Below are 121,896 nucleotides of genomic sequence, written 5' to 3'. Positions count from 1 at the left end.
CAGTAATAAAATTATAACGATAAGTGAAGTTTGAAGAGTGGCTGTAATAAATATTTAGGAAACCTAAATTTTTGGAGTATGGAGTTAAATTTGTCTCATTAATACTTGCAAATGCACAGAGAGTGATTTACAAATATCCTTTGATTTGTTCATGTGCTTTGTGATCCACAAACACAAATTTCTGATTTGTAACGTGTGTGGGTTTTTATAAATAAATGTTTATTTGCAAAACTGAAAAATCTGTTTGTGAAGCGTGATTCAGCATTCAGCAGAACACACACATTCATCACTTTGCTCAGTTATGCAATATTGAGACATTCTCAGCGCAAAACTGCAGTTGAGATCCACAAATATCAGTCACTATTCACATTATTGGCAGAATTATTGGGGGGGGGGCTTGGGGGAGCTTAAGCCCCCCTAAGCCCCCCCACTGAGCCACGGGTCTGTCCATCTGTCTTAAGATATTTCTTCAGCCAGTCTTGATGTTTCAGTTTGTGCGTCTTGTTCACTGCTGGCTGTGTTTCAGTCTTCCTGACCTCGGCAGTGTCTCTCTTTGGACTTATGGACTCTCCAGATGGGCTGCAGTTCTAGAACATGGTGCCACTGGTGGATGACTGCTACCTGGTCATGTCAAGTTTAATTCATTCAGATCTTTAGCAGTTTGTGTCATTTCTTCTCTACACATTTCTTGCAATGCTGTTGAGTACTTGCAGTTCATCATCTATTTCCTGAGTGTTTCGTCCCCCGAAAGGCGTTTTACTGTTTTATTTTATTTTTGTTTAGTTTTCAGTGTCTGTTAAAACCTTTTTTGTGCATGTTTTGAGTCCCTCAAATACTGTACATTATCACCTGAGGATGCTTAAACCCAGCATGTCCATTATGTGCTGGGGTGTTTGGCTGGCTTGGTTTTTGTTTTCTGTTTCTCCCACCAGGTGGTATGCATTCAGGACTGAGTGGCTGAGCATTAGGACCTCACCCTGAACACCTGAGGCTTGTTTTCACGTGCAGGTCATCAGGACTCACAGCTGTGGTGTATCTGTCTTGATCAGAGATTGCTGCACTTAAACCTTGAATGCACAGTGTGTAATTGCCAGAGACTGGACCTTGTGAGATCGATGTCAGGAGAACAATCTCACCATCACGGACGCAGAGACCGCTCCAGGTTTGACTCCACAGTCTGTGAAGGAGGATTGGGTGAGGTCTCATGCTCTTCAGCACACTTCCTGAGGTCATTTGGTTTTGGTGACTTTTATGAAGTAATGACAGTGGATTTGGTGTCCCTCACACCTTGTGTTAGTGAACTGTCACGTTATGCTAACTGTCTAATCAGCTTCTGCTGCAGTGGAGACTTGAACTGAGTTGTTCCGTGCCTGCAGGGTCAGAAGCTGATGTATATTTAAGCCGGGAAGTGTTTGCTGATTGGGTGCACCTTTTGAGTTGTGTCTCGCTGGGTGGAGAGTGTTGGACTCGCCTCATATTTTCTTGCTTCACAGACTCGGTTTGTCGCGGCCACCTGGGGGGTGTCGGCGGGGTCCGTGGGTCCGAACTGCTGTGGTTCCGGACCGTTTGTGCTGCTGAGAGCGCGCCGTGTTTTTAGTTGCTTATCACTTCACTCACTTTCATTAAAATGTGTTGTCCTTTGAACCGTGCTCTGCTTATTTTATGCTGGGTCGGTGCTCCGACCGCGTCCGACACATAATGTCCAAATCTCCAAACCTTTTTAGGTTTTATTTTTTTTCTCTTTAATTAAATGAGCAAATTAATTATGGGGAAAAAACACTTCATTGTCTGTGTGTTTTATACACGGTGATTGTGGTTCTGTTACGTCACACTCTGCGGATTACTTAAGTAAACAAGATTACAGCCAAATGTGTTTTGCGCGCAAAGAATTTGTTGCGCAAACTGCCGATTACGCGCGTTGTAGCAGATGAGAAATTCTTGTCGTTTTTGGATCTTAAGTGATTCCAGAATGCTTGTTTTTCACAGAGGAGACAAAAAAGAGCCGAGTGGAGACCGTGCGCGTGTGTTTTAAACTGTTGACAAAAACGGCATCAGAGTGAGCGCTCTGAGCAATACACCATCTGATCGGCTCCTGCTCACACCGGCTCCGGTAAGTGAAATACTTTCGAACCCTGAACCCACCGGGACTCTTTTAACAACATGACAGTGAGTTTTGTGCCTTAGAGTTCTGGTCTGGACACCCAGCTGCTGCTGTCACTCACAATCTCAAATGGAAATATCTCCCCCCCCCATATCTGTTAACATGCAGATTACAGTTCCAGTGATGCTCAAAACTTTGTGAACTCTTGAGCAATTGCAGGCTGTTTTATATTAAAATTTCTGCAATCCCAAATCAAAGTTGGGATGATATATAAAAAGATTATTGTGACTTCTGTTTCACTGCAGCAACATAGTTCATGTTTTGAAATTAATTTAATTTCTTAATTTACATCCATTCCTGCATTTAAGGCCTGAAACATTCCAACTATCATGATTAAATTGCCACTTTTCTGAAGACAATTGAAGGGATGAACACATGAACGGTTCTAAGTTGCTGTATATGTTCAATAACACATTGTGCAAAATATCAGACAGTCTTGTCATTTCACAGTTCATACGTTGTTCTTCTAAAGCCCAAGTCTGCATTCAAGGCACAGAATCTCTTTTTCAGACGTGATTGGGCCACTAACCTACTGATCAGTGCAGCGTTCAAGTGTTCCATTCACTGCCACTCATTTTTTGCAAATGAAGCAATTGTCAAAAGTAATCAGAGCGCTCAGACGCGTTCCAGGGTTTCACCCCAGATCACTGGTGTTTGGATCGTGTGGTGGTGGCCCAGCGGCAGGCGTGTGGATGGAGCCTGGATGATGGTCGCAGGTTGACTGTGCCGCTGGTCAATGTCTCTGGAGAGCTGCTCCACAGCAGCTGTGAACAGTATGAGGTGGACTGGAACACCACCGGACTCACCTGTGACGCTCAGGAACTGGACCTCAGTGCCGTGCCGCTCATCCAGTGCAAGGTGAGATCTCAGAGTGAAGATGTGTGGAGTCCGTTCCATTGGAAAAACAAATCACTAGAACTTGTAGAAAAACTAAGTCATAGTAATATAATAATCGATAATGAAAATTATTTGAATCCATTGTTCCAAAAAAGATTTTTGCACCGGAGGGCAACAACCGTTCTGTGTTCAGGGTTGGATTTGTTTCCCATCTACACACCTGTTTTGGAGCACTGTACTTGTTGCCATGGCTAAACAAAAGCTGATAGGTCCATAGACTTTAAAATTTAAAGCCCTGCCAGAAGGGAATTATGGGAGCTTTATTTTAGTTATACGCAACTATATTGGGATATTTCCAGAGAAAAACAAAAAACTTGTGTAATAAAACTACACAACACCAAGGCACAAGTCCCAAATTAAAAAAAAAAATATCCAGACTGACTTTTTCTGAAGTGTTTCCAACATTGTGGATCAGCAATTCATGTTCATCTGAGTGGATGAGTCAAATAACATCCATTATTATGACTGCGACACTACGGGCGCTCTGATTGGCTGATTACTAGTGGAGAAAAACACACAGATCAAAAGCTTACCAGCTACCATTAGGCCCATCTGTTAGGAGTCTGGTTATATATTAGATTTATTGAGGAATAACACAACAAACCAAGCTGATCCCCGCGCAGCAAAACCAAAACACTTTTGTGAGAAACCTTCTTTTACAGAGTTTATTTTCAAAGGTCTTATGTTCGTCAGCTAAAATATTCTGTGCTTCAGTGGTGATGTTTGTGACATTTTTTAATATGGGTGATTATAGATTAAACCCAGACCAATATATTGGTTAACTAATAATATCGACTGATATGAGCCTTTCACAAACATATCAGTATTGGCATTATTGTTGCAAATATATAATAATTTGTCTGGTTATCTGTAATAAACAAACATTGACTGTTGCAAATGGTGTCATTGGATAGTTTGTACAGTAGAAGGCACTGTTTACAATGCTGTCAACCATTGCTGGGACCCTGTCACCCCTTGGTCACATTGGCTACAAGAGCAGCTGTCAATTATTTTTCAATTAGAGTGGGTATTTTGCAGCAACAAGAGACAAGTGGTGACTATGCCGCCACCTAGGCGCGGCCAAAATAGATAAGTCTATTTTGTGCACATGCTGAGTGATGCAACACGCTGCAGGCCAATCTGAGGGTAGGCATTATGCTGTATGTTGGTTGGGTGCTTGAGCAAAACTGTCCAAGATGACGGAACACACTCCCAGACAACTGCATTTCTGTATATATGTTTGTCACATTTCCTCTTATACGAGGGCTGTCAATAAAGTAACGGTCCTTTTTATTTTTTTCAAAAACTATATGGATTTCATTCATATGTTTTTACGTCAGACATGCTTGAACCCTCGTGCGCATGCGTGAGTTTTTCCATGCCTGTCGGTGACGTCATTCGCCTGTGAGCACTCCTTGTGGGAGGAGTCGTCCAGCCCCTCGTCGGAATTCCTTTGTCTGAGAAGTTGCTGAGAGACTGGCGCGTTGTTTGATCAAAATTTTTTCTAAACCTGTGAGACACATCGAAGTGGACACGGTTCGAAAAATTAAGCTGATTTTCAGTGAAAATTTTAACAGCTGATGAGAGATTTTGAGGTGATTCTGTCGCTTTAAGGACTTTTCACAGTGCGAGACGTCGCGCAGCGCTCTCAGGCGCCGTCGTCAGCCTGTTCAAGCTGAAAACCTCCACATTTCAGGCTCTATTGATCCAGGACGTCGTGAGAGAACAGAGAAGTTTCAGAAGAAGTCGGTTTCAGCATTTTATCCGGATATTCCACTGTTAAAGGAGATTTTTTTAATGAAAGACGTGTGGACGGATCTGCGCGTCGGGACGCAGCCGACGCGGTGCGGCGGCACAGGAAAAACACCTCCGTGTTGATAACCATTTGTAAAATCCAGGCGGCTTTTGATGGCTTTCAGTGGAGTGAGTATATGAGAAATTGTTTAACAGGCAGGACATGTTCCAACTTGTCCTTAAGGCTTTCAACAGAGGTGTTTTTCCTGTGGCGGAGCGTCGCGGCGGCTGCGTCCCGACGCGCGGACCCGTCCGCACGTCTTTCATTAAAAAAATCTCCTTTAACAGTGGAATATCCGGATAAAATGCTGAAACCGACTTCTTCTGAAACTTCTCTGTTCTCTCACGACGTCCTGGATCAATAGAGCCTGAAATGTGGAGGTTTTCAGCTTGAACAGGCTGATGACGCCGCCTGAGAGCGCAGCGCGACGTCTCGCACCGTGAAAAGTCCTTAAAGCGACAGAATCACCTCAAAATCTCTCATCAGCCGTTAAAATTTTCACTGAAAACCAGCTTAATTTTTCGAACCGTGTCCACTTCGATGTGTCTCACAGGTTTAGAAAAAATTTTGATCAAACAACGCGCCAGTCTCTCAGCAACTTCTCAGACAAAGGAATTCCGACGAGGGGCTGGACGACTCCTCCCACAAGGAGTGCTCACAGGCGAATGACGTCACCGACAGGCGTGGAAAAACTCACGCATGCGCACGAGGGTTCAAGCATGTCTGACGTAAAAACATATGAATGAAATCCATATAGTTTTTGAAAAAAATAAAAAGGACCGTAACTTTATTGACAGCCCTCGTATGCTGTAAAAGTTACCGAGAAATCAACACTTTATATTTCAGCAGATATATGTTAAAAAAATAAAATAAAAAATATTATTTGCTCCCTAATATGAGGATCTAACTCCCCCCCACCACCTCTTAAGAAAATCCATCAGTCAGGCTGTATAATAGATATTTTATCACACAATGTTTGATATATAATATAGCGGTTAATTTTCCTCCACACAGATTTGGAGGAAAATGTTTGGTTTTTAATTCATGGACCAAATAACTGGTGTGGCGCAAAAGAATCTCCTCTGTATAGCTAATGATTGTTTTTGCATCTTTGCAGAATTTTTTGTTTTTGTTCAGGATGGTTGGGAATATCTTTATGAAAGCAGAAAGTCTTTTGTCACAGAGGTGAGAAAACAGACACTTTTCTTCTTTTATGCTTCCATGGCTATAAAATATAACATTACCTCTGAACATATTCAGTTATCCGTCAGTGAATCTATTAAACATTCCTGCACATTGTTTTGTCATTTCTGTGGGAGTTCTTGTAACAGGAAGTCACTCTGAGTTGTCCCGTGTAGGCTCACAGTAACGATGTTGAAAGCTGACGCTGTGCGTTCTTCCTCTGGTCATAGTTTGACCTGGTGTGCTCAGACGGCTGGTTAGTGGACATGTTTCAGTCCACTATCAATTTGGGCTTCCTGTTTGGCAGCTTTGTTTTCGGATACCTGGCGAACAGGTGAGTGCTTCTTCACACCACAGTTGCACATTTATTAGCTGTTGCTGTGACTGTGTAGACGAGTCCCACCCTATGTGTCGGGACCCTGCGATGTGATTTGTGGGGCCCCAGAATCAGAGTACAGACAGTATATTATAGATCGTATCATTCACTAGCGTTCCTGTTTCGTCAGGCTGTATTACCACATGTGACCAGTGGAGGCCCTCACTGACTCTGTATACTACACTGGCGTCCCAGGCTCTGGGGTGCCCGACAACAGCTCTGAATTGGGCCAGATACTGGCGTTTCTCTCCTAGCCTGTGATTGGTTGATGGCCAAGACGCTGACGTCAGCGTTGATGAGCCTCACTTTGGTTAAGTTTGGGGGTGTGGCGTGAGCACTGCTCTGCTATTGGTCATTTGGGATAAGGAAATCTCACTCCAAAATTCAGGCCAGTATCCGGCCCAACTCATAGCCGGGCCGGGTGTCGGGCTCGCTCTGGGGTGACAGGCGCCATATTGTTTTCACGAAACCTCCTCTTTAACCAACTCATGGACATTTAAATGTCTGGCTGCGTTCCATGTTGTCAAACCAGCGTCCAGCACACCAAAGGACCGTTTATGAAGGCAAAAACACAACAAATTTTAGTGTTTGCTTTTATAGGCCCCTGATACCCCACATACCCAAATGATCACTCCTAATCGTGTCCAACTGAGTCATTGCTCAAAACATGTCACACCTCTATAATTCTGTCCAGGTGCTCGCCAGCGTATGTGCTCATGTTTGTGTGCAAACACATGTCCTGTGATTTAAAACTCACTCTTATAATCTGCATCACTGTGGTAGACTCACAATGACAATTTCTCTCCTCCCTTCTGTTTGTAGAAAAACTTATGTTTCTTGTGTGTATGAGATGTCATGTCTCATGGATGGTGTCTTCAGCAGGCTTGCTTTACCTGTAGTTCATGTCAAAGGTCATTGTAAGGGAAATATTCAGTGGGACCCCATGTCTTGGGAAATATCCTTTTTATCTTGGATGACTGCTTAATTGGTGTCAAAGGCCAAAGTTTATTTTCTGATGTGGTCGTATGATTCCATACGTTCATGTCCATGGATGTCATGGTAATATTTTGTGCTTTTAATGATGTGTTTGAACTGTTTGTACAGCAAACATCATTAATGACATCATAAGAATTGGGTGCACAAGTTTGAATGTGTTTAGAATCTTGAATCCACACATGACCACAATTATACATACACACCACTCATATTTGGTTCGATGCCCCTTAGCAAGCTGCACCTCAACCAGATGTTTTTGGTTGCGGCCAACAAGCTTTTGGCATAATTCTGGCTGATATTTGGCTGCAGAATTGGTAGAGTTTATTTAAATTTCCTGGCATGGACTCGGCTTTTAAGCGTAATCCACAAATTTTCCATAGAGCTTTGGGAAGGCCACTCCAGAAGTTTAATGTTAGTCTCTTTTATCAAAACCACGACCAGTTTTGATGTGTGTTTGGATCATTGTCCATTTGGACCACCCAACTCTGGCCAAGTTTTAACTGTCTAGCTCAGGGGTGGCTAAGTTCGGTCCTCGAGAGCCACCTTCCTGACACTCTTGGTTGTCTCCCTGCTCCAACACACCTGAATCCAATGAAAGACTCATTAGCTGACTTTTAATGAGTCTTTCATTGGATTCAGGTGTGTTGGAGCAGGGAGACAACCAAGAGTGTCAGGAAGGTGGCTCTCGAGGACCGAACTTGGCCACCCCTGGTCTAGCTGTTGATTTGAGGTGAAGTTGAAGTATTTGGAGGTAGTCCTTCTCCATTATTCCAACAGCCCCAGAACATGATGCTTCTGTGACAGAGGCCAGAATGAGTAGTCAGTAAACCTCACCCCCCAACTGCTAAGGGGACTCTCTGGCCACAGGGCCAGATCCCAGGTTTTTAGCCTTCTGGTTAGAGGATCCGCCTCCCATGCTAGAGATTGTGAGTTCGCATCCCAAAGCAAGCGAGTGGGAGGAGTCAACGTGAAGCAGTGAGTATAAGCCGCTACACTACCAACACCATGCTTGATAGTCGTATCAAGCATGGTGTTGGTAGCGTGCTTAGGTTTGAAAGCCTCACCTTTACTCCCAAACATACCTCTTGTGATTGGGGCCAAATAACTGTCTTTGTTCTCCACAAGACATCTGGCTTGTCCATGTGAGCAGCTGCAAATTTCAGTCTACCTTGAAGGTGTCAATTTTGGAGTTGGGACCGTTTTCTTGGTCGGCACCCTCTCAGTCCACGGTGATGTAAATCTCATTTCACTGTGGACAGTGATGCTGGTTTTCCAGTTCATGGGAGGCCTGAGCCTTGGTGGTTCCTGGGTTGTTTCTGAACCAATTTCCTTTCATTTGAAGGTGACACTTTGGATCTTCTTCCAGACACCACCACAGAGTGGTGACACATCTGACTAACTTGTCCTTGTGTGTAGTTGTTTGAAATGATGATTTGGGATCTGCAGTTATTTTGAAATGGTTCAGGGAGACCTTCACAACTTGTGTAAAGTTACAGTTCTCCTCCATAGATCTTCACTGAGTTCCTTGAACTGTCCCATAGTTCTGAGTATTGGTCAGTCCAGTGAGTGCTGGCAAACATCCTTTTTTTTTTTTTTTATGCTGCACAGAGAAACTACCAGTTTCAGTCAATCATGATCACAAATGAGGAGTTAATAGGCCTTGACCTCATCACGTTGAAAGACACTGTAGAACCTTCAGCTCCACTTATTAAAAGATTGACGTGAATATTTGTATATATTTGAGCTTGTATGTATAATTCTGACCCTGTGCACCCAGCGCTTGTTTTTTTTAAGTCATTCATTATGTTTGCTGTTCATTCCACTCTGACAAAAGAACAGTTCAAAGACATCAATAAAAGCCCAAAATTATCATGATATTCACACCCATGAGTGTATGTAAACGTGTATGGGACTTTCTGTGACTTGTGTGTGGTGTTTTGTTTGTTTTTTTGCTGCAGTTGAGAGCAGTCATTGATCAGTGGTCAAGCATTAGCCAGGGTCAAAGGTCAGATTGGTTTTCTGGAATTTGGATTATGTATGGATGTAACTTTATTCTAATAATAATACATTGCCCTTTATTCTAATTTCAATATATCATATTCTAATCGACTGAAATTTCCACTGACCTTTGGACAGGCAGTTGCCATGATCCTGTCTAGACTTTTTTTTTTATTGCATTTTGGGGTTTGACTGGTTTCTATTTACACTCTGGCACTGAGTAATGTGTCCGTTCAGGTGCACAAACAGTATTTTATATTGTCAATAAGTTGTAGTCATTGTGGAAACGTCGACTTTGCCTGGTAACTGGTTGACTGCTGTTACCTGAGGTGACGCATGTTTTCACTACACTACGGATGTAACTCAACAATTGATCTCTTCTATGCTAATGTCAAAGTTTCTCGTCTGACGACGACAGTGGTGTTACTGATTGAGTGTATTAATTTCTGTTGTGGTGATCCTGTGTGAAAACCATCAAAATGTTCCCATGCGTTGGGTAACGAGAGCAATTAAAGCAGCTCAAGGAAACGTCTGACAGATTTGATCAAATCAGCACATACTGAGTTAAGACGAAGACAGACGAAGATAAAGCTGAGGGCGATAAGGCAAAAATCAAATCATGACTGAATACAAGTGTGAAACAAGAACAGGGAAGACTGTCAAAGTAAAACAGGAAGCGGCGCCAAACAGGCACATTTTTAGAATAAAATCAAATGTCAGTCAAAGTTGGGCTGAAATCACACATTTAAAGAAACCAGAATTAAAAACAGTAAATGGTCATAAGAACCCAGAACAGAGAACACAGACTTAACCAAAACTGGAATTATTTTAAAATAAAGGCAAAACTGAGAACATACCACTGAATACAAAAAAGACACGAACAAACAGCAGGGGACCACAACAGCTGTGTCATGCAGCGTTTTGTCTGTGGGTTTCCCCCCCCCACCGGCAGAAAAGCAGGGCGAGCGCATCAGGAAATGTTTAATCCCAGCGCCTCATCTCAGAACTTTTTTTAATGAAGAGCTGTCTGCGTTTGTCCAGCAGAACACCCTTTATTTTCTTTAAACGATGCTTTGAAGCAAGCTGTGACCACCCCTGCCCCCATCACCCCTTGGTCACATTAGCTGCACGGCACAGATATGAAGGGTCACCTGCCATTCATTTTCAATCAGAGTGGGAGTTTTACAGCACAGACAGGTAGACCCTGTACCACCAGGTGGGTGGAGCCAAAATAGACATGAAATCTGTTTTATGCAAATGCTGAGCAATCCAACACACTGACGGCCAATTCAAGTGAATGCAGCATGACAGTATTAGTGAGCTGTTGGTTATATTTATAGTTATTTATTTAATGAAGTTCCTGTTTAAACTGTAAGAGGCCTCATTTACAGTATGTTTGTCATAAGGTGTTTTCCTAAGGTGTGTATGTATGTGTATATCTGCAGATATGTCAATATCGTAAATACATTTTTTGTTGCACTCAAATATCTGTATCTGCCCGCTCCCCCAAAGAAAAATCCATATCTGTTAGGTTCTAGACTGCAGTGGAACAATATTTAGGTTTTGGACAAATGCACTGCATCTTCAGTTCCTCTATAAGCAGGATGAGGGTCACTAGACCACAGCTGGCGAATCAACTGTTCAGATTTCTCTAACAAATGCTTCTAGCCTCAGTGCCATCACAGCTTACTGTCTCAGCTCCCTACAACAAACAAGAGAAAACCTATATGGTTAGCAAGTAATGACATAGTCAGGATAGATGCTGCTCTCCTTTGTGTGGTGCTATTTTTCCCTTAACGCTGTTTTGTTTTGAATAATCTGATTGTGTCATCATCCAGTTTGTGATCCTCAACAAGTTCTGATTCCTGCACAGAGTTGTTGCACAAAGAATTTTAATTTATATAGCGCCAAATCACAACAGTCGCCCCAAGGCGCTTTATATTGTAAGGCAAAAGCCATACAATAATTACAGAAAAACCCCAATGGTCAAAACGACCCCCTGAGAGCAAGCACTTGGCGACAGTAGGAAGGAAAAACTCCCTTTTAACAGGAAGAAATCTCCAGCAGAACCAAGCTCAGGGAGGGGCAGTCTTCTGCTGGGACTGGTTGGGGCTGAGGGAGAGAACCAGGAAAAAGACATGCTGTGGAGGGGAGCAGAGATCAATCACTAATGATTAAATGCAGAGTGGTGCATACAGAGCAAAAAGAGAAAGAAACACTCAGTGCATCATGGGAACCCCCCAGCAGTCTACGTCTATAGCAGCATAACTAAGGGATGGTTCAGGGTCACCTGATCCAGCCCTAACTATAAGCTTTAGCAAAAAGGAAAGTTTTAAGCCTAATCTTAAAAGTAGAGAGGGTGTGTGTCTCCCTGATCTGAATTGGGAGCTGGTTCCACAGGAGAGGAGCCTGAAAGCTGAAGGCTCTGCCTCCCATTCTACTCTTACAAACCCTAGGAACTACAAGTAAGCCTGCAGTCTGAGAGCGAAGCGCTCTATTGGGGTGATATGGTACTATTATGCTTCACACAAGTAAGGTCTAACCTTACTAACCCCCACAGCAAGAACACAGGTGACAGTGATAAAGAAAAACTCCCTCTGAGGAAGAAACCTCAAGCAGACCAAACTCAAAGGGGCGACTATCTGCTTGGGCCATGATAGACACAAATTACAAAAATACAGGAAATGTTGCCGGTGCACAGGACAGGAGGGTTACAGAAACAGACACCTCACCCATCTCTGGATGGAGCTGCACCTTAAACAGAGAGAAAAAACAGAATCAGGCATCAGAAAGACAAGAAATACAGTATAATTTGTCAGCATTAAACAAGAAAAACAGAAGAAATACTAAGGTGATCACCGGCCACTAGCCCTAAGCTTCAATAAAAGATCCCAAATTTAGATAAAGTTGAGGCCGCGGCCCGTTTACTAATAAAAAGCATAGTAACATACTGTACCAGTATGCTAGTCATATGAAAGGGAAAATAAGTGCGTCTTAAGTCTGGACTTGAAAGTCTCTACAGAATCTGTTTATTGATGCAGGGAGATCATTCCACAGAACAGGGGCATAAGAGAAAGCTCTGTGACCCGCAGACTTCTTATTCACCCTAGGGACACAAAGTAGTCCTGCACCCTGAGAACAGAGCTCAGGCCGGTACATAAGGTTTAATTAGGTCAGCTAGGTAAGGAGGTGCCAGTCCATGAACAACTTTATAGACTAGTAGCAGAACCTTAAAATCTGATCTTACTGGGACAGGAAGCCAGTGAAGACACCAAAATGGGTGTAATGTGGTCAAACTTTGTTTCATGTCAAAAGTCTGGCTGCAGCATTTTGAACCAATTGGAGAGCCCTAATGCTGGACTGCAGTAAATCAGAAAATGGAACATTGCAGTAGTCCAATCTAGAAGAGACAAACGCATGACTCAAGGTCTCAGCATCAGCCATAGACAGGATGGGATGAATCTTCACTATTTCGCAGGTGGAAGAAAGCAGTCCTCATATCTCTAATGTGGAGGTCAAAGGACAACGAAGGATCCAAGGTTCATCACTTTGTCAGTGTGATGTATGACACACGGGCCTAGGATAAGAAAAGATCCATTGCTAATCATGCTAGCATATCAATACAAATGGAACACACAAAACAACAAAAAAGCCATATTGTTATGAGAGGGGCTTGAACTCATTTGGTCCCCATGTGGTGCACAAACACTATCAGAGGTGGGACGAAGTCACCAGCAAATTACTCAAGTCATAATGACCACCAAATGTTTGCAAGCTGACTTGAGACTTGACTTGGGACTTGCAGATTGATGTGGTTGTAACCCACCGGTGATGAAATTATTGAGGAACGGACAACTTACCCATCAAGGTGCCCCAAGAGCCGCCTGCGCCCCCGTGGTGCAATCACTGTATTACTAATAAAAATACGTAGAGGGACCATCGATGTGTTGGGGATTTTCTAGATCCAACATGACTGACTCCCACAGAGCTACAAAATGATCTCCCCAGCTTGAATAAATTAGCTCTATCATTTGATTCACTTGGACCATTTAGTCACATTCAAGAATGTTCACAAGGTATTTTGGCTCCACAAAGGAAGTGGCCCGACAACTGTTATGTCCATAATCCTTACAACTTCCTGCCACGCCCCCAACTCATTAGCATCGTTGGCATTGCTGTAACGTCACGTCTATTTTGAAATCTGCTTTGTGTTTTGCAGGTATGGCAGGAAGCTGAGTTTCCTCTTAGCCAACATCGTGAACGCGATCTCTGGGATCCTGATGGCCGTGGCTCCAAACTACATTTCCCTCCTGGTTTTCAGGACCGTCTTTGGCTTTGGAGTCAAAGGCGGCTGGATGATCGGCTACGTGCTGCGTAATGGAAACTGCTCATGACGTCTGTTTGTGGAACAATCAGAATAATGCAGATTACATCCAAAATATTAAAGAACAAGTTTAACTTTTTACCACCCATGTCATTTTAAAGTTGAACAGGACAAACATTCCAGGAGAGAGAAATCCCGTTTACACTCAAATTAGCAATAATGCTAACAACCTACTTTTAAAGTTGTTGCATCAGTCAGACGATAATTTACAGAGGGTGTAGCTCACAGTTCCTGCATTAACACAAAGACATCACCAGTAATATAGGATGTAAGTGACCATAAAATACAAAACACAAAAGCACTCATAACTACACCATTTAATGTCATTGTCTGGAAAAAACATTTGGAGTTAACAAGATCTCCACTGCAGGTCCTTATTGAGATTCATGTATTTCCTTTTCAGTAACTGTAGGGGAAAAAGTACTACAAACAATTAAGCAAACACAAGTTCCAAAACCTGCAATTCCTTTAACAGCCACTTGAGGCTGGCTCCAAAAAGGAGTCAATCTCCATAGAATCCCATGTTAAAACCTACAATAAACCTGTTTACATCCTGGTACAAAAAATGGATTTGTTCTCTGTAGCAAGTTTCCCCGTTAATGACAACTGTACGGAAGGTGAATATTTATATAACTCATCTCTTAAAGTGGTTTTAAGCCATAAAGTTATGAATAATTAGCAGTGTGACCACTTAGAGTGACAGCCCGTGTGTCGGTAGTCGCTAGCTGCTGTGGACTTGACTGTTTTGTCCTTTCTGAGCATTTTATTGCAAATTCCTGACATAATCTGGCTTGCTGGGTGGTTAATTGTACAAACAGAAAATGTAAGAAGGCTGTGCTCCAACAGTTCCACTGAGTCAACTTTTAGTATTTAATTTGTATTATAGTACTGATAACACTGATTAGCAATTATCTGTAACTTGGTGGCGTTACTTAAATCGATAGTACTTCAGTTATAGAGGTAATCGGCAATCTAATTTTAAATACCCCAAAGAAAGTTATAAGACCCAATGCCTTGTCCACAAAAATATGAATTAATCAGTCAGCAGAATTCAGGTGATTTAGGCTGTTAGCCTTCGCTAGCTTGAGAACTTTGTGATAGCGGTGGGGGGGGAGATCAGTTCTTAGATGCATCGCAATGTGGACATTAAACTCTTCTGAATCATTCACACATGTCAAAAATTGATTTTTTTTATAAATATCAAGTGAGGGGTTGCAACCCGGCGGCTTTCAATGCTCCTTACGGAAACCTGCAATTCTATTTTTATTGGAGTCATTTTTCATTCAGATATGTTTTTATTTCAATACATCTACTGTATGGCTGCCTGTCTTGGGGACACAGCGTGCCCTCTGCATGGGGGACATAGTACGCCGCCTGTCTGTGGGATGCAGCACACTGTCTGCCTGGGGGACGCGGCGCGCCGTCTGCCTGGGGGACGCGGCGCGCCGTCTGCCTGGGGGACGCGGCGCGCCGTCTGCCTGGGGGACGCGGCGCGCCGTCTGCCTGGGGGACGCGGCGCGCCGTCTGCCTGGGGGACGCGGCGCGCCGTCTGCCTGGGGGACGCGGCGCGCCGTCTGCCTGGGGGACGCGGCGCGCCGCCTGCCTGGGGGACGCGGCGCGCCGTCTGCCTGGGGGACGCGGCGCGCCGTCTGCCTGGGGGACGCGGCGCGCCGTCTGCCTGGGGGACGCGGCGCGCCGTCTGCCTGGGGGACGCGGCGCAGCTGCAATATCTGCAGTCTGTAATGAAACAGAAAATCTACCTGTTTTGAATTATATGTGACACACCACAGGACAAAAGGCACCGAGTGACAAATTCTGGGTCCATCTGAACACAGTTTTGACTTTGAAGTCAAAAACAAGAACTAAACTGCCACTTGTTAGCGCCGCTAAAGAAAATCTCAGTGTTTGTCCTCACCCTCTAGCAGCACGTTAAAGGCTCAGCTGATGAAAGCAGACTGATAATTTGTTTCCTAAACAGTGAGAAACAATCTAGTTTTTGTGTGATCACCTAAAACCGTCTCCAAACTCTTCGCCGTGGAGCACTGTGTTGGAGCCCAGAACCCAAGGTGCCATTATTAAAAGGAAAATACACGTGCACAAGATGGAAACAGATGATGCGTGCCATGATTTCTGCAGTTTAAAGTATCAGCATTGCAGCAAAGTTTTGCTACTGTCACAATGTGCATTCTTGTTTTAATCATTCTGATACAAGAACAAAGTGTGTTGGTGCAGCACAGCCAGTGTGCACGCAGCTGTGCATCACGATGAGGTGTTTTACCTTTGTTGGAGTGGTAACAGTCCAAACATCGAGTCAGTCACGTCCGTGAGCCCACTTACAAAGGTGGTTTTAGCGGGGCGCTCGGGGTGATAGCCCCCCTGGGTTTTAGAGTCTGGGAATGCGAGCCACACTGGTGTAAATGTAGTTGAACTGTTAAAGTACCTGAAGTAAATTCATTATGGATGATTACAAATGCTTTTCAAAGTCTCAAGTAGCCAGACATTGTGGGCGGGGCAAACGCTGCATAGAAAACACGATGGATCAAAATGCACCGATTATTTTATAACTGAACAAGAGCACTGCGCTCATAGAGCGCAAACACTAGTTTCCAATTCCACAAATTTTGACCTTGGAAAACATTTTAAAGGTCAAAGTCCTGTTAGAAGTGTCTTTTCATAAGCTAAAATATAATACAAAATATAGATCAAAGGGGCTTTTCAATGTTAAAATCAAATATCTGCAATATGTATCGGATGTGGATCAAACTTTGTCAGGTGATAAAGGGTACCATCCTACATAACTCTCAAATATGAAAGAAATCTGATCTTTTTTTTTTGTCAGTTATGAAATTTTGAAAATTCATTCAATGTTAAAGGATAGGGAATTTTCCATTTTTCCTGGCTTTGACCTATGGTCCATTGTCTTGTAGGTCATGGACCATTGCATGTCCTCCTAAAGAGCCTGTTTAAATCTGCATTTCATTTTAGTGTATGTAAACTTGTGACCCACTGAAAATACAGCAGTGAATAACTGAAATGAATCAATCTTGTAACTATTTTCATATAACTTAATGTGTAAATGAAGTTGACATTCTAAGTGACATAACATCCAAATTGTTTGAAAGTTTTTAGCCAGCGTGTATGTAAACTTATATCCGTAGCCTGTCAGTCTCCCTTTACTCCTTCCTACTCGCCTTGTGTGATTGACACCAGTAATCGTCTTTTCTCTCTTTTGTGTCGCTCTAAGCATCTTTGTTCATGTGAGCCTAGAAGGCTTCCTTTTCACAACCAACCAGGGCAGCATAGACCACGAATAATGAGCTCATCAAAGCCCAACTTGACACTCATCACAACGTCCTCTACAGCCGGCTCTCTATTCCCTGAACTTATTCACCTACCGCCTGGTTTTCTCCACCACTTCATTAAATCTGCAGATTCTCTGCTTTTTCCATTCATTGGAACAACATTCAGAGTTCCTTCACTCACCTTCTCCTTCCTCTGGACTAACCTTCTGAGTCAACCCTGCACATTAAGTAGTCGCCCATCAAGCAAGACCCATGAACCTAAGAGGTTATACCAAAATTAAGTGGATCAAACTCAACATTTATGGTCTTTGGTAAAGATGACACATTCTGGTTACCTTTCAGGTACTAAACCTCTCTGTCTGTAAAGACTTGGGACCAGAACCAAGTTGGTGTAGTTGAAACTTCTCTCCTCTCTCAGTCACAGAAATGGTTGGAACAGAGTACAGACGAACCATGGGCATCTTGTACCAGATGTTCTTCTCTATTGGCATCCTCATCCTCCCACTGTTTGCTTACTTCCTCACTGACTGGCGCTGGCTGCAGCTGGTCATCGGTGCCCCCTACCCCCTGTTTATCATCCATTACTGGTGCGTAACTTTTCATGCGAGTTAATTACAATGACAAGTCATTAATTTGAGAGCAGGAGTTGGGTAACTTGTGTGGTAGAATGGCCAAAGCAGATGGTCATTCATCTGAATGTGGTCTGCTTGACATTTCTTCCTGTTAAAACAAATAAAAAAAAAATTGGCTAACATGGTTCCTTTCCACTGTCGCCAATGTGCTTGCTCATGGGCATTGCTAAGTTTCAACCTCATGCCCTTGGGGGCAACATATGTTATTTGGCATTGTTTAAAAAAAAAAAAAAAAAAAAAAAATTGAATTGCTCAAGTTAGAAACTAGTGACTTGACCCCTACTCACTAGATCAACAAAATGGACTGAGTAATTCATAAGGCTCAGGGTGGTGGGACCAACAGACTGAAACTCCTTTGTCCCTCAATCATCAGACTGTGCAACTCCTCACTCAGGGGGAGGAGGAGTAACAGGAGGACAGGAAGGAGAGGAGCAGTAGAAACCAGTATGTCTGGTATTTATATTGTGTATGTACATTTTGCAAATTGTTTATAGTTCTACTTTTGATACTGTGTGCTTCTTACCCTGTATGCTGCTATACAATGCTGCTGGAACCTCAATTTCCAAGGGATTAACAAAGTTCTAATCTAATTCGTGATGCTCATGTTTCCTTTAGCGAGTTAGTTTTTCAGCTAACTTTGAAAACCCATTAATGAACCAGTTAGTTTCCAATAAATATAGTTATAGTCAACTATGAGAGCCAACCCTCAACTTTGTTATGAGGGTTGGCTCTCACTGCGGTATTGTATCACTTCCTGTTCCGGAGCACAGCGGTGTTTTTCTGTATCTGTTAGCTGTTTAATCTGTACAGTTAGATTGCTCTAGATAACGATTTGTTTCCCAGTGTAATCTTTACGTGCCTTAACTAAAGCACTCCTTCTGCTGAATCACCTCTAAATTATTTACACGTTATTCACTTTGCGTGTTTTTAGGAATCCGCTAGCTTAGCGCAGCTACTAGCTCTTAGCCGATTTAGCATGGCGGCTTCTCCTGTCTCTCCCGCACTTTTCTGCTCTGGGTGTGAAATGTTTAGTTATTCCTCGGCCTCCTTTAGCAGTAACGGTACTTGTAATAAGTGTAGCTTTGGAGGCCAGGCTGGGCGAATTGGAGACTCGGCTCCGCACCGTGGAAAATTCTACAGCTAGCCAGGCCCCTGTAGTCGGTGCGGACCAAGGTAGCTTAGCCGCCGTTAGTTTCCCTCTGGCAGATCCCGAGCAGCCGGGAAAGCAGGCCGACTGGGTGACTGTGAGGAGGAAGCGTAGTTCTAAACAGAAGCCCCGTGTACACCGCCAACCCGTTCACATTTCTAACCGTTTTTCCCCACTCGGCGACACACCCGCCGAGGATCAAACTCTGGTTATTGGCGACTCTGTTTTGAGAAATGTGAAGTTGCGACACCAGCAACCATAGTCAATTGTCTTCCGGGGGCCAGAGCAGGCGACATTGAAGGAAATTTGAAACTGCTGGCTAAGGCTAAGCGTAAATTTGGTAAGATTGTAATTCACGTCGGCAGTAATGACACCCGGTTACGCCAATCGGAGGTCACTAAAATTAACATTAAATCGGTGTGTAACTTTGCAAAAACAATGTCGGACTCTGTAGTTTTCTCTGGGCCCCTCCCCAATCGGACCGGGAGTGACATGTTTAGCCGCATGTTCTCCTTGAATTGCTGGCTGTCTGAGTGGTGTCCAAAAAATGAGGTGGGCTTCATAGATAATTGGCAAAGCTTCTGGGGAAAACCTGGTCTTGTTAGGAGAGACGGCATCCATCCCACTTTGGATGGAGCAGCTCTCATTTCTAGAAATCTGGCCAATTTTCTTAAATCCTCCAAACCGTGACTATCCAGGGTTGGGATCAGGAAGCAGAGTTGTAGTCTTACACACCTCTCTGCAGCTTCTCTCCCCCTGCCATCCCCTCATTACCCCATCCCCGTAGAGACGGTGTCTGCTCCCAGACTACCAACAACCAGCAAAAATCTATTTAAGCATAAAAATTCAAAAAGAAAAAATAATATAGCACCTTCAACTGCACCACAGACTAAAACAGTTAAATGTGGTCTATTAAACATTAGGTCTCTCTCTTCTAAGTCCCTGTTGGTAAATGATATAATAATTGATCAACATATTGATTTATTCTGCCTTACAGAAACCTGGTTACAGCAGGATGAATATGTTAGTTTAAATGAGTCAACACCCCCGAGTCACACCAACTGTCAGAATGCTCGTAGCACGGGCCGAGGCGGAGGATTAGCAGCAATCTTCCATTCCAGCTTATTAATTAATCAAAAACCCAGACAGAGCTTTAATTCATTTGAAAGCTTGACTCTTAGTCTTGTCCATCCAAATTGGAAGTCCCAAAAACCAGTTTTATTTGTTATTATCTATCGTCCACCTGGTCGTTACTGTGAGTTTCTCTGTGAATTTTCAGACCTTTTGTCTGACTTGGTGCTTAGCTCAGATAAGATAATTATAGTGGGCGATTTTAACATCCACACAGATGCTGAGAATGACAGCCTCAACACTGCATTTAATCTATTATTAGACTCAATTGGCTTTGCTCAAAAAGTAAATGAGTCCACCCACCACTTTAATCATATCTTGTTCTGACTTATGGTATGGAAATTGAAGACTTAACAGTATTCCCTGAAAACTCCCTTCTGTCTGATCATTTCTTAATAACATTTACATTTACTCTGATGGACTACCCAGCAGTGGTGAATAAGTTTCATTACACTAGAAGTCTTTCAGAAAGCGCTGTAACTAGGTTTAAGGATATGATTCCTTCTTTATGTTCTCTAATGTCATATACCAACACAGTGTAGAGTAGCTACCTAAACTCTGTGAGATAGAGTATCTCGTCAATAGCTTTACATCCTCATTGAAGACAACTTTGGATGCTGTAGCTCCTCTGAAAAAGAGAGCTTTAAATCAGAAGTGCCTGACTCCGTGGTATAACTCTCAAACTCATAGCTTAAAGCAGATAACCCGTAAGTTGGAGAGGAAATGGCGTCTCACTAATTTAGAAGATCTTCACTTAGCCTGGAAAAAGAGTCTGTTGCTCTATAAAAAAGCCCTCCGTAAAGCTAGGACATCTTACTACTCATCACTAATTGAAGAAAATAAGAACAACCCCAGGTTTCTTTTCAGCACTGTAGCCAGGCTGACAGAGTCAGAGCTCTATTGAGCTGAGTATTCCATTAACTTTAACTAGTAATGACTTCATGACTTTCTTTGCTAATAAAATTTTAACTATTAGAGAAAAATTACTCATAACCATCCCAAAGACGTATCGTTATCTTTGGCTGCTTTCAGTGATGCCGGTATTTGGTTAGACTTTCTCTCAGATTGTTCTGAGTTATTTTCATTAGTTACTTCATCCAAACCATCAACATGTCTATTAGACCCCATTCCTACCAGGCTGCTCAAGGAAGTCCTACCATTATTTAATGCTTCGATCTTAAATGTGATCAATCTATCTTTATTAGTTGGCTATGTACCACAGGCTTTTAAGGTGGCAGTAATTAAACCATTACTTAAAAAGCCATCACTTGACCCAGCTATCTTAGCTAATTATAGGCCAATCTCCAACCTTCCTTTTCTCTCAAATTCTTGAAAGGGTAGTTGTTAAACAGCTAACTGATCTGCAGAGGAATGGTCTATTTGAAGAGTTTCAGTCAGGTTTTAGAATTCATCATAGTACAGAAACAGCATTAGTGAAGGTTACAAATGATCTTCTTATGGCCTCAGACAGTGGACTCATCTCTGTGCTTGTTCTGTTAGACCTCAGTGCTGCTTTTGATACTGTTGACCATAAAATTTTATTACAGAGATTAGAGCATGCCATAGGTATTAAAGGCACTGCGCTGCGGTGGTTTGAATCATATTTATCTAGTAGATTACAATTTGTTCATGTAAATGGGGAATCTTCTTCACAGACTAAGGTTAATTATGGAGTTCCACAAGGTTCTGTGCTAGGACCAATTTTATTCACTTTATACATGCTTCCCTTAGGCAGTATTATTAGACGGCATTGCTTAAATTTTCATTGTTACGCAGATGATACCCAGCTTTATCTATCCATGAAGCCAGAGGACACACACCAATTAGCTAAACTGCAGGATTGTCTTACAGACATAAAGACATGGATGACCTCTAATTTCCTGCTTTTAAACTCAGATAAAACTGAAGTTATTGTACTTGGCCCCACAAATCTTAGAAACATGGTGTCTAACCAGATCCTTACTCTGGATGGCATTACCCTGACCTCTAGTAATACTGTGAGAAATCTTGGAGTCATTTTTGATCAGGATATGTCATTCAAAGCGCATATTAAACAAATATGTAGGACTGCTTTTTTGCATTTGCGCAATATCTCTAAAATTAGAAAGGTCTTGTCTCGGAGTGATGCTGAAAAACTAATTCATGCATTTATTTCCTCTAGGCTGGACTATTGTAATTCATTATCAGGTTGTCCTAAAAGTTCCCTGAAAAGCCTTCAGTTAATTCAAAATGCTGCAGCTAGAGTACTAACGGGGACTAGAAGGAGAGAGCATATCTCACCCATATTGGCCTCTCTTCATTGGCTTCCTGTTAATTCTAGAATAGAATTTAAAATTCTTCTTCTTACTTATAAGGTTTTGAATAATCAGGTCCCATCTTATCTTAGGGACCTCGTAGTACCATATCACCCCAATAGAGCGCTTCGCTCTCAGACTGCAGGCTTACTTGTAGTTCCTAGGGTTTGTAAGAGTAGAATGGGAGGCAGAGCCTTCAGCTTTCAGGCTCCTCTCCTGTGGAACCAGCTCCCAATTCAGATCAGGGAGACAGACACCCTCTCTACTTTTAAGATTAGGCTTAAAACTTTCCTTTTTGCTAAAGCTTATAGTTAGGGCTGGATCAGGTGACCCTGAACCATCCCTTAGTTATGCTGCTATAGACTTAGACTGCTGGGGGGTTCCCATGATGCACTAAGTGTTTCTTTCTCTTTTTGCTCTGTATGCACCACTCTGCATTTAATCATTAGTGATCGATCTCTGCTCCCCTCCACAGCATGTCTTTTTCCTGGTTCTCTCCCTCAGCCCCAACCAGTCCCAGCAGAAGACTGCCCCTCCCTGAGCCTGGTTCTGCTGGAGGTTTCTTCCTGTTAAAAGGGAGTTTTTCCTTCCCACTGTAGCCAAGTGCTTGCTCACAGGGGGTCGTTTTGACCGTTGGGGTTTTTCTGTAATTATTGTATGGCTTTGCCTTACAATATAAAGCGCCTTGGGGCAACTGTTTGTTGTGATTTGGCGCTATATAAATAAAATTGATTGATTGACTTTTTGGGAATGTGACATTTTGCCTCACTGGGCCCAAATGTTGAGAAATGTTGGTTTGCCAGAATGCAAAAGATGGAGAACTACACCCTACTCTATCTGTCTGTCCATAATAAATATTCAGTGGTGTGGTGAATGGGGCGACACATGGCACCAGTTCCCCAGTGTGACATGATTCAGTGTGCCAGTGTCCTGGATATGATGTTAAACTGGGTCCAGAAACAGTAGGCAGTCCTCTAGTCTGCAGATAGCTGGTTCTGCAGTGACTGTTTATGTTGAAGAGTGACAGTTCACTCTTTTGTGCTCAGCATCAAAGCACCCAGTCTCGCAATGCCCCCCCCCCCCCCCCCCCACCATCGCATACAAAGGTCTTACTAAAGTGCATTTGAATGTGTTAATGTGCTGCAACCTCAACATTCATAAACATCAAACACCCTTATGCTAACCATAGGCCCGATTAAAATAAAAAGCATACACCTACGGCAGTCAGTTCAATCAAATACAATGGTTTTCAAAGACCTAAGGTAAGAAATAAAAGGTTGTGACACCTTTAAAAAAAAAAAAAAAAAAAAATCAGCCCCCCAGGTTTTAAGTAAACATAATATCTTTCAACCAGAGACAACTGGATGGAGGACGTGGAACTTTCCAGGATAATAATATTCTGCATCTTGCTAACAATGAAGTAAAGGCAATTCCATCCACTTGCAAGTTAGTAAAGGACACTTCAGATACTCCAGAATCTCCAAAAGTAGAGATCAGCAGACAAGGCTCCAGTCTGACTCCAAGAGCATGAGAGATAACATCAAAATAACAAATCCAACATGGTTGACGTTTGGGGCGAAGAAAATTCACTGATAGAATACAGCTGGGAAGATAGACTGTGCTATAAACTAACGATTGATGCGTATCAATGAAAATAAGGAGCTCTTATAACTGAAATATCTGCCTCCAAAAGTCAACATTTAAGCAAAATTCATCCATCAACGATTTCATAAATGCCGCCACTGACACAACTCTAACCAATCAGAACAAATCCCCCAGATCGCTTGCGGAAATGCTGTGACATAGCATGAGCACAGAAAGCTACACATAGCGAACACACACTGATATATAATTTCTGGACTATAAGCCGCTACTTTTTTCACACGCTTTGAACACTACGTCTTACAAAATGATGCGGCTAACTTATGGATTTTTACAGGCTTTCTCATAAACTGAAATTGTCAGTTGATGCTGTCCATTAATTGGCTGAAAGCTGCAGTCCTCATATGGCATAAATTCACATACACAATAAATATAGTCTTACCTGTTAGTTTTAGTGGATTTATCAACTCGTCCAGCAGAAAACGACATCTGAAAACAATTAAATCCTTGTTGTGGCTGAAGAAAAGTCCCTCTGGCACTTTGTGCTACAGTTCCATCAAATTAGTCAGCAGAGCCACCTAACATTTGTCTGTGTAAATATCTCATGTTCCAATGTGGAGACCCACAGCTTATAGACAAGTGCAGCCTATTTATGTACAAGTGTTTGTACAATGTACAAAGGGCAACACATATATAATGCAATATAAGACCTCCTGTGTGCGTGTGAACCAAATACACAGTGAAGGAAATAAGTATTTGATCCACTATTGATTATCTAAGATTTCCGCTGACAAAGAATGGAGACAGAATCTAAAAAAAGAAGTCAGAAAATCACATTGTATGATTTTTAAATAATTACTTTGCACTTTATTGCATGAATAAAGTTTATTTTATTAACTTTATTGCCCAGGGACGTACTAGATGTTTGTATCTATTTGAAACAATAAATTTTTATTCTTTCTTTCTTTTACCCAATTTCCAGGAACTTGGCAAGTGTCCACCTGTTCCACTCTGTGTGATATCGGAGGGATAGTGTCTTCCTTCCTACTCTTCAGGCTGGCTGCCATCTGGTTAGAGCTTCCACTCATAGTCTTCGGTGGGTTTCTGATTGTTACGTCTGCCAAGGACATAATAAAATTTAATTTAATCTTTATTTAACCAGGTTAGTCCCATTGAGATCTTTTGCAAGGAAGACCTGGACAATTAGAAAGTTTCCAATTCACCAAACCTGCATGTCTTTAAATGTGGGAGGAAACCGGAGAACCTGGGGGAAACCCACACAAACACGGGGACAACATGCAAACTCCACACAGGAAGGCCACAGGTGGGAATCAATCCCATGACCTTCTTGCTGTGAGGCAACAGTGCTAACCACTAAGCCACCGTGCTGCCCGTCTGTTAGTTAGTTACTTAGTTAGCAGGATTATGTCAAAACTACGGCACGGTTTTTAATGAAATTTGCACCACAGATAGATATCAGGCCATGGAAGACTCCTCCTTCGAGGTGATCAGGATCTGGATTGGCGGATGTCAGAAATCTCTGATTGCTCTTGTTTTTTTTTCTTATGTGTGTGTGTGTGTATGTACTATACTGTATATAGTACGATCCCACCAAGCCACGTGGTCGATTTGCATCTTTGACAATTCTTTTTGTACTTTATTTGATTGCTGTCATTGTTATTTTGGCCTCAGCAGTTTGACACTTCTCTGAGCCTGGTCCACTTGAAGTCCCCCCCCCCCCCCCCCCAAAAAAAAGGCTCAAGGGACCTTTTCTTAGAACTGTTGCCTATGTGCTTGCTCAGGGTGGCTAGTTAGGTCCGACCTAACCCCTGTGAAGTGCCTTGGGGTGACTTATGTTGGGGTTAGGGTTTGATGCTATAGAAATAAACTGAATTCAGCAATCCGCATTTAATTCCAGCATTAAGGACTGAAGTGAGACCTGCCTGCTGATCCAGATTAGAGGAAGGCTTTAAAAGGTTCCTTTTGGCCTGGCCACTTGTGTCACTGAAATCTGTTCATTGGTAAGCACATAATCTCTTTGGCAGCAGTAAAAGTTGAGCTGTCAATTCTTAAATATGTCCTTGTTAAAGAGAACAAACACTAATCCCACAAATACAGCAGATCAGTGACACTGCACTTATTCTGTCATTATTTATTTTGTTATTTGGTGTTATATAATTGAATTGATGGATAGTCCTGCTTTGTTTAGGTCTATACCGTACGGGTGCAGATTTGCCAGTAGTAATCTGTAAGAGTTTGACTTCCTCATTGGTTCTGGTGACTCTGCCGTTGGGTTTTTATTGTGCAGTGAATCTGAGTTCCATGAGCTGGTGTTTGTGTTCTTGTCTTTTTGTTTCTCATGCAGGAACGCTCGCATTCATAGCCGGAGCCTTGGTGTTGTTGTTGCCTGAGACCCAAGGAGTTCCTCTGCCCGAGACCATTGATGACATTGAATTTCCAAAAAGGTGAGATGTTTCCAGAATTATTTTGACAACGTTTTTCTTTTACCCTTAAAACTATTTTAATTATATTTTTTATAGTGTACTTATAAGCAGGAAAATTCTGAATATAATGTTGAGCAAAAATGTAGCAACGTATTCATTTCACTGCAACTTTAAAATGTCCTCCCCCTCTAGCTGCCACCTTATCGTGGTAGGGGAGTTTGCGTACCCGGATGATCCTAGGAGCTATGTTGCCGGGGGCTTTGTGCCCCTTGTAGGGTCTCCCAAGGCAGACAGGTCCTAGGTGGTGGGTCAGACTAAGGGCAGTTCAGAAGCTCCCATGACCAGTAAAAAATCAAGGACTGAGACGTCACCCGGTATGGCGGAGCCGGGGCCCCACCCTGGATCCAGGCCTGGGGTTGGGGCTCGTGCGCGAGCGCCTGGTGGTCAGGCCTTAGCCCATGGGGCCCGGCCGGGCTCAGCCCGAACGAGCAACGTGGGCCCACCCTCCTGTGGGTTCACCACCTGCAGAGGGGGCCATGGAGGTTGGATGCAGAGAGGATTGGGTGGCGGTCGAGAGCGGGTGGCCCGGCGGCCTGGTCCGCGCTCACAGCCCCTGGCTGTTGGGACGTGGAATGTCACCTCGCTGGGGGGGAAGGAGCCTGAGCTTGTGCGGGAGGTTGAGAGATAAATGGTAAATGGACTGCATTTATATAGCGCTTTTCCATCTGAATCAGACGCTCAAAGCGCTTTACAATTATGCCTCACATTCACCCCGATGTCAGGGTGCTGCCATACAAGGCGCTCACTACACACCGGGAGCAATAGGGGATTAAAGGCCTTGCCCAAGGGCCCTTAGTGATTTTCCAGTCAGGCGGGGATTTGAACCCATGATCTTCTGGACTCAAGCCCAACACCTTAACCACTAGACCATCACCTCCCCCATACCGACTAGAGATAGTCGGGCTCACCTCCACGCACAGCTTGGGCTCTGGTACCCAACTCCTGGAGAGGGGCTGGACGCTCCACTTTTCTGGCGTTGCCCACGGGGAGAGGCAGAGAGCTGGGGTCACATTGCTTATTGTTCCCCAGCTCAGTTGCCATGTGTTGGAGTTCACTCCGGTGAATGAGAGGGTCACGTCCCTACGCCTTCAGGTTGGGGACAGGTCTCTCACTGTTGTCTCGGCCTACAGGCCGAGCGGCAGTGTAGAGTACCCGACCTTCTTGGAGTCCCTGGGAGGGGTACTAGATAGCACTCCGACTGGGGACTCCATTGTTCTCCTGTGGGATTTCAATGCCCACGTGGGCGACGACAGTGAGACCTGGAGGGGGGTGATGGGGAAGCATGGCCTCCCCGATCTGAACCCGAGTGGTGTTCAGTTGTTGGACTTCTGTGCTAGTCACAGTTTGTCCATCATGAACACCATGTTCGACCACAAGGGTATCCATAAGTGCACGTGGCACCAGGACACCCTGAGCTGGAGGTCGATCGACTTTGTAGTTGTATCATCTGACCTTCGGCCACGTGTCTTGAACACTTGAGTGAAGAGAGGGGCTGAGCTGTTGACCGATCACCACCTGGTGGTGAGTTGGATCTGCTGGGAAGAGAGGAAGCCGGTCAGACCTGGAAGGCCCAAACGTATCATGAGGGTCTGCTGGGAATGACTGGCGGAACCCTCTGTCAGCAAGGTCTTCAACTCCCACCTCCGGGAGAGCTTCTCCCAGATCCCGGGGGAGGTTGGAGACATGGAGTCCGAGTGGACCATGTTCTCCACCTCCATTGTCGATGCAGCCGCTCGTAGCTGTGGTCACAAGGTCTCTGGTGCCTGTCGCGGCGTCAATCCCCGAACCCAGTGGTGGACGCCGGAAGTAAGGGATGCCGTTAAGCTGAAGGAGTCCTACTTGTCCTTGTTGGTAGGTGGGACCCCGGAGGCAGCTGACAGGTACCGGCAGGCCAAGTGTGCTGCAGCCTGTGCGGTCACAGAGGCAAAAACTCGGGTATGGGAGGAGTTCGGGGAGACCATGGAGGACTATCGGTCGGCCTCGAAGAAATTCTGGCAAACCGTCCGACGCCTCGAGAGGCGGAAGCAGCTCTCCACAGCACTGTCTACGGTGCGGGTGGGGAGCTGTTAACCCTGACTGGGCATGTTGTCAGGCGGTGGAAGGAATGCTTCGAGGATCTCCTCAATCCCATCATCACATCTTCCGAAGAGGAAGCAGAGACTGGGGACTCAGAGGCAGACTCAACCATTACCCGGGCTGAAATCACTGAGGTGGTTAGAAAGCTCCTCGGTGGCAAGGCTCCTGGGGTGGATGAAATCTGTCCTGAGTACCTTAAGTCTCTGGATGTTGTGGGACTGTCTTGGCTGACACGCCTCTGCAACATCACGTGATGGTCGGGGACACTGCCTCTGGATTGGCAGACCGGGGTAGTGGTCCCTCTGTTTAAGAAGGGGGACTGGAGGGTGTGTTCCAACTACAGGGGGATCACACTCCTCAGCCTCCCCGGTAAGGTCTATTCCAGAGTATTGGAGAGGAGAATTCGACCGATAGTCGAATCTCGGATTCAGGAGGTGGTTTTTGTCCTGGTTGCGGCACACTGGACCAGCTCTACACGCTCCATCGGGTGCTCGAGGGTTCATGGGAGTTCACCCAACCAGTCCACGTGTGCTTTGTGGATCTGGAGAAGGCGTTCGACAGTGTCCCTTGGGGCACCCTGTGGGGGGTGCTCTGGGAGTACGGGGTCCAGGGTCCTTTGCTAAGGGCTATCCGGTCCCTGTAAGACCACAACAGGAGCTTGGTTTGCATTGCCGGTAGTAAGTCAAACCTGTTTCCAGTGCACGTTGGCCTCCGCCAGGGCTGCCCTTTGTCACCGGTTCTGTTCATTATCTTTATGGACAGAATTTCTAGGTGCAGCCAGGGTGTAGAGGGGGTCTGGTTTGGGAACCACAGAATCTCGTCTCTGCTGTTTGTGGACGATGTGCTTCTGTTGGCTTCGTCAAATCAGGACCTTCAGCGTGCACTGGGGCGGTTTGCAGCCGAGTGTGAAGCGTCCGGGATGAAAGTCAGCACCATGGTTCTCGACCGGAAAAAGGTGCTTTGCCCTCTTCAGGTCGTGGAGTGTCCTTGCCTCAAGTTGAGGAGTTTAAGTATCTCGGGGTCTTGTTCACAAGTGAGGGACGGATGGAGCGTGAGATCGATAGATCGGTGCAGCATCTGCAGTGATGCGGTCGCTATATCGGACCATCGTGGTGAAGAGAGAGCTGAGTAGGGGGGCAAGGCTCTCGATTTACCGATTGATCTATGTTCCGATCCTCACCTATGGTCATGAGATTTGGCTCATGACCGAAAGGAGATCACGAGTACAAGTGGCCGAGATGAGTTTCCTCCGCAGGGTGGCTGGGCGCTCCCTTAGAGATAGGGTGAGGAGCTCGGAGTCGAGCCGCTGCTGCTCCTCCATATCAAAAGGAGCCAGTTGAGGTAGCTCGGGCATCTTTTTCGGATGCCCCCTGGACGCCTCGCTGGAGAGGTGTTCCGGGCACATCCCATTGGGAGGAGGCCCTGGGGAAGACCCAGGACACACTGGAGGGACTACGTCTCTTGGCTGGCTTGGGAACGCCTTGGGGTTCCCCTGGAGGAGCTGGGGGAGGTGTGTGTGGATCAGGAGGTCTGGGCGGCTTTGCTTGAGCTGCTGCCCCCGCGACCCAACTCCGGATAAAGTGGAAGAAAATGTAATTTTATTGGGTGTAATTTCCTAAATGTCTTTAAACCGGAATTACATCTGAATTCCTTGCTGATATTTGTAAAGGTGTCTGACAGATTGGAGCCTGTTTCAGAAAGCTGGTTCAGTAAAGTTAATTCAAGCCAGAAGCCTGAGTCAGTTGCTATGGTTACATACTCCATGAAGCAGGTTTGTTTTAATGAACTCTGATTCTCCTCCTCTGCTGACAGGAGTCCGGCATTTCTGACGGAGCCAGTTGATATCAAAGCACAAATACCTGCAGGATTCTCTGTCAGCAGAGGGTTAGGCTGCCCAGCGTTTACATTTTTATAAATCAGTCTTCTAGGCGAACAATATTCTCAACCCTCATATCGCTCACATGGCACATCATGGATTGATTTTAAGATTTTGTTGCTTGTTTTTAAATCAATTCACGGTTAAGCCCCATTCTATTTATCTGATATGCTGTCACTGCACACTCCAGGAAGAGCTCTGCGCTCCGCGGACCAGAGTTTACTGGTCTGTTTCAGGTCTAAGCTGAAGACCAGGGGAGACAGAGCCTTTGCAGTTGCGGGGCCCAAGCTCTGGAACTCTCTGCCATTAAATGTCCGACTGGCTCCTTCAATTGACTCTTTTAAAGACGCATCTTTTTGCACTGGCTTTAAACACAAGATGAGCTGAACACTGCCACATCTTTTATTGTCTTGTTGATTTATTTTGTTCTTGTATTTAACTAAATATAATTTTAATTCCTTTTATTGTACAGCACTTTGGGGCAGTGTTAACTGTTTTTGTAAATGTGCTTTATAAATAAACCTGACCTTGACCTAATGACCACCTGTGTTTGCACGTTTAACAGCAGCACGCTAACTGTGTCTGTCCAGTGCCACACATGGGGCTGAAACAGCAGGTCAGCACCATGACTGTTTCCACACTTTATTTATGTTACAGCCTTATTCCAAACTGGATTAAATTAACTTTTTTCCTCAAGAATTTACACGAGATTTTAGCATATATATGAAGTCACGTGTCCATAAGTATTCACAACCTTTGTCATGAAGCTCAAACTTGAGCTTCATAACTATAGTCCACCTGGCGTAAATTCAGTTGATTGGATGTGGTTTGGAAAGACACACACCCGTCTACTTGCAGTGCATCCAGAAAGTATTCACAGCACTTCACTTTTCTACATTATATTTTACAGCCTTAATCTAAAACAAATTTCATTTTTCCTTCAGAATTCTACACACAACACACCATAATGACAACATGAAAAAAATTTGTTTTACAAATTTATTAAATATAAACTAAGAAATTTGTGGGAAATGAATATTACTTCGATAGATACAGTGCTTCACTTTTTCCACATTTTATGTTACAGCCTTATTCCAAAATGGAGCAAATTCTCTTTTTTTTTCTTCAAATTTCTACTCACAACACCCCATAATGACAACATGAAAAAAAGTAGAAAAAACAAATCACCTGTACATAAGTATTCACAGCCTTTGATCAATACTTTCTTGATGCACCTTTGGCAGCAATTCCAGCCTCAACTCTTCTTGAATATGATGCCACAAGCTTGGTGCACCTATCTTTGGGCAGCTTGGTCCATTCCTCTTTGCAGCACCTCTCAAGCTCCATCAGGTTGGATGGGGAGCGTCGGTGCACAGACATTTTCAGATCTCTCCAGAGATGTTCAGTCAGATTCAGGTCTGGGCTCTGGCTGGACCACTCAAGGACATTCACAGAGTTGTCCTGAAGCCACTCCTTTGATATCTTGGCTGTCTGTTTAGGGTCATTGTCTTCCTGAAAGATGAACCGTCGCCCCAGTCTGAGGTCAAGAGCGCTCTGGAGCAGGTTTTCATCCAGGATGTCTCTGTACATTGCTGCATTCATCCATCCATTTTCTTCCGCTTTATCCGGAGTCGGGTCGCGGGGGCAGCAGCTCAAGCAAAGCCACCCAGACCTCCCGATCCACACACACCTCCTCCAGCTCCTCTGGGGGAACCCCAAGGCATTCCCAAGCCAGCCGAGAGATGTGGGGCCTCCTCCCAATGGGATGTGCCCGGAACACCTCTCCAGCGAGGCGTCCAGGGAGCATCCGAAAAAGATGCCCGAGCATCACTGCAGATGCTGCACCGATCCGTCTATCGATCTCACGCTCCATCCATCCCTCACTCGTGAACAAGCCCCCGAGATACTTAAACTCCTCCACTTGAGGCAAGGACACTCCACTGACCTGAAGAGGGCAAAGCACCTTTTTCCGGTCGAGAACCATGGCCTCGGATTTGGAGGTGCTGATTTTCATCTCGGACGCTTCACACTCGGCTGCAAACCGCCCCAGTGCACGCTGAAGGTCCTGATTTGACAAAGCCACCAGAACCACATCGTCCGCAAACAGCAGAGATGAGATTCTGTGGTTCCCAAACCAGACCCCCTCTACACCCTGGCTGCACCTAGAAATTCTGTCCATAAAGATAATGAACAGAACCGGTGACAAAGGGCAGCCCTGGCAGAGGCCAGCGTGCACTGGAAACGGGTTTGACTTACTACCGGCAATGCAAACCAAGCTCCTGCTGTGGTCGTACAGGGACCGGATAGCCCTTAGCAAAGGACCCCGGACCCCGTACTCCCAGAGCACTCCCCACAGGGTGCCCCGAGGGACACGGTCAAACACCTTCTCCAGATCCACAAAACACAGGTGGACTGGTTGGGCAAACTCCCATGAACCCTCGAGCACCTGATGGAGCGTGTAGAGCTGGTCCAGTGTGCCGCGACCAGGACGAAAACCACACTGCTCCTCCTGAATCCAAGGTTCAACCATCGGTCGACTTCTCCTCTCCAGTACTCTGGAATAGACCTTACCGGGGAGGCTGAGGAGTGTGATCCCCCTATAGTTGGAACACACCCTCCTGTCCCCTTTCTTAAACAGAGGGACCACCACCCCGGTCTGCCAATCCAGAGGCACTGTCCCCGATCGCCACGCGATGTTGCAGAGGCGTGTCAGCCAAGACAGCCCCACAACATCCAGAGACTTAAGGTACTCAGGACGGATTTCATCCACCCCAGGAGCCTTGCCACCGAGGAGCTTTCTAACCACCTCAGTGACTTCAACCTGGGTAATGGATGAGTCCGCCTCCGAGTCCCCAGTCTCTGCTTCCTCTTCGGAAGACGTGACGATGGGATTGAGGAGATCCTCGAAGTACTCCTTCCACCGCCCGACAACATCCCCAGTCAGGGTCAGAACTGCTTCCGCCTCCTGAGGCGTTGGACGGTTTGCCAGAATCTCTTCGAGGCCGACCGATAGTCCTCCTCCATAGCCTCCCTGAACTCCTCCCAGACCCGAGTTTTTGCCTCTGCGACCACATGGGCTGTGGCACGCTTGGCCTGCCGGTACCTGTCAGCTGCCTCTGGGGTCCCACCTACCAACAAAGATAAGTAGGACTCCTTCTTCAGCTTGATGGCATCCCTTACTTCCGGTGTCCACCACCGGGTTCGGGGATTGCCGCCGCGACAGGCACCAGAGACCTTGCGACCACAGCTACGAGCAGCCACATCGACAATGGAGGTGGAGAACATGGTCCACTCGGACTCCATGTCTCCAACCTCCCCCGGGATCTGGGAGAAGCTCTCCTGGAGGTGGAAGTTGAAGACCTCACTGACAGAGGGTTCCGCCAGTCGTTTCCAGCAGACCCTCATGATACGCTTGAGCCTGCCAGGTCTTACCGGCTTCCTACCCTCCCAGCGGATCCAACTCACCATCAGGTGGTGATCAGTCAACAGCTCTGCCCCTCTCTTCACTCGAGTGTCCGAGACACGTGGCCGAAGTTCAGATGATACGACTACAAAGTCTATCATCGACCTCCGGCTCAGGGTGTCTTGGTGCCACGTGCACTTATGGACACCCTTGTGCTTGAACATGGTGTTCATGATGGATAAACTGTGACTAGCACAGAAGGCCAACAACTGAACACCACTCGGGTTCAGATCAGGGAGGCCGTGCTTCCCGATCACCCCCCTCCAGGTCTCACTGTCGCCGCCCACGTGGGCGTTGAAATCCCCCAGGAGAACAATGGAGTCCCTAGTCGGAGCGCTATCTAGTACCCCCTCCCAGGGACTCCAGGAAGGTCGGGTACTCTGCACTGCTGCTCGGCCCATAGGCCGAGACAACGGTGAGAGACCTGTCCCCGACCGGAAGGCGTAGGGACGCGATCCTCTCGATCACCGGAGTGAACTCCAACACTTGGCGACTGAGCTGGGGAGCAATAAGCAATGTGACCCCAGCTCTCGCCTCTCCCCGTGGGCGACGCCAGAAAAATGAAGCGTCCAGCCCCTCTCCAGGATGTCTCTGTACATTGCTGCATTCATCTTTCCCTCAATCCTGACTAGTCTCCCAGTTCCTGCTGCTGAAAAACATCCCCACAGCATGATGCTGCCACCACCATGCTTCACTGTAGAGATGGTGCCTGGTTTCCTACAAACATGATGCCAAAGAGTTCAATCTTTGTCTCGTCAGACCAGAGAATTTTGTTTCTCATGGTCAGAGTCCTTCGGGTGCCTTTTGCCAAACTCCAGCTGGGCTGCCATGTGCCTTTTATTAAGGAGTGGCTTCTGTCTGCCCACTCGACCATACAGGCATGATTGTTGGATTGCTGCAGAGATGGTTGTCCTTCTGGAAGGTTCTCCTCTCTCCACAGAGGAATGCTGCAGTTCTGACAGAGTGACCATCAGGTTCTTGGTCACCTCCCTGACTAAAGCCCTCCTCCCCTGATCACTCAGGTTAGACGGGTGGCCAGCTCTAGGAAGAGTCCTGGTGGATGTGAACGTCTTCCATTTACAGATGATGGAGGCTATTGGGGCCACTGAAGGCCATTGGGACCTTCAAAGCAACAGAAATGTTTCTGTACCCTTCCCTGGATTTGTGCCTCCAGACAATCCTGTCTCAGAGGTCTACAATTCTTTTGACTTCATGCTTGGTTTGTGCTCTGTCAACTGTGGGACTTTATATGTAGACAGGTGTGTCTTTCCAAATCATGTCCAATCAACTGAATTTACCCCAGGTGGATTCCAGTTAAGCTGTAGAAACATCTCAAGGATGCTCAGTGGAGACAGGAGGCACCTGAGCTCAAGTTTGAGCTTCATGACAAAGGCTGTGAATACTTATATAAATGTGATAACACTTTTTTTAAATTTAATAAATTTGCAACCCCCCCTTCCCCCCCAAAAAAACTTTTTTCACATTGTCATTATGGGGTATTGTGTGAAAAAATGAATTTAATCCATTTTGGAATAAGGCTGTAACATAACAAAATGTGGAAAAAGTGAAGCGCTGTGAATATTTTCAGTGGCACCGTACATACATAAGATTTTAACATCTGTTTCAGAATACTAAAAACTAGGGGTGTAACAACACACTGGCTTCACGATGTGATACATATCACGATATGTACTTACATCACGCTTCACAGTAAGTGTCAAATTATTCTGAAGTACAGACTGCAATCCATGATGTCATACGTTTCCTATTTGTATATTTCATAAATCATTTCTGATTGTTCTGCAAGACCTCCTGATTTCTTCATGCCCTTGTTGAATTTTCTGTTGTTTTCTGATCCAGAAAACATCAGTACAGGTGTACCTCAGGGCTGTGTCAGTTCGCCTGTTCTTTTTACTCTTTATACTAATGATTGCATTAGCCACGTTCATGGAAACCATGTTTTTAAGTTTTCTGATGACACTTCCGTCCTCATTCTGCTTTACAAAGACTCAGATCATCACTGGACTTTAAAGAGGTGCACTGTTTTGTCAAATGGTGTGATGCTAACTGTCTTACCATAAATGTAAAGAAAACTGAGATGATAATTGACCCTCGCTCCACTGTGATCATTCATACTCCTCTGGTAATCCATGATGGAGTTAATCAGGTCAGCTTTTACAGGTATCTAGGCATTTACTTAACCAGTTTAGCTGGGAAACATGTCAATCATTTATGCTCCCGTTTACAGCAGAGGTTATATTTTCTGCGCAGACTCAGGGTGTTTGGGGTTGAACAGAACGTCTTGTTTCTGTTTTATCAGGCTGTTTTGGAAAGCATTATCCAGTATGAGATGTCAGTTTGGTACGGTAATCTCCAGTTAAAATCTAAGGTTGCTCATCTGGTGTAGGAAGGACTGAAAACTCTTCCCTGCAGTTCCTGTATGAACGGTCTGTTCTCAGACAGTTGAACTTTGTTGGATCCTCGTCCTCTACCCCGAGTATGAACTCCTACCGTCTGGTAGGTGATGGGTGATTCTTAGAATACGGGCACTTATTATGTCCTTTGATCATATTGTATGAAAAACAGAAAAAAGGGGAAATTTCACACTTTTATAGTTATCTTTACAATGAAAGTGTGTTAAGACATTTGTTCTAGTAGTCTGATGACTTTTTCAGCATCATTATATGCAAATATTGCAGTTTTGTGCTTGTCCCACACCCAGACTTTTGATCTTCAATGATAAAAATGAATGGTAAAGAAACATTTTTTCTAATGTTTTAAAATATCTCTGAATAAAATACCAGTAAAATAATCAAAACATAATTGGGGTATTCAGTGTCATACAACTGTTGTGATTATTTTAAACAAAATGTAGTTGTCCCACACTATTGCCGTAATTTCCACCACAACACTGTAATGTCCCTTTAAACAGTTTGTATGAAAGATTGTTTGGGTAGTTTCTATGGAGATAAACAGTGACATCAGAGCACATGTATATAGCACCAAATCACAACAAACAGTTGGCCCAAGGCGCTTTATATTGTAAGGGAATGGTGTGGTGGAAATTACATTTACAAGGCCAATAGTGCCCGTAGTTAAAGACTCACCCTGATACAGAGTCCCTCGGTGTCGACTGAATCGCCTTAAAAACTCATTTGTGCCCATGTCAATTAGAGTTTTAAATAATGGTTCCTTGGGTAGGTAGGATTGTGTAGTAATGTCATGGTGCCATTGCTATTCATTGTCATTTATTATATTGTCAGCATTTTCCTTTTAACCGTATGTGTGAGACTGCTGTGCAATTTGGGTATGTGTATTAGAGACAAGGTTGGGTAGGATTACTTTGAAAGAATACATGTGGATTACATCTATGTATGTACATACATTTGGATTACTTGTAATCTGATTACTTTTGGATTACACTTCAAAGTAATCCTACCCAACCTTGATTAGGGATATGTGCAATATGCATGAACCATATGTGTGAGACTGCTGTTCAATAGGGGTGTGCGCAATATTGGTGTGTGTATTAAGTTATGTGCAACATGCATGAGTTATGTTATTATGCCATGGCAGCTTTATCTGTGCAGCTCTTGGAGTCCAAGACAAATTTCCTGGAAGGGACAATAAAGTGTATAGTATCGTATAGTATTATATCGTAATTTTCATGGTATCGTGATACTCTCTTAAAACGAACAATTAACAATAAACCAATTGGATAAGGCTCCAATTAAGACATGATTATCACAATCCATGGTGCATCATTACACCCCTACTAAGAACATACAAATAGAAACTGTAATGATTCAAATATGTTTAATTCATGAGATGTAAAATTTAGATTTTTGACATTGTTGTAGGCTGCCATGTGAAAAAAATGGCAGCCATCTTGGATTTTGCTCAGCTTGACAGTTAATTTCCCAAATCTGAATGTTCTTGACAAGTTTCATTTGAACGATTCTCCTCAAAGTCGGCAGTTCGCTGCTCGACTATTTAATCAAACCAGAGTTTGTTGAACTCTGTTTTCTCAAACAGGCCCTGCATCAATGGACTTTTTTTCTTTCTTGCATGTGGTTTTAATTCTTGTTGAGGAAAACAGCAGAATGCATTGTACCCATTATATTATTTAATTAATTAATCCTTAATGGGTTTTCTATTTATTTTATAGAAAAAAAGAGGATCCAAAGGCAAACCAACAACTGAAGGAGCTTTTAAAGTGTGACGATGCAAACAAGGAGACGACTGTGTGATTGTGTTTTTTTTTTTTTTTTTTTTTTATCATTTATGAATGCATACGTGTGTATACTTTTAAAATAAGTTGAATTGTGTTGCAAAATGTCAGGACTACGATGTGAAACATTTTCTTGTTTGCTTTGAATTTTTATGTCCAAACAAAAAACCATTCCATTCTTTGCTAATTGCAATGATTTATTCACGACAGTTCAATCAAACCACAACAGTTACAAAATCAGATGACCAAAATCATATTGGCAGCTCCCCACCACCCCCAGCACACACACAGCAATAACAAAAAAACGCTTTATCTTATTTGACTTTGGTAGTCATCAGACCTGGAGACTCGAGGGTAGAGACGTCAGCCTTCATGGTACATCCCGCCCTGCGGAACCAATTTGTTCCGGTCATAATGAACCACTGTGTAATGTATATCAATGATGCCATTATGCTGTCAGTGGAAGACTTTAAAGGGCAGGACGATGTTCGTTGGATATCGCTCTGGATCATCTGATCACCTCTTGATCAGATGTCACTTCGTGACATAAGCATGAAGTGCTTCAAAAAAGTTGCCAATTCTAAAATTAACATACTGTAATTGTGCAGCATGTATGTACCATATTTACTCCATTAATCACCCCGGGGGCCTGCAATTTTTGTGAAGGGGGCATTTATTAAGGATCGTTTGCGTATGCATGCATGCTGTACACAGTACAGCCTTATGGTATGTACAGACGTGTACTACATGCAAGAAAAGCAGCACTGACTCGAAACAAATGTTTTTCTGTGTGTAGTAACTACTACACAATTACATTAAATGTCTCTGTGCAAACATTGCTACTCTGCAGCATTCAAGCTAAAACTCCTGAAAGAAGCAGAAGAGAAAGGGAAGCACCATGCTACTCGGATTTTCCTCGTTGATAGGAAACGCGTCCGGGAGTGGTGTAGGAACAAGGATAAGGATAAGCTTGTAACCTTGGTCACAACAGCAAAATGGCTGCCTGGTGGGGAGGAAAGTGAGTTATCAGGACATTGAAGAGGAGCTGATAAAATGGTCCCGGGGAAGGAGAACAGCATGTGTCCTTGTGACAGGGAAGGGTGTGAAATATGAGGCACTGCGGCTGCATAAGCAACATGGAAACCAGAAAGTCAGAGCCTCGAATGGCTGATATTTGAAGTTTTTGGAACAACATAACATATCAAGCCGACAATCCACTCATGTTGCTCAGCACCTAAAAGAACTGACGGATAACAAGGTGCGCACATTTCTGAAGTATGTCTTGAGACTGTGCAAAATACGCAAATACATCTTCAATGTGATTGGGAATATGGACGGAACACCACTTTCACCACAAACTGTGAACTTCATGGATCACTTATGTTTTTAACTTGAACTTTCATTTTTCCCTCAGGAATTCACAATTTCACTACATGCAATGTGCTGAAAAAATCAGGGGTGGGGGGCTTTTAATAGGGGAGCCTTTAATGGAGTAAATATGGCATGTATGCATGCAGCACAATCTCAGACACACACACACACACACGTAGGGCAAGTTTTTGCTTGTTTTAATTGTTGAACTGTTCAGAAATGGTGATGTAATTGAAGACTAACTGTATTACACAAATGTTTCATGCTTCCATGACTTTTATTTTTTATAAAAACAAACATTTTTAAAGTAGTTATTCAAAATAAAATTGAAATTCATAACTTGGTCCACTCTGTAGTACGTTTTGTTTGGATCATCCAAAGTCACTGCTAACTTGACACATGTATGTCATTATGGGTATCCAATGATCCTCTGAAGAGAAACACAACCAAAGCAGTCCAGTCCTATGTAGTAAGGTGTGTGTGTGTGTGTGTGAGAGAGAGAGATTCTGCCTGGTTTTGTTTTCATGCTTTTGCTATGTTTGCTTCTGTGTAGTCTTATTCTCTTGTCTGGGTTTTTCCCTGCTTGGGTTTTACTGTCTCTGTCTCTCTTGTTTGTATCTCCTGTCTCTTGGTGGTGGGTGTTTCCCTCTCCCTGGCCACACCCTCATTCTGGTGAGTTCTGTGCACACTTGCTCCCTATCTACACCTCATCACTTGGGTGTATTTAAGATCCTCTTTTTGCCCTGTTACCTCGCCAGATTGATGCGCTCTATGCCTTCTCTCCAGCCTTCTTTATCTCGTTCTCGACCTGCTTGCTACCCATGTTCTTTGACCTCTTGCTTGTATTTACGACCACACACCTGCTTGATGTTCTTGCTCTTGTTTGCCTTGTTGGATTGCCTACCCGTGTACCAGACCCTGTTTTTCGCACAAGTAAACTGCTTTTGCCTACTAAGCCTTGAGTCCGAGTCCAGCATTTGCATCCTGTCACACCCGTTTACCAGTCTTGATAGAGAGTGATGTTTGTTTGTTTTTTTTTAACGAGTTTTGTTAAGTGCTTGTTTTCAGGTGGCACGGTGTCTTAGTGGTTAGCACTGTTGCTCCCAGGTTCTCTTTCCACCTGGTCCTTTCTGTGTGAAGTTTTCGTGTTGTCCCCGTGTTTGTGTGGGTTCCCTCCAGGTGCTCCAGTTTCCTCACTTCCAAAAATATGCAAGTTTGATGAACTGGTGACCCTAAATTGGCTCTGTATATGTGTGTGTGTGTGTGTCTGACATGCAACCTGTCCAGGGGGAACCACGCCTCTCACTCAGTGACCACTGGGATAGCCTGCCTGGTATACTTACATTGAACTTGCTAAAAAAAAATCACGTGCGCATGCATACACAGAGGCCACTTCACTTTTAATATATAGATGATTTACCGCTACCTGCTGGAATGGTGTGTGAGTCCAGAATGATTATTATTAATTATCAACCTCCATTGTTCAGTGTTGTTAGCTAATATCAGTAGTTTCTCCAAAAATATTAGTCCTGGTAATGTTCTGTCTTGGCGCCGTTCATCCTTGATCCAAAATACATAAACATACCAAATGGCAAATGTCGGCTCTCCCCAGTTTGTCCAAGCTTGTACCTCAGCTGTACAGTGATCACAGGGATCCTCTCCGTGGTCTCAGACATCATTCTGTTCATTAATTTCTGTGATTCAGTTGTGGATAGAAGAAGTTTACTTTGAGGTTTTTGAGGTTGCCTTAAAAGGTTTTCTTCATCCGAGATACGTGAGGGGCAATTTCTGGTTTCCTAGAAGAATGTTGTGATCTTTGTGTGGGAATCTGTAGTATGATCTCTTGATTCCAAGCGCCTTGTAGATCCCAGATGAGTTTCGACACAATGGAGCGCCACAAAAAGTAACTGGATGAAGTACTTTCCTTCTTTTCAGACCTGTTAATGTGGGTGAATCACTCAACAAAAACAAAAAGAGGCACCTTCTGCACCCACCATTGTTCGAGTCTTTACCATCACTGATTTTCACACCAAAAATCGTAGTGCATTATTTGCCAGGGTGGTTGAAATCCAGGACCAAAGTGGTGCCGTAGTGCGGTGGGTGCAGCGATGATGGCAGGAGGCCGCACCAATCAGCAGGAGTGGAGGTTGTTATTGTCCTGAGCTCAGCTTCACAGAGTGCCACTGGCAGCCTGCCTGAAGACGCCGTTCTGAGTCGAACAAAACTGGTGTGAAGCCGAACACTCCTTTCGCAGCATTTTGCCTCATTAAACCTTAAACTGGGAGAAAAGCGGGTATAACTACAGGCTGCTGAGAAGTTTACTGAATGCCTTTGGACACTTTGCAAGCCAGTGCAGGTTTTATGTCCGTGTAGTGGAGCAGCATCCGGAAAAAGCAGCTACTTATGTGCTATACAATTCTGTAAGATGGGATCATCCTGATGCAGATTTCACAGCCACTCAGTCACAGTTTTCCAGCAAAGTTCTCCACAGCTAACAAGCCCGAGAGCCACTCGACTGTCGGGAGACTCTTTCAGACTGCCTGATGTCAGAGGCTGGAATCTTTCCCATTCACGAAGCTCTTCACTGAGCCAAAGGCCGCTGTACCTCAACAAAACAACTTCCTCTTCAACTAAATGGTGCATTCAAACTTATGCATGCTGGAAGGTTGCTGTTGGGGGGAAAAAAAAAAAAACGAATGTGTTGTCAGTATTTTTTGGTTATAAGCTTTGAAAAATTATGAAATAATGAATTCCAGATTTGTCTAAAATTGCAAAAATTCCTGCACAAGATGTGAGGAAGGATGAAAGGAGACCATAAAGACATGAGATGTTCTTTCATTACAGGGACAGCTGTTTCTGATGACCGAACTGTATCTGGAACCTTTGACAATGTGAAAGAACCGATTGTTGCTGAACTATAATAATGTTAGGAATGATTTTTATTATCCTATTGTCAGATTTTTGTCCTCTCTAAGTGTCCGTTGTTTTGATGTTTGATCTTTGAGTTAAGCTCTAACATGTTTCATTATGTCTGTTAGACACTTGCACGAATTTGAGCCCTGTGCGTCAGCTGTGTGTGGCTGCGTGCAAGTGAGCAAAGAAAATTTTGAAATGTTCAAAATCTCTGGCATGCATTCATTTTTTGAAGTAGACATGCACATGGCGCGATGTATTCGAAAACACTGCGTGTCATTGCAAGTTAATGTGTCTCATTGTCTTGCGGTGGCACATCTGAACAATTATGACATCTATAATAAAGAGAATTTTACAGATACGCGTACATTATCTAACTCATAAGGAGTGAAAATGCAACTGTTTTTACCGAGCCATTACAATATAAATATTCTAAATAATTATCTTGTGAAACGATTCCATATGCGTTCTCCACCTCGTGAAGCACACAAGAGGAGGGCGTTCCTGACAGTACCCACCATAATTCAGGCTATAGTCCGAGACATCAGCTTCCTCCATGTTTGTTTGAAAGACTACATGTAAAGCAAAATAATGTTGGACATGGTTAGCTAGCTCCAGTCTGACTAAACAATGCGCCCAGCAGAGCCTAGCTTGTTAACTGCAACATAAGTGACAGACTATCTACGAATATAAGCAACAGGTTGGTCATCGGTGGTGATGTCTGACAGCAGTCTATAATCAAGGTTCTTCAAATGGAGCAATATCACCACCTGGTGGACATTTACATTAATGCAGGTAAAACAGAGTTTTGCCATGAGCTCTCATACTCAAAACATCAACAGACATTTTTATTATAGCCGTAAGAGGAAATTATGTCACACAGGTTTAAATGTAATGTTAATATGTTATTTCTTTTGGTTTGAACTAGTTTGGGAATGATCGTTTTAATCTGAAATTAGCTGAATTATAATATCACTAATTCTTGTTTGAAGCAACTGCTTGTTCAGAAGGGAAAATATAAAGTAGGTCTTTCTTTTCCTTAATTCTTCCTTTGTGGCTTTTGTCTCTTCCTGGAAAGAATCTGTGGCAGCTTTCAGCTCGTGTTTGAGCTTCTCCTTGGCAGTGACCTTCTGGATGTGAGCCACCTTGTCTTGATGGTGGTCAGCTCCTTGTCAAACTCTCTCTCTCTCTCTGTGTGTGTGTGTGTGTGTGTGTGTGTGTGTGTGTGTGTGTGGCCATCTCCGTTTTGCAGGAGCTCCTTCACTTAAAGTGTCTCCTGAAGGACTTCCTTTCTTGAGAACACAATAGAGGAAGATCCGCTCACTTGTTAGGCTCTGAAATAAAAAGTTTAATTCTCTTTTTAGACAAACAATGTTTTAATCTGCAAGATCTTCAACAGGCCAGTTCCAAAGAGAAAATGGGTACGTGTATATAGCAGTGACTGTAGCCATTGATGCCTGAGTGTGAGATTTCGTAGACATCTGGGATTGTTTTGCCTCTGAAAGTCCAGGTTTGTAGATGATAGGTTGCTGGAATCGATGGTGTAGCTACCTGAGAATAATTTAATAAAAACACTGAATTCATGTACTTCTGTAGATGATTTTTGCATGATGAACACTCGTGCCTCCTCAATTTGTGTTGCAAAGAAAAGTCCAAAGAGAGTCAGAGGACACAGCCTTGTTTGGTGCTGTTAGTTATGGGAAGTATTTCTCTGTTTGTGGTCACATGATCAATCATGCCTTGATAAACTTTCACTATATTAGTCAAGTATTGAGAGCATCCTAACCATGGTAGCATGTTGGTAGCTTTGGTTAGGTTGATAAATGTTATACAGAGATCTCGATGCTGTTTTCTGTATCTGTCTCAAGGATGAAGATCACATAAAATGTGTTTCACGCTGTCCCAAGGCCACGCTGAGATGGTTTCCTGCAACCTTGCTTGATGCGTTTTTCTAAAGGATTGTTATGATTATGTCATCTTTGAGCTCTTGGGGAAGTTTTGCATCTTCCCAGAAGCAACAAAATAATAGTGCTGCAGTCATGGTAGCCCCCCTCCTCCATATTATGATATTTCGTTTAGAGTGCCATCTTGGCCAGGCGCTTTTACCTGGTTTTTGCTTCATTGCCTACTATACTTCTTGATAAGTTGTTGCATCTTTGTGATGGAGTGTCTTTGAATGGCACATCCAGCTCACAAGATCTCACCAGGTCTATGTAGTAAAAAGTGTTCTTGCTGAGGAAGTAGAACTTGTCACCTTTCTGTTCACACTGGAATCCCATCAGCACTGGTGACTTACAGCATTCCTCTATCAATCAATCAATCAATTTTTTTATATAGCGCCAAATCACAACAAACAGTTGCCCCAAGGCGCTCTATATTGTAAGGCAAGGCCATACAATAATTATGAAAAACCCCAACGGTCAAAACGACCCCCTATGAGCAAGCACTTGGCTACAGTGGGAAGGAAAAACTCCCTTTTAACAGGAAGAAACCTCCAGCAGAACCAGGCTCAGGGAGGGGCAGTCTTCTGCTGGGACTGGTTGGGGCTGAGGGAAAGAACCAGGAAAAAGACATGCTGTGGAGGGGAGCAGAGATCAATCACTAATGATTAAATGCAGAGTGATGCATACGGAGCAAAAAGAGAAAGAAACAGTGCATCATGGGAACCCCCCCACAGTCTACGTCTAAAGCAGCATAACCAAGGGATGGTCCAGGGTCACCTGATCCAGCCCTAACTATAAGCCTTAGCGAAAAGGAAAGTTTTAAGCCTAATCTTAAAAGTAGAGAGGGTATCTGTCTCCCTGATCTGAATTGGGAGCTGGTTCCACAGGAGAGGAGCCTGAAAGCTGAAGGCTCTGCCTCCCATTCTACTCTTACAAACCCTAGGAACTACAAGTAAGCCTGCAGTCTGAGAGCGAAGCGCTCTAATGGGGTAATATGGTACTACGAGGTCCCTAAGATAAGATGGGACCTGATTATTCAAAACCTTATAAGTAAGAAGAAGAATTTTAAATTCTATTCTAGAATTAACAGGAAGCCAATGAAGAGAGGCCAACACGGGTGAGATATGCTCTCTCCTGCTAGTCCCCGTCAGTACTCTAGCTGCAGCATTTTGAATTAACTGAAGGCTTTTCAGGGAACTTTTAGGACAACCTGATAATAATGAATTACAATAGTCCAGCCTAGAGGAAATAAATGCATGAATTAGTTTTTCAGCATCACTCTGAGACAAGACCTTTCTGATTTTAGAGATATTGCGTAAATGCAAAAAGGCAGTCCTACATATTTGTTTAATATGCGCTTTGAATGACATATCCTGATCAAAAATGACTCCAAAATTTCTCACAGTATTACTAGAGGTCAGGGAAATGCCATCCAGAGTAAAGATCTGGTTAGACACCATGCTTCTAAGATTTGTGGGGCCAAGTACAATAACTTCAGTTTTATCTGAGTTTAAAAGCAGGAAATTAGAGGTCATCCATGTCTTTATGTCTGTAAGACAATCCTGCAGTTTAACTAATTGGTGTGTGTCCTCTGGCTTCATGGATAGATAAAGCTGGGTATCATCTGCGTAACAATGAAAATTTAAGCAATACCGTCTAATAATACTGCCTAAGGGAAGCATGTATAAAGTGAATAAAATTGGTCCTAGCACAGAACCTTGTGGAACTCCATAATTAACTTTAGTCTGTGAAGAAGATTCCCCATTTACATGAACAAACTGTAATCTATTAGATAAATATGATTCAAACCACCGCAGCGCAGTGCCTTTAATACCTATGGCATGCTCTAATCTCTGTAATAAAATTTTATGGTCAACAGTATCAAAAGCAGCACTGAGGTCTAACAGAACAAGCACAGAGATAAGTCCACTGTCCGAAGCCATAAGAAGATCATTTGTAACCTTCACTAATGCTGTTTCTGTACTATGATGAATTCTAAAACCTGACTGAAACTCTTCAAATAGACCATTCCTCTGCAGGTGATCAGTTAGCTGTAAGCTATCAGAAGACCTGTATAGCTTCACCTTAAATTTTGCAAATTTCATTGCTTTACTTGGGTGTTTCTTCTTAATGACCTTCAGTCAGTCCTCAGGATAAGTTCAGGGGCCTTTGTGTTGACTTGTTCTGGGTGCTTGCCTAGAATTGGGAGCACTGCCTCCCTCAGCATGGCTGGCTAAACATGGAAGGAAGGTGCTTCTTCACAGATCTTCCAATCTTCAGATTGTATGAGACCACTCTCCCTCCACTGCCTGCATGCGGACTCGGGTCTATGGTTCCTTGCTCGTCAGGTGGATCACTTCATCACCTTCCATCCTCTCAAACCTGATCTGACCAAGCAATCAGTAATTATTTTGTACACAATTATTAATTTATTTTATTCCAAAATGGTCCATAAACAAGTTTGTAAAGTTACTACTTGGCTACTTGTGTAAATTAAAATGCGATATGTCTACTGAAATATATGTAGTTAATTATAAATTATTCATTTTTTAAGAAAAAATAGAATCTCCAAAATAGATTTAACACATGAAGGTTTTTACGTTTTATGCTGCAAACAAGTAAATGTGATTTTTATACATTTTCCAGAAAGAAGATCTCCCAGGATTGTGATAATACCCTGTAAGTGCAGTCTGACCTTTTTACTGTCAGAATGAACCACAGCACAGTTATGATGTTAGATAATTCAAATCTTAACATGTTTTGGAATATGACATTATGAACTTTACAATATCAATAAAGAAAAAGAAAACATCCTGGGACTACTCTTATTTTAAGACATCTCATGGTTTAATTGGCTTTGATGGTTCTGCCAAGCCAGTCGATGAATTTGGAGACTCGAGCGTAGACTCCGGGCCTCATGGCGTTGGCGCACCCCAAACCCCAGGATGTCACCCCCTGCAGGATGAATCTGCTCTGCCAGTAACACACCAGAGGACCGCCGCTGTCACCCTACACACACACACACACACACACACACAGGTATTTAAATGAAATTCAAATAATTTTTAATTTATTTTAATTTTAAATTCATTTAAATAATTAACTTATATCCGCTACAATATTTTCATGTTGCTTAATTTTCTGTTGAACTCAAATAGTAGTTTTCTACAAATATGCACCATCGCTGTACTTCTGAGGTTGTTGATGTTTTTTCAAATACCTGACAGCTGTCTGTTCCTCCCTCGATGTTTCCAGCACACATCTCGTGGTCTTTAACTCGGCCGTTCAGGTAGTCTGGACGATTACAGATCTTGTTCTCAATCACTGGGAATCCAGTTTCCTTCAGGAGGCCTTCACCGCCCGTACCTGCAACCCACATCACTCCCTCCTCCTCATCAGATAACCATCATCACCCCCTCCCGCACAAAGTGAGATTTGGGGCCCTATCTTGAAAATCTATAGCGCACATTCATTTGGGGCGTGTCCAACTCCACCCTGCTATTTACATGATGTTGTAATCTGAGCTGAGACATTCACAGATCTCAGATGTGACATTCATGTCTCTAGGTCCTCGGCCTCTGAGATCTAGAGACACTTGGGAAGAGCTAATGGAGACACGAGGCCAACATTATCCTCAAATACTATTATTTGTAAGAACTATGAGAGACAATGCTTACCTTGTGTCTCACCCCATCCGGTTACGTAACACTCAGTTCCACTGGGTACGATATAATCTTTTTCAGGCAAACAAGCAGTCAGGACTTTGTCATTTATCAAGGCTGTCCTGAAAACAAACATCAGAAAGTGAATAATTATTTGTCTGTCTGTAAACATTTTAAACACATTGTATCAGACATATCCAAGGCCTGGAGTCACATTTTCAAAGTGTAACATTTGATTAATATGAGCAAAGCGACGCACAGCAACATGAAACTCGCTCATGGTACAGGGAGTCCCAAACAGGAAGTGCCAAATTTTGAGTCCACAGTGAAACAGGAAATGTCAAATGTCAAACACTTCCTGGATCGACACTTCCTGGAATGACAGACAAGATCTCGTGGAATATTGCGGAAACTCAGTGGCAAGTTCACACTGCTGTGTACAACAAAAAGTTCTAATCCATCTTAGATTCATAAATCTAAAGTTATCTTCCTTAAACTCAAACTGAAAGCAAATCTCTATAACTTGATATAAATTAATTAAAAATATAAAATCCAGCTTCCTGATGAAGTGGTGTAGAGGAGGATTTTCTTAAAAAGAAGACCTGAAAGTTCAGCTACAATTTGACAAAAAGTACATTTGAGATGAAAGACTAGATCTGATGTTTTGGTGAAAGTAACTTTTGTATTTCTTCATAACTGATGTAAATAAAGTCCAAGACATATTCTTCAGACAAGTTGTTTCCATCCCCTGACTTGTGTGAAGAATATGTCTTGGACTTAAACTGGCAATAAAACTGATTATTATTTACAGGTTTTATCACGTTTTAGAGCGTTGCTTTCAGTTTGAGGAAGATAATTTTAGAAATTTTTATTCTTTATATTTTTTCGTATTTCTTGTATTTAAAATGGCATAAACAAATTAAAATGTGTGAAATTCCAAGTGTTTCAATATGTTTGGAGGGCACAGTATCCTAACCTTATGATGAGTGCAAAATGACTGTGGTATTATTACTGTTTTGTTTAAGAATGTTTCATTTTCACTGTTGCTGCACTTTGTGTCAAATCATAGTCATATCGTATATCATATTGATATGATAAAACTGAGATAATTTGGCCATGTTGTACAGCCCTACTGTCAACTAGCTGAAAACTTTGAATATTAAATCTACATTTAAAAAATGCTTAAAGTGGGAGAGGGTTAAGAGGGTTGTAATTAGGGGGGTCTGGGGGGGTGGAGCTCCTCCAGAAGCTGATTGGCAAAAAAACAAAAATGCATAAAAACACAGGGGGTCTGGGGGGGCAGAACTCCCCCAGAAGCTGAAATGTTTTAGTCATGCTAATGCTCCCCTGAAGCATTTGCCCAAAAAACAGTCTGAAGGACCTCAATGACCTGGTTAGGTGCTGAAGAGCTTTGCTCGTTCATGTCTGCGACATACACATTTGAATCCAAATATAACATATGAATGAATCTGGACTTGGAAATACTTAGAGTTTTTATCGAAACATTGTATTTCTTTTTAACTTGTACACTTAAATATGCCTAAAGTTTCATAATAAACTTACTCAAATTCCCAGAACTCTGTAAATTTGTTCATGTAAATCTCTGCTGTAACGGCGTGTTTGAGGCGTGTGTGATGTATGTCGTGGAAACCAAATATGTCTGATTTGAGACACCGGGGCCCTCACTTAGCAAACTGTGTGCAGAAACGTTTCTAAACACTGTGAATACAAACAAAATTTTTTTATGCGTGTAACTACAAAAAAAATCTGTATTTTTATATTATTGTCCAACAGGCGAAAGCCGGTAAGTATCAGTAAACTACATGCTCCTGCACGTTCATGGTGATCTGCATTCAGAAACACCCCCAGTTCACCATATATGGTAAAGAAACATCTGTTTGTTGCTAATAACGGCTAACACAGAGTAGAAAAATCACGATTTGTAAAACAGAGGTGGAGGTGTTTGTGTGTGGGCACAGCAGTGAGGTGACAAAAATAAATGCAGCAACACTAGGAGCCGACTACGAGTCCACAAATAAATTTTTACGCCACTCTTTCGGGCCGACCATTCCAGTCATGGTGTCATATGTTTCTTAATTTAGACCTCAAAACCACTAATTTTCTCATTCTTTAATTAGTTTTTACAAGCTCACCACAAGAACCAGCATAAAACTTTCATGTCTATGCTGCTTACTTCTTTTATCTATGACAGATATTCTAAAATGTTATAATTCATTATTATTTTACATAATAACATTAAAGTTGACAAATTCATGGGAGGACACTTTTTTTTTTTTAAAAATAAAGCAGCACATATAAATATTTGGCTGGAGTCATGAATGGCACCACTTGGTCACTTGGAGGTGAATGTGCCATCAAGTTTTGTGTTATTAATTTTGGACTCACTTTGCCAGGGAATGCAGACAGCAGTCACATAGTTACTTTTTTGTATCAGTGTTCATGATTAATAAGCTGTTGCGTCCATAACTCACTTGCTCAGTTTGAGCAGAGCAATGTCTGCTCCACCTGGTCCCAGCACCAGTTTCTCCAGAGTCCTCTCCTGCTTGGACAACTCATCGCCTGTCTCCTTGTGGATACCCAGCACAACTTTGTAGGCCTCCGGCCGCTTGGACCTGCAGTACTCACAGACACACACGGGTCAGTGTTTTGTGTGATGGCAGTAATCGCTTTGTGGGTGTGTTTGTCATCTTTCTGACCTTTCAAGGCAATGAGCAGCCGTGACAACCCACTGTGGGTGAATCAGAGTTCCTCCACAGAAATGGGATCCAGTACTGGTGGACAGACAGACAGAAAAAGAAATGTTCATGTATCCATCCCCCGACTTATCTCAAGAAAACTGGCAATAAAACTGATTTTCATGTGGGACAATTCAATATGTGGCTGTTTTTCTACAAAGGGGACAGGACGACTGATCCGTGTTAAGGGAAGAATGAACGGGGCCATGTATCATGAGATTTAAAGCCAAAACCTCCTTCCATCAGTGAGCGCATTGAAGATACAACGTGGCTGGGTCTTCCAGCATGACAATGATCCAAAACACACCTCTCAGGCAACGAAGGAGTGGCTCCGTAAACAGCATTTCAAGGTCCTGGAGTGGCCAAGCCAGTCTCCAGACCTCAACCCCATAGAAAATTTGTTGAGGGAGTTGAAAGTCTGTGTTGCCCAGCGACAGCCCCAAAACATCACTGCTCTAGAGGAGATCTGCATGGAGGAATGGACCAAAATACCAGCTACAGTGTGTGCAAACCTGGTGAAGACTTACAGGAAACATTTGACCTCTGTCATTGCCAACAAAGATTATGTTACAAAGTACTGAGTTGAACTTTTGTTATTGACCAAATACTTATTTTCCACCATAATTTACAAATAAATTCTTTAAAAATCCTACAATGTAATTTTCTGGATTTTTTTTTCTCATTTTGTCTCTCATAGTTGAAGTGTACCTATGATGAAAATTACAGACCTCTCTCATCTTTCTAAGTCAGAGAACTTGCACAATCAGGGACTGACTGAATGCTTTTTAACCCCACTGTATTTAATTTACAGCAAGATGCAGATATTTGCTTTCAGTTTGAGTTTAAAGTGCACATCTCTAGTAAATGAAATGTACAAATGAGCTGACTATCCTAAACAAATTAAAAATTATGAAAATATAAGTGTATTTTTTTGTTTTATTTTTGCTGCCATATGTCTTGAGAGAATAAGCCATGAACATGGGGAATTTAGCCTGATATCACCTGTTGCTTGGAAATGCTCAGATTTGATAGCCTGCATGAAATGTTGATTTCAGTATGAATTCCCCTCCACAGCCATTCTGTCTTTTCCATTAAAACAAATGAGAAAACCAAATTATTTTGCAGTTTAAAATCTTTTTTTTTTTTTTTTTTTTTTTTGTGGAGTTTGATGGTGAAGACATCAAAATGGTGAACAGGTGTGTTTTGGGAGGGTCTATCAAAACCAGTCATGATGTTTATTAGTTGCAGTTTTCCCAAGGATGAGATTTTTGAGGGGGAAAATGGAAGCTTTTTTTTTTTTTTTGCGCCTACTGGACATACGGCAGAAATGCAGCAGAGCACAGTGTTGGGAAATAGGCTTCAAGAATCTGATCTAAGCAAGGATGCTATCCTTTCCATTCATGCATCCAAGAGAACTGTAACAAAGCACGTTTCCTCTCCCGAAAGCGTGGAACCGGCCGTGTTTTGTGCCGCTGTGGCGACGGTAAGCTATACTGTGCTACGTGCTGAGGAAGCTGCATCGGTGCTTATAGGTGTGACCACAGCAAGTCGGAGAGAAAGTGACGGGCATTTGTGATTAACGAGAGAGCCATGATGTGGACACGGGACCAGAGCTCTCAGCCATCTGTGTGTGGGTGTTTACCGTGGACGGAGACGGAAATACTTTGATCTGCAAAATACTGTATAAGAATCTGACTTGAAAGCCAAATTAAAGCCATATTACATTTATAGACAAAAGCAGCCCAGACTGGCTGTGTGCACTGGAGTAAGACATGAAGTGGACTGTAACTGACCTTCAGGTATCTAACAGTTGGTTCCGAAGGTTACGTAATGGCTGTGAATGTGTCGGGCATTTTTCTGGCTAATTTTACTTTTATCAGTTATATCAGGACCTGCACAAGTTAAAGACTTGGAAAAAATTACTTATAAACTGTATAGAATTAAAAAAACAATTATATTGACTGTACTGAGATATATGTCCTTTAAAGACGATCATTTTTGAAATGTTAATACAGAGAAGCATGAATTACCTTTTGTGTTAAAAAAATGGCACAAACAAATTCAAATGTGTGAAAGTCCAAAGGGAGGTGAATAGTTTTGAAACGTGCTGTAACTGGCATATTGGAATTGAGAAAGAAGTCCTGAGTGTTTCAGCACATCATCTCATTATCATTCAGTGTTTGGCAGAGGCATCATAAAATAAATAAATAAATAGAAATTAGAGATGAAATCAACACTTCAACTGACAGGTGCCATTTACAGTAGTGTTCAGAATAATAGTAGTGCTATGTGACTAAAAAGATTAATCCAGGTTTTGAGTATATTTCTTATTGTTACATGGGAAACAAGGTGACAGTAGATTCAGTAGATTCTCACAAATCCAACAAGACCAAGCATTCATGATATGCACACTCTTAAGGCTATGAAATTGGGCTATTAGTAAAAAAAAGTAGAAAAGGGGGTGTTCACAATAATAGTAGCATCTGCTGTTGACGCTACAAACTCAAAACTATTATGTTCAAACTGCTTTTTTAGCAATCCTGTGAATCACTAAACTAGTATTTAATTGTATAACCACAGTTTTTAATGATTTCTTCACATCTGCGAGGCATTAATTTTGTTGGTTTGGAACCAAGATTTTGCTGGTTTACTAGTGTGCTTGGGGTCATTGTCTTGTTGAAACACCCATTTCAAGGGCATGTCCTCTTCATCATAAGGCAACATGACCTCTTCAAGTATTTTGACATATCCAAACTGATCCATGATACCTGGTATGTGATATATAGGCCCAACACCATAGTAGGAGAAACATGCCCATATCATGATGCTTGCACCACCATGCTTCACTGTCTTCACTGTGAACTGTGGCTTGAATTCAGAGTTTGGGGGTCGTCTCACAAACTGTCTGCGGCCCTTGGACCCAAAAAGAACAATTTTACTCTCATCAGTCCACAAAATATTCCTCCATTTCTCTTTAGGCCAGTTGATGTGTTCTTTGGCAAATTGTAACCTCTTCTGCACGTCTTTTATTTAACAGAGGGACTTTGCGGGGGATTCTTGCAAATAAATTAGCTTCACACAGGCGTCTTCTAACTGTCACAGCACTTACAGATAATTCCAGACCGTCTTTGATCATCCTGGAGCTGATCAATGGGTGAGCCTTTGCCATTCTGGTTATTCTTCTATCCATTTTGATGGTTGTTTTCCGTTTTCTTCAACGTGTCTGGTTTTTTGTCCATTTTAAAGCATTGGAGATCATTGTAGATGAACAGCCTATAATTTTTTGCACCTGCGTATAAGTTTTCCCCTCTCTAATCAACTTTTTAATCAAACTACACTGTTCTTCTGAACAATGCCTTGAACGTCCCATTTTCCTCAGGCTTTCAAAGAGAAAAGCATGTTCAACAGGTGCTGGCTTCATCCTTAAATAGGGGACACCTGATTCACACCTGTTTGTTCCACAAAATTGATGAACTCACTGACTGAATGCCACACTACTATTATTGTGAACACCCCCTTTTCTACTTTTTTTTTACTAAATAGCCCAATTTCATAGCCTTAAGAGTGTGCATATCATGAATGCTTGGTCTTGTTGGATTTGTGAGAATCTACTGAATCTACTGGTATCTTGTTTCCCAGGTAACAATAAGAAATATACTCAAAACCTGGATTAATCTTTTTAGTCACATAGCACTACTGTTATTCTGAACACTACTGTATATCCACGGGCCATTTAAGTTCCATGGATATACAAGGGTGGCTCTAGCTTCAGGTGAAAGGGGGGTGGGGGTTGTGACTTGGCTGGATATGCCACAAGCCCCCCCCCCCCCCCAAATATAATCCCTCCCCCCAATTCCAAGGCAATCCGGAAAGTTTAATGCTGACTCGCTTGTCATAGTTTTCAATGCACCATTTTTTATTTTAAACACTGGAATTCATCTGAGGACAGTGACTTCAGTCAAATATGATGGAGTCGTGAAAGAGTCTCCTTTAATGTGGCTTCATCCAGTTGCAAAGTAGCCTGAGAGAGACATCTCCCATATTTTCTCATACCTTTACTCACCAACTCGGGGGTCTAAAAAGGTCTACTTTATTTAAAGTAAACCTATGTAAATTTGTCACATTTTTCTTCTATAATCATGACTTTAATTATGTAATTTTGGTTTTTCCCCATTATAAAGTCTAATACACAAAATACTAAACCACTGTGCTCAGTAATTGCTGCATACAAATATGACAGCTATTTGTATATTTGTATTTATTTTTTATGGTCATTAACTTGTTTTGTCAATGAGCATCAACATTTATCACTCAATATCTGAATGTCACATCCTGATTAAATAAAAATTTATGGTGGTCTGTTTCAGCATCAAAATTGTGTTGATTTGAAATCACAAATCCTTCTATTGTCCAGAACAGATTCTCACTGTAAGTATCAAAGAACATTTCAAATAGAAACATTTGTATGACATTGTCTTTTTTGGTGTGGTTCTACTCACTTTGTGCGGAGACTGATTTGCCAGGGCCATGAGTGTGGTTTCGATACGCAGCCACCCACGATGCGACCAAAACAGCGCTTTGGCTTGGTATCTGGTATCCCACATTTCAGGCCTTCTGCAAAAGAAACAGCACAGGGCTCCATGTGACTACAACAAGAAGCTAAACTAAAGAAACAGTCAAAGTTGTGTATGTTAGTAATGTCCAAGTGACAACCAGATGCCACTGTTGTAGATCAATGAACCAATGTGTTGTTCATTCCAAAAGTACAGCTCTATGTCGTCCATATAGATGAGGATTGGTCCACTTCTGAACCTGTACCAATACCCTCTCTTTGCAGGGACCATACTTTTGGGATTCAGACCTCTGAAGAACATCATAGCTGGGACAGAACATTGAAGTGGATGACTGTTTTTGAGTCAGCTGTACCTACTTGATGCTCTGTTTCATGTCCTTTTGTCTTCTTGGAGCAAATTTTGGCATTGTTCAGGTTGGTCTTGTGTTAGAGTATTCACTGATTGCTCTATTAACCAGTAGTTGGTGTTTTTCCCAGTTCTCATTGATCTTCACTGGTGCATTGACTCATGTGACCATTCAGCTGAGCTGCTATGATGGCTGACATTGGCTCCCATGTTTTGGAGAGGTAGGTTAGTAGTCAATAGTTTGAAGGCATTGTTCCCTTGTTGGGATTTTTCATGATTATATCATTTGGTTCCCTATTAACTATTCAGAGTAAGACCCTAACGATAGCATCTGATTCATCTGTAGTGCACTTGTTCAGTGCATAGTGCCACCCAGTTGTTCAAGATTATGATACATTGATGAATGTCTAACATTGTAATGGTGACTGGTTGTTGTTCCAGGAGGTTGCTGTGGTCCATGCTCTTGTCCAACAGCCAATGTCAGTTGTCTCCATGTGATACCTCTGCTTCTTTGAGGTCCTTCTGCTACTGCCCAGTCTCAGTTTTGGGTGGGTGTGATTTTGTACCTTTGTAACCCTGAAGTTGGGAGTCCACTTTAACTTCCTGCTATTTGTCAACAATATGCCAACCAAAGTCATCTCAAACATCTGACTTATTGCTGCCGACTGCCTGTTGTACAGAGCTACTGACTCCAACACAGACCAAGAAGCACTTCTAAACAACCTGTCATCTCTCATTCACTGGTCACACCAATGGCAGAAGAAATTTAACACATGTCTCTGGTCACCTTCACCAGGAAGAAGATCCACTGATATGAATACTGCATCAACAATGTGAAGCTCTGGTTGATAGATTCAGAACCATACCTGGGTGTAATCCTAAACCACACTCTTTCATGTAATGACCATGTCAGCCACATATGGGGGAAAGCCAACAAGGTGCTTGGGTTCATCATAAGGAACCTACAATTTTGCGCAAGAGCCTTCAAGGAACAGGTATACAAGTTCTCAGTCTGGCCAAAACTTGAATACCATAGCCCTGTATGATTCCGTCACACCAAGGCACCGAAACATCAAGTTGAGGCCGTGCAATAAAACAGCTGTACACTTTGTAATTAACTAATACTAACAACAGGCTAGCGTCACACCGGAACCAAAATGCTTGGATGCATCATATGTCATGATGTACCAAGACCACACATGATCTTTTGGCAATAGACCCAACAGCATGTCTCACCCCAACAGGAAGAACCACCAGAAGACACCATGAACTCAAATTCCAGTAGCATCAATTTGTCGGTTTTCCACCACTTCTTCCCCTGGACCATCCCAACATGGAATGTACTAACAGCTACCCTATTAGAAGCCCTGAACATCTTCAAAGCATGCCTCCAGGCCTATGGAGGGGCACAGTAGAACACTTATGCCCACTCAGACAAGCAACCCTATCCATAGTTTGGATGAATGTTATGTCTACATCTGCACCCAGTCACCCGAGTTGTGCAGTATATCCCATTTATCCAACTCAGTGAGAAGAAGAACAAGCAGATTACTGTTCCAGTGACCAAAGATCAGTGGTTTCTGTTGCATCATGTGTCAAGACATACAACTTGTAAATTTTTCTGTTTACATTTTGTTTCGAAGCAAATAACTACGGATGAAGATCTTGTCTTGTTGTTGCATACAGTATGTACAAATACTAAGAGTAAGACCCTCATGGTGCCCTACATAGTGTGCGTTAATACAGACCACACTCAGGGATTTGACAGTAGTCCCATTTCTTGTTCCTGTCAGTTGTATAACACCATGGACCATTGACATCATTGTCTGGGTTTCTGCAGCTCTGTCAGCACAACAAACAGAAGGAATTTGTTGAACATTTTAAGGGGCATATTAGGACTTAATAAAAGCATTGTGATTAACATAAATTGACTTAATTGATCCTTAAGCACGAACCAAAGAGAAACTTTGGGACTAAAGTTGACTCCAAAACAAAAACTGTTCTTGCAGTTCAGTTACAGACTTACGTTGCCTTCCAGACCTTTGTCGGGGTGAGTTTGTGGGGTGAAACTATTGTGTTGGTGAGGCTGCTGAGCACTCCAGGCCTGGCAGGTCACCCCCGACATAGTCAGAGAAGTGGGACCACGATATGTTACTCCATTTCCAACCTTACAGTCTAATACAGAAACGGACAGACAGACACAAGACAGACAAAGGGATGGCTCAGGCAAATTGGGGGGGTGTCAATATTAAAAAGTAATAATGGCCCAAAACACTGAATGAGTTACCTGTTATAGTAGGAGCTTGTGTGGTGGATAAAGGTTGTTGTACTTTGGGAGGAATAGTGGGTGAGACAGCTGTGGGTTTGGTGGGGCATTTCTCGATATCACAGTACTCCCACCGAACAGCGGGGTTAGTCGTGTAACACCAGGGAGCTTTGTCTCCATCAGGGTTCCTACAGAGGTTCTTTTTCAGGTCCCTGTTCAAAAAGGTAACATTGAAGCTTTTGATGTTAAATACCTCATGCGTTAGGTCAGGCCAAGCACCGCCTCACCAAATCCACCACACTGTAGAACTGCCACATGTCTTGGGTGTCAAACAACCAGGTAGACCACCAGTCCAACCCCACCTCCAAAAAGCAGCCATCTATCTGCTGCAGCTAGGTCAGGCCAGGGAACCACATTAAAAGTAAGTCCTTTCTTCTTCCAGCCTTCGACTTTGTTTCACTCACGGTCACCACAGCAGATCCAAGGATCTGCTTGTTTATTTGTCACAAGTTTTACACTGGATGCCCTTCCTGATGCAACTCCATGTTACATGGCGAATGGGCAGGGCTGGTCTTGAACCAGGGACCTTCCACATCAGAAACATAAGCACTTAACTACTTGGCCACCAAATTACATGGTCAAAATATTGCAACTGACATTCCCTCACAATTCACTCCTCATCTTAGTCTCCCTAAGTAACCATTCACTTGACAAAAAGTAATTACAGCAAAACCCAAGGACCCTAAAGATATCCAGTCCTCCCCTTAGCTCAGTTGTTAGTCCTTAATGTTACAACCATACAATATGACAGGAAGCACCAGGACCCTAAAGATATCCAGTCCCCGCTCCACACAGCAGTCACCTGTGTTTAGATCAGCTATCTGTGCAGCATTTTATTGGGGATTCAATGTATCGTCAGGTTGAGGAGCCCAGTCAACCTCAGCAAGCACTTTGCCAAAATCAACATCGGTTGCAAAATAACACGGATAATATTCACGCTGGCATTCAGTGAGTACTTGCAGAGCTAGGTTAGGTCTATAGCTGACTTCTTGGGCATGAAAGCAGACTGCTTCAGTCCCTGAGTGGATTATAACAGCCCCCCATACTGTCGCAGTCCCACCAGCTCTGCAGTATCGCATTAAAAATGTATTTGATTTGAATCCTGCATCACTGCACAAATTGATGAATCACGATGCATCATCTGGTGTATTGCAGCAACCTTTGTCAATAAAATGATCCAGTGGAGCTACTGAACTTTAGGAGCCGCAGCAAACTTCAAACATATTTGTCAATTATCATTATTTATTGAAATAGTTTTTAGAAAATGAAAATCGCATTTGGCTCACGCGTTTGCGTAGTTCTGAGGAGTTTTGTTGTGGGTGTGTGGCGTCATGGAGGTCCACACTTGACATTTTTTTCCACTGATGGTCTGTGATGTTATGCCGCGGTAGTTTGAACCGTTACCCTCGTAGCAGTCTTCTTCTTCAGTCGGGATCACCGGATCACCTGCACAAAGACAGTTAGTTATCTGCTACTTCAAACTCACTGTTGTCTTTTATTGTCACTTTAACCAACAGCTTTAGCATCACGTGAACTTGGTGCTACGTTTCTTCTGAAAGGCAACATCCCCTTTGTTCATTATTGTACCTGGTGAAGCTGCGTTGTCGCACTTCGGCACGGTACAGTACTCCCAGCGAGTTTCTTGATCAGTTGTGTAGCACCAGGGCTTCCTCTCGTTGTCAGGATTACGGCAGTAATTTTCATTGAGGCCTCTGTCCAATAAATGTACAGTAAAGGTGAAGAGGACAAACACCAGGGAAGTGCAGGGTACAGTACGAGGCATATCTGGCTCATAAAAAGAAATGACTGAAGAGAGGCTAAAATGTTTTTAGAATAGTGTTTGATTAACCTCATTTACATAAAGAGCATGCTCGGAGTTTAAAAATATTAATTTGAATGATATTTTAAAGAAACGATAGTTTAAAAATAGCTGTTTTCTCTTTGTCCTGGGTTCCTGTTCTTAGTGGAGCACCGCAAGGAACAGTCCCCAGACCACATGGTTTCCTTCTCCACATAAATAGTATCTATAGTTTAGAGACGAGCAACACCAGACTACTACATTTTTGCATACTGGAGACGCTGGAAACTCTTCTCAGAACTGATCAAACTTCACTCTGTGATCCTCAAATATGTTTTTTGAAGAGCTCCAGAAGGACAAAGGTCGACGATAAACTGGAAGAAGAAGAAAAGGCGAAGTTGTGAGAAAAGGTGGAACAGCTGAAAAGGTTGTTGAAACAGCGACTATAACTGCTGCTAATGCCGAGATATTTGAGTTGGTAGAAACAAACAGATCGCAGAAGAGCAAGAGGAAACGAGTGGATTTAAAGAAGAGAAGAAACTAGTCAACATGCTGGATGCTGTTTTCAAGCCTGAAGGTCGCTGATCCTGTTGTCCTGATCCTGGATATAGATGCAGGGGCACTACTACATACTTGCAGGTGTACTACTATATGCTTGCAAGTATACTCCTACATACCTGCAGCTTGCAGCTGTACAAATGTACTACTATATACTTGCAAGTGTACTGCTACATATCTGCAGCGCTACCACTACATACTTGCAAGTGTAACGGCTTTCTCTGTGATTGCTGAGTCCTCCTACTTGCTCCCCTCGGGATGTGAACTTGTGATCACTGGTGTGGGAGGTGGACTCTCTGACCAGAAGGCTAAAACTCTGGCTCTGGCCATGTGGCCAGAGAATCCTTTTAACTGTTGGGGAGTGAGGTTTACTGTCTACTATTGCACAGTGACTCCCGCTGGCCTCCATCACACTCACGCCCCTAAACTTCATTCCCATCCGGGTCACGGCACCAATGTAGCAGCTTGTATTCTCTCTCTCATCTGCGTTGTGTTTAAGTGTTGTGTTTAAGTGAATAACGCCTCCCAGTTGCTCATGATCACTGGCGTGGGAGGTGGACTCTCTAAGCAGAAGGACAAAACCTAGGGCTCTGGCCTTCTGGTTAGAGAGTCCTTTTAGCTGTTGGGGAGTGAGGATTACTGACTACTATTGCACAGTGACTCCTGCTGGCCTCCATCACACAAGTGTACTGCTACCTTCTTGCAAGAACAGTGCTACATACTTGCAGGAGTACTATTACATATTGGCAGAGATACCATATTGTACCTGCAGGTGTACAGTTACATACTAGTACATCTACTGCTACATACTTGCAGGTCCACTGCTAGATACTTGTGGCTCACTTGCTATATACTTGCAAATGAACAAATACATACAACCCCTGGCAAAAATTATGGAATCACCGGCCTCGGAGGATGTTCATTCAGTTGTTTAATTTTGTAGAAAAAAAGCAGATCACAGACATGACACAAAACTAAAGTCATTTCAAATGGCAACTTTCTGGCTTTAAGAAACACTATAAGAAATCAAGAAAAAAAAGATTGTGGCAGTCAGTAACGGTTACTTTTTTAGACCAAGCAGAGGAAAAAAATATGGAATCACTCAATTCTGAGGAAATAATTATGGAATCACCCTGTAAATTTTCATCCCCAAAACTAACACCTGCATCATATCAGATCTGCTCGTTAGTCTGCATCTAAAAAGGAGTGATAACACCTTGGAGAGCTGTTGCACCAAGTGGACTGACATGAATCATGGCTCCAACACGAGAGATGTCAATTGAAACAAAGGAGAGGATTATCAAACTCTTAAAAGAGAGTAAATCATCACGCAATGTTGCAAAAGATGTTGGTTGTTCACAGTCAGCTGTGTCTAAACTCTGGACCAAATACAAACAACATGGGAAGGTTGTTAAAGGCAAACATACTGGTAGACCAAGGAAGACATCAAAGCGTCAAGACAGAAAACTTAAAGCAATATGTCTCAAAAATCGAAAAATGTACAACAAAACAAATGAGGAACAAATGGGAGGAAACTGGAGTCAACGTCTGTGACCGAACTGTAAGAAACCGCCTAAAGGAAATGGAATTTACATACAGAAAAGCTAAACGAAAGCCATCATTAACACCTAAACAGAAAAAAACAAGGTTACAATGGGCTAAGGAAAAGCAATTGTGGACTGTGGATGACTGGATGAAAGTCATATTCAGTGATGAATCTCGAATCTGCATTGGGCAAGGTGATGATGCTGGAACTTTTGTTTGGTGCCTTTCCAATGAGATTTATAAAGATGACTGCCTGAAGAGAACATGTAAATTTCCACAGTCATTGATGATATGGGGCTGCATGTCAGGTAAAGGCACTGGGGAGATGGCTGTCATTACATCATCAATAAATGCACAAGTTTTTGTTGATATTTTGGACAATTGAAAGGATGTTTGGGGATGATGAAATCATTTTTCAAGATGATAATGCATCTTGCCATAGAGCAAAAACTGCAAAAACATTCCTTGCAAAAAGACACATAGGGTCAATGTCAATGAGCAGATCTGATTTGATGCAGGTGTTAATTTGGGGGATGAAAATTTACAGGGTGATTCCATAATTTTTTCCTCAGAATTGAGTGATTCCATATTTTTTTCCTCTGCTTGGTCTAAAAAAGTAACCGTTACTGACTGCCACAATCTTTTTTTTCTTGATTTCTTATAGTGTTTCTTAAAGCCAGAAAGTTGCCATTTGAAATGACTTTAGTTTTATGTCATGTCTGTGATCTACTTTTTTTCTACAAAATTAAACAACTGAATGAACATCCTCTGAGGCCGGTGATTCCATAATTTTTGCCAGGGGTTGTACTTGCAGGTCTCTTACTACATACTTCCAGGGGTACTGCTACATACAGGTGAACCTTGTTAAGTCGCGCAAGTTGGGGTCCACAAAATTGAGTTATCTGAAACCATGAGTTAATGAGGTTGACCAAAAACATACAGTAGTCTAAATTTTCAGGTTCCACAAAATGAGTAAAGCCAAAATGCGAGTTATGCATAAGTGAGTTAACAGCGTTCACCTGTATGTGCTTGTTTACCGTTACATACGTCCTGGTGTATGGCTACGCTACCTTCGTGCAAGAATCTCTGCTACATACTTACCAATATACTAATATTACGTACTTGTAAGCAAGGTTGGGTAGGATTACTTTGAAAGAATACATGTGGATTACATGTATGTATGTACATACATTTGGATTACTTGTAATCTGATTACTTTTGGATTACATTTCAAAGTAATTCTACCCAACCCTGCTTGTAAGGGTACCACAACATACTTGGTGCACTACTGCTACACCCTTGCAGGTCTACTGCTGCATACAACTGTTACATACTTGCAGGTGTACTGGTGTACACTTGCAGGTGTACTACTTCATACTTGCAGGGGTAGTTGTCTGGGGTGCGGTTGTGTTTATGGGGTGTTTGAGCCGACCAACTCTGGCACGTTTTACCAGACTCCGTTACTGCCACTGTGCCTCGGTAGTTTCCACCTTCACCACTGGCACAGCTGAGCTCCGGCGTGATGGTAGGACGCTGAGTTGCTGTGGAGAAAAAAAGAAGAGCCCCCTTTTTTTTTTTTTTTAGAAATGACCTGATTTAGTGTTTTATTTACCAAATAACAGACACAGTGATGTTTAAAATAATGCAGACAATAAATACATCATCCATCCATTTTCTATACCCGCTTACTCCAATCAAGGGTCACAGTGGGGGGCGGAGCCTATCACAGCAGTCATAAGTTGTGAGGCGGGGTACACCCTGGACAGGACACCAGTCTGTCGCAGGGCTACATATAGACATAAATATATAATACAGCAGCTATATTACGAAAATTAAAAGATGAATGAGTGATTTTGGTTAATGCGACACGATTCAAAAAGAGAGCAGTTTCAACGCTCTTTTTTCCCCACATTGTTGCTTTAGGTGCTACTGTGATGTAAAAAATTTACTGTATTGAGTATTTTGTTGTACACAGCGTTTTTGTTACAACCCTGTGCATCAGTGAAGCAGCAGAAGTACGTATTCCTTCGTGCGTTTGTATGTGTGTGCATGCGCGATAACTCAAAAATGACGTGACAGATTTCCTTCAAACTTAGTGGGAAATGAATATTACTTCGATAGATACAGTGTTTCACTTTTTCCACATTTTGTTATGTTACAGCCTTATTCCAAAATGAGCAAATTCTCTTTTTTTTCTTCAAATTTCTAGTCACAACACCCCATAATGACAACATGAAAAAAGTAAAAAAAAAAAAAAAATCACCAGTACATAAGTATTCACAGCCTTTGCGCAATACTTCGTTGATGCACCTTTGGCAGCAATTCCAGCCTCAAGTCTTCTTGAATCTGATGCCACAAGCTTGGTGCACCTATCTTTGGGCAGTTTGGTCCATTCCTCTTTGCAGCACCTCTCAAGCTCCATCAGGTTGGATGGGGAGCGTCGGTGCACAGACATTTTCAGATCTCTCCAGAGATGTTCAGTCAGATTCAGGTCTGGGCTCTGGCTGGACCACTCAAGGACGTTTATAGAGTTGTCTTGAAGCCACTCCTTTGATATCTTGGGTCATTGTCCTGCTGAAAGAGGAACCGTCGCCCCAGTCTGAGGTCAAGAGCCCTCTGGAGCAGGTTTTCATCCAGGATGTCTCTGTACATTGCTGCATTCATCTTTCCCTCAATCCTGACTAGTCTCCCAGTTCCTGCTGCTGAAAAACATCCCCACAGCATGATGCTGCCACCACCATGCTTCACTGTAGGGATGGTGCCTGGTTTCCTCCAAACATGACATCAAAGAGTTCAATCTTTGCCTCATTAGACCAGAGAATTTTGTTTCTTCTGGTCTGAGAGTCCTTCAGGTGGCTTTTGTCAAACTCCAGGTGGGCTGCCATGTGCCTTTTATTAAGGAGTGGCTTCCGTCTGGACACTCTACCATACAGGCCTGATTGGTGGATTGCTGCAGAGATGGTTGTCCTTCTGGAAGGTTCTTATCTCTCCACAGAGGAATGCTGGAGCTCTGACAGAGTGATCATCAGGTTCTTGGTCACCTTCCTGGCTAAGGTCCTTTTCCCCCGATCGCTCAGTTGAGACGGGTGGCCAGCTCTAGAAAGAGTCCTGGTGAATCTGAACTTCTTCCATTTACAGATGATGGATGCCACTGTGCTCATTAGGACCTTCAAAGCAGCAGAAATGTTTCTGTGTCCTTCCCCAGATTTGTGCCTCCAGACAATCCTGTCTCTGAGGTCTACAGACATTTCCTTTGACTTCATGCTTTGTTTGTGCTCTGACTGTCAACTGTGGGACCTTATATGTAGACAGGTGTGTGTCTTTCCAAATCATGTCCAATCAAATGAATTTACCCCAGGTGAACTCAAATTAAACTGTAGAAACATCTCAAGGATGATCAGTGGAAACAAGATGAACCTGAGCTTCATGGCAAAGGCTGTGAATATTTATGTACATGTGATTTCTTATAGTTATTTTTTTTTCATAAATTTGCAAAAATATCACAAACCTTTTTACACATTATCGTTATGGGGTATTGTGTGTAGAATTTTGAGGGAAAAATTAATTTCATCCATTTTGGAATAAGGCTGTAAAATGACAAAATGTTGGAAAAATGAAATGCTGTGAATATTTTCTGGAGGCTCTGTATCTAGATGTGATTGGAGTTTGGGGTAGTTTGGTCAAAGAAAACGGCTAGAAAAAAACCCCCAACTTTTTGTTGTGTATCTCAGCAATTCAGAAGGCTGGATAGATAATCTAAAGCATATATTGATCAGCAAATTCTTTGTGATTGACTGGTATGTATAATGTCATAATGAAGTCATACAGAGTCAAAAACACCATCACAGAAGATGTATATTTAGTTGTAGATTTATACTGTGGTGTGCACAACGCTGTCTGACGTCTTTCATGTTAGCTGGAATAGTGAGCTTGAACACTAAAAGAAGCATAAACGTGAGTGAGGACTTACTGCAGCGGGGTATGGAGCAGAAGTCCCACCGTTTGGTGGGGTTGGTGGTGAAGCACCACGGTTTGGGGTCTCCATCAGGGTTCCTGCAGTAGTTCTCCTCAAGATATTTATCAGGAAGACTGAAGAATGAAAGGGTCAAAGAGTGAGGAAAAGAAGTCAGAGAGCATGAGAGATCCATCTGGAGGTCAGAGGATAGAATCTGATGAAATCTGTGTGTTTGTTTGTCCTACGCGCTGGGGTTGTAGCCGTGGTTATGAGGTTTCTGGGAGTCCCAGCGCTGGCAGGTAAAACCGTTTGCTGTGGTGGATGTTTTCCCTCTGTAGTTTTCACCGCTGCATTGTATACAGTCCTCTGTAACAGAAGTATTTGGACATCTTATTCATTTATTTACTTTTTTGTCACTTTGCTGTTGCGCTCTGTACAATCAAGATGTTCTTGTAGTTTGGACTCAGGTTTAAAATATTTCTTCCACGATTCACGATTTTTTTTTTTCACACAGTCCCTCCTTTCTCAGAAGTCATAAATAACTGGAGAAACTAATATTACGATTACTGCAAAGAGAAACCATAGATTTCACAGTTTCTCTTCTTAGCTTTAGCCTGCGCTAGCCTTATCTAATATCAGGTTTTGAGTTCATTCTTGCACAAAGGTTTGTTTTAGCTGTGTGATGTTAGCAGAGAGACAGCAGTGTTTGTGAATTAGAGTGGCGTTTCTCCAGGTGAGTCCAGTGTTGGGGTGGCTAGCGCACCTGTTAGCACTAGCTTAGCTTCGCTAGCAGATAATGGCTGTTGCGCTGTGGTCAAGCTGAAGAAGGCAGACAAAGCCCAACATCTGGTTGTATTGCCTCCCGGTGTCACGTACTTTTCTTTCTGGCGTATTATTTTCTTTCCTCCATGCGCATAAGTTGGAAAACTGAGCATGATATGGCACATATCAATATCTCCTCCCATGAAAATATTTCCCCCTCTCGAAACATATCTGTGCATATAATTGCTTATGAAATTCAGTATATTGTATATTAAAATGAAAATGAAAATCTTTTCCCCCATTATCAACATACCAGCACAGGAGATACTGATTTCGACTTGCGTGCATGTGCAAAATGTGCATGGAGGTAAGAAAAGTACGCGTCACCGGCCTACAATCCACCAAAAAAAAAAAAAAAAAAAATCCATTGTGAACCGTGGAGACAGTCCTGCTGACTTACAGGTATCTTCCACCCCATCAACACGCTGATGTATTTTAGCCATGGAAGTGTTTTAAAACTCATCTTTTGATGAAGCTGTTAAAGTTTGATGAAGTTGTTTCTGCATGCCGTGAAACACAAGCTTTTTGTTTTTCAGCTTGTGAGACCAGCTTCAATTCAAAGCTTGAATTCAAAGCTTCAAATACTCCAGAGTGCTTTGGTTGCAATCTTTGCTTTGAATTATGTGACATCCTACCTTAATACCTAACATTATCGATCAATAACTAGGTATCGTAGCTTAGTTACTCCACAGTTGTTTTATTGTTTTATTTTGTAACAATCGGAAAGGCACACAGAGGAAATAAGACCTTTTCCATATTTTAAGACACCTTTGATCAGTGGCTCAGGGAAGGATTGTGTTTACAACCCCCTCAGCACCCCCCCTAGATTTGCCACTGTATTAAACCTTTTTAAGAATAAGAATAAGATAAGAATACGATCAACTTTATTCCTCCCAAAGGAAATTACTTTGCCAGAGTACCAAAACAGTGACAGTAAACAGTGAACAATGTTTTTAAGACAGTTGCACAAGATGTTTCACAATATTGCACATAACTCTGAGTAACTGAATAACTCAGAATATCTCTGTTCATTATGTATTCATCTTTCAAAAGGGGGAGGAGTTATACAGCCTGATTGTCACAGGTAGGAAAGACCTCCTGTGGTGTTGTGTGATGCACCTCAGTCTGTGGCTGAAGGTGCTCTGATAGGACGTCAGTGTGGCATACAGGGGGTAGGAGGTTTTGTTCTAGATGCTGAGCAGTTTCCTCAACATCCTCCTCTCTTTTACACCAAGGATGAACAAATAAATTAGATTATCTTGTTAAATAATACCTTCCCCATTTTATTTATTTTTTTTTTTTTTTTACCACAGCTTTGATCAGTAGCTCAAGGGGGGTTGCAACCCCCTGAACCCCCTTCTAGATTCATTACACATCCTTTTGTAATGGTGACCCCCTAGTGTGTAACCCAGCATGGTACATGGGAGCATTATGGGCTTGGTGGAGTTACAGTGCAGAGTGTCACTGTGGCAGGGCACCAAACAGGAAGTGCACATGTCCCCGAGCATCATGCACAGATACAAATGCAGCTCACCCTCACATTCTGGCACATTGCAGTGCTCCCATCGGGTATTGGGGTCAGTGGTGTAACACCAGGGTCCGCCGCTATCTTCATCAGGGTTTCTACAGAAGTTCGAGTCCAGGTCGCCTCGGGGAAATTTCTGTGGCGTGATGCTGCACCAGACATCATCACAGGTAAAATAATTTCAGGGGAAGTGATGTAACACGACATGTGACAACAAACAGATGCCTACTTGGGAATGTGTGGAGTAATGGCAGCCCATCTCTGACATGTCTTTTCTGACTTGGTTTTGGACTTTGTTCCTCTATAATCCATGCCTATTCCATTTACACACTCCAACAGGTATCCTAGACAATACAGAAATATGCAGAGTCAAGCCAAACTTTATCCATTCCGCAAACGTAGGATAGTAGGATAGTCATTAAAAAAACAGCTTTTGCACATTTGAGTATCACAATAAATCAGATTCAGCAGAAAAGACTAAAGGACTTGCCTTTGTTTTCATATAACGCTGCACTGGCTCTGCGCATTATCAGATCTGTTTTGTGATTGGCTGCTGCTGTCCAACACTCTTGGTCCTTCTCAACATACATAAAAGACCTGTGAAGGAACATCTGGTGTCAGGCTGGAATGCAGCTCTGCTGCAAAGGCTGGAAAGTCAGTCTGAGTGCTTACTTGCAGGTAAAAGCCGCTTCGATGTTGCATTTAGCGGCACATTCATTCGCAGAGTTGACAGAGTACTGTCTCTTCTGCAGCGAGATGATCCATGCTCCCTCCGTTTTAGTGTAGTTCTGTACGTCATTACCGCTAACTGCAACCAGAGAAGTACAACTAACACATACTTCATTTTCTTATGCACACAACATTCAGTATCATGAAATGAAATAACAATGAGAATCACAGAAGGTTCCACATACATTATGGTATATTTAGATATATATGTACTGTACATGCAACACGCCATGTATTATAGAATGTCATGTGACTTGTATTCGTGGAAAAAGTGTTTCCATTGCAGGTTTGCAAATCGCCTGAAAAATAAGTACTGCAAATGTAAAGACTATTAATATTTGAGACTTTTTCAATATACACGTGTTTCCATAAATCATATTTTCAACTCGCAACTTCAAACTGCACAAATTGGAGAGGAATGGAAACCTGCCTCGTGTTAGCTGTCAGTACCATTGAGTGCTATTTTCAATGGAGGACTCAAGGAATTGAACTCCTTGCACAGTTCAAGTGGATCATTTAAGGACGCATCCACCAAAGCTCCCTGAGGTGAAGTTTGATATTTTTTAACTTTTTTATTTTTTTTTTATAACACTTCACCTCACTGCTTCACCTCAGGGAGCTTTGGTGGCTGCTCCCAAAAATGAGCTGAGCTTTGATGGTTTGCACTCAGATCTGTTCTCTCGCTAGTAAACCTCTCACTTCAGTCCCCCTTTTACATAGTTCTGTAAATACCACTTGGTTTAATTCATGTTACGCTCTTAACACAGTCTTGATTAATTAAGACACTAGATCCAACCCATTCATTTGCTATCAGGTTATACATACCACAAATGTCAGAGTGGTCTTGGACACACCCCTGATGCATGTGTGTTGTTTTAGCTTAATGCACTAATGCCCTTCCTGCATGTACAAACAGAGTGTACATTTGTTGTCAACCCATGCATGTAAGCAGTATCTGAATATTGCACCATATCCATGATGCAATTGGTTTCTGCTGCATCGTGCTAACAATGCACCAACACTTTGCTCAGATGTGCACAAGTACACTGCTACTTACATAACTTGGGCACTGAGGATGAAAACGACAACTGTGTCAGTTAGAACCTAACAATAACAACTGCTCTAAAAGTCTGGAAAAAAACTTTGAAAAACAGCAGCAAATATTGAGTTGATATCGGCTGTGCTAAAACAATAAGAGAAATGATGTAAATAACTGAGAATTATACAGAGACTCTTTATATAAAACAGTTTGCATGCACACGTGCACATACAGTTCAGTGCAAAAGTTTTAGTCCCATCTTCTGCTTTTTTCTGCTGTTGAACCTTTCAACATTTTCTACTTGTGATTTGAAAAACAAACAACAAAACCAGCAAAACTGATGCATCTTATCTTGTTCCCTAATAAATTCGAACACGATTCCATGACAAAATTATCACAAAAACAGCATGTTTTTTACGAACACTGAAGTAAATTAAGGCATCTAGAATCATGTCACAACAAATCAAAGATGGCGTTGTTCCTGAATTGTTCGTACCCGTGCATATGAGGGTTCCCAGGAGGAACGCCGCCGTGTACCGCTCCATGCTGATGCCCTGAACGTCGACTGACTCGCACAGGGGCCTCTGCCGATATTACGGGGCTCCTGCCGTCAAATAAGACCGAGCTCCATCATTAGTCAATCATTGGCCTGACAAGGACGGTGACGGGTCAAAATCCATGTCCATGAGACATTTGGGAACATTACATTTTACATGGACGCCCTCAAATGAGACATAAAACATCTTTATTGTGTCATTTGCAGTTTGAGTGTTGTACCAGTAATTAAAATAGTTTTGGTAGAAAGGACGAGAACGGCCCCGTGAAGAAGCGGTTGATACATCTGGACCCTCTGACAGCACATCTTCCCCAGCAGACAGACTTCTAAACTCATCATGTGACCTTTAGTTGATTGTTTTGTTTTAAGTGCTGCTACTCATCAATAATCCAGATGAAATCAGTAAAGAGTTGGTTCCAACACAAGTTAATGTTTGGGGGAAAAAAAGACGTCTTTAATGATGAATCGTGTCTAATAGAGGGAACAATGTGTCTGTTTTTTATTCTGGTGATAAATTCGATGTGATCAATGAAGTTAATCTTCAGCCAAAAGAGACCAGTGACCTCAACTGCAAACATGTTCTTACAAAACAGCCAAATCCCAGCGATGCAGACGATCCAAGTAACAAACGCTAAATATCTGAGCTGCATTAGAGCTGGAAAGAGAATTTGTAAAAACTGGGAACATTTTAAGAGAAATCTTCGGCAGGGTCAGAGGTCGTTCAGGAGACGACTTTTTCTGCAGGTCCATGAAATCAAGCTCAGAAAATATTTACCAGCACTAGAACTAAACATTATTTCATTATTTCAACCAGATCGCTTTAACAAATATTATAACACAATGCTAAAATACCCTTGGCCGTATGAGCATGTCATCAATGAAAGAGTGTGAAGAAAGAATGTGACCTTTTGACCCCAGAATGCTCCCTGTGAATTTGAAGACTCTGGCAGTAATAGGACTGGACTTATGCTGAGCACAGACAGACGGATGGACGGACACAAAGTCTTCAAAATACTCAGTGATCGAGCAGCTCATCATCTGACAGGTTTTGAAGCCTGGGGTTCCTTCCAGTGCTCTGCATTCTCAAAATGTTGGCACACTTTGCTTCCCAAAAAGTGCAAAAAGAAATCAGCAGGCCATGGTGGTTTCTTCTATCATGGCTTTTTCTTCTGAAATAATCTGATGGAACAGCAATTCTGTGGACTTCTTTTAATCCAGATCTAGAACATTTTATTCTTTAACTTGTTAATTGTCTGTTTTGATGCCTTACACCAAAAATTGTAACTCCAGAGGTGTCATAGTTGTCTTGGTGGCTTCCCTCACTTGTCTGTTTCTTGCACAGTTACTCATTGTCCCTGCTCCAGAGAGATTTACCAGACAGTGCCATAGTGTTTGTATTTCTTAATGATTGATGGAAATGTTAATGTATCCATCTCCTGAGGTGGTTAAACCAGCATTACTGGAGATCAGCTGCTCTGGATGTTTTCCATGAATACCTGCTGAAATCACAGCCAGGAAACAGCAGATGTGACCTCTGCTTTACATATCTCAGAGGATGGAGCTGACAGAATGGGTGACGATGCAAGCAGGAGCCGAGTGAGGGAAGCCACCAAGACAAATATGACAATCCTGAAGGAGTTGTAATTTTTCTGGCTGTGATTGGAGAAAATATCCACTAATGTCTGTTTTCATCACCAGTCACAGAAGGATTTTCATATAAGAAAACAATTTGCATCTATACTCGAGTGTCTCAAATGCCTTCAGACAAACTGTAGCTCAAATTTCACATCTGTTGTTCAACACTCACATGTAAGGGGTTAAATGTGGGGACTTTTGAAAGTATAGTGCCTGGGTTTTTAAAGATTTAAGTTGTAAAAAGAATTTTCTTTGGCACCACTATAATTTTATTCCTTAGCATTTAGATAAGAGATTCATAATATGATATTGCCAATATGATCAAAATTCATGTTGTCTGGAAACAATTTATAATTTCAACCCCTGAGGGGGAGAAATTTGTGGGATCAGATGCTATGACCAACATTTGGTAGATTTAGAAGTGATTTACAAATAAATATGGACTGGATTTATATAGCACTTTTCCATCTGCATTAGACGCTCAAAGTGCTTTACAATAATACCTCACATTCACCCTGATGTGAGGGTGCTGCCATGCAAGGTGCTCACTACACACACCGGGAGCAACTAGGGGATTAAGGACCTTGCCCAAGGGCTCTTACTGATTTTCCAGTCAGGCTGGGATTTGAACTGAGGACTCTCTGGTCTCAAGCCCAATGCTTTAACTACTAAACCATCACCTCCCCTTACAAAATATGTAAGATAGGTAACAGGTAATTTCAAATCCTCATTCATGCGCACATGTGCATCCTCCTGTAGTTAGTCTGCATGATGGCAATGAAGTTAAAAAACAATATCCACTATGGAATTTCCCCCCAGATAAATATGTCCTCTTCATTAAAATTAACTGTAATTTTGCAACATGTTACAAAAATAAACTTACATTATAATGCTTGGATTTTGGTATAAACTAAATTTTCTCAGTTTTGTGAAATTTGAAAGGCCCTATCGCTTTACGTTTGTTCATACAGAGAGAGAAAAATTTGAAATCAAAGACCAAGTTTTGATTTTGCACTTTTAAAATTACCACAATGTATTTAAAACAATGCAAAAAAATGTAATGCCACAAATCCCCCAAAATATGATTCGAAAGCAGTAAATAAATAAAATAAAAATCTTATTCTGGAAAACAATGTAGTTTGTATGAAAAACAAATCAAAAATCATTCAAAATTAATTTCGGGTCTGAGTCAAAATTATAATCAAACTGAAAGAAAAAAATTGGCTGCACTAAAGTCACAAATGTAATCCCATACGTGTCCACGTGGTGGCGAGAGTGCACCAAGATGAAAAATGCAAAACTTTTCTACGAAAGCATTTTGGTCCTTCTGTCTTTCCGTTGTCTGCTGTCTGATGTTGACGTGTGTTTATTAATGTTTGTGGAACTAAATCTGTGACCGTTTTTATTTTCAGAGTTATTTAAAAAGACATGGCTGCTGACTGGGATGAGATTCGGCGGCTTGCTGCTGACTTCCAGAGAGCGCAGTTTACGGACACTTTACAGAGGTAATACGCGGCTGTAACGCTACGAGCTGCTGGTAGCGGCTAAGCTAACGTTAGCATGCTAATATGAAGTTAAATTACGCGTTTTATTTCTGATTTATCTCAAATTAAATGCGTTAGTATGAACTTTTATTTTTATTTATTCATTTTTAAATCCGTCAACTAAGGTGTTTAATGAAGAAGTATGACATTGGTGAACTTCGCTGCAGGTTATCGGAGAGGAACTGCATTGAAATAATTAATAAGCTGGTTGAAGACAAGAAGCTGGACGTGGTTCACACATTGGACGGAAAAGAGTTCATCACCCCGGCACAGATCAGCAGAGAGATCAGAGACGAGCTCTACGTGCACGGAGGTTAGTATCCAAAACAACAACAACAAACAAACAAACAACAACAAGCAGCATGACAGAAGAAAATCAGCTGTTTGTTTGTTTGTTTACACAGGGAGAATCAACATCGTGGACCTCCAGCAGGTGATGTCTGACTTCTGTGGAAACATTTAGATTGTGTCTCTCACCACATTCAAACACATACAGGTTCATAAGTATTTGGACGACAGTTTCTGTCATTACACTTTTGCGCACCTCCACAATTAATACAGCAGATAACAGAATATTTACATACGGATCCTTCCAATGGTGATATCAGCACCACATTCAGCACAAATACTTTTTAGACATTACTCTTTTGAATAAATAAATAAATGACTGGCCACTTGAATTTTCAATAGGCAGTCAGCTAGGAGTCAAAATTTAAAAATGTTCCTGTCATGTTCAAAACTAGCACATTATTTGTCTCTGTATATGTTTATTTGAAATGGGAAAATGCATATTAATGAACATTGTTACATGTAAATATGCCGGATTATAGCAGGATGCTAATTTCCATCCTTAGTCCCAGTAACATAGAAAGAGACCAAAAACACACAACATACCAAAATAAATTAATCATGACAGAAAAATAATTAAAACAGAATATATATACAGTATATATACAAATATTTACAATTTAAAGTAGCAATAAAGATCGGCTGATCTTTATTGCTGATTGGTCTGATCATAAAGATTATCTGTGAATACATTTACATGCAGCCAATAACCCTTTCATAACTGGAATATTAGCAATAACCCGGTTGGCACGGCCATGTAAACACCTGCAAAAACCCGATTATGCTCATATTCCGGTTTTTAAAAACCCAAATATGACCACTGGGTTACTCCTTTTCTAACCCGAATATCAGGTCATATAAACGCACATCGGGATATCCCCATAGAAAGGAACATTATTTTGTGTTCTGCGCATGTCCTATCCGCAAGGAATCTTGGTCTTTTGAGTACAGCACTGAGTACTTGTATGCGGCGCACGCAACCCACTGGACACCACAGAAGCAGAGGTAAACAAGTATGTCGAAATCCAGAAGTGGCAGCACAGCACCACACCTTTGGAGCGAGGAGGAAACCGAGTACTTCATTAGTATCGTGAAAGACATGAATATAATGTCTTTTATTGACGGTAGAAAGAGGAAGAAGAAACAGAAATGACGCATATTTGCGTCTGGACGTTCTCTATGCGTCTGGACGTGTCCGTGCGTCACTGTTTAGATGGGGATATTCCAAATGATACCAGTGACCATGTATACAGGAGTAACTCTGTCTGCTTAAGCATGTAAACGGGTTATTGCTAATGATTCAGAAACCGGAATATTGACCTTAACCCAAATATTAACGGCATATAAAATCATAGTCTTTGACTGAATGGAGTGGAGTAAAAAGAGCAAGAATGTTGAGTCATAGAATCCAGTGGATGGACATTGACCTTCTTTGACCTTTACGTTGGAGACCAAGCATTCAACACAATCAAAACTATTCCATTTATTAATCCTATTAGCTCAACCAATAATTTGTACCACTTTTTACCAAAATTGGAGCAACTTTAACTTTGCCTAAGATTGGCAAACAAAAAACAAACTGCCTGTAGTTGTAGCTGTGTATTTTGTCATTAGACCATTAAATCAGAATAAAATCATAATAATAAAACAAGCACAAAAATGAAAGTAGGTAAATACACTAATTAGAATGAACAGAAAAGCAAGTTTAAAAGTGTTGAAAGTGTCCACTAAACCCTCCTCTTAGTGTTCTCGTTGCCATTTTATAGCATTACAATAGTTATCATCTATGTATTGGATCAAGTTCACATGATCTAGTCCATAGTTATTAGAGAAATGACCGACTAGGTCATTACATTACATTAATCATTTTGGAATTACAGCCATTTTTACACACGGATCTATTTTTAGAGACCATAAGTCATTGGAAAAACTAAATATTAAAAAAAAAAAACTATTGTTAATGCAAATCATGACTTTTACTGCCTGTTTTGTTTAATAATAATAATAAAAAATGCTCCAACAATGATCTCTTTCACAGATTATCAATGTGGATTTGATCCACGTAGAAAGCAGAGCAAGTGAAATTACAAAATCTGATAAAGGGATCCAGTTTGTACTTGGACAGCTTATTGACAAGTGAGTATGAAGAGACACTTCATGTCTAAACTGTGATGGAAACTCATGAAAGCCGTGTTGCCACTGCATTTTCTGCAGTTATGCTCTATCCTCAGAGGATGTATTTCAAGAATGGAGATCGTCTGTTTTTTTTTTTTTTTTTTTTTCATAAAAAGTGCATGCAACATTGAAGCATAAAAAAAATCAACAGATATTGTTTACTAAATCAGGACATCTACTGACTCAGCCGACCACTAATGTTTCATTTTTAGCTGCCCCCTTCAGATTTCATTTGCCAACCTTTGAGTAGTCAAGTCTGGGAGCCTGTGCTGGTGCAGCGTGTGTCCTCATTAAGAACCCAGAACCCAACTAATATGGATTTTTTTGGGAGAGTTGATACTGATACCAATATTGAGAAGAAAACATTTCTACACTGATATCTGCCAATACATACATAAAAAGTGGCAGTGACTCTTAACCTTTCATTATCAAACTCTTATGACAAAGAAATGTAATTAAAAATTGATGTTTTACAAAAAAATCACTTTATTAATAATGAGGTATTTCCTAGAAATCAAAACACTCAACAAAAGAAAGCTAATAATAAATGTACTCTGCAACAAAGCACAAAAATTCCAAATTAAAGAGTTGATTTAAAAAAATTTAAATAGACTCACATATTATTGTTTCCAGTGTTGTAGGTGATTAGTCCACATTCATCTACATCAAATAACATCTAGCATGTTGTCCATCACACATGTATTTGTCCATCTTGATTATTTTTTGAATGTAAAGGTTTTTGGTTAAATAGCAGCACATGCTGTGGTGTACACATGTGCTACACTGAGTTCCTCACCCCCAGATACAGAAAAATATGTGTGAGAATGAGAAATACTCTGGTGCCCGAATGAATTCTGCAACAGGGTTCATAATGCAGTAGTTGTATGTATGTGGATTTCTTTTAATAGATATCAAAATTAAAACAAAAATCAGGAAATTGAAAAATGCATGAAAATAGATGGTTTAAACTTTATTTCTGGTAAACTGATTCATTCATCAGTAAAAGCTCAGCGTCTGAGGTAGATGTCTTTGTAAATGTGTCCTGACTGTAGCACGTACTTGGATCGTCTGGCAGAGGAAGTCAACGACAAACTGCAGGAAGCTGGATTGATTAGTATTTCTGAGCTCTGCAAAAGTTATGATCTTCCAGGAGATTTCTTGATTGAGGTGAGTTAGTTTCTTCCTGTTGAGTTTATTAGAAACCGTGAGTAATTAGTCCCAGTGTCTCCATCTGCCAAAAAGCACTTTAACTTAGATTTGATGTTTTTGCTGTCAGAGTGGTTGGTTATTTTTGAATTGGATACAGAGTTTTGAAACTTTAAAAAGCTTAAACTCAGTGGATGACTCTTTTTTTCCATTTTAGAATTAAAATAAATGATCCTTTAATTGTCATTGTATAACACAACAAAATTGGTGAAAATCTCCCATACTGCATATCAGAAAACAATATTCCACAAAACGATGTTGCACATGATTTAAAAACACAGAAAATGTAACAAAAATTAGACATAAAAAAAACACGTAGACATCATAAGGCACAGTCTGGTTGCTTTGGGCGCTCTTTAAAAGTCAGTGTCTCTGTTCAAGAGTCTCATGGATAAAAGCTGTTCTTTTTTTAAACAGTTTGTCTGACTCTTTATTCTCCTGAACCTCCTGCCAGAATGCAGAAGTTTGGAGAGACACTGACCAGGGTGTGAGAGGTCAGACAGGATTTTCCTCGCCCCGGTGTGACAGCATGAGGTGGTGATGTCATCTGGGGGTAGCCAATGATTTTCTGAGCTGTCTTTATCGCCCCCTCCAGAGCTTTCCTGTCCGCTGCTGTGCAGCCCGTGTACCACACTGTACGACAGCATGCATATCAATCAATCAATTTTTTTATATAGCGCCAAATCACAACAAACAGTTGCCCCGAGGCGCTTTATATTGTAAGGCAAGGCCATACAATAATTACGGAAAAATCCCAACGGTCAAAACGACCCCCTGTGAGCAAGCACTTGGCGACAGTGGGAAGGAAAAACTCCCTTTTAACAGGAAGAAACCTCCAGCAGAACCAGGCTCAGGGAGGGGCAGTCTTCTGCTGGGACTGGTTGGGGCTGAGGGAGAGAACCAGGAAAAAGACATGCTGTGGAGGGGAGCAGAGATCGATCACTAATGATTAAATGCAGAGTGGTGCATACAGAGCAAAAAGAGAAAGAAACAGTGCATCATGGGAACCCCCCAGCAGTCTACATCTATAGCAGCATAACTAAGGGATGGTTCAGGGTCACCTGATCCAGCCCTAACTATAAGCTTTAGCAAAAAGGAAAGTTTTAAGCCTAATCTTAAAAGTAGAGAGGGTGTCTGTCTCCCTGATCTGAATTGGGAGCTGGTTCCAGAGGAGAAGAGCCTGAAAGCTGAAGGCTCTGCCTCCCATTCTACTCTTACAAACCCTAGGAACTACAAGTAAGCCTGCAGTCTGAGAGCGAAGCGCTCTATTGGGGTGATATGGTACTACGAGGTCCCTAAGATAAGATGGGACCTGATTATTCAAAACCTTATAAGTAAGAAGAAGAATTTTAAATTCTATTCTAGAATTAACAGGAAGCCAATGAAGAGAGGCCAATATGGGTGAGATATGCTCTCTCCTTCTACTCCCCGTCAGTACTCTAGCTGCAGCATTTTGAATTAACTGAAGGCTTTTTAGGGAACTTTTAGGACAACCTGATAATAATGAATTACAATAGTCCAGCCTAGAGGAAATAAATGCATGAATTAGTTTTTCAGCATCACTCTGAGACAAGACCTTTCTGATTTTAGAGAGATTGCGTAAATGCAAAAAAGCAGTCCTACATATTTGTTTAATATGCGCTTTGAATGACATATCCTGATCAAAAATGACTCCAAGATTTCTCACAGTATTACTAGAGGTCAGGGTAATGCCATCCAGAGTAAGGATCTGGTTAGACACCATGTTTCTAAGATTTGTGGGGCCAAGTACAATAACTTCAGTTTTATCTGAGTTTAAAAGCAGGAAATTAGAGGTCATCCATGTCTTTATGTCTGTAAGACAATCCTGCAGTTTAGCTAATTGGTGTGTGTCCTCTGGCTTCGTGGATAGATAAAGCTGGGTATCATCTGCGTAACATTGAAAATTTAAGCAATACCGTCTAATAATACTACCTAAGGGAAGCATGTATAAAGTGAATAAAATTGGTCCTAGCACAGAACCTTGTGGAACTCCATAATTAACTTTAGTCTGTGAAGAAGATTCCCCATTTACATGAACAAATTGTAATCTATTAGACAAATATGATTCAAACCACCGCAGTGCAGTGCCTTTAATACCTATGGCATGCTCTAATCTCTGTAATAAAATTTTATGGTCAACAGTATCAAAAGCAGCACTGAGGTCTAACAGAACAAGCACAGAGATGAGTCCACTGTCCGAGGCCATAAGAAGATCATTTGTAACCTTCACTAATGCTGTTTCTGTACTATGATGAATTCTAAAACCTGACTAAAACTCTTCAAATAGACCATTCCTCTGCAGATGATCAGTTAGCTGTTTTACAACTACCCTTTCAAGAATTTTTGAGAGAAAAGGAAGGTTGGAGATTGGCCTATAATTAGCTAAGATAGCTGGGTCAAGTGATGGCTTTTTAAGTAATGGTTTAATTACTGCCACCTTAAAAGCCTGTGGTACATAGCCAACTAACAAAGATAGATTGATCATATTTAAGATCGAAGCATTAAATAATGGTAGGGCTTCCTTGAGCAGCCTGGTAGGGATGGGGTCTAATAAACATGTTGATGGTTTGGATGAAGTAACTAATGAAAATAACTCAGACAGAACAATCGGAGAGAAAGAGTCTAACCAAATACCAGCATCACTGAAAGCAGCCAAAGATAATGATACGTCTTTGGGATGGTTATGAGTAATTTTTTCTCTAGTAGTTAAAATTTTGTTAGCAAAGAAAGTCATGAAGTCATTACTAGTTAAAGTTAATGGAATACTCAGCTCAATAGAGCTCTGACTCTTTGTCAGCCTGGCTACAGTGCTGAAAAGAAACCTGGGGTTGTTCTTATTTTCTTCAATTAGTGATGAGTAGAAAGATGTCCTAGCTTTACGGAGGGCTTTTTTATAGAGCAACAGACTCTTTTTCCAGGCTAAGTGAAGATCTTCTAAATTAGTGAGACGCCATTTCCTCTCCAACTTATGGGTTATCTGCTTTAAGCTACGAGTTTGTGAGTTATACCACGGAGTCAGGCACTTCTGATTTAAAGCTCTCTTTTTCAGAGGAGCTACAGCATCCAAAGTTGTCTTCAATGAGGATGTAAAACTATTGACGAGATACTCTATCTCACTTACAGAGTTTAGGTAGCTACTCTGCACTGTGTTGGTATATGGCATTAGAGAACATAAAGAAGGAATCATATCCTTAAACCTAGTTACAGCGCTTTCTGAAAGACTTCTAGTGTAATGAAACTTATTCCCCACTGCTGGGTAGTCCATCAGAGTAAATGTAAATGTTATTAAGAAATGATCAGACAGAAGGGAGTTTTCAGGGAATACTGTTAAGTCTTCTATTTCCATACCATAAGTCAGAACAAGATCTAAGATGTGATTAAAGTGGTGGGTGGACTCATTTACTTTTTGAGCAAAGCCAATAGAGTCTAATAATAGATTAAATGCAGTGTTGAGGCTGTCATTCTCAGCATCTGTGTGGATGTTAAAATCGCCCACTATAATTATCTTATTTGAGCTAAGCACTAAGTCAGACAAAAGGTCTGAAAATTCACAGAGAAACTCACAGTAACGACCAGGTGGACGATAGATAATAACAAATAAAACTGGTTTTTGGGACTTCCAATTTGGATGGACAAGACTAAGAGTCAAGCTTTCAAATGAATTAAAGCTCTGTCTGGGTTTTTGATTAATTAATAAGCTGGAATGGAAGATTGCTGCTAATCCTCCGCCCCGGCCCGTGCTACGAGCATTCTGACAGTTAGTGTGACTCGGGGGTGTTGACTCATTTAAACTAACATATTCATCCTGCTGTAACCAGGTTTCTGTTAGGCAGAATAAATCAATATGTTGATCAATTATTATATCATTTACCAACAGGGACTTAGAAGAGAGAGACCTAATGTTTAATAGACCACATTTAACTGTTTTAGTCTGTGGTGCAGTTGAAGGTGCTATGTTATTTTTTCTTTTTGAATTTTTATGCTTAAATAGATTTTTGCTGGTTATTGGTAGTCTGGGAGCAGGCACCGTCTCTACGGGGATGGGGTAATGAGGGGATGGCAGGGGGAGAGAAGCTGCAGAGAGGTGTGTAAGACTACAACTCTGCTTCCTGGTCCCAACCCTGGATAGTCACGGTTTGGAGGATTTAAGAAAATTGGCCAGATTTCTAGAAATGAGAGCAGCTCCATCCAAAGTGGGATGGATGCCGTCTCTCCTAACAAGACCAGGTTTTCCCCAGAAGCTTTGCCAATTATCTATGAAGCCCACCTCATTTTTTGGACACCACTCAGACAGCCAGCAATTCAGGGAGAACATGCGGCTAAACATGTCACTCCCGGTCCGATTGGGGAGGGGCCCAGAGAAAACTACAGAGTCCGACATTGATTTTGCAAAGTTACACACCGATTTAATGTTAATTTTAGTGACCTCCGATTGGCGTAACCGGGTGTCATTACTGCCGACGTGAATTACAATCTTACCAAATTTACGCTTAGCCTTAGCCAGCAGTTTCAAATTTCCTTCAATGTCGCCTGCTCTGGCACCCGGAAGACAATTGACTATGGTTGCTGGTGTCCCTAACTTCACATTTCTCAAAACAGAGTCGCCAATAACCAGAGTTTGATCCTCGGCGGGTGTGTTGTCGAGTGGGGAAAAACGGTTAGAATTGTGAACGGGTTGGTGGTGTACACGGGGCTTCTGTTTAGAACTACGCTTCCTCCTCACAGTCACCCAGTCGGCCTGCTTTCCCGGTTGCTCGGGATCTGCCAGAGGGAAACTAACGGCGGCTAAGCTACCTTGGTCCGCACCGACTACAGGGGCCTGGCTAGCTGTAGAATTTTCCACGGTGCGGAGCCGAGTCTCCAATTCGCCCAGCCTGGCCTCCAAAGCTATGAATAAGCTACACTTATTACAAGTACCGTTACTGCTAAAGGAGGCCGAGGAATAACTAAACATTTCACACCCAGAGCAGAAAAGTGCGGGAGAGACAGGAGAAGCCGCCATGCTAAACCAGCTAAGAGCTAGTAGCTACGCTAAGCTAGCGGATTCCTAAAAACACGCAAAGTGAATAATGTGTAAATAATTTAGAGGTGATTCAGCAGAAGGAGTGCTTTAGTTAAGGCACGTAAAGATTACACTGGGAAACAAATCGTAATCTAGATAACTAGATCAATCTAACTGCGCAGATTAAACAGCTAACAGATACAGAAAAACACCGCTGTGCTCCGGAACAGGAAGTGATACAATACCGCAGTGAGAGCCAACCACCAGTAGAGGCAAGCAAATTTTGTGGCACTATAGAAGGTCAACAGCAGTTTGACCTCCAGACTGCTGCCCACATGTTAGTAGTCCATGTTAGGTCGTCAGCAGTGTGCACCCCCACCCCCCCACCTCACCCCAGAAACTGGCGGAGACTCTCCACATAGTCTCCATTGATCTTTAGTGGAGCAGGATGTCCCTTCTGTCTCCTGAAGTCCTGAAGCACCATCTCTTTTGTTTTGCCAGTGTTCAGCCTCAGATTGTTCGCTGTGAGCCTCTGGACCTCCTCCCTCAATGCTGTTTCATCTCTGTCAGATAGAAGTCCCACCGTCGTCTTTTGTTGGTGTTATCCCTGATTGTATCAGTCACGTGGATCAATGTGTCACTCTTACTTGTGGCCATTAAGGAAGGAATCTGTAAGATCACTTGGGTCCAAATGGACTCACCTTGTTTTAGATGTTTGACTTCAGTCGCAGCCTTTAATGTGTAGTTTGGTTCTTCTTTATTTTTTAAAAAATTCTGTTTCTTTCTGCTGTTTTTTTGGATTTCTCAGGAGCTTTCAAAGCGCTTTGGAAAGTTTATTCAAGGAGAAATGGACCAGTATAACCGAGGCGCCATATTTACTCCGGCATTTGTTGCTCGACACAAGGCTCGAATTCGTGGGCTTTTCACTGCCGTCACTCGGTTTGTTTACAGAATTTAAGTGGATTTCATTGTGTTTGTTTTCACTGACAACAAAACACGACCTCCGTCCTCTCTTCTCCAGACCAACTCCTGTCAGCAGTGTGATCGGAGCGTTTGGGTTTCAAGAACATCTCCTTTACTGTAAGGTCACAGCTGTGTGTGTGTGTGTGTGTGTGTGTGTGTGTGTGTGTGTGTGTGTGTGTGTGTGTGTGTGTGTGTGTGTGTGTGTGTGTGTGTGTGTGTGTGTGTGTGTGTGTGTGTGTGTGTGTGTGTGTGTGTGTGTGTGTGTGTGTTTTAACCTGATTTGGTGTTTGATTGACAGCTGTTTTGGAGGAGTTGGTGAACACCGGCCGTCTGAAAGGATCTGTGGTTGGAGGCCGGCAGGACAAAGCCGTGTACATCCCTGACATTTACGCCAAAACACAGAATACTTGGGTGGACTCCTTCCTCCAGCAGAATGGGTATTTAGGTACTTACTTTTCTTTTCCTTTAGTCACCTTTAACCTCTGACCACCATATGATTAATCCATGCAAAAGATGCAGTTTTCCTAATATCAGGTTTCATTCAGGATCAGGCATGTCCCAGTTGTGTTTTCTTTATTACTAATATTTCATATTGGCGGCACGAGTGGTTCATGATGTCTTGATTAAGGAACATAGGACTCTGATATGGATCGGGTTTTATTACAGTGCTGGTCAGAATGATTGGCACTCTTCTATTTTAATTACAGAATGTAAACTGTGTTCAGAAATCAAGACAAATCAATCAGTTTTGCATAAACAGAATATTTTTAAACTGTCCAAAGGTATTGAATAGCCATTTTCTTTATTCATGTCAGGGGACGTATATCTGAACATCTCCAAGTCACCGACTACGTCTTCGACTTAATTTCCAGCCATCGCTAAGAAATGTGAACAGTATGGTGCTGTGTGGTAAATGTGACTTGTAAGAAGGAGACTGGTGAGGAAAGCCACCAAGACCTCCATGACAGCTTGTGGCTTTGAGGGAAGAAGTTGGGCATAGTGCAGATAAACATCACCCCAGGTTCATGCTGGAGGGGGACACTAAAATACTTTCATACAAGAAAAGAGATCAAATCTACACTTGACTTTCTTCTGGGATTTATAGCACTTATGTAGCTGACATTTTGACATCTTTTGCAGAAAAGCTCAAAAACTGGTGCTTGTCAAGAGAAACTGCTGTCCTTCCATCCATCTGTACATACGGCAAAACTTTCTATATCGTAAAACTCAAGAACTGTAAAACTGTAAATTTTTATACATTAATAGTGGGAGGTCAAAGCTCCGAGTGCCAAAAGATATATCATACACTTCTGATATTTATAAATACCTTTTTTTTTTCTTTTTTCTTTTTTTACTGAATTTTGGGTTTCATGTAGGTGAATGTACAGAAGCTCTGAAATGCTCCCATTGCCCACTAGATGGCACTAAAAGCTGCTCAAATCTGCAGCAAGATCTCAATTATTATTTCTTTTGAGAAGTTAACTTTTAGCAAAAATAAGGTGTGCTGACAGCTACAAACCAACTCACAGTTGCCTCCCTGACCTTATGAGCAGTGTCCATGTCTCCAGTGACCTCATCAGAATAATAAATAATAATGTAATTAATTAATAATTATGTGCATTGTCTACTACGTTAGGGTGAGTGTTAATGTGGAGCCTCGTGACTTTGGGTTCCTGATCCCTGACCCTGTGCCTTAATCCACCCCGGTTCTGTTGAATGTTACTAAACTTTATTCACAGGTATTTTAATAAACTCTGTGACCCCTGAGATTTCTTCAACATGATGTTTGCCGACAGATTTCGATGCTTTGGTCCGGCTGGGGATCCCCGACCCCACCGGCTACATTAAGAAACGCTTCAAATCCAGCAAGCTGCTGTTCCTCCGAGCCGCCTGTGTGGGCCAGGCTTTGGTGGACCAGGTGGAGACTTCCGTGGAGGAGGCGGTCAGCTCTGCATCGTGGACCGACATACAGGTCAGAGTTCCACCAGCAACGCTCGACTAAAACACGCCTGATCGTTGCTGTAGTTAAGGTACAGTGACTTAAGGCGCCTTTTCATGTTTTCGCTTGCATTCAGCCCATTTTGCCCAGCAGCCTGACGGCGGAGGATGTTGGGATATTGATCAGCCACGCTATGAGGAACACCAGCACACAGTCGTCGGCCAGAGTGCTCAGAGGCACGTTTGTCGTCAGCGAAAAGTTCATCAGCAACTGTCTGTCTCTGTTTGATGAGGCCATGCAACAGAAAGCTCAGAAGGTACAGCTTCATTTATTACACGTTAATAAATATAGGTCATGAAAGTCTGTGGTTCCTCTGAGCAACTTCAATCAATCAATCAATCAATCAATTTTTTTATATAGCGCCAAATCACAACAAACAGTTGCCCCAAGGCGCTTTATATTGTAAGGCAAGGCCATACAATAATTATGTAAAACCCCAACGGTCAAAACGACCCCCTGTGAGCAAGCACTTGGCTACAGTGGGAAGGAAAAACTCCCTTTTAACAGGAAGAAACCTCCAGCAGAACCAGGCTCAGGGAGGGGCAGTCTTCTGCTGGGACTGGTTGGGGCTTGTCCAACTTGTCCAAAATCCGGGGGGTGGGGTACGAGGGTAACACTGAGGTTCTGGGAGACGGAGCTTTTGACAATTTCAGGTGAAGATTGTACATTCTGAGGTTACATGAGAAAAGAAAATCCAAAATGTTTTTAATTTAATGACCTGTCATGGCCCAACTACAGTACAAAGCCCATGGTAGGGATGGCACCCATACTTTGGGAATCACTTATTTATTGGATACTTGTTAGATTTAGAAGCTGTCCCCACTGTGATGTGCAGAAGAAAAGGGTTTAGTGTGCTTCTTTTGCCACTTCCATGTTTGTTTTATTTTATTTGTTTGTGTCTGTGTCAGGAAGTCAAGAACAACCCTGTTTTTCTGATCACTGAGGAGGATCTGAAGCACGCGTCCTTAATCACAGAGCGCACAGCACCTTCAAAAAAGGAGAAGGCGGAGGTAGAGCGCAGGAAGAAGACGACAGGTGGGTTACAATCTCACCACCTCAGTCTGACACCGAACACAAGATCATTCTGATCAGATTACAGGTCAGGTCGGGAAAACCCATCCCGGATCCTGGTTGGACCCACTGGATTCAGATCAGTGGGTGGAGCTAATGTGTTCATCCAGAAATATTGTTCCTGTCTCACCAGACCTGGTTTTTAAAGAGGTTTTGAAGATAGATCAATTTTGCTACATGTTCTGCTTTGTTTGTCACTTGACAGTCAATAAATAGAACCACTAGATTTCACATGTAACACTTGAAATCAAATTTATTTGCTCGTCTGTAAATGAAAGCAAGTTGTCCAAAAGGGCGAAGGACACAACTGTAAGTTGATTTTGATCTTATAAATGCTTACTTCTCAAATGAATAGCATTTAGTAGCTTTTATCGCCATCTAGCGGTTGATGTGAACATTTCAGGGCTTCTGATACGTTTCCTACTTGAAAACCAAAATTCAGTAGAAAAAAAAACAGGCATTTGTAAATGTTACAAATGCAGGATTTGTTTTGGCTCACAGAGTTTTGACCTCCCAGTATTAATTTAATCTTTAGTTTTAAGATTTTTCTTGAGTTTTAAGATACGAAGGTTTGCCGGGAGGACACAATTTCTCCTGACAAGCACAACTTAGAGTTGTGTATAAGTAACAAGGAAACAAACAGCTGAGCAGCAAACTGTCCCATTACACTTTGTACCAACGTGGACTAAAGGTGGTCCAATGAGATGTGGTAGATGATGAAAATCAATGTTTAAATATTTCTGACCACCTGTAATTTCTGTTCTTCTTCCCCAGAGGGCAGCGGCAGTGTGAAAGCCGGCGGAGGAGGCAACGCCAGAGAGATCAGGATTCGTAAAACCAAGAAGAAAGGAAGGAAGGAGGAGGACAGCGATGAAGAAACCAGACCTTCACAGCAAAGTAGAACCAAAACTTCATGTTTCTCTTTGCACACTTTAAACCCGTCCACTGGGGCCATTGATTGGTTAAGGAACATAGATCATAAATACGAGGTCTATTAGAAAAGTATCCCATTTTATTTTTTTTTTTCAAAACCATATGGATTTGAATCGTGTGATTGCGTCAGACAATCTTGAACCCTCATGCGCATGTGTGAGTTTTTCGACGCCTGTCGGTTGCGTCATTCGCCTGTGAGCAGGCTTTGAGTGAGGAGTGGTCCAGCCCCCTCGTCGTTGTTTCATTGCCAGGAAATGGTGGAATGATTTGGGCTTTTTTTCCATCAGAATTTTTTCAGAAACTGTTAGAGACTGGCAGCTGGAAACCATTCGAAAAATTTATCTGGCTTTCGGTGAAAATGTTACGGGCTTGGTAGAGAATAAGGAGTGTTACTGTCGCTTTAAGGACGGCCTCCAGCGGCTGTGGGGCGTGTTGCGCTCTGAAGCCACCATCGACAGGCTGAATGACCATTTCATTTCTAAACGGATGGCTGTCTGGATCCGTGACCATCGTGTGCCATTTCTCTGGTTATCACAAGAGCTGGACATCAACCATGTTCCGGCAGATTTCACTTTTAACAAGAGATTTTGTCATGGAAAGCCAAGCGGAGGCTTCGCGCGTCACGATGGATTCGCTACTGGAGCGAGACAAAGGAACACCTCCGTTTTGGTCTCACAGGACAGCTTTGAGATGGCGTTCAGACAGCTGTCGGTGGTTTTTCCATCGAGTGATTATCCGAGAAATTGTGGATGTGCCTAGACATGCCAGAACATGTCCCGTGAGGCATCGCCGCGACGCGCGAAGCCTCCGCTCCTCTTTCCATGACAAAAACTCCTCGTAACAGTGGAATGTGCCGTTCATTTCCAAACTGGACGCTGTGTTTTATCCGGGACGTCGTCTGACTAGCACAGGAATTGTGAAAAGACATGGACATCAGCACTTTTTCGGCACATTGAGACAGACGTGCGGAGGAATTCCGCGCGTCGCGGCGGTGCCGCATGGCGCACAGCAACGCCATGATGAAGACTCACGGGACATGTTCTGGCATGTCCAGGCACATCCACAATTTCTCGGATAATCACTTGATGGAAAAACCACCGACAGCTGTCTGAACGCCATCTCAAAGCCGTCCTGTGAGACCAAAACGGAGGTGGTTTTGTCTCGGTCCAGTAGCGAATCCATCGTGACGCGCGAAGCCTCCGCTCGGCTTTCCATGACAAAATCTCTTGTTAAAAGTGAAATTTGCCGGAAAATGGTTGATGTCCAGCTCTTGTGATAACCAGAGAAATGGCACACGATGGTCACGGATCCAGACAGCCATCCGTTTAGAAATGAAATGGTCGTTCAGGCTGTTGATGGCGGCTTCGGAGCGCGACACGCCCCACAGCCGCTGGGGGCCGTCCTTAAAGCGACAGTAACACTCCTTATTCTCTACCAAGCCTGTAACATTTTCACCGAAAGCCAGATAAATTTTTCGAATGGTTTCCAGCTGCCAGTCTCTAACAGTTTCTGAAAAAACTCTGATGGAAAAAAAGCCCAAATCATTACGCCATTTCCTGACAATGAAAATCCAACGAGGGGCTGGACCACTCCTCACTCAAAGCCTGCTCACAGGTGAATGACGCAACCAACAGGCGTCGAAAAACTCACACATGCGCACGAGGGTTCAAGCTTGTCTGACACAATCACACGTAATTCAAATCCATATGGTTTTTGAAAAAATAATGTTGGATACTTTTCTAATAGGCCTCGTAGAGCGTAAATCTCTCTATTGGCAGTTAAGTCTTTTTTTCTCTCTCTCTCTCTGAGGAGACGAATGTTGACCTTTGCATCGCTGTGAGACTAATTAAGTTTTCTTTGACTTTTGCAAAGATCGCAACAAAAAGACTGACGTCCCGTTTATGAGCCAGGAGAAGATCGTCGCCATTTTAGAGGAGCGAGTGCGTGACTGTCCAGAAGAGCTCCTCTGTGAGCTGGCGGAGCATTTAGCACGGTAAAAACAAAACACAACGGCCTGCTGCTGGAATCCTCCCTGACATCATCTCCCAGTGCCCGTGGGTTTTTTGTGGCGGTACCTAAAGGTTGTGAACCGTTTTAATGTTCCCAACTTGAGAGGCTTTGACTAATGAAAGTCCTAGAGCAAAGTTGTGTAGGAACCAGTTGTTGTACAATTAGCCTGAATTTTCTCAATAGCCTGGAAATCGATGGCCAGAATATGATCATCGGGTATTGTGAAGACTTTGCGTCTGCCCGTCTTTCTTCAGCATAAGTCCCGTCCTATCACTGCCAGGGTTTTCACATTCACAGAGGACACTCTTAGGACATAGACCAGACCTGGGACAAGTTCAAAGATGGCTAACCTTGACCTATTTTAAGAGGTCAAAAAAAGGTCATATTCATTCTACACACTCTTTCATTGATTACATGCTCGTATTTTAGCATTGTTTTATTTTTATCTTTGTTGTGGTTTCATGTTTGCAGTCGTTGTCAAATATTCTGTGGATGTGAAACCTCTCGCCGCCCCCAGTCAGTGGAAACGATGCGAAAACGAAAAGTAGCGAAGATTTTCCCAATGCCGAAATGTACATTTGTGTATTAGTTGAGGATATGAGACTTAAAGAGAAATACTGCCGTTGAAATTAAACAACAACATGACCAAAAAAAAAAACCCCAAAAAAATCCAGGTTGGGTATACGAGGGCTGTCCATAAAGTATAGGTCCTTTTTATTTTTTTCAAAAACTATATGGATTTCATTCATATGTTTTTACGTCAGACATGCTTGAACCCTCGTGCGCATGCGTGAGTTTTTCCACGCCTGTCGGTGACGTCATTCGCCTGTGAGCACTCCTTGTGGGAGGAGTCGTCCAGCCCCTCGTCGGAATTCCTTTGTCTGAGAAGTTGCTGAGAGACTGGCGCTTTGTTTGATCAAAATCTTTTCTAAACCTGTGAGACACATCGAAGTGGACACGGTTCGAAAAATTAAGCTGGTTTTCAGTGAAAATTTTAACAGCTGATGAGAGATTTTGAGGTGATTCTGTCGCTTTAAGGACTTTTCACGGTGCGAGACGTCGTGCAGCGCTCTCAGGTGGCGTCATCAGCCTGTTCAAGCTGAAAACCTCCACATTTCAGGCTCTATTGATCCAGGACGTCGTGAGAGAACAGAGAAGTTTCAGAAGAAGTCGGTTTCAGCATTTTATCCGGATATTCCACTGTTAAAGGAGATTTTTTTAATGAAAGACGTGCGGACGGGTCCGCGCGTCGGGACGCAGCCGGCGCGGTGCGGCGGCACAGGAAAAACACCTCCGTGTTGATAACCATTTGTTAAAATCCAGTTGGCTTTTGATGGCTTTCAGTGGAGTGAGTATATGAGAAATTGTTTATCAGCTGGAGATGTTCCAACTTGTCCTTAAGGCTTCCAACAGAGGTGTTTTTCCTGTGACGGAGCGTCGCGGCGGCTGCAAGCCGATGCTGCAATCCGCCCGCACGTCTTTCATTAAAAAAAATCTCCTTTAACAGTGGAATATCCGGATAAAATGCTGAAACCGACTTCTTCTGAAACTTCTCTGTTCTCTCACGACGTCCTGGATCAACAGAGCCTGAAATGTGGAGGTTTTAAGCTTGAAACAGGCTGATGACGGCGCCTGAGAGCGCTGCGCGACGTCTCGCACCGTAAAAAGTCCTTAAAGCGACAGAATCACCTCAAAATCTCTCATCAGCTGTTAAAATTTTCACTGAAAACCAGCTTAATTTTTCGAACCATGTCCACTTCGATGTGTCTCACAGGTTTAGAAAAAATTTTGATCAAACAAAGCGCCAGTCTCTCAGCAACTTCTCAGACAAAGGAATTCCGACGAGGGGCTGGACGACTCCTCCCACAAGGAGTGCTCACAGGCGAATGACGTCACCGACAGGCGTGGAAAAACTCACGCATGCGCACGAGGGTTCAAGCATGTCTGACGTAAAAACATATGAATGAAATCCATATAGTTTTTGAAAAAAATAAAAAGGACCTATACTTTACGGACAGCCCTCGTATATTCTTGGGTTCAGGAGAGGTGACAGTCTAGTGGTCTAGTTGGGCTTTAGACCAGAGGATCCTCGGTTCAGATCCCAGCCTGACTGGAAAATCACTAAGGGCCCTTGGACAAGGTCCTTAATCCCCTAGTTGCTCCTGGTGTGCAGTGAGCATCTTGTATGGCAGCACCCTGACATCGGGGTGAATGTGAGGCATTATTGTAAAGCGTTTTGAGTGTCTGATGCAGATGGAAAAGCGCGATATAAATGCAGGGGTGGGCAACGAGGGCTGAGACACTGCAGGTTTTCCTTGCAACCAATCACCTCAGCAGGTGGGTTGCTGATGAGCTTCTCCCTTGAACATAAACACCTGGTTGTCAATTAAATCACCTGCTGAAACACCTGAACATTAATGAAATCACCTGCTGAGGTGATTGGTAGCAAGAAAAACCTGCAGTGCTTCGGCCCTTCATGGCACATGATTGCCCACCCCTGCTCTAAAGTTTAGACCTTCTGACTAGAGTCAGATGGGTCTCTTGTCCCTCATCTCTCCCCACAGCACACCACAGTTGTCAGTCTTTGACTAAGATTTGTGTACAAAGCCTTGGTCTCAGTCCATCTCTCTTGGAACTACTTCATGAAACTGGGCCCTGGTCAACAGAAGAGGCTTCAGGTTCATCCCGGACGCAGTCTGTCTGTTCTCTAAGGAGGTGATTTTCAACTTTTTTGAGCCGCGGCACCCTTTTTATATTTACAAAATCCTGCGGCACACCACTGTCATGTGTCACGTGTCACGCACCACTAACTCGACTGTCTCTACATGGTGCGTTAGCAACACGTGCGGTACAGATATGACGTAACATAGTATACTATAGTCATGGAGCTGTATATAAGAACTAGAGAGCGCAGTCCCAATGCTGCACACTAAACAAAAACGTCCCTTCATGAACAGCGACATGACGTCTCCTAACCGGGCAAAATATTGACGAAGTACCCGGATGTTAATGCATTTTCAATGGAGATTCGCGACTGAACACACTCAGAAAAATGCTCGCAAAATACGTGTTAAAATGCCATTTTGTCCTGGATATCGAGCCAGTAAAATTAAATTACATTAAATTATGTCAGGAAAGTATTAAACTTACTCTGACACACACAAATATTAGTGTTGAAAGTTACACGGATCTGTGCTGTTAAGCTACGCTGCTCGGCTGAGCTGCTGCTGTGTTCAATGCAGCTCGGCTCCTAAAACCATTACAATACTTTTATATATATTATATTTTTACACAATTATCCTTTATTGACCGAGTTTCATTCATGAAGTCAGCGGTGTGTGTGTGCACATCTCTGTGTGTGTGGCAGCACAGCGCGGGTCATTAATCTCATTATTTTAAGGTGCAAAAAAAAAAAAAAACTCCCCAGTCTTGTCCAACAATTTTTAGTCACTAAAGACAAGAATTTTAACTAGACATTGGTCGAGCAGTGGAAAATATCAACTAGACATAAGTGAAATTAATGATCCGTGTCATCGGGCGACACAGGTACGGCAGGAGACATACAGCTGTTTATCATCCAAATATCACAGCCAAAGTGACAACAATAACCAAAACCACTTACTTATGGAAGGAAATATTGTCTCCCTTGTTCCTCCGTTTGTGACTTTGCCAACATGCGCAGCTTTCCGGCATATTCCACCTGTTTCTTGACGAGACTAAGTGAACTTCTATGCACACAAATCACTAACTTGCCCGGAATTAAAATGGCGATCACGCCTCCTTGTCGGCACACGGCTCAGCGCTACTGCGCGCTTTGCTGCCATCTACTGGAATAAAAGAGCATTACACCATCTGCCACACTATTACAGCACATACACCCGATAATGGTGATATTTGATAATTGCCCACGGCACCCCTGACGATCGATCACGGCACCCTAGGGTGCCGCGGCACCCCAGTTGAGAATCACTGCTCTAAGGGAACGTCTTTCTCCACAGGCCTTTGAGTAAAAGCTATCAGGAGGTCCTGCGGGCGGTGTTCATGTCCTCCACCAGCTCTCCATCAGGCACTCACAAAAAGAAGAGCATGAAGGACCTTCAGGAGGAGATATCGAACCTTTACAACAACATTCGACTGTTTGAAAAAGGTGCCAAGTTCTTCTCTGGTAAGTCCAGCTGAGCTGTGGAATGCTTTAATCACGCTTCCTGGTTGGATTAAACTGTTTTTTCATGTGGATGATCTTAAAGGTGATCAGAATGTTATTTCACACACAACTCATTCAGGGTTTGTATTTCTGCATTAAAATGATGTCATCACAGGATACTTTGAAAACCACATTCACAAAACCTTTTATTTCAACAGGGTCTTGGTATGTCAGGCAGGTGACGAGGAGAAGGATCTTTTTTTTTTAAGCAGTTCTTTGAGCATTAACAAATTGAATACTATATAACAAAGGCAACTTTTATCATGTTTAAAATGGGCAATAGGTGCAAACACCCTGAATATAATCCAGGCATTATGTGTTAGGCTTTCAGAGATACGCTTCTTCAGTGTTGGCAAGAAAGAATTTTTTTTAATTAGGCTGGTTGTCATACAGAATGACCCAGTTAAAATACTCCAACTGGTGTTCCTTCTGCTTGATGCCGAGTGGAGGAAAGGAGGAGCAGGAGGGAAGGATGGGGAGGAGTGGCCAAGAAGGAAAGCATTGCTTTGATCCTCAAATGTGCAGCTGGTGTGACATCTAGTGGCAGAAATAATCATGTACAGCACCTTTGACATGACTGAAACACTTTGATCTTGCAGATGAAACCCAAGGCCACATCGCCAAACACACCCTAAAGACTGTGTGCACAGACGTCACCAACATCTTGGTCAACTTCCTTGCTGCAGATTTGATGATGTCTGTGGAAAATCCCAGTTCCATCACCAATGAGGTATGGAAAAAAATCTTTATTTTCATTGCATTTTTCCCCCCTGCATTAACTGGCACCTGGAAACTCTGACTTTCTGATCTTCAGTTGGGGTAAAAATAAATCAGAACATGTGAGCAAAAATCAGATTTTCCACTCAGTAACTTGGTTTGTCAAACCACTCTAATGCGTTTTCCATCAATGATATTTATTAGTTGTGGAATAAAGTAGTTTGTGTGCTTTTCAGAGAAAACACACAACTTTGGTGATTGTTATACATTATCCAGCACGTTGCTGCCAAAACAGCATTGTTTTATTTTAGATTTAATAAAATCTGAGATCCTGCACTTTTTTTGCCTTTTTGTTTTTTCCACTCAGTTTGTGCTTCAAACACACGGGCGTCTAAAATGATGTCATTTTATATTTCAGCTTCCCGTTTATTTGACACGTTGCAGCATTAACCTGTTTTTATGAATGAGTTTAACATCTTAAATGACTAAATTCCAGATAGTGATTAAGTCTGGAGCCAAAGAGCTCCAATAAACCTACATAAATAAAGACATTAATCTGGACTAAATGTTTTTGTTTTTTTTAATAAACCTGTGTGAATTTATTCTTCTGTTTTCAGGTTAGAGTGAAGATTTTGGGGAAGTTACCAGAAGACACCAAAGGACCTCTGCTGAAGCTGCACAACTGCCTGAACGGAAAAGTAACTCCAATCTCTTACGTCACCGACTAACTCTGCTCCCAGTCTCTTACGTCACCGACTAACTCTGCTCCCAGTCTCTTATGTCACAGTCTGTGGGCGGAGCTGAAATTCAGTGAATGCAGATTAAAAAAGTGTTCTTTGTTTTTTCACAGACTATTGAAGACTTTTTGACCAATTTAGAAATGTGTGCAGAGGTCTGTGGACTCATGCTAAAGAAGGGAGACAAGAAAAAAGAGAGGTAATAAAAACAGCAATTTTTTTCATGAAAAATTTTGTGACTTTTTTAATTTCTTTAAGGTTAGTGCTTGAATGTATTTATCATTACTGCTGTTTTCTTCACTGTCTGTGCATTTTAAAGGTGTTATGAAAAGAAAAGCACTGTCAAAAGGCTGATCGTCCGCACAGAAATAATTTGATTCAGAGCCGTTTTTCCAAATTGAAAAATTAATGCATTTTAAGGTAACTGACAGCATGGATTTCTCTGAACCCTCTGAGTCCTGCCACGTTTGTACTCATCGTGTGCTCATGTTTCACTGCACCTGCACATCCTGCACCTCTGCAGAAACGATCATGGCTAGAACTCAAACATGTTCTACTATAAAACTTTATTTCACTTTAATATGTTAATATTTTCAATGTGCTTGAAATAAAACGATGTTCTTGTACTATCGACTTTAATTCAAGAGCTTTAACAAAATATCACACCAGCCATTTGAATTATTAATTTTTATACACAGCGCCTCCATGTTCAGAGGCCAAAAGTAAATATAAAGATTTGTTTTTAATACACGTACATGAACATGTTCTTAGACTTTGTTTCCACTCATCATTAAATACAAACTGTTCGGTAAATCTGTGGGGAGCAGGCAGCTCTCAAAACCTGAGTGACTGTGGAAGAAAATGAGTGAGGGAAGCAATCAAGACACCCAGGTGTTCTATGATTCCATAGGAAACAGATCAAATGGGAGATTGAGTCCCCCAGGTCCCAAACTGTAGCATTTAAAAAATAAAATCGGTCTCATTTCTGCTCCACTATGATGCTGACTGTTGCTGCAACAAACAAAAATTGTACTTTGCGCAGTTTCTCCTGGTTTAAATGAGACATGTAGATTAAATTCATTTTAATAAAAAAATCCCTGTTTTATTAGATTTTTTTTCTGGCAGAAGGTGTGGTGCATGTGATGAGTTCAAGGACTGTTGGAGGTTTATGAACCTGATCATTTCAGTTTTTACAGTGACTTACTGTGTGCTGCATCGGCCATAAACATCCTGAGCAGAGGTAAATGTTGTGTGTCGCTTCCCTCTGGTTTCTAATCGCACTGTTTGTGCGCCGGATCCAGGCAGGCCCTGTTCCTGCACCGCCAGGCTCTGACTGAGCAGCTGAAGGAGGCTGAAGATCCGGCTCTGATCCTGCACCTGGCCAGCGTGCTGCTTTTTCAGGCCAGCACTCACTGCATGCTGCAGGCTCCGGGACGCTGCGTGCCTCAGATCATCGGCATGCTCACAGGACGGATACCTGAGGTACCTTTCTTAGTAACACGGCTGAAGTTTGACCTACAAGTTACGGTAGCACTGTGAGACTGTCAAATACGACATCTTGTCCAGGTGGCACGTTTCTCTGTGATCGATGCACTAAACAAGAATCCCACATTCCTCTCTGTTAAACTCACCCCCAAAGAACAGCTGTTAAAAAGTGAGTTCCACAGACAGGAAAAAAACGTATTTTTTTTCCCTTCTAGGCTTTTTTTTTTTTTTTTTTTTGGTGAGGTGTCTTATATTCTGGAAAATATGGTAATGAATGTTCACGACTGCAGCAGTAAGATGACTTTCATGAGTAAAAAGATGGAAAACCCAAATCAAAATCAGCCTCGTTGAATCGTTCCACGCGCATATTTTTTTCATTGTGTGAATGGAAAACGTTAGATAATAACATAAATCCTCAAAATTAGACGGGAGTTTCGTCAGAGGGCAGAGACGTCTGCGCAACAGCAGCGGACTCCAGCCAGCAGGCGAGCTGCCAACACGCCGCTGAGCTCAGGAGCTTTTTGTGTGTGTGTGAGCACACATCTGGTTTTCTTAAGCCAGCCCAGAAATTTATAGGAATTTGTCCAATTCTTGACCTGACGGCGCTGCTGCGCCTGCTCCAGACGTCTCTGAGAACGCTGCGTCTCATGATGTATGATGATGGATGTAGCGTCCTCGTATCACAGATGGATATTTATGAATAGATAACGAAGTCGTTCACAATAGTGAAAGTTGTGGGACAAAAATGCATGAAAAATGACACAAACTTTTTTTCACATCCAATGAAACAAATAATCTGTCATGTGACATACAATCCACCAATCAAATAACAAAGATCCATTTAATGTGATGGACATTAATTGTAGCTTCATTTTTTTTATTTCTCGTTCATTTGTCACTCAGCGTCGCCCTCTGGTGGTCTGTGTGTTCCAGGAGCAGCAGCAGCTGCTGTCGGCCTATCAGACGCTGGTGGTGAAGCAGCTGGTGAACCAGGGCAGGAAGCAGGAGGGCGGGGCCGAGGAAGAGGGGCGGAGCATCCGCGCCCAGGTGGTGCCGCTCACGCCTCAGGTGAAGGATCTGGTTCTGTCCCAGAAGAAGACTTCGCTGAGCGAGACGTGAATGTTAGTCATCTTTTACCGGCGGAGAAGTGACTCACGCTGTTGTTAATGTGTTAATAACACATTAACATTCTGTGGTTGTGAGTTTGAATCTAATTAAACCAACATTTCTCCTTTTGTGGTTTCTTCCATCTGATGGTGTCGTTGTTCCAAAAATGTTGGGAAAACACCAGGTACCCCTGAAGGTTTATTCCAGATTAAATGAGACAATTTATGGATGAATACAAAAAGTTTGTTTTCCCCAAAATACGTTTTAAACCTCATTAGAATATTTATTAAATAAATATTTGATGTGGAAATTATTACTTTTCACTTAACTAAAAATAATCCGAGAAGTCGAGATGCACAAATTGATACACAAACTGAGGGGGCAAAGAGTTAACCTGGTTAAACACTTGTCTGTTCCAAACCAATTTTTGTGGTAGTCCTCTTTCTGTTTGTGCAGTTTCTCCAATCACAGCTACAGACGCGTCAAGCTTGTTGTCTTGGTGGCTTCCCTCACTAGTTTGTGTCTTGCAGTTAAAGCCATTAACTTTTGTAAAACAATTTGAGTTAAAGCTGAAAGTCGACACGACACCAACATGTCTGCTGTTAAGAAGCGTTTTTTAATGTGATGTCATAAAGCTGCTGTGACTGAAGACACTCCCCTTCATGAGACAGTCCAACAGGACGAAACACTTCATTTGAAAGATTTCTAGTCATAAGTTTTACTTAATTGTATAACGACCTCACGTGCACTCCCCGTGTTGACTGGATGTGATTAAAGAGTGTGTCGTGTGCACGGCCAGAGGAGAGCTGCACGTGTGAGGCAATCGTACCCATACTCCACGTCGCCATGGAAACAAGCTGAGACTGGATTCTTGTTTTTCTTTGGGTATCCGTGGCGACTTCGTTCAAAAAAAGATCGGCCTACTCCTGGAATATGATTCACACTAAATTAAACGTCTCCATCTCTAACAATAATATGAATTTCTGCCCAGCGAGCAGCTTTTTCAGAGAATCTGACGTGAAACAGTTTGGTTTTTTTGAAATCTCTTTTTTTTTCCAGCTGGCTGAGCCATCAGATTTATGATTTTCATTTTTTTTAATCAAATGTTTATAAGCATGTGATTTTCACTGTTGTCTCATAGCAAGAAGGTCATGGGTTCACTTCCCGCCTGGTCCTTTCTGTGTGGGGTTTACATTTGTGCCCCCCGTGTGCACACTTCATTTTCTGAATATTTTGAGTGACTATTTGAATATTATCTGAATATTTCTAGTGAAAAGCCCCTCCTGGTTTTGAACAAACTGTTAAACTGTTCCACTTTTTGTTCAAGTTTCCATAAAAATTCCTCTCCTTTTTTCAGAACCTCCCCCCCCTGTGGGCGTATCACTTGAGCAGTCAGTACTCCATATATGGACTTCTGTTACATATGTCACAATTATTACCTTCAGCTGTGAGTTTTTCTCTGTGCCCAGTCTGAGTTCGCGGGATCTCGATATTTAATGGCATCGAGTGGATAAAAGTTCTTTCTGTGCACCGTGACTCCTTTAAGCGGCTCCACTCATCAGCGCTCTGACACCTGATCACGCACTCCTTGTTGCTTTTTGGGAGCCTGGTGTTTTCTTTGTTTTCTCTGAGCAGAGCATCACTCAGTGCATCCTCCTGAGACGCACGTTGCTTAGTAATAAGAGTCTTCAGAACGCCGACTGAGGAGAGCTTCAAAGCTTGTTAGTCCCTGGTGGCCGCGTAATGAGTCCCGGGGAGGAGGCGGATTAAAAATGCCACCCTCCAACGCTTTCGGCTTCGCCTCCTCACTTGGTAGCCCTGGTTGGTCGGGATCACATTGGGACTTGACAATTAGATTGGATGTCCTTCCTCACGTAACTCCAGTTTTGCTCCCGGTGTTCCAAAGAAGTTTCCCAGCCAAGTCTTAACCTGGACCCACTCTGCTTCACGTTTTATTCACCTTTTCATGTTAAACATCCTCAAAATCCCACAATTCCACATCTGTTTGTTACAAAAAGCAAAATTTATCACAGAAACCGTTTGAAAATGTAACAGAAGTCCATATTTGGACTCATGTTTCATCAGACATGCCCACATTACCTGTAGGAAGCTGCCTCACAAAGTGTTCAAGGGGCGTGGCCTACAGCCTTATTTTTGGTTCTTTTTTTTTTTTCCCCCTCACTAGTTTTTTCTGGGAAGTTACAAAACTATAAACCCTGAAGTCACATTTTGTGGACTTGAGCAAAGACGACATGCAGCCGTGACCCAGCCGTGTACACGCCCCCCTGACAGCTCGCTGCTGCCACGTGTTACTGCACCACAGGGCGGTGTCACCTGGGACAGGAAGTGGAGACGAGACAGACGGTGACGCACCAGAGGACGATAATTAACAACACTCAGTGTTAAAAACCATGTCAGGTGTTTTACTTCACCACATTCATCTGAGCGTCAGTCTCATGTGCGCACATTAGTCACGGGTGGTCACCTCCCGTGCACACAGAACAGGGACGTGTTAACAAGGTAAGAAATGTGTGTTTTTATTACATTCGTCAGGACACTGAATTGCACGTTGTCACCAGATGTAGCAGCTGTCTGACTCTAATCAATAGGCACATCAAAAACATTTCAAAAAGACTGAAACACTTCAAAAAGTTTGCGGTCGCTTCCTGACCGCGTTCACTTTAAGCTGGACATTTACATGCTTTATAAAACAGCTAGAAAAAGAAGATGAAAAGTGGAGTTTTCAGTGTTGAAGTCTTCAGTCAGCTTCTGTAAAAACCCTGAACATCAGCTCGAGTGTCACATTCAGTGCAAATCAGACGTCACACACAGGTTTCATACTTCATCCTAAACGTGTCTCTGCCTCCCACTCGGACGGCTGCAGGTCATTTAGCGACTGAAGCATCAAGTCAAAAGCAGCCGGTAAAAACCCCAAACGACGGTTTAATCTCCGCTGTGTGACGTCACAGAGGTCACATGACTGCAGCAAACTGCTGCACATCAAGTGTTTTTAAGTTGACACAACTGCAGTTTTGACAGACTTGAAATCATTTGGACGATCCGGTGATGAAGCCAAATATCTGTATCGCGGTCAAGTTATCCACATGATCGACTGCTTTTGATAAACGCACCAGAGGATCTGAACGATGACTTTTTAAAAAGTAATTTTCTACGTATTCAAACAGCACTTTTTCTAACTCCCACCACACAGGCCTCATCCAGCCCCGGGGCCACCAGTTTGACACCATCAAATGTCCACTCCTGCCCATTTGATGATTAAGATCCCAGATAACGAGTGCTAAATTGGGGTGGAGACAGTTTTGCAGGTGATTGACTGAAGGCGGGTCCAACAACGCCGCCATCCAACAGCACAATATTTTGTCAATTTATCTGATGCTGCCTACGTTGCATTTACCATCATCACGCCATGTGAACACGTGCCGCGCACTTCTGTGCTGCTGTGTTACCATGGCAACCACAGATACCACACAGAAGGAAGCTAACAGACCTCCAGTGTAACTGGATCTGAAGATGAGAACGAGCTGCATTACATCAGAGCAGGTATCAGCTTTTAAAAATCTTATATTATCACTCATGTAAATCTCTAGTAGTTGCAATAAATCAGAGCACACTCCACACCTGGAAAGTTCTAGAAAACCTTCAGCACTGTGGAGACCCAACTCCATATTAATGACCACAGGTTTGGAACCTTGTGTATAAGTGGAACCGTCAGGTCCAGAAGGTGTCTGCAGGCAGCAGACGTGGAGTTTGAAAGCTGCTTCTAACATGATACGTCTCCGATAAACCAACTGTCACCGGGCTTCATTTTCTTAGAACAAGATCCTACATCACCAAAATCCAACCGATGCACCTCAGGCCAGTTAGACCACCAGGTGACAACTTAAGAGCAGATTAGCAAAAATATTTATACAACCAATCACACTCCAGTTTGGTTCATTTGGGCCCTGAGAGTAAAACCCTCAAACTTACACACACAGGACCAGCAAAAAAACCAAAACATGACAGACAACCAGATCTCCAATTGAACCAAAAAAAAAAAAAAAAAAAAAAACTCTTTGGTGGCTCAAAGTGGATCAGCACAAAACTACCAGTAAATCTCTTTATGATGACCCTTTTGAATCAGCAAGATTTAAAAAATGAATTCATTTAAAAAAAAAAAAAAAAAAAAAAAAAAAAAAAAAAAAAACACCCTCCCACCAACTGAGTCCAGCAACTCGTGACTGGATTTTTACAGGCGCTTGAACCGTGAGAATGTCAGTGCAAAATTCTAATTTGACAAAACAATTACAACACCAAATTATTTGCTGATGTCAAATTCATAAAGATATGTTTGGCCAGCTGTTTACAGGCACAAAAACACAATGCAGTATGGCACCGATAAACCCCGCCCACTTACTTATTTATTACCATTTCCAGCGTTATATGGAGAAATTGTGTATCTGGTTTTGGCAAAGGTTTTTATGGCCAGGTGTCCAACCTGATCCCTCCAGGACTTGGACAAAAATGTCCAGGTTTGACTTGTGTTGCCGTGACACCTTGTAGCTTGATCTCATAGTGAAGCAGCTCATGATGAGCGGTGGATTAAACCACAGAGCGGTGCTCGCCGCACACATAAACGGCGCTCGGCTGTATGCGTCTCTTTGTGTTTCCTGGCAGTTGAGGAAGAAATCTGAAGTACTTGGGCATCAGGTCAAGGCAGGCATCGCGGAACTTCTTGATCCGCCAGTAGTAGATGAGAGGGTTGAGGGCGGATTTGAGGTAGCACAACCACAGGACCCAGGTGCTGATTTGAAAAAAGCTGTCCCTGTGGTAGAAACCGTCACTGAAGGTCACGACCAGGCTGTAGGCGGCGTATGGCGCCCAGCAGACCGTAAACACGGAGAAGAGAATGAGAATGGTGGTGAAGGCACGGGTCTTGAAACTCATGTCTATGTTCATCTGGAAGGACCTCTGCAGGCTCAGCAGGCCCAGTTTGCTGGCCTGACTCAGACAGATTCCGTCCGGGTGGCTGTGGATGCGGATGGCGTTGTGTCGGATCGTGTTCAGGATCCCCATGAATATGTACAACATGATCATAAAAGGGATGAAGAAGAAGACGAGCATGAGTATCAACACATAGGCGTGGTATCCCGGGTCGCTGCTGTAGCCGAACATACACTGCGGCGCCCGGGGCGGGCTCTGCAGGTTCGGAGAGCCGATGGACAGAGGGAAGGAAAAAATAAAGGAGAGTCCCCACGTTACCACGATGAGAACTTTGGCTCTCTGCGGGCTCAGCTTATCCTGCTTCTGAACAATAATGAGAAAACGATCCAGGCTGATGATCAGCAGTATGGCCACGCCCTCAATCACAAAGAACCAAAACAGCATGGCTGACACGTGACAAAAAACCTCTCCAAATATCCAGCGGGTGGTCACAACAGTAACCAGAGCAAAGGGCATGTTCCAGATGGCCAACATCATGTCTGCAAACGCCAAGCTCGCCAGAAGGATGTTGATGGCCGAGCGCATGGCGGATCTCTGGTAAACCATCAGACACACCACCACGTTTCCGAGGAGCGCCACCAGCAGGATGGCAACCATGACGAAGCAGAAGAAGACCTGCAGAGGCAGGCCCAAGCCTCGAAGACTCTCTCGGGCCTCGGTAGTGGGCGAAACTGGATCCACCGGTGAGCGGGAACTGAGGGTGGTGTTCGCCATGGAGACGGCCGCCGTCTGCAGCCTCTTGGAAGATTCAGCGGCCCCGTAACGAGGCAGCAGAGATGGTGGTTAATGTCCGCTGCCCCTGGAAGGGGAATAATATCGGAGCAAAGCGTTCATCATTGGGGTGAGCAGGCATCGTCACCGGCGAGCTCACACTCAACATGATGCGTGCACTCCCGATCACCGCAACATGGCGGCATCAGCAGGGCTGCCAGTACCTAAAACAGCAGAAAAAAAAAAATACAGTTAATGCAAAGAAATCCAAATACTTAACATAATATCACACAAGATCATCAACCCAACAAGTAGGTCATGTTCCCTTGTATTAGTCACACCTGTTTCAAAAATGTCTGTCAGAGGAAAAACTCGTATATAAGACGCACTGGCGTACAAGTCTCACCTGTTACTAATCAAACCCCTCCTCACAATAAATAAATAAATTAATACTAATAAAAACACAGAGGAAAAACCCACTGAAAAAAGGTGAAACTTATACTGCAGTCCAACATATTGTATGTCGCACTGCAGTATAAGTCGCACTTGTTACCAAACACAAAAAATAAATAATAATAATAATAATAAAAAAAACATTATCTGTGTCATCAGTTCTTAAATTTGGGACTTTTGTGCGTTGATTTTGTGTACACTTTATTATTGGCATTTATCTTTTATTAGTAAAGTTTGCTTTGTTTAGTGCTTTGATTCCTGGGAACGATATAAATAGTTATAATTGTTAATGATAATTTTTCAGTATATAAATTGCACTGGAGTATAAGTTGCAGGACTTTCCAAACTAGTGTGTGTATATACACTCAACAAAAATATAAACGCAGCACTTTTGGTTTTGCTCCCGTTTTGTATGAGATGAACTCAAAGATCTAAAACTTTTTCCACATACACAATATCACCATTTCCCTCAAATATTGTTCACAAACCAGTCTAAATCTGTGATAGTGAGCACTTCTCCTTTGCTGAGATAATCCATCCCACGTCACAGGTGTGCCATATCAAGATGCTGATTAGACACCATGATTAGTGCACAGGTGTGCCTTAGACTGCCCACAATAAAAGGCCACTCTGAAAGGTGCAGTTTTATCACACAGCACAATGCCACAGATGTCGCAAGATTTGAGGGAGCGTGCAGTTGGCATGCTGACAGCAGGAATGTCAACCAGAGCTGTTGCTCGTGTATTGAATGTTCATTTCTCTACCATAAGCCGTCTCCAAAGGCGTTTCAGAGAATTTGGCAGTACATCCAACCAGCCTCACAACCGCAGACCACATGTAACCACACCAGCCCAGGACCTCCACATCCAGCATGTTCACCTCCAAGATCGTCTGAGACCAGCCACTCGGACAGCTGCTGGAACAATCGGTTTGCATAACCAAAGAATTTCTGCACAAACTGTCAGAAACCATCTCAGGGAAGCTCATCTGCATGCTCATCGTCCTCATCGGGGTCTCGACCTGACTCCAGTTCGTCGTCGTAACCGACTTGAGTGGGCAAATGCTCACATTTGCTGGCGTTTGGCACGTTGGAGAGGTGTTCTCTTCACGGATGATGCGAAGGAGATGTGTTGCACTGCATGAGGCAAATGGTGGTCCCACCAGATACTGACTGGTATCCCCCCCCAGTAAAACAAAACTGCACCTTTCAGAGTGGCCTTTTATTGTGGGCAGTCTAAGGCACACCTGTGCACTAATCATGGTGTCTAATCAGCATCTTCGTATGGCACACCTGTGAGGTGGGATGGATTATCTCAGCAAAGGAGAAGTGCTCACTATCACAGATTTAGACTGGTTTGTGAACAATATTTGAGGGAAATGGTGATATTGTGTATGTGGAAAAAGTTTTAGATCTTTGAGTTCATCTCATACAAAATGGGAGCAAAACCAAAAGTGTTGCGTTTATATTTTTGTTGAGTATATATATATATATATATATATATTCCAACTGAACTCTATCGTTCTAACTTGACTCGGCAGAGAGCCGCGCAGCGTTTGAAGCTGTGTGAACAGAACGGAGGATGATTCTTGTTTCTTTCTCGCAACAAGACAGGAGTCCCAGTTAGTAACTTTAATCCGCACAAAAGTGAATCACGATTTCACATATTCAGGGATGAAAGTGGTGAAAAACAAAAAAAGCTGAAACCCAAAATTACCCCCAACACCACCTGCACAAAAATGTTTCAATTCTAGAAGCTCTGAAATACAATCTGGGACTATTCCAGACAATAAACTGGAGTGAGTGCAGCATCCATTTAGTGAGAAAAAAACAAACAATTTTCCTTATTCAAATTCATTCCAGTAGTATTCTGCTCTTACTAGGATGCAGCAGTTTTCTAGTTTGGCAGATAGTTCTGGAGGAAATCACTGAAGAAATTAACACATTGAAAATATGGTTTGACCGAAACAAACTGTCATTAAACTTAAATAAGACAGGGATGAAATGGAGGTGTAAGAGTCACTAGGTGTTCACAGGAAACACTTATTTATTTCTGTATTTATTTATTTATGTTCATTGTTAGTTGGTTTTATATTTTCTGTTGTGTTTCTATTCAGGTTCTTTTTGTCTCTTTCTCTAAAATGGTATATAATAAGTATATATTGTATATAATAATCATTACATTAATATAAACAAAAATAAATTTAAAAAATATTACAATTTGAAAACAAATGCACCTGAACGTGATGACAGCTGCAACTGCTTAATGCTAACTTTTAACATTGAAAATGCCATAGACAAGCTAACACGTTAGCATCGCTACCGTTTTTAAGTTATAAAATACATCTATCAACCGTTTCAGAAGACCATAACAGGTCGGTTTGACATAAATAATACTCACAGACGTATGCTCTTTAGGGTTTTAGCGGGGGAAAATTAAGCGAAAGAAAGAAAGAATAAACGAAGCAATAGATCGAAGCACTGCTTCAATCTGCGAACCACTGCTTCGATTGGTTCAAGATTCAAAGCAAAGTCATGCTGCAGAAAAGTTGATTACGGACCCGCTGCAGGGTCTGTAATCAATGTAGAGAAATGATCATTTTCCTGACAAACACCCCCAAAAACAATGGCCACTCTGATGGTGAAGCAAAAAAACTATAAAAGCGGAAAAAAAAAACCCTATTTAAAATTTCTCGGGTAAAATAATTACAAAGCCATAATTATGTTATGGGGAATATGTCAATTTATGCTCAATCCTTTGATTTGGGAGATCCACGTCGAGTCTTTTGAATAAGATGAGACAAAGCGGCTAAACACGTAAAACGAGACCTCCGTGATGTAGCACACAAAATGACGTGCGATGCCACACTAACCCTTTTCCTCCCAGTGAGAACTTTAATTTGCAGGACGTCTTGCCACTGTAGTAACACCCACACTGGAGTCTCCAGCACCTCCCAGCACAGTAAACGGGACCTGGGTATCACATGGTTGTGGACACGTCTTGCTCCTTGGTTTCTAAGGGCAGGGGGTTTGTGGAATTTTCACTGTTCTTCCCATCAATCCCCCTTTTGTGACACCTATGTATCTATGCACAGCCTCAATCACAGCTATTGATAAAAGCAATGAAGAGGTGGGATTAACAGAATTTAGCCGACTGTGCAGAGTAAGTAGCATCTGGGAGCAGCAAGAGGCTACGTTCCATCAGGAATGGCACCGCGAGTGCAAGTAAAGATGACGGCAAGGAAACGACTGACACTCACGCATGTGATCCATTCATGGTAGTAACGAACTGGTCAACCCCTGTACATGCAACAACAACCAAAGTCCAATAATCTCATCTTGACTAGAATTGGACCAGAATTATTTGCCTTCATGCACACGTTGAATGTGTGAGGATACATCGAAATCCTGAAGCAGCTCCTCAACATCAGTTATTATGATGCCATTAACACAAAAGTCCAATTATCACTTAATTAAGACATTGGACCACGACTCATGGACAGACAAGCACGGTGACTGCTGCCCCCCCATCCCCGGTTTTTGTTTGCACGGCGGATATCACTCATGTCACAGGAACAACAGCCTGTAAAATAAAATGTGACAAACAGCTGCTCTTATTAAAAGCTGTCTTTTTTTTCCAGTGTTCAAATGAGGACAAGTCAAATACTGCAATAAAAAAAAACAATAAAAGCCTTATCACTTGTATAAACACTGTGGTTTCAGAAACATCAGACTGACAGGAAAAAACACAAATGACATTTACTGGGTTCAAACGAGTCCATTTGTGAATATTACAAATATGATGAAGCTTAATGTTTTGCTTGTACGTGGGCGTAAAAAATGAAGAGAGCATATAATTATAAATGTGCTGGTAATAAAATGCATGTGGAGCTTTTATATAACAGCACTAAAACGCAGGTGGGCTGATACCTGGATGTGCAACCATGACACTGAGCGCATTATCACATCTGACACAGGCAGCGTGGGGACGAGGCTGTGTGGGGGCGAGGCTGTGTGGCCGTAAAGCTCGCGGCAAGGAGACAAAATTAGTGTTTTAATCTCAGCCTCCTTCCTTCACCGTTCATCCAACAGCCAAATATGAGAGATTTCCCAGATGATGCGTCCTCTGCATGCACGCTGCAGACGGGAGATAATGACATTTCTTCCCCCTTCATTCAGGGACGAGCGAGCCAAAACATTAAAGCTTCCACTTCAGCTTCCAGCCAATCAAGTAAACTCCCAGGAAAAAGGATGAGCAGGTACTTAAGGCTGCGCAAGAATGAATTATTCAAATGTGTGGATGCAAAATTATGCAGCACAGAGCTGCAGATAGAAACAGGCTGACAGCTTTTCATGCACAGCCTGGAAACACTTTACTGGCTGCTCACCAGCTCAGTCCACACGGTGTCAACAAAAATATTTGGGAGTTTATGCCGGATAACCATCTGTCAAAATTAAGTAATTTAACTGTCTGCACCGTAAACACAGATGTGTCTGTCGAGGAAGAGAAACGATGTCGGCGAAATCGCCTCAGACACAAACTGCTGCCTTTTCCGAGGACTCCAAATTCAAACTTGGGGGTGGAATTCACACAATGCCTTCTGAGATAAAGCAACTCCTCAAAAAAGCCGAAAGTAAAGGACAATATCAAGTAGAAAACAACCAAAAAGCCAGGAGCTAGCAATAACGTTAGCCTGATCGGGGCCAAAGATTCAAGCCTTGTGGAAGAAGCTGAACACTTTAACATCTCCATGGAAAACGTAATCAGGTAATAGATTAAAAAGAGTGAACACAAGAAAGAATGTCAGAACATCTTAAACCTGGGGTGGCCAAGTTCGGTCCTCGAGAGCTACATTCCTGACACTCTTAGTTGTCTCCCTGCTCCAACACACCTGAATCCAGTGAAAGACTCATTAAAAGTCTGCCAACGAGTCTTTCATTGGATTCAGGTGTGTTGGAGCAGGGAGACTAACAGTGTCAGGAATGTGACTCTCGAGGACTGAACTTGGCCACCCGTCTTAAACCAAGACCTCCATGTGACTATAGCTAAGACAAGAAGAGCTCGGCCAACAAAAGTAACACAAACTGCAGCATACGCCCCCACTCGCATGTCAAGATGGTTTCCGCTTTTACAGACGATGTGATATTGAAGTCTGGAAGTTATTTCTATAGCATGATGCTTTAAACATGGCATGTGGACTATGTGTGCAAAGAAAGACTGACACTTTACAGCTGGTATGAGGTGTATTAATGCACATTTTACAAAAGCAACCTTTATTTAACATGCTTTCAATCAGAGGAGGCGTTCTTTACTTACTGCACAGAAATGACAATAAAGATGGCATCCGTAGTGGACACACTGGATTACGGACACTGGCCGTTTTTGAAACAAACCTTCCTCTGGCCTCCCAAATATACCAGCAACAACAGGTCTCAATCAGACGAGATATTCTTTAGAGGTTGCACAAAACCAAAAAATCAAGATGCCGCCATTGGTGGCCATATTGGTTGACAGACAAAAACTTTACAGTGGAGCCCTGAAGAGGCACTCAGGCGGAGTGAAAAAAAATACTGCACCCCAACGTCTTTGAGCAGGTTCATAAAAACAGAAGTCTGAGCATAGTTTGCTTCTGAGAACGTGCCAGGAAACAGCACCATCTCCTTCCTACAACGATGGTGCCCAAAAATCCGAGAGCTGGAGATCAGGAACTCATTGGAGTTGGAGCACACTCACCGTATCATCTCCAGCCAGCGCCATCCTGATGAAGGCAGCCGAAAGAAAAAAGGAATGATCCAGTACAGACCGCGATCTTTAGTGACATGTCCACGGGTCTCTGTAAAAAAGCTTGATGAAAAACCCACGTAACAAGAACTTTCTTTCAGTGACATACTACCAACATGGTCCTGGACCTCCAGTTATCAACAAACACGACGAGCTCTGTTAGCCGGTGGATCCACGATACGATTATCACATTACACGATGTATTATTCCACCAACATTTAAAAAAGAAAATTACACACATATATACATATTCTTATTCAAACTGAAGTGAATTTAAAAGTACATCAAGCAACCACCTCTACTGGTGGTTGGCTCTCACTGCGGTATTGTATCACTTCCTGTTCCGGAGCACAGCGGTGTTTTTCTGTATCTGTTAGCTGTTTAATCTGTGCAGTTAGATTGATCTAGATAACGATTTGTTTCCCAGTGTAATCTTCACGTGCCTTAACTAAAGCACTCCCTCTGCTGAATCACGTCTAAATTATTTACACATTATTCACTTTGCGTGTTTTTAGGAATCCGCTAGCTTAGCGCAGCTACTAGCTCTTAGCCGATTTAGCATGGCGGCTTCTCCTGTCTCTCCCGCACTTTTCTGCTCTGGGTGTGAAATGTTTAGTTATTCCTCGGCCTCCTTTAGCAGTAATGGTACTTGTAATAAGTGTAGCTTATTCGTAGCTTTGGAGGCCAGGCTGGGCAAATTGGAGACTCGGCTCCGCACCATGGAAAATTCTACAGCTAGCCAGGCCCCTGTAGTCGGTGCGGACCAAGGTAGCTTAGCCGCTGTTAGTTCCCCTCTGGCAGATCCCGAGCAGCTGGGAAAGCAGGCCGACTGGGTGACTGTGAGGAGGAAGCGTAGTTCTAAACAGAAGCCCCGTGTACACCGCCAACCCGTTCACATTTCTAACCGTTTTTCCCCACTCAGCGACACACCCGCCGAGGAACAAACTCTGGTTATTGGCGACTCTGTTTTGAGAAATGTGAAGTTAGCAACACCAGCAACCATAGTCAATTGTCTTCCAGGGGCCAGAGCAGGCGACACTGAAGGAAATTTGAAACTGCTGGCTAAGGCTAAGCGTAAATTTGGTAAGATTGTAATTCACGTCGGCAGTAATGACACCCGGTTACGCCAATCGGAGGTCACTAAAATTAACATTAAATCGGTGTGTAACTTTGCAAAAACAATGTCGGACTCTGTAGTTTTCTCTGGGCCCCTCCCCAATCAGACCGGGAGTGACATGTTTAGCCGCATGTTCTCCTTGAATTGCTGGCTGTCTGAGTGGTGTCCAAAAAATGAGGTGGGCTTCATTGATAATTGGCAAAGCTTCTGGGGAAAACCTGGTCTTGTTAGGAGAGACGGCATCCATCCCACTTTGGATGGAGCAGCTCTCATTTCTAGAAATCTGGCCAATTTTCTTAAATCCCCCAAACCGTGACTATCCAGGGTTGGGACCAGGAAGCAGAGTTGTAGTCTTACACACCTCTCTGCAGCTTCTCTCCCCCTGCCATCCCCTCATTACCCCATCCCCGTAGAGACGGTGTCTGCTCCCAGACCACCAATAACCAGCAAAAATCTATTTAAGCATAAAAATTCAAAAAGAAAAAAATAATATAGCACCTTCAACTGCACCACAGACTAAAACAGTTAAATGTGGTCTATTAAACATTAGGTCTCTCTCTTCTAAGTCCCTGTTGGTAAATGATATAATAATTGATCAACATATTGATTTATTCTGCCTTACAGAAACCTGGTTACAGCAGGATGAATATGTTAGTTTAAATGAGTCAATCAATCAATCAATCAATTTTTTTATATAGCGCCAAATCACAACAAACAGTTGCCCCAAGGCGCTTTATATTGTAAGGCAAGGCCATACAATAATTATGTAATGAGCCAACACCCCCGAGTCACACTAACTGCCAGAATGCTCGTAGCACGGGCCGGGGCGGAGGATTAGCAGCAATCTTCCATTCCAGCTTATTAATTAATCAAAAACCCAGACAGAGCTTTAATTCATTTGAAAGCTTGACTCTTAGTCTTGTCCATCCAAATTGGAAGTCCCAAAAACCAGTTTTATTTGTTATTATCTATCGTCCACCTGGTCGTTACTCTGAGTTTCTCTGTGAATTTTCAGACGTTTTGTCTGACTTAGTGCTTAGCTCAGATAAGATAATTATAGTGGGCGATTTTAACATCCACACAGATGCTGAGAATGACAGCCTCAACACTGCATTTAATCTATTATTAGACTCTATTGGCTTTGCTCAAAAAGTAAATGAGTCCACCCACCACTTTAATCATATCTTAGATCTTGTTCTGACTTATGGTATGGAAATAGAAGACTTAACAGTATTCCCTGAAAACTCCCTTCTGTCTGATCATTTCTTAATAACATTTACATTTACTCTGATGGACTACCCAGCAGTGGGGAATAAGTTTCATTACACTAGAAGTCTTTCAGAAAGCGCTGTAACTAGGTTTAAGGATATGATTCCTTCTTTATGTTCTCTAATGCCATATACCAACACAGTGCAGAGTAGCTACCTAAACTCTGTAAGTGAGATAGAGTATCTCGTCAATAGTTTTACATCCTCATTGAAGACAACTTTGGATGCTGTAGCTCCTCTGAAAGAGAGCTTTAAATCAGAAGTGCCTGACTCCGTGGTATAACTCACAAACTCGTAGCTTAAAGCAGATAACCCGTAAGTTGGAGAGGAAATGGCGTCTCACTAATTTAGAAGATCTTCACTTAGCCTGGAAAAAGAGTCTGTTGCTCTATAAAAAAGCCCTCCGTAAAGCTAGGACATCTTTCTACTCATCACTAATTGAAGAAAATAAGAACAACCCCAGGTTTCTTTTCAGCACTGTAGCCAGGCTGATAAAGAGTCAGAGCTCTATTGAGCTGAGTATTCCATTAACTTTAACTAGTAATGACTTCATGACTTTCTTTGCTAACAAAATTTTAACTATTAGAGAAAAAATTACTCATAACCATCCCAAAGACGTATCGTTATCTTTGGCTGCTTTCAGTGATGCCGGTATTTGGTTAGACTCTTTCTCTCCGATTGTTCTGTCTGAGTTATTTTCATTAGTTACTTCATCCAAACCATCAACATGTCTATTAGACCCCATTCCTACCAGGCTGCTCAAGGAAGCCCTACCATTATTTAATGCTTCGATCTTAAATATGATCAATCTATCTTTGTTAGTTGGCTATGTACCACAGGCTTTTAAGGTGGCAGTAATTAAACCATTACTTAAAAAGCCATCACTTGACCCAGCTATCTTAGCTAATTATAGGCCAATCTCCAACCTTCCTTTTCTCTCAAACATTCTTGAAAGGGTAGTTGTAAAACAGCTAACTGATCATCTGCAGAGGAATGGTCTATTTGAAGAATTTCAGTCAGGTTTTAGAATTAATCACAGTACAGAAACAGCATTAGTGAAGGTTACAAATGATCTTCTTATGGCCTCAGACAGTGGACTCATCTCTGTGCTTATTCTGTTAGACCTCAGTGCTGCTTTTGATACTGTTGACCATAAAATTTTATTACAGAGATTAGAGCATGCCATAGGTATTAAAGGCACTGCGCTGCAGTGGTTTGAATCATATTTGTCTAATAGATTACAATTTGTTCATGTAAATGGGGAATCTTCACAGACTAAGGTTAATTATGGAGTTCCACAAGGTTCTGTGCTAGGACCAATTTTATTCACTTTATACATGCTTCCCTTAGGCAGTATTATTAGACGGTATTGCTTAAATTTTCATTGTTACGCAGATGATACCCAGCTTTATCTATCCATGAAGCCAGAGGACACACACCAATTAGCTAAACTGCAGGATTGTCTTAGACATAAAGACATGGATGACCTCTAATTTCCTGCTTTTAAACTCAGATAAAACTGAAGTTATTGTACTTGGCCCCACAAATCTTAGAAACATGGTGTCTAACCAGATCCTTACTCTGGATGGCATTACCCTGACCTCTAGTAATACTGTGAGAAATCTTGGAGTCATTTTTGATCAGGATATGTCATTCAAAGCGCATATTAAACAAATATGTAGGACTGCTTTTTTGCATTTACGCAGTATCTCTAAAATTAGAAAGGTCTTGTCTCAGAGTGATGCTGAAAAACTAATTCATGCATTTATTTCCTCTAGGCTGGACTATTGTAATTCATTATTATTAGGTTGTCCTAAAAGTTCCCTGAAAAGCCTTCAGTTAATTCAAAATGCTGCAGCTAGAGTACTAACGGGGACTAGAAGGAGAGAGCATATCTCACCCATATTGGCCTCTCTTCATTGGCTTCCTGTTAATTCTAGAATAGAATTTAAAATTCTTCTTCTTACTTATAAGGTTTTGAATAATCAGGCCCCATCTTATCTTAGGGACCTCGTAGTACCATATCACCCCAATAGAGCGCTTCGCTCTCAGACTGCAGGCTTACTTGTAGTTCCTATGGTTTGTAAGAGTAGAATGGGAGCCAGAGCCTTCAGCTTTCAGGCTCCTCTCCTGTGGAACCAGCTCCCAATTCAGATCAGGGAGACAGACACCCTCTCTACTTTTAAGATTAGGCTTAAAACTTTCCTTTTTGCTAAAGCTTATAGTTAGGGCTGGATCAGGTGACCCTGAACCATCCCTTAGTTATGCTGCTATAGACCTAGACTGCTGGGGGGTTCCCATGATGCACTGTTTCTTTCTCTTTTTGCTCTGTATGCACCACTCTGCATTTAATCATTAGTGATTGATCTCTGCTCCCCTCCACAGCATGTCTTTTTCCTGGTTCTCTCCCTCAGCCCCAACCAGTCCCAGCAGAAGACTGCCCCTCCCTGAGCCTGGTTCTGCTGGAGGTTTCTTCCTGTTAAAAGGGAGTTTTTCCTTCCCACTGTAGCCAAGTGCTTGCTCACAGGGGGTCGTTTTGACCGTTGGGGTTTTTCTGTAATTATTGTATGGCTTTGCCTTACAATATAAAGCACCTTGGGGCAACTGTTTGTTGTGATTTGGCGCTATATAAAAAATTGATTGATTGATGAAAGGCCCGAAAACTCAAAATACCACAGAAATATGTAGCATTCAATCCAAATCTAAATAATCAGCAGAACAAAATAAGGATCATTTTTTAAAACAAAAGTGGTCAAAACGAGCCTCGACACAGATTTTCAGGCAGTTTTATCTTAAATATAAAACAACAAACGTATATATATATATATATATTTTTTTTTTTACCTGCTTTCATGCTAAAGTCCTCAGATCTCCCAGAATCCTCCGCGGTGTGGTCCCGCTAACCCGCCGAATGTTTTTAGCAAAAAACAAACAAACAAAAAGATGGGAAAGAAAAACTAGTAACAACAGCCTGTTTAGTTTTGTTTTCTAACATACGTGCTGTTTAGTTTCCATGATAACAGTCCGACAGCTCGACGTCCTCCGCTGAAGATGATGTCGGACTCTGAACAATAACGCGTTCACGATCAACACCGGATATTCATCCGTTTCTGTCCCGATTATTTTTCGCTCTTTTATCCGTGCAGCTGTGAGCAGCGAACTGCTCACCCCCCGGTAACAACCCTCACCGGGAACCGATCAAACTACCACCACGCACCGTGGGAAACTGCGTCAAAGTGCAAGTCACAAAAAAAACAGATCCTGTTTAGACTTTCAAAATAAAAGGCATCAGGCGAGAACGCATTTATGCCTATGGAGGAAAAAAGTACTATTCAACTGATAGTGTAAATTTTTAACATATTAATTCAAATGATAAATGTTTTTAAAATGTGCAAATGGATGAAAAATGCAACAGCTACACCACCATAAATGCCAGCGGTAAACTGGCACTAATAATTTTATGAGCACCTGTTCACATTTACAGTCAGAGTAAATAATTCAATAACATTTGAACAATTTTGAAAACAAATTTCTATTTCTATATACCATCTACAAACCATTTTTTTTTCAAAAATATTACTTTGCATATATTGACATTAATATTATTTAGTTGTCTTACAGGATATGTAGACTGAGGCTCACTTCCAGACGTGTGCTTCATGCTGTGTCCTTGTTAAAGTAATAGACACAAAGATTATTTATAATGTCTATGGTTAAAGACACTTCAGCTGCATCGTCTGAGGTCACACAGGTAGGTGTAAATGGGTTCCACCACTGGATGGGGAAGTAATCTGTGATGGTCCCGTCCAAGGACAAGCTCCAGCCTGAAGGCACTCAGAGCCTAGACAGGGTTTACAGTGCATCTGGACAGTATTCACAGCACTGCACTTTTTCCATATTTTGCTACAGCCTTATTGCAAAATGAATGAAATTCATTTGTTTCCTCAAAAATTCTGCACACACACCCCAATTCTTCAATTACCCCCCCCCCCCCCCCCAATTGCAAATTCAAATGGCTAAAGTTATTTTTCTACAATATGTGGGTGATTCTTAGACTACGGGCACTTATGTCCTTTGATCATAATGTATGAAAAACAGAAAAAAGGGGAAATTTCACACTTTTATAGTTATCTTTACAATGAAAATGTGTTAAGAAATTTGTTCTAGTAGTCTATGATGACTTTTTCACCTTTCTTCAGCATCATATGCAAATATTGCCGTTTTGTGCTTGTCCCACACCCAGACTTTTGATCTTCAAAGATAAAAATGAATGGTAAAGAAACGTTTTTTCTAATGTTTTAAAATATCTCTGAATAAAATATCAGTAAAATAATCAAAACATAATTGGGGTATTCAATGTCATACAACTGTTGATTTTTTTTAAACAAAATGTAGTTGTCCCACACTATTACCGTAATTTCCACCACAACACTGTAATGTCCCTTTAAACAGTTTGTATGAAAGATTGTTTGGGTAGTTTCTATGGAGATAAACAGTGACATCAGAGCACATGTATATAGCGCCAAATCACAACAAACAGTTGCCCCAAGGCGCTTTATATTGTAAGGCAATGGTGTGGTGGAAATTACATTTACTAGGCCAACAGTGCCCGTAGTTAAAGAATCACCCATGTACCAAAAGGTATACACAGTTAGATTTTGGTGCTTGTAACCGGTTTGAACGATTCTTAGTTATCTGCTGTACTATTTCCTCTCACACAAACACATGCTAATGTTCCCACTCACTTATACTTACTCTGTTATGTGTACTTAATCTGTGCAAGTATGCAAGTAAGTGTGTAAATCAGTGTCTGAATGTCTACATGTCAACGTGAGTGTATAAATGTATGACAGTTTGTCTAATCTAATGTTAATCTGACCTAAATCTCTCTCTGGTTATCAGTCCATGAAACTATAGTAATAGTTTGACATGCGTAAATCAAAACTCTCCTCCTCTCAAAAAACCCCACGTCGTAGCAAGGGACTGTGTCCGTTTTTAATCACTACAAGAGTTTGATAAATCCTGCCCTGAATTCAAATCAGTGTGACACGTCACTGACGTAACAAAGCTTCATTTGAGGAGTCACATGATTTTTCACAGGGTGAAGCACCGAAACATCTCACAGTGACACTTTTGCTTTGGAAGAGCGATACTGTAGAGCTGTCTGCTTTGAGCAGAACATTATTAGTTTCTACAGCTTAATTGGAATTCAGCTGATTGGACCTGATTTGGACACACACCTGTATACATACAAGACCCCACAGATGACAGTCAGAGCACAAACCAAGCATGAAGTCAAAGGAATTGTCTGTAGACCTCTGAGACGGGATTGTCTGGAGGCACAATCTGAAGGGAACAGAAACATTTCTGCTGCTTTGAAGGTCCCAATGAGCAGAGTGGCCTCCATGACCTGTAAATGGAAGAAGTTCAGAGTTTGCCAAAAGGCACCTGAAGGACTCTCAGATCACGAGAAACAGGATTCTCTGGTGTGGTCTCGAGCTGCAGGTTAACACTGTGCTCTGAAGGTTAAGATTTATTTTTAAGTTGTTTGATGGTTGTCAAATTATGTGTAACAAATTGCTGCACAAATTCTAACAAGCATCCGTCTATTAGTCTTCTATAATATTTAATGTACTTTCTTGCAATTACTGAAGGCAATCAGCACACATCCGCCGTAATACGTATTTTTGAAAGTTTTCTACACTTTTGCTACTTTTTGACCGCTTACGTTTCAGGCCATCATTTTGAAGGGAAAACAGCACTACTTCCGGTGATATTCTACCTCTTCCTCCAAATTGACCCAGGCAGCAATGACTGACGTGCATATAAACCAGTAAAAGGGGACTTCTAGAGACACGCCCCATTTGGAGCATCACCCAATGGAATCGACAAACAAGCAGAGGTGGGCGTGGCATGGCGGGTAAAAAAAATAAATAAGAAACAGCACATCCGCATTGGAACCACCACTGATCTGTATATAGTAGAGATCAGTGTCCCCACACGTAGCGGTGGACAGATACACCTATTGCGGTAACTTACCAAATCTTATTTTTTTGTCAAGTATCACAATACCACGAGAAGTCAGCTGCTGCTGCATGGTACAAATTATGACCTTCTTGAAGAATCATGAATTTATCAAATATGCAAAGAGGAAATAAAAAAACAAATTACAATTTATGATTCTGTATGTTTCAACATTTACCAGATTACTTTCTACATATCCTCACGAGTACCCGCTCTTTTTTTTTTTTAAGAAAGTCCTTGTTTAAGAGAAGATCTCAAACATCTTCCTGCCACTTACATCACTGTGTGCCATTCTCTCCTCTAGAAGCTCCAAACCCACTGTATGTGTCCACCAAGAGGACCTCAGCTAGTCTTCACAACAACATTGTCTTGAACAACCCCGTTTGTGGAGTTTAGGTTCCCAATCCAGTAAACTTTAGATCAGGGTGGTCAGCAGTTTCTCATGAAGGGTCAAGACGGTTAGCAGGTGATGTCAGAGGAACTCATCAGTAAAAACAGCTGCTGAGGCAATCATTTGCAGACTGTTGACTGCCCTTGCTTACTCCGCTTATGGATTCTGTAATAAGTTCTAACACAAAATGTTCCAATCATTGTAGAGCCAATAGTGCCACGGAAGGATGCTGTTGGTCAAACAGTCCTGGGGTTGACTCATAGTCACGCTACCTGTCTACATTCTCAGAGAAAACATCATCTACATTGTCTCAGTCCACCTGGCAGTAAATTGGTACAGACCTCAGCTGGGGAGCGAACCTGCATCGGACTCCCTGCCCTTCCAAGAAGAGTCTTGACTCTCGCTGATTCATACTACAGGACTAAGCACAGGCACAAATAGGCATCAGGTTTGATATAGGTCTTGCTGCTTCTTCTGGCTGTTCTATGGAGCCAGACAGCCGATAAACTCCACCCTCCTGTTGCTCCAAGATCATTTTCTCACCACAGTTAGTTCTAGTAACAAGAACAAACATACATGAAACGTAGTGAAGACGTTCACTCTGAGGTAAATTTAACTGTGGACCCAAAGACCAGACGTTATTAATGTGAAGTTCGGTGAGGGCATCTTACCTCCGTCAACTAACCCATATCTTTTCTGGATGAGGAGTTTCCAAACCGCATCATTAACCACATCATTCTCCCAATGACATTTATTCACACACATAAATAAGTCAACAGATTATTTGGCGGTTAACCTGGATGACACGCCTACGAATCCTTTATCTGCTTCTTAGTCTTGGGTGATATGACCTGAACCTCGAAGGGGATGAAGAACTGGAAAAGAGCCTTTGCTTCTTTCAAGTCTAGAGAATATTCCTCAGCAAGCTTTTCTGGCGTCCATATCTGAGGCTGATGGCGGTGAGCACCGAGCACCTTCAGAGCCTCCAGAATGCTCAGTTTGCCTTTAGGCACATCGGTAACCTGTGCCACACTGTACACCTCTGGTAAACTGAACTTCACCGGCCGGCGCTCCGGGTTCTTCAACACTTCCACTTTCTTTGATGCCTGTGTGATGATAAGCCACAAAGAAATGGGTCCAAAATGTTGATGAACAGAAAACCCAATGGACAAAACAGCTAACCAGATAACCAAACAGCACACTGCTGAAATCAGAATCAAAGTTATTGCCATTAAGTTCTCACATACGAGGAATTTGATCTGGTGGTGTTGGTACATAAACAACAATTAAAAAAAAAGGAAAAACACTTCCATAAGAAGTAAAAGAGCCAATTAGTCAAATAGACAAAACTATGATCACAGATAAAAACTAGAACCAACCGATACAGTCGGTTGGCTGATGATAGTCCGATATCAGTCTTTCACAAACATATTAGTATCTGCTTTAATTTTGCAGATATGAAACCTTTACTTTAAAAATAAACAATGCTGAAAAACACTTGGGCTGTTGGAAATAGTGTCAGTCCACAGTTTATCCAGCAGATGGGACTCCAACTGCATTGTTTACAATGCTGTCAAGAATGACTGGGACCCCATCACCCCTTGGCCACCTTAACTACAAGAGAGAGGCATTTTACAGTGACAAGAAAGATGTGGTCCCTATGCCGCCAGCTAAGTGAGGCCAAAATAGACAAGAAGTCTGTTTAAGGCAACATGATGGATGTTAACTGGTTGTTGGTTACATCAGTTATGTACAATTAATTTAAAGTTAAATTGTAAAACAGCCCTCAATGACATTTGTTTGTCACTGTCATTTTTGTATGTACACATTCAGCAGCTATCGCAACATATACTCAACAAAAATATAAACGCAACACTTTTGGTTTTGCTCCCATTTTGTATGAGATGAACTCAAAGATCTAAAACTTTTTCCACATACACAATATCACCATTTCCCTCAAATATTGTTCACAAACCAGTCTAAATCTGTGATAGTGAGCACTTCTCCTTTGCTGAGATAATCCATCCCACCTCACAGGTGTGCCATATCAAGATGCTGATTAGACACCATGATTAGTGCACAGGTGTGCCTTAGACTGCCCACAATAAAAGGCCACTCTGAAAGGTGCAGTTTTGTTTTATTGGGGGGGGGGGGGGGGGGATACCAGTCAGTATCTGGTGTGACCACCATTTGCCTCATGCAGTGCAACACATCTCCTTTGCATCATCCGTGAAGAGAACACCTCTCCAACGTGCCAAACGCCAACGAATGTGAGCATTTGCCCACTCAAGTCGGTTACGACGATGAACTGGAGTCAGGTCGAGACCCCGATGAGTACGATGAGCATGCAGATGAGCTTCCCTGAGACGGTTTCTGACAGTTTGTGCAGAAATTCTTTGGTTATGCAAACCGATTGTTTCAGCAGCTGTCCTAGTGGCTGGTCTCAGATGATCTTGGAGGTGAACATGCTGGATGTGGAGGTCCTGGGCTGGTGTGGTTACATGTGGTCTGCGGTTGTGAGGCTGGTTGGATGTACTGCCAAATTCTCTGAAACGCCTTTGGAGACGGCTTATGGTAGAGAAATGAACATTCAATACACGAGCAACAGCTCTGGTTGACATTCCTGCTGTCAGCATGCCAATTGCACGCTCCCTCAAATCTTGCGACATCTGTGGCATTGTGCTGTGTGATAAAACTGCACCTTTCAGAGTGGCCTTTTATTGTGGGCAGTCTAAGGCACACCTGTGCACTAATCATGGTGTCTAATCAGCATCTTGATATGGCACACCTGTGACGTGGGATGGATTATCTCAGCAAAGGAGAAGTGCTCACTATCACAGATTTAGACTGGTTTGTGAACAATATTTGAGGGAAATGGTGATATTGTGTATGTGGAAAAAGTTTTAGATCTTTGAGTTCATCTCATACAAAATGGGAGCAAAACCAAAAGTGTTGCGTTCATATTTTTGTTGAGTGTATTTTTTACTCCCTAATACTGGTACCTTATAACCAGTGGTGGGCACAGTTCCGCTAATCTGCCAATTATCAAAGCTAATGTTTTCATTAGCAGATTAGCTTTTCAGATAACTCTGAAAGCCACCAGTGGACTAATTAGCTTCTTGTAAATTTAGGTCCGATAATTTTTAGACAGCTAACATATTTTTGCACTTTTAGCCAATGTGTGGCATGAACATGTGCCCCATGGCAGTATGAACATTCGCTATAAGTGATGAATCCACTTAAACAGAATTTTCAGTTTCCAATTTGCCTTTTTCTTTACAAATGAAAAAAAAAAAGACATATTTACAAATACAGATTTATGTGCAAAACCCACCACACATTTCAGTAAATTGTGTGTGCAGTCATTAACATCACTTTGAGCAGATGGGATGAGCTCATCAATGAAATCACCTGCTGGTTTCAGTGGCTGCAAACAAAACCTGCACCCTCTCAGTCCTTTCTGGAATACTTTGGACACAACTGTCTTAAACAGTCATTTCCATATTCATAATATTACGGATGTCGCT

General features: G+C 42.4%; 5 protein-coding genes and 1 long non-coding RNA gene across 8 annotated transcripts in view; 3 read left to right on the top strand and 3 right to left on the bottom strand.

Annotated features, from left to right (window-relative positions):
- The first annotated feature begins 594 nt into the window (after window positions 1-594).
- Window positions 595-17,703, top strand: LOC117503542 (solute carrier family 22 member 1-like). Its single transcript, XM_034162802.1, has 7 exons — window positions 595-629; window positions 2,056-2,110; window positions 2,792-3,019; window positions 5,991-6,038; window positions 6,266-6,369; window positions 13,625-13,779; window positions 17,510-17,703. Exons 1-7 carry the CDS (start codon window positions 595-597, stop codon window positions 17,701-17,703), a joined length of 819 nt encoding a protein of 272 aa, XP_034018693.1.
- A 7,166-nt stretch (window positions 17,704-24,869) lies between these two features.
- On the top strand, window positions 24,870-38,078 carry LOC117503462. Its single transcript, XR_004558570.1, has 3 exons — window positions 24,870-24,993; window positions 26,263-26,362; window positions 37,985-38,078. It is a non-coding gene; the product is annotated as an uncharacterized LOC117503462 (long non-coding RNA).
- Window positions 38,079-46,909: 8,831 nt separating this feature from the next.
- Window positions 46,910-95,467, bottom strand: plg (plasminogen). 2 transcript variants are annotated; one of them, XM_034162125.1, is made up of 23 exons: window positions 95,459-95,467; window positions 80,274-80,279; window positions 78,864-78,866; window positions 70,405-70,477; window positions 68,813-68,948; window positions 68,631-68,737; window positions 68,370-68,484; window positions 68,150-68,289; window positions 66,039-66,159; window positions 65,809-65,927; window positions 63,217-63,379; window positions 59,525-59,649; window positions 59,224-59,383; window positions 57,899-58,089; window positions 57,638-57,786; window positions 57,360-57,453; window positions 57,229-57,232; window positions 55,192-55,299; window positions 50,654-50,728; window positions 50,429-50,569; window positions 47,952-48,058; window positions 47,495-47,640; window positions 46,910-47,283 (listed from the first exon to the last, which is right to left on the bottom strand). In XM_034162125.1, exons 4-23 carry the CDS (start codon window positions 70,451-70,453, stop codon window positions 47,122-47,124), a joined length of 2,412 nt encoding a protein of 803 aa, XP_034018016.1. In that variant the 5' UTR covers window positions 70,454-70,477; window positions 78,864-78,866; window positions 80,274-80,279; window positions 95,459-95,467; the 3' UTR covers window positions 46,910-47,121. The 2 variants fall into 2 exon arrangements, with proteins under 2 accessions (XP_034018016.1, XP_034018015.1); XM_034162124.1 differs by lacking the exon at window positions 57,229-57,232 and having other exon boundaries at window positions 55,192-55,306.
- On the top strand, window positions 73,422-97,763 carry ufl1 (UFM1-specific ligase 1). Of its 2 annotated transcripts, none has more exons than XM_034162126.1 (19): window positions 73,422-73,604; window positions 73,811-73,956; window positions 74,048-74,076; window positions 76,030-76,127; window positions 77,219-77,333; window positions 83,204-83,334; window positions 83,417-83,475; window positions 83,657-83,803; window positions 85,155-85,330; window positions 85,434-85,613; window positions 86,266-86,392; window positions 87,203-87,325; window positions 89,234-89,354; window positions 93,370-93,536; window positions 94,175-94,305; window positions 94,910-94,990; window positions 95,143-95,228; window positions 96,331-96,511; window positions 97,418-97,763. In XM_034162126.1, the coding sequence occupies exons 1-19, from the start codon at window positions 73,528-73,530 to the stop codon at window positions 97,631-97,633; spliced, it is 2,391 nt and encodes a 796-aa protein (XP_034018017.1). In that variant the 5' UTR covers window positions 73,422-73,527; the 3' UTR covers window positions 97,634-97,763. The 2 variants fall into 2 exon arrangements, with proteins under 2 accessions (XP_034018017.1, XP_034018018.1); XM_034162127.1 differs by having other exon boundaries at window positions 73,423-73,604; window positions 97,448-97,763.
- Window positions 97,764-101,837: 4,074 nt separating this feature from the next.
- Window positions 101,838-115,182, bottom strand: gpr63 (G protein-coupled receptor 63). Its single transcript, XM_034162508.1, has 2 exons — window positions 114,799-115,182; window positions 101,838-103,560 (listed from the first exon to the last, which is right to left on the bottom strand). The coding sequence occupies exon 2, from the start codon at window positions 103,337-103,339 to the stop codon at window positions 102,224-102,226; it is 1,116 nt and encodes a 371-aa protein (XP_034018399.1). The 5' UTR covers window positions 103,340-103,560; window positions 114,799-115,182; the 3' UTR covers window positions 101,838-102,223.
- Window positions 115,183-119,111: 3,929 nt separating this feature from the next.
- The window catches only part of dse (dermatan sulfate epimerase), a 52,099-nt gene continuing 49,314 nt past the window's right edge, over window positions 119,112-121,896 (bottom strand). Inside the window, exon 8 of the mRNA XM_034162096.1 lies at window positions 119,112-119,475. Within this exon, the coding sequence (XP_034017987.1) occupies window positions 119,179-119,475 (297 nt within the window). The 3' untranslated portion in view covers window positions 119,112-119,178. The remainder of the gene's footprint in view (window positions 119,476-121,896) is intronic.

The sequence above is a fragment of the Thalassophryne amazonica genome, chromosome 21 (assembly GCF_902500255.1).
Source record: "Thalassophryne amazonica chromosome 21, fThaAma1.1, whole genome shotgun sequence".
Taxonomy (NCBI): domain Eukaryota; kingdom Metazoa; phylum Chordata; class Actinopteri; order Batrachoidiformes; family Batrachoididae; genus Thalassophryne; species Thalassophryne amazonica.
Note: the sequence above shows the minus strand (reverse complement) of the source record. Positions and strands in the feature narration are given on the sequence as shown.

Excerpts from the sequence above, each read along its gene's own strand:
- LOC117503542 (XM_034162802.1), top strand. The coding sequence starts at position 595 with ATGGTGCCACTGGTGGATGACTGCTACCTGGTCAT. Across the intron at positions 6,039-6,265 it reads GAAAGTCTTTTGTCACAGAG|TTTGACCTGGTGTGCTCAGA; the intron begins GTGAGAAAACAG and ends CTCTGGTCATAG. Across the intron at positions 6,370-13,624 it reads TTCGGATACCTGGCGAACAG|GTATGGCAGGAAGCTGAGTT; the intron begins GTGAGTGCTTCT and ends TGTGTTTTGCAG.
- gpr63 (XM_034162508.1), bottom strand. The coding sequence starts at position 103,339 with ATGGCGAACACCACCCTCAGTTCCCGCTCACCGGTGGATCCAGTTTCG.
- ufl1 (XM_034162126.1), top strand. The coding sequence starts at position 73,528 with ATGGCTGCTGACTGGGATGAGATTCGGCGGCTTGCTGCTGACTTCCAG. Across the intron at positions 73,605-73,810 it reads TTTACGGACACTTTACAGAG|GTTATCGGAGAGGAACTGCA; the intron begins GTAATACGCGGC and ends ACTTCGCTGCAG. Across the intron at positions 95,229-96,330 it reads GGAGACAAGAAAAAAGAGAG|GCAGGCCCTGTTCCTGCACC; the intron begins GTAATAAAAACA and ends CGCCGGATCCAG.
- plg (XM_034162124.1), bottom strand. The coding sequence starts at position 70,453 with ATGGAGCGGTACACGGCGGCGTTCCTCCTGGGAACCCTCATATGCACG. Across the intron at positions 55,307-57,359 it reads CTGTCAAATCCCTGAGTGTG|AAGGCCTGAAATGTGGGATA; the intron begins GTCTGTATTAAC and ends TTTCTTTTGCAG. Across the intron at positions 48,059-50,428 it reads GCTCTGCTCAAACTGAGCAA|GACAGCCTTGATAAATGACA; the intron begins GTGAGTTATGGA and ends GTTTGTTTTCAG.